The sequence below is a fragment of the Mytilus trossulus genome, unplaced genomic scaffold (assembly GCF_036588685.1).
Source record: "Mytilus trossulus isolate FHL-02 unplaced genomic scaffold, PNRI_Mtr1.1.1.hap1 h1tg000128l__unscaffolded, whole genome shotgun sequence".
Classification (NCBI taxonomy): Eukaryota; Metazoa; Mollusca; class Bivalvia; order Mytilida; family Mytilidae; genus Mytilus; species Mytilus trossulus.
Genome location: NW_026963301.1, coordinates 1,002,425 through 1,146,603, shown reverse-complemented (window position 1 = coordinate 1,146,603; position 144,179 = coordinate 1,002,425). Strand labels below are relative to the sequence as shown.

Genomic DNA, 144,179 nt, shown 5'->3' with positions numbered 1-144,179 from the left:
AACTATAAGTACATGGTGCTATTGTATATCATTTTATTCTGGTATCACCTAAGTCCCTCTTTTTTTAACAAAGGTATACAGAAAAAACATATTAATTTACATTACATTGCTGTGCACATTTGTTATGGAAGCATTAAATATGAGTTTTTTTCAACGGTATGATCAGTATAGCCGACCGATTAACATCAGAGAGAATCTAGCTTGTCATTTATAATTCTAATAAATTGGCACAAATTTCGAAGTTAAGATTTCTGTTTTTAGTTCATTACAGCGTTAAATTTTAATGCCCGCGTCACACTGTCCCGATTTTTACGCAAATGGCAACACGAATATTGAAATTTTCAAAATCGGGACTGATCGTATCCAGATCGGGCTATTCGTAGTGACATCTTTAACAATCCTAGAACCATCGGCAACTTTTTCTAGCCTTCGGGGACAACTTCGGGAAGGGTTCTAAATTTTTTAACATGTTAAAAAATCCCCGAAGGTGCGTCCGATGTTGAGGGTTCGTATTGAGTTCGTATCACCATCCTCACTATCGTAATGTCACCGGGAATGCATCTTTGAACATCGTATTGCGTTCGTGTTTCTATCGTCTCCATCGGGCAGTTTTGACATTACGATGTCTACACGAATGCATCACGAAGCTACCCGAAGGTCTTACGATGGCAACACGACTTCGTAATCCCGTCGTGTTGCCATCGAAAAAAAGTACGAAGGCGACAAGATGGAACTACGACGGCAATAAATCCAGCTAAATGTAAGTTAATTTTCGCTAATATACATTCAAAGTGCCATGCGCGATATGCACTGGTCAGTCTAATACGATAGTTAAGAAAGACGTTCACAAAACATGGAGCTCATATCATATGATTCTATGAGAACAAGAAAGGCGACATCGTTGTTTCTATTAATTCGAATGGAACAAGAGGAGCAGCTATTACAGGCTCAGGATTTACCTTTACAAGTAAAATATTATTTTTGCCAATTTTTCATATCAAGTAATATGATGAAAATCATAAACGCGCCTTGTTCTCCAACACTACAGGTACACGTATATAGGGAAACCAACTTTTTCTTCATTATTCTGATTTGTTATGTATCGTCTGAGTTGTCGTCACACAAATGTTTACTCCATAACCATTTTGTTTTCTAGATGTCATATTTTGCCGCATTTGTTGCTTTCCGCACATCCTTTCTTTTGTCTATATTATTATGATATTCTCCTTGAAAGAGCTTTTTTTTTTAATAAAAGTGATCAACGAACCCATTACCTTACCTTTAAGATAGATCAGCAAACATGGGCATGATTATGGGTGATTATTCAGACTAGTGCATACATTTTACAGTTCAGACAAGGTAATGCCGAGCGTGGCATCCCCTCGTATGTAACATATTGGTGACAAATATGGACACTATATTTGTATATGACACATGCAGAAAATGGTCAATTGAACATGCATATTTTATACATAAACTATGATTTTAGAAATCAACCAAAACATTCAGTCACTAGAAATACCTTTAATATTGTTTTTAGAACCAGCAGGTAAAACAATGAGCAACCAATAACCTGTGTATTAGATGCTTATTCAAGGAGAAAAACAAGTCCATCTGCATGACTTTGACCTTTGGGACGTAAAATGTCAGATCATTACAATGAGGAACAATATACCAAATGTAGTTAAACTCTTTTGAAGCATATTGGTTTTAGATTGTTCACAAGGGTGATATTGCCTTGTACTGTGACCTTGACCTTTGAACTTTAAAGTGAATAGCGCTTAAAATATTCTTAACGAGTAACACCATACCAAGTTTTGAGCATTTTGGTTCTAGAGAGTCCATAACAATTTTATCTACACAAAACTTACATGTAGTAGGCGAGTGGATAATAAACTAAGTTTTATTAAAACGCGTGATGCCTTCGGCATATAATTTAAATGCATCGTAAGCTGTACACGACGTCTTTTAGACATCGTATGGCCATCGCGCCATCAGCGTCATCCATCGTGTAGTCTTCGTGATCCATCGTGTAGGCTTCGGCTGAGATATGAAGCTTAAATACCCGTCTTCGGTTAACTTTCGTATGTCCATCTTTTGCTATCGTATATACGTTCGGCACCATCGTATAGACTTCGTTATTCATCGTTCTTGCTTCGGTCACTTTTTTGTATTTTAACCAGATCGGGACCAACTTCGTACGAACTTACAATTTTCGCATTCGGGTTTCCATCGTATATAAAAATCGGGACAGTGTGACGCAGGCATAAATAATTACAGTTCATTATATATTTCTTGTCAATAAGTAGTGTTCTATCTGTCAGGAGACTGCTGCATTCCATTACGTAGTGGTATTCGTCACCTATAGCAACTCTACACAACGGACACTTTTTCTGTTCTCGGGGAATGTTTTGCCATCTAACATTTTCAATCGGCATTTTAGGGTTCATTAACCGCGACATTGTGATTACATCTTTATCATCAAGTACTTTAATGTAGTGTTTGAAATTGTGTGATGTCTTGTATAGGCGATTGAAGCAATAAATGATACACATTACGTGTTCACAGAGATTCAAGGATTTAATTTTCATTTGAACCTAACATTCTTGAAAATTGAGAATGGAAATGTAAATTTTGTCAAAGAGACGACACCCCGACTGAAGGGCAGAAAACAGCAGAAAGCCACCAATTGGTCTTCAACACTGCAAGGCATTCTTGCATCCGCAACATGTTCTAGTCAATGAACATGGACGTCAACCTAAACTCCAAAACATACAAATGAAGGTCAAATGCACCTAACTTACAGTCGTAAACAAGCGTCGAGGTTAAGTGTGTTTGTTTTGTTAGATATTAATCCTCCCATTTTCCTTTAGCCAGCATAGAAGGAATAAACACACAGCAATACGCACAGTAAAACGCAGTTTAAAAGAATCCAGGCGTGATGTCAGAATAGGTAACAAAAGTAAACAATCTGATAATGATTTATAAGTAAATAAGGGCTCGGTTTTCTAGCAGTTACTGACATGACAGTTCTATCCCTCAATGAAACTGACTGACATATTGTGTCTTTATCATTGAAATCATACACAATTACTCCCATGGAATTTCTCGCTACATTAAAGACCTGTTAGTGACCTTCTGCTGTTGTTTTATTTTTTTATTTGGTCGGGTTGTTGTCTCTTTGACACATTCCCCATTTCCATTCTCAATTTTACAGTTACTCCCATTTTTAGTATCATATCATCATACAAGCAGACAGCCAATAAAAGACATCATAATTTAATACACACAAAATGCTTATTACAATACATGTATGATGTCAGGCGTTCCTTATAGTATCGAGTACTAATTGTATGATATCAGGCCTTCCTAATAGTACCAAGTACTAATGGTCATTAATGTTAAGATAATATCTATGTAAAAGGGCGATACTCACAAAGCTTAACTGAATAAGCTTTGTGAGAAGAATTCTAGAATTGAATTGCCTATAAACTTATTAACTAAATACAAATTTTCCATAAGGGCAACACTGCTCTATTTGTATACCATGATGTAAAAACTACATGCTTCTCTTTTAATTTCATTTAATCTCAGAAAAATAATTAATTTGACATAATTGATCATTAAAAATACTAAAGTCATGGTTTTTAATTTGTATTTCGTAGAAATCTATAATCATTGAACAACAATCAAATGTATTATTGGATTTAAACAAAACAAATATACTTGAAAAAAAAAATACCTTAAAAAGTCTAGGGATATGTGAAAAGTTTCTAGAAAAGCAATAACAATTTACTTTAGGTTCCTACTATGTATACGTTCACCTTGCCCTACAAATAGCCTGATACAAATTTTGAATTTGTAGCCAATCCTAAATCAAGAGAGCCAACACCACTAGACACAGTTTAAAATAAATCTATGAGATAGACATAAACAAAGCTTGCATATTAAAACTCAATGTATCCTGGCTGATCCTACATATGTTTTTTCATACTCCACGCTAGTACTGAAATAAGATATATATAACTACAACAGTGGATCGTAAAAGCACAGAGCTTTTCAAAAACTAGATCGCACAATAAAATCCAAATTGTACGCTTAAAATATTCTTCTATTTTATCTATGTTCTAGTGTGTTCTGATGTATATCCCAAAAGAAACATTGTCACCATAGTTCAATACATGTAGTAGTTCACCTTGGCTGTATTCAACAAAACCTTCACTAATAACGTTCTTCGATGCTCTTCAGTTTGGTAATTTATTCTGTATATTACCATCTGAAGTTAGTTAAATACGAAAAGCGCGTGAGACGCTCAACAGTTTTAGCAGGGTGCCTGATTAGATTTTGTTTTTGTTTTTTTACGATAAAGTCTATTTGGAAATAGAAAAAAAACCACACACACACACATTTAGCTTTTCCAAATCTTTAACATTACGTGTAATAGCTGCTCAAATTTCCCTTGACAAATACACATATAAAGTTGATAAAGACAGAATCTACTCTTCATTAACTCTCTTTTAAATACATAAAAAAACATTAAATTTATATTCCTAGACAATATGGGCAAACTTGGATATTATAAATATTTTCCTTTTAAATATAAACATAACAAAATACAAGCCATTATAGTAAACATCTGTTTTTAGTGTTTAACTTGATTATTTAGATTGAACCATTTATTTAAGGAAACTATCTGATAAACCATCAAATTAGTTGGAGCTCCCCTTAAAATAGTTGCTTTTCAAAAATCTTTACCAAAATTGAAATCAATTATAAGATCAATAAAGCAGCGGAACCAAACTTTATATATTTATCTAGACGATATTACTTGTAATTAATTAATTAAATAAATGAATAAATGAATAAACACACATTATTTTTAATTCGGAGCAAAATAAACAAACAAATGAATAAATAGATATATTGAACGAATTCATAAATATTTTACACACACAAATATTATTAATTTTCATGAATAGATTCAAGTATTGTTAAAGTTATAATTGAAAAAAGGTAATGATATTCAGTTAAACTTTTTTTACTTGATAAAAAAAAAGTGTCAATTTAAGTTCAAGAGTTAAACGTATACCTATGTATATATAAAAGGCTGTTATGAACAAATATATATATCTATCGTATTATATTCAGAGAGAGGTATTTAACTTAACCTGTAAAATGAAGCTTCTATTTTGGACATATGTACTGCTGATTGTCTCTGTCTACATAGCAGTTATATCTGCTCTTGAAGGTAAGATATTTTCTTTTTTTGTTTATATATTTCATATTCTTTTGTTTACATATCGACATGTGCACGACATCATTGAGACTGTTTGATTTGTGTCAGCCTTATGACTATCTCCCTGAAATCTTTAACAATTTGCAAATACAATTTACTTATACGTTGAATAATCTAGTTTATTCGTAGTTCTTTTTTTTCCCGCTTTTAAATGTTGTGTATTGCTGCGCATGCCGTGGTAGTGCCACATAACTGGACACTAGACAAAGAATAAATTGTTTGCTGGCTTCCTGCCTATTATTTCTAGATAGTTCATCCCGATCTATTGAAGCTTCTTTTTTATTCTTTAAAACTAAGTTTGTAACGTTAAAAGTTATTTCCTTTCTTATAAGCAGCAACTGTCTACCAATAAAATCGTGTAAGAAAAGGCTCTTGACTGTAGTATCAAGTGGCCGTTTCAGAATCCAAAGAACTATGGGTAATTTCAATGTTCGTACATCAAAAGTAAAACACCGTCATGCTATTGTTTGTTTCCCTTTGTTTGTTATTTTTTTAATATAACACAACGTTTCGCTGTACAGGATGTATTAGATTCTGCAACGACGAATTGCAGGTATTTGGTAAAAAAGAAATTAAATATAAAAAAAAAAGGAAGATGAAATCATTTCATTTGTGGTGAGAAATGATTATTGTTTTATTGTTATCTGGTCGAAAGCTGTATCATAAGTACTTTCATTCTACTCTCGTTGTATTTTTATGCCAATTTCAACTCTTCTTATAAATCCCTTACACCTATTACATGCATATATTACCTAGCTAGAAATAATAAGATCTTCATGCTTGTAAGTTAAATTGGAAATTCGAATTTCACTTAGGATCAAGGAACAACTTATTTAACTTCATTGTCATAGTACCTAAATCTGGCGGTTGTACTTCGTGTCGTGACTCGTCGATTTCAATTGGAGGGGGAGGACAGGATAATTATCAATAACTTTTCTATCAACAATTATGAAGTTTCTAGTTGGTGGTTTTTGGAGTTTCCTGTATTATTATCTCTATTTGGGTATTACCAGTTTGCCTGTATGCATTATTACATACTAGGTGTCACATTGTCTCTATCTTACTTATCTTTGAGAGTGGAAAATATTCAAATGAATCAACATTGATGAAAAAATACTTTCTCTAAAATTCTTAAATAAAGAATGGAAAATTTGTGGCCATTTAATTTTTTTTTATTGCAAACTGCGTGCTTTGAACAATACCATCAATGTTTGTTCCGATGCGCATTTCTTAATTTTATTTCACCAGGGACGCTCAAAGAAAATTTAAAAGCCAGGCATTTACACCAACCCCAAAAAATAGAGAGCCGTATTAGCCAAAAATGAACGTACAATATTAGCCAAATCCATCTTTATAATAATGTAAAGAATGGTAACGAATGAGTTGTCATAACATTTTATTGGACAGCAAACAATGATTAACTCTGTATTAAATGTCAAATTTGAAAAAAAAATACTTGTAATTGCTGCTTTCTTTTTTTAATGCATTGTTTATTATAATAGGTGAACTTACAACAGTTTCAATGGGAACAACTACACAACCATCTAATATAGAGGTTACAACAGCTACAGAATGTGTTAAAGAAAAAGTTGTACTAGGCGAGTCTAATATTGATACAAATAACCCGTTGGCACCCTTGTCCACAAGCGACAAAGATGCACTTCAAGAGAAAGACGATAACAAGTTTGTTGAGACAAATGAATCTATTATGGTTCTGTTGATTGACGGTTTAGACGAAGAATTAAATGGTGTAACAGTTTCTGGTGATGGCATTGCTACTATTACCGTGAAGTATAATCTTCCAGATAATCCAGAGTTTATAACTGTTCAGGTAAATGATTGGTATGATCGTCACGGCTCCAAATAAGATAAAACTAATTTATGATATGTAACATGCATTTTGAATATACAAATTAGGTAGTGAGATTTCCCTTTTGAGTTTTTATATATTATCACATTTATTTTCATTATTGAAGCCGTATGGTAACCTTTACTTTCGTGTATCTTCGTCGATTGTCCTTCATTGGACAGTTGTCTCATTTGGATGCACACCTCATCTCCTTAATGTTATGTTATGTTAACATTAGAAGTCTATATGATGATATATTACGGGATTAATTGTAGGAGTTTTATTAGGAAATTTAATCGATTTTTTCAATTCATTACAGTTAACAGAATACATATATATATGTCGCAAAAGAACCATCTATATATTTTAGTTTCTTTCTACAATATTTCAGGCCCCAAATGTACAGCCGGGTGAAGAAATCCCATTGGAATTGAGAAAGTACAACGTTATAAGAATAACAGTCACAAAACAATCCGGCAGCAGTAGTATTCGTTTAGACAGTGTAGAAATTTTTACTTGTGGTAAGATTTGACTGTTATGTTGTCTTCTAATGTAACCTATCGAATTATACTATTTATCTGGTAAACATAATAACATAAGCAACACAACCGGTGCAGCCAGTTGAGCAGGATCCGCTCTCTCTTCTGGAGCACCTTTTATCGTCCCAAGTTTTTGATATAGTTTGTCTTGTTTAGTCTGTATTTTTCATCGTTGCTTTAAAGGAACTTATAATTGTCTGTTCGACTTTTTCCTTTGCAGTCATGGCGGTGTCAGTTTCAAAATCTCTCAGGTATCTTCCGCCCCCTTTTTAAAATTATAATCCTGGTACTTTTGAGAAGTATTAAAATCCTTATATAAAATATAAATATTTCTTCATTTTACTAAAAATTATTGACCGCCATTGGATTTTTGTACTTTTAATAGATTAGAATAGTTTTTTTTTTTCATGAAATTAAAAGAGTGTCAGAGAAATCATACTAAAATTTTATTCACGTTGTTTAAAACAACCAAAATTAGTCTCCTTTTTATTAAAAATGAAGCTATTTTATTTGAAATTAGTCATTTCTACCATCTTGAGACAAGTCATCTAATCAGAATTGAGATATACTGAGAATTTAGATACTTTAACCTTTACTTTGTTGAATAAGAATGCAGTTGTTGATTTATTTTGATACAAATTATTAACCATCATATGATTTCAGTACTTTTTGTACAACAAGATTGGCTGTTCTTCATAAAATATGCTTACTTTAAGTAAAAAGATATTAAATTTTTGTACGCATTGCCTAAAATGCAAATATTTCTTCACTTTACTAAAAAATATTGACCGCCATTGGATTTTTGTATTTTTTAGAGTTTAGAATAGTTTTTTTTTCATGAAATTAAAAGAGTGTCAGAGAAATCATATTAAAATGTTATTCGCATTGTTTAAAATAACCAAAATAAGTCTTCTTTTTATTAAAAATGAAGCTATTTTATTCAAAATCAGTTACTTTTACCATTTTCAGACAAGTCTTCTGATCAGAATTGAGATATAATGAGAATCAGAATACTTAAACTTTAATTTTTTTCAATAAGAATGCAGTTGTTGTTTATTTTGATACAAATTATCAACCGTCATATCATTTGAGTACTTTTTGTACATCAGGATTGATTGTTCTTCATAAAATATGCCTACTATAAGAAAAAAGATATTAAATTTTTGTACGCGTTGACTAAAATGCAAATATTTCTTCATTTTACTAAAATATATCGACCGCCATTGGATTTTTGTACTTTTTATACATTAGAATATTTTTTTTTCATGAAATTAAAAGACTGTCAGAGAAATCATACTAAAATTTTATTCGCATTGTTAATAAAAACAAAAAGTAGTCTTCTTTTTATTAAAAATGAAGCTATTTTATTTAAAATAAGTTATTTTTACCATCTTCAGACAAGTCTTCTGATCAGAATTGAGATATTATGAGAATTAAAATACTTAAACTTTTATTTTTATAGAATAAGAATGCAGTTGTTGATTAATTTTGAAAAAAATTATTAACCGTCATATGATTTCAGTACTTTTTGTACATCAAGATTGGCTGTTTTTCATAAAATATGCCTACTTTAAGGAAACAGATACTAAATTTTTGTATGCGTTGCCTGAAATGCAAATATTTCTTCATTTTACTAAAAATTATTGACCGCCATTGGATTTTTGTACTTTTTAAAGTTTAGAATAGGGGTTTTTTTCTTGAAATTAAGAGTGTCAGATAAATCTTACTTAAATTTTATTCGTGTTGTTTAAAATTTTATAGGCTTCGATTGTGACAGGAATATAAAAAGTCCTTGATTATGATAAGTTTTTTTAAGAAACTACATCTTTCAATAACTGATCCTTTCATTTTGCTTTTCCCGAGTATGTTTGGAAAATAATAAAATCAAAATCGCGATGTAGACACCGTTTTAAAACCCGCCGGGTTTGAAAATATATTACCTAAATAAAACAAAAAGACCATTCTTTAATAATAATATATTTATGTTAGGTTTTATCTGTACATTTCTTTTCAATAAAACTTTGCTAAATTATTATTATTAAAGCAAAATGTATCATCATGATCATTGAACGTTCGATTTTCACTAGTCGCCATTTTAATTAAACAAAACGAAACTAAGATTCCGTAATTTGTATTATTTTATCATGTGACGTATTACAGGTCAATCCGTCATCAAGGTCGATCGGTTCTATCCGTCCGATCAGTCCGATCAGTCAATTACTTTTACTATAAGTCTGACGGATTGCTGACGTGAGTTTGACGCGAACTTGACTGATCGGTGACTGATCGATGACCGCTGATTGATCGCTGAAATAGTAACGCCTAAGGTTGCAAGTACTGTATCTTCCGCCCCCCTTTTTAAAATTATAATCCTGGTACTTTTGAGAAGTATTAAAATCCTTATATAAAGACCAAATATAGTGGATTCATTTATGTTCGTGTGTACCAATTTTCGCGTATTGAGGAAAACTTACATGTTCGTGGATATTTAGTTTTGTGGTTTTGCTGAAGTATGTATGCTAGCCTATAGAAAATTTTGTATTTGTTGAACATTTTGTGGTTCAACTGTTGCCATTGAATCCACGAAATTTCGTATCCAACGAAAAATAATGAATCCACAGTATTCAAAATTATCAACCATATTGCAGCTTCAGTCAACTTGCGACTCCTATCAGTGTTCTTAATTTGTCCGTTTATGTTTGATGTAATATCATATGTTTATTTAATTACAGTTCATGTCTCTTGTATTGAAGTTACATAACACTTCATGAGAGTTTTGGTGATATAACTTGTTTCACTATTAATAATATTGCGTTATTTATGTATATTCAGTAGACGATTCTTAAAGTACACTTGTTAATAGGCTTTCTATTTTCTGATTTATCTTTATTTCATAAGTATGAGTAAGCAAATATTTTACTTACTTGTCTATCTGTTTTCAAAAAGCCATGAATATTTATTACTTTTTATGTTTTTTTTTTCAGAATAAATTTACTTTTAAAAATTCCAAGTAAATATTTAATATTTTATATTTCTAACAGTTTAATGAACTGTTCATTAGAAAATATCAAGAGTTTAGTGGGGTAAATACTTAGTTATGTCTTTGGTAAGTCATTATAAATAACTCTGTAATTACAATGATTTCAATCCGTTATATCACAAATTTCATTTTATAACATTTCTATTTTTTTCTATTTTTTGTATAAATTGACTTTTATTTTGAAATGAATCATGCGTAGCATAACGGTTACCAATCATTTAAAGCAAGACATACAATATATACAGACATATAATATATACTTTCATACCGTGTGCTTAATCGTTAAAAACCAATCTTTAGACCAGAGGATAATTGAACATCATTATAAATCACTAAACCTAAAAACCTAAATCACAATTCAAATAAATGCAGTTATTTTATCATTTCCAGTTTGAATACAAATGTAAAACTCTTGATTATTCGAGTGTACGCAGGAGTGACAGGAATTTTGCATCCGATTTGAAAGTAAATACACCCTGAGACACAGCCTGAGGTGCGTGCATTTTCAACTCAGGTGTGAAATTCCTTTCATCTTTGAAACCCCACGGCAAAAAGATAATATCCATGAAGACTTCCCTATGCATTTTGAATACATTTCATAGACTACCTCAAATCTCCACTATGTTAGCAGCAGACGCAAATATATAAATGTACGTCCTATTTAATGACTACGCAAGTAGAAACCGCCCATTACTTTGGTTTTTTGAATTTTGTTTAAGTTTTGTTATGTGGTACACTTTTTATTGAATGTTATCATGGCACGTTATGCGAATATACCATTCATTTTGCTATCAATAGTTAGATATCTCCCCCTTTCACTTTTTTTTTTATCTCATGGTGTAAAATGTTTGGCTTTATGTTATTTATAACATTGAATAAAGTAAATTCCCGTAAATACTGAACTCCGAGGAAAATTAAAAAGGAAAGTCCTAAAATAGAATCTCAAACACATCAAACGAATTGATATTTTATATATACCAACCAGATTGTAAGATTTTGGCGTTGTGCCCAATGTAAGTACCTTGCAGCAACACTTTGTTTTCCGTATTCACAAATTGTGTCCGCAGTGAAAGAGGGTCTTCAGAAACTGTGAAACTGTTTACTCGCGTGGGGACATTAACCATATGTGGATTCTTAAAATTTCTAAAGAACTTCTAGACAATTTTAAATCTCGGTCCTTTTTTGTAATCAGTTCTATCAAAACTTTTGATTTTTTAACCCTGTATACAACCATTCCCCATGTGAATTTAAATATCGCCTAAAAGATATAATCCACAATGCCTTTCCACATAAAAATGGTATCGTACGCTATAAATTTATTACTTGTGAATATATTAAGGCATATTTCGTTAAAAGTGACAAACAAAAAGGTAAAACATGCTACAAAGAAGAACAAGTGGTCAGTATGCTGGAGTTTCTTATCGACAACATATTTGTTGAGTTTGGAGGTAGACCTTTCCAACAAATTGTCGGCATTTCTATGGAAACAAACTCTTCGCCTCTTCTTGCCGACCTCTTCTTATTTTCATATGAATCGGAGTTCCGTCAGACAATTGTCAAAAACAAGAGGATAAAAGAAGCCAGTTTATTTAATTTCTCTTTCAGATATATTAATGATGTTCTTTCCATAAACAATACGAACGTTTCTGATTGGGTTTCATTAATATATCCCCCTAGAAATTGAAATTAAAGAAACAACATACACAGCTTCCTCCGCCTCATTGTTAGACTTATATCTCGAATTTTACTTATACAGTCATCTCAGTACCAGAATCTATGATAAACGAGACGATGTTGATTTAAAAAAATTACCACACCTTAGTAGCAATATACCAACTTCACCTGCATATGAGATATATATTTCCCAACTTATTCGATATTTAAGAGCTTGCAGCTCCTACTCAGACTTTGTAAAACGTCATCAGTGTCTGAGTAGAAAGTTGATGAACCAGGGGTATGTCAAAGAACGGTTGTTCTTTTTCTAAAAAAGTTCATCGGAAGGTACCAAGACCTTGTTGATAAATATTCCGTATCATTTTCACAAATAATACATGATGGTCTTGATGTACAGATTATGCGTACTGATGTTGTTTATCATCTTAACAACTCTTTGGTTCTATAACGTGACTCTATACTTTGAAAGATCCCGTCAATATGATATTGTTCTATTAATTGTCATTATAATACATTTTTATTATGAATTTGAAAATACGTTGAACCACAAACGTCAACATTATTCAGTCGCGTAGTAAAGCGTCTACATAACTTTTGGACTATCTTAAATCTCGGTCTATTTTTGAAATGAATACTTACATACTTTGATATTTATTATCCCTGTAAGCTAACATTGCTTGCCCATGTTTAATTTTTACAATGTGTGTATATACATTGAACGACAAATTTATGTGACGAATAAAATTTTCTGACGTCAAACAGGCGAATCAATGAATGTGTTTGTAGATAGATATTGTTTTTTGTTCTGCTAAATTGTTCCTTATAAAATTGTAACACGATGATGACTGCTGTACCCATATTTTGACTTTTTTATTTAGTATGTCTGTTTAGTTCACGCACCATTGTAAATATAACGGAGTTTGATAAGACTGTCATCAAAGTGAAAGGTTTAGCGCTTCAAAACCAGACTTAATCCACCATTTTCTACATTTAAAGATGCCTGTACCAAGTCAGGTATATGACAGTTCTTGTCCATATGTTTTTGATGTTTTTTGTCATTTGAATTTGTTATGTGTTTATGAACTTTTCGATTGGATTCCAATCTGAGTTTAGTATTTTTGTGATTTTACTTTTTGAAACGACTCTAAAACAGTTTTTTTTTTTAATTGAAATTGAAATTTGACTGACTGATGATGTTATAAATACTTAAATATTTATATTCTAATTCCTATTACAAAACCAATGTTAATTACAATTCAAATTTCCCATACAAACATATATACAGAATTACATTTATTTCTTTATGTAAAATGATTAGTAAATTGTATTTTCGTGTACTTATACAATGTAAGTGACCATCACATATCTACAGGTCTCTGAAATGTCTTTACAAATATTCACATACACGACGGGTGTCGTATACGGTGCATGAAAGGCTTACCCTTCCGGAGCACCTGATTTTACTCCCGGTTGTTAGTGGAGTTCGTGTTGTTTCTAAATTATTATTATAACTGTAGATCTCATCATAGAATCCAGGACGAAATTTTGTATATACGCCAGACGCGCGTTTCGTCTACAAAAGACTCATACGTGACGCTCGAATCCCATAAAGGTTAAAAATACCAAATAAAGTACGAAGTTGAAGAGCACAGAGGACCAAAATTCCTAAAGGTTTGGCCAAATACAGCAAAGGTAATATATGGCTGAGGTATAACAGCCTTAGTATTTAAAAAAATAGTCAATTTATAAATATAACAATCTCAATAAAATTTCATTTCAACATAAAAGTGCTGACTACTGGGCCGGTGATACCCTTTGGGGAAATAAATTTCCACCAGCAGTGGCATTGAACCAGTGCTAGTAAATAAACTCATCATAGATACCAGAACTAAATTTTGTATATACGCCAGACGAGCTTTTCGTTTACAAAAGACTCATCTGTGACGCTCGAGTCCAAAATGGTTAAAAATGCCAAATAAAGTAGGAAGAGCACCGAGGACCAAAATTTTTTAAAGTTTTGCCAAATACAGCTAAGACAATCTATGCCTGAGGTATATGTCTTTTAGATCTTTTTAGTGTTTGTTAAGTCCTTGGTTTGGGTTGTTATTGTCTTTGTTTCCATGAAGTTTAACTCAACCAAAGGATCCAAAACAGAAAAACGTCATGTTGCTAGAATTCATCCGATTAGAAAAAAAACCTGTTCAATTTCTATTTAAATATTTTCAAATTTATTTTGTTTTATTCATGTTTTTGATCAGCTTACACTAATGAGAGAACTATTGAGTCTGTTCATACTTGAATTAACTTGAGAGGATAATTTAACTTACTTAGTCGCACGATAGTGAATCAGAGACTAAGTAACAAATCCTTCAATAACATTTTTTATTTTAAGTTACGAATTGACAGGGTGCAGGGTGTACCCGTAATAACTCGATATCATAAAAAATATAGTGCATTTGTCGCGAAACAATCATAGACACGGTTCCAAAAATCTATAGACTACTTGTTCTCTTAGATTATAAGTTCTCTTAGACTATGAGCCAGAAATATTTACAGGCGGGGCAATAAACACTTTCTACATAATATTTGAATAGCTTCTTTCTTTCCATTGAAATCTACTTCTAATGGAAGTAATTTGCATATTTATTTTCAGAATCTCAATGCAGTTTGGTAACATACATTTTTGATTTGAGTTACATGTGACACTTATGACAAAGTGTATCACTGAATTGTGCTTTTTATATAAGTACCTTTTGAAGGTTGTTTTTTATTGTTAGGCGTATACCTTCTTTATGGATTTTTGAGATTTTTGAACAGACCATCCATCTACATATACATGAAATGAACTAACTGCAAGGTAAAATGCATGAATCATTGTGCATTATCTATATAATTAAATCTCTTTCACAACTGACAGCTTATGGTATTTCTGGAGCATTATATTATTCACATTAATTGTTCAAGGATACTAAAGGATTTAATTTTAGGAGAAAGCAGCCGAAGACCACCGATTGGTCTTTATTAAACACAGCTAGCAAATCACTCATACTGAGTCAAGATTCAGTTGACCACTGAACAAAATGTGAATAAGTCCAAACTCTCAAACATATAAATGAACTAAGAATTAAAAACAAGAGTAGCAGAGGCCATAGGCTCATGACATGGAATAAGTGCACAAATTAGGCGGGTTGATTTTGTTTTATCTGCTCTTTGGTCAGGTTGTTCCTTTTTTTTTTTTAAATCAACATTTTAATTCTCAATTTAATTTTTGAGATCTCTACTCATCCCCTATACCTCTTGTCAATGTTGAAGAACAAACGCACAGCAATACGCACAGTAAAACTCAGTTTAAAAGAAGTCAGAGTCCGAATTCAGAATATAAAACAAGTGAAACAAAGCAAAATGAAACATTGTTCAACAAGGAACTACTGGAAGTTATGACAGCTCCAGACCTCAATGAAACTGATTGAAAGATTATATTACCTTATTATGAAAATCAAGCACAATCCCTCTTGAGAGGAGTTAAGTATAATACCATCGTTAAATATATGGGGAAAACATAATCAGTCTTTGTCTACCAGTTAGCTTAATTAAAGCAAGCATAATTAAGTACACACAAAATTATTATTGAAATGCACGCATGATGTAACTTTTTTTACGACCCCTATCTCTTTTTATACGATCGCAAAAATTACGTTGCGACGTATAACCCTATAATGTTGTCGACGGCGTCGGAAGACACCTTTAGTTTCTGGACAATAAATTAAATTAACTTGATCATGTTGATGTTTTTCTATGAAATTCACCAGAAGTTCATGAATAGAAAAGAGAAGTTTGGATTGATGTAGGACATAACGGTACCAACAGTTCATGAATATGGTTTAATAAAGAAACATAAGTATTTTTGTTTTACTATGAATTGTGTTTAAGTGAATGGATCTCTTGAAAACTGTACGCCTACTAGGTTTCATATCTCAAAAGGAAAGCTGGTATTGAGTTCGGATGTAATTACCCCAAAGCGGGGTCTAAATGAATGGAGCAAGTTTTTTTTCAATTTTGTGTTGTAGGTCCATATTCATTTCTAAAAGTTGTTTGTAATTTCAAATTGTCAATATCGCAGTATTACAGAATATCATAGCATTGCACAGTACTAAGATCTTGTCAATTATTTATAGGAAGATGTGGTATGAGTGCCAATGAGACAACTCTCCGCTCACATATGCAACTATTCCAGTCATAATTACATTTTCGACATTTAAAAATGCCTGTACCAAGTCAGGAATATGACAGTTTTTGTCCATTCGTTTTTGATGTGTTTAGTTATTTGATTTTGCCATGTGATTAATGAAATTTTCGATTGGATTTTCCTCTCTTTACTTTTTAAAAAGAATTGAAAAATAATAGTTGTTTCACCTCGGTGAATATTCATTCGAGATCTTCTTTCATAAATAAATAAAAACATCGCAATGAATTTCATTGAGAATCGGACAACACTTATGTACACAGTATTGTCAAACTTACATCTACTTAGTTATTGTCAAAACTTGCACCTCTAAGATATTGTCAAAACTTATTGTGATCAGTGTGCCATATTTGTTTTCTTTGATCACCTCGATGTTATGACTTTTATGTCCTTAATCTAGCTTTGTCATTGGCTTTCATTATAGTGACAAAAACGTGCCATATTTAATTGCAATATAAACAGTGTAACTAAATTAGGTTATTTACATGGACAAAATAAGTGTCGAACATCGTTTACGTTTGAAAATGATTTAGTCGCCATTTGTCAGATGTATAACAAAAACAACAGAATTTTTCAGCTTTATCAAAAGGAATTAATGTTTGATTCTATGCTGCTTTAAGGTAAGACAATGACTGAAAACGCGAGCTTCAAACAGTTATTTGATTTTCATTATAACAGTCTTATAAAATACATTTTTACCAAGTCAGTCGCCAATACTGTCAATGTGGTCGCCATCTTGTAAAATAATACAAGATTTTCAGAAAAAAGCTAATTTTCAAATCAACTTACATTGGAAGGATATTAATAATACACTAAACCATTGCATATACGATATCAAATGATAATGAATTTAGTAAGAAGCACATATTTCAACAATTTTTTTATGTATTTTGTTTCAATCACAATTTTAAGTTTTACACGACAGAAAATTCTAAATTTATCGGAATTTAGTGATTTAACATTGTTAACCTATCCAGACAACAAGCCAAATTTTCAAAAGCATTTGGAAGGGAGAATAAAATTGAGAAAGGAAGTTGGGAATGTGTCAAAGCGACAAAAACCCGACCATAAAGCAGACAACAACCGAAGACGAAGACCAAAATTTAATCTTCCCAAAAGGCATAACTATATTTCTAAATATATGAGGAATAACTATATATTTTCACATTTTTTGTATCATGAACCTTATAAAGAAATTAATCTTATTAATTTTTGAAAGCCCCTATGCATTTCTATGCATTTTACTTGGGCGTGATAGGATGATGTGTGACGTCGCCAAAGCCAAGTGATGACTGCTATAGTTCGATATGGCAAGCTACAAAGGGTCCCAACACTTACTAGTGTATAACCAGCGAAACGGGAAAACCAACGTTCTAATCTATATTTAAAACGAGAACCACTTACGAACAACATCAACATACGACACCTACTAAACATTAGATTCCTGACTAAGGACAGGTGCAAACCAATGCAGCGGGATCAAACGTTTAAATGGTACCAAACCTTTTCCCTTATCTGAAACAATAGTGTAACATGGTCTTATAAAATATCAATTGGAATGGCTTAACTCGTACTAGTCACTCAAATAAACAAAGTACACTGAAAGAATACATTTGATTTATGATACAATGTAAATACAAAGGTAATAATAAATAATGATGAATGCTTAAAGTAAAAGTTTTATACCGCTGTGAAATTTTAAAAAAATTAAGAAAAACAGCAACTTTGAAAAAATACGTCATTTTATTCACAGGTAAATGAAAATAATTCTTTTGTTAAGTATACCTCTTTTTATTTGTGTATAACCATCCGTTTAGAAATATCTTGTAAATCAATATATTTATTCCAAGACCTAATATGAATATCAGCAATTAAACTATACAATTGGTTTTCGATGCAACTTCCTGTTCTTCATGTACAGGTGTTCAAGTGTGGTGTATATGGTGTGTACAACTTGTCTTGTTGTACAAAATATAATATGTACAGATGTTATTGTATAAATTATCATCTGCTTATAATAAATAGTTGATGCAAGCATTCAGTCTTTTTTTGCATACATGGAGTTCTGTCATATTTACATGATACAGACTTATACTGCGCATTTATTCAAAATACATTATTAGACCACAAAAGTACTTTTTATGGATATTAATATGGTATATGGAGGAATTTAAATCATTGTGATATCCTCATTTCCGGTTTGAGGACAAGGAGAATAGCACTGGCTGTTTGGTTGGAGTACATAGATTGGAATTTTAAAAAACTAAACTGGTACATTTAAGAAGATAAACCTGTATCACCTATGTTAAGTGTAAAAAAACTTATAATTTGTACAAACTTACGCATTGTACACAACATATACAGTACAAACAAAATTAGAAAAGAAATAATGTTTATGTTATTAGTTAATAGTACCACGAGGTGATAATTTATAGCAATTCTTAACAACCAAAGCTGGTATATAGACCAGATAGATTTTAACATGAAATAACAAAAAAAAAGCATTACAAATAGTATTAACATGTCAAATTTACAAGAAAATACGATTTAAAAGTACTCGCAGTTACTGACAACGCAATGCCAAAAACTAAATGTATCGACAGGCAGTAAGATAGTCTCTTTACACATATAAATGAAGCTGAATGTGTCTTTATACGTCCCGTTTGAAAAGAATACACATTAAGCTATGCTTTAATTTGCTGATTATAAAATCGATATAAGTGCTGATGTAAACTATATTCAAAGACATTGATAATATAAGTTTGTACTAATTCCACAGTATTGCACAGAATTGTACTATTTGCACATTATTGTACTAATTGCACAGTATTGTACTAATTGCACAGTATTGTGCAACAGGACAATATTGCGTAAAAAAGAGTATTGCGAAATAGCAAGAAATCTTCTATGTTTTCTGATGTGTATACGAAATTGTCACTGGAGTGAAAAAGTAATTCACATTGGTTGAACGAATTATGATTGTTCTATGCTCTTCAACTTGGTAGTTTATTTGGCATATTACAATTTTGATTTTAGTAATTTCCAGACGGAAAACACGCGTGACGCGCAAAACTGTTCACATGGTGTTTGATTATTTTCTTTTTTAAATGCAGTCATTTTGGAAATCCATACACATACAATCACAATGTAGCCTTTCCACATCTTTAACACTACGATTACCGGATGCTCAATTCCTCTTGACAACTACACTTTTAAAGCTGAAAAGTTAGAATCTGATCTTAGTTAACTCTCTTTTTGAATATAACATCATTAAATTTATATTCCTAAACAATATGGACAAACTTGCATACTTTAAGAAGTGTTCTTTCTAAATATAAACACAGGACAACAATGACCAATTTGAGTAAGCATCTATGTCTAGAACATTTACATTCCTTGGTGAACGATTTAGATTAGACCTGTTTTTGAAGGAAACACAAAAAAAATTAGAACGTCACCATAAAATTGTTGACTTTCATAAATTTTGAACAAAAATGAAAACAATTATGTAAAATCCATTAAGCAATTAAAATATTTGTAATTTTATGAATGAAAAAATAAATGAATAAATAAATGAATTAATAAACGAAGAAATAAATGAATAAATAAATGAATAAACAAATGAATAAATAAATGAGAAAATATACGAAGAAATAAATGAAGAAATACATGAAGAAATAAATGAAGAAATAAATAAATGATAAAGATAAATGACTAAATAAATTAAGTATATAAAAACGGATCAGTGAAATGTTCTGTGATGGCTTAACAAAATTTCTTTCTCTACGTTATCAAAATGTGGCGGAGCCTCCTTTTGTTAATAAAGTTTTTAATTGTTGAGGAACATTCAATAATTTATACAACGACCCATTTGTTCGTTTAGTCTTCATGTAGGTTTCGCCTTTAATAAATAAATAAACATGGTGAACCAGCATAATGATTATATTTAAAGGTTGTTCAAAACAAGAATAAGCCGACAGTAATGTCGAAAGTAATGAATATAATCAGAACTAGAACTTTTTTTGACTTTTAGATACGAAACTGAAAGAGGGACGAAAGATACCAAAGGGACAGTCAAACTCATACATCTAAAACAAACTGACAACGCCATGGCTAAACATGAAAAAGACAAACAGAAAAACAATAGTACACATGACACACCATAGAAAACTAAGGAATAAACAACACCAAGCCCACCAAATACTAGGGGTGATCTCATGTGCTCCGGAAGAGTAAGCAGATCCTGCTTCACATGCGGCACCCGTCGTGTTGCTTATGTGATTACAAATAGTCTAATTCGGTAGGTCAAATTCATGAAAGGGAAGGGGAGTGTAGTTACGACGTAAGGAACATATCCGATATCATTTGTGAAAGGGACATTGAGTAAAAGAAAATTACATCTCATTAAATAAATTTTTTTATTCAACTTTCACGACCTTAACATATGTTGCCAGTTTTTGTTTTTCTTTTCTAAGGTTTTTTCAAAAACGTTTAAGTTGTAGTGCGGTCGAAAGGTTGCAGAGGGATAAATCTACTATTTAAATTCTTCTTCATATCATTAAATAAAATAATTGATGGACAGATATATCGATAGATAAATGAGAAACAAACACATAAAAGCACAAAACAATAGATAAATAAAAAGCAACAAAAATGAAGACCCTAATTCATACTTTCTGCTATTCAAAGCCTTGTCATAAATGGTGAAATTGTAATCAAAAATGTATCAAGGCAAGGTTACTCTGCCAGCATGTTCAGAAACCGGCCTGATGTGTCTGATTTGTAAGAGATTGGGTATCGACATATTACATGTATATGACATCACCAATAAGTTGTATCGCTGAACAATTATTAAAATCCAGTCAACAAAGCTTAATATACTAAAAGAAAAAAAAAGAGGCAATTTCGGCCTTTCAAAAACTTCAAGTCAGAAATGTATTGGATATAGTTGAAACTGTAACCTCAGCAATCTTACTTAAACTGAAATAAGATATTACTTGAAATTGTTTTAATTATATTCACGTAAACTTTTCACTTGATAGAAAAAAGAGAGTCAACTAAAGTTTAAAAGGTAAAATTATTTACTATGTATATAAAAGGCTAATCTGAACGAATATATTTGTATTGTTAACTTATTAAACAGCGGAATCAAGACATAAAATTGAAAGAATGAAGCATCTGTTTTGGACCTGTTTTCTGTTTTTTGTTTTTGTCTGTACATGTTCCGGACACGGTAAATGATTTTATTTTTAGTCAATACACCTAATATTTCTGATTAAGTATCAACATTTGTAAAACTGTACGTGCTCTCTGGAATTTTTTGATTTTATTATATCACAAACTTGTCAAACCTTTACAAAATTTTATCAACGGAACATGGTAATTATTCATGAATATAATTCAACGTATTTACATCGTACACGATCAGATATTTCAAATCTTATCTGTAATGGTCACTTAGTATATAGTGTACAATGTATTGACGTCGTACACGTTCAGATATTTCAAATCTTATCTGTAATGGTCACTTAGTATATAGTGTACAACGTATTCACATCGTACACGTTCAGATATTTCAAATCTTATCTGTAATGGTCACTTAGTATATAGTGTACAATGTATTGACGTCGTACACGATCAGATATTTCAAATCTTATCTGTAATGGTTACTTAGTATATAGTGTCAATGTATTGACGTCGTACACGTTCAGATATTTCAAATCTTATCTGTAATGGTTACTTAATATATAGTGTACAATGTATTGACGTCGTACACGTTCAGATATTTCAAATCTTATCTGTAATGGTTACTTAGTATATAGTGTACAATGTATTCACATCGTACACGTTCAGATATTTCAAATCTTATCTGTAATGGTCACTTAGTATATAGTGTACAATGTATTGACGTCGTACACGTTCAGATATTTCAAATCTTATCTGTAATGGTCACTTAGTATATAGTGTACAATGTATTGACGTCGTACACGTTCAGATATTTCAAATCTTATCTGTAATGGTCACTTAGTATATAGTGTACAATGTATTGACGTCGTACACGATCAGATATTTCAAATCTTATCTGTAATGGTTACTTAGTATATAGTGTACAATGTATTGACGTCGTACACGTTCAGATATTTCAAATCTTATCTGTAATGGTTACTTAGTATATAGTGTACAATGTATTGACGTCGTACAAGTTCAGATATTTCAAATCTTATCTGTAATGGTTACTTAGTATATAGTGTACAATGTATTGACGTCGTACACGTTCAGATATTTCAAATCTTATCTGTAATGGTTACTTAGTATCAATTGTACAAATTAGAGTCATTTGGTCATTAATGTATAGAACTAACCAATACTTTAATAAGACTAAGACTAAGAAAAGATATAGTAACGATATTGTATATATCAAGTCATGCCATTTAAGAGTCATTTGTTTTAAAACTTGTATTGACTTACGTGTAAGAGTTTGTATCGGAAATATTCTAAAATCAGTTGTTTGCATGAAACGGTTTATGTTCTATTCGTATAGTTCATAGTAACTTGCTACGTACCTCCTAAGCGAAGATATGGTGTTTGATTTTTAAATAATGAAAACATTATCTCTCCATCAGTTTTTATGGATTCTGGCACTGACATGTCAATAAATGTTTGTAGTCCTTTGTTTTTTAACGGCTATTGCATAATTATACGTTATGTGGGCTCTATTATAATACTGTTATATCAACCATGTTTATTAGCTACGTATCGGACATGTCGGACAACAAGGGGACACGAAAAAAATATCAATCAAATCAATGTTATGTCTTTTTGCCGTCATCACGAAATTACAAGTCCTAAATATTACATGGCAATAGCACACTTTTATTGTATTTTCAATCGAATACACTTCCATTCTTTTTGTGTGTTTGAGCATTTGGTTATCAAATAATTGCCATTTGAGGGTAGGCAGGATTCCCGTTGTGAATTTTGCTCTGAGTTCTGATTTTTATTATTAACCTTTTCTTATATCTCTAAAGGTTGTGTTCTTATATTTATCACTTTATTTTTTTAGAGGTAGGATCGCCAGGAGCGAGGGGAGACGAAGGACCAACGGGTAAGTTACATGCACAATTTCAACTGTATATTGTCACATTTGATTTTTTTTGGAAAAAGTGTAATGTTTGGCTCTAATTTCAGGTGTGATTGGCTTTTGCCATCTTGGATTTTGAAAAGCAGAGAACCTAATTTAAAGATTTTCAATCAAAATTTGATGCAGGAATGTGAATTTGCATATAAAAGAAAAACATTAAAGGATTAAAAAGTTCTAAATAATAATATTTTAACAAGTGTATAATTTTTTTGCTAGATTTTTAATGTTTTTTTCAAGTGGCATTTTTGGGTTAAATCTCTTCATCTTTTATATAAGCTTTGGATTTCAAATATTAATGCCCCGAGCATCACTGTAGAGACATGTATTGTCGAAACACGCATAGGGTGCAGGAACAGAAATTGGTACCGTTAATGTTATTAAAGGATACGTAACTCTGAAGTAGTGCATTTCCTGAAGGAATCTACATGAAATCTTGCTATAATGAATTTTAGCCAGCAAAAACGTCTGGTGACCTTATTTTATCTTCTACTATTCTCAAAGTATATTCTTAAAGCTATCTTCTCGTTTTTTATTTATTTTACAATTCTTTCACTAAGTAAAGCTTATTATCACATTATGATGTTTTTATCTGTATAATCCAATAAAAAAATGTGTCAAAAACTGTAAATTGATAAAATTTCCCGGAGACCCTTCATTTTTATCATATTTTTGAACATCTATCACATGTATCAATACAAACTACGTTTTGGTAAAGAATGTATAAATTCTATCATTGTTAATTTAGACACACATAACACCTTAACTTGAGTTTTACTTTTTTTCCTAAAGCTGTATGGAGATCTTTTATTGATAACATTCACGTTTGATGTAGTCTCTGATGGATTATTATTTCATAACGCATAACTATAATGCAAATTGTAATATCTAATTTTAAGACTTATCAAACCACAATGGACATAAAATGAATCAGCAATTGGCCGTTTCATAATCTAAAGCATCATGGTTAATTTCATTGTTCGTACCCCAAAGTGAAAATAACGTTACGTCATTGGTTGAATTTCCATTGTTTATAATGTTTTAAACCTATCAAAACGCTTTGGTATACGCTTTTGAAAATATTAACCAGGATACATTAGATTCTGAAACGGCGAATTAAATCAATTCCTATTGATAAGTTGCCAGCTGGAATGTTTTTACAAATGTACACTCCAAACTTTAACGTCAATGACATTTTTTAATCTAAGTTGTAATTGCACATATTATCTTAAATACAGTTTAAAAAAAAATATCCGTACTAATATTCATATCTATACAATTTAAGGACCAAAAGGACCAAAAGGAGACTTGGGGGATAAAGGTAAGTTTAACAAATCACATGATTTAAACATATTATGTAGCCTTCAAACTTAATGGAATACAATGTAATGTTTGACAAATTCTGCCGTATAAGTATTTTTTTGTGTTTTTGATTTGAATGTCACTTACTAATCTTGTGTAGAAGAATCTGTTTTTTCGATTGCACATTTCCAAGCGTGGTACATATGACGAGCGTATTGTACAATCTTATGGTAAGAGACACAGTAAGCTCTTGTCACTCCCGTAACAGGATTAGAAAAATGAAATATGTTTCAGTGAAAACTATTAACATACATACAGTGTTCAGGTGTAAGGGGATTAACGGAACACGATTTCATATCCTTTTATTTTAATTGATAACTTTGAGACCATCATATAGTAAACTAAATGAATAGTTCTGGGATAATTTAAAAAGGGAGGTTACACTCAATGAATTGTTGGTCGTATAAGTTAAGCTACACATAACGTTATCATAAAATCCTTTTCGAAAACATACTATGGATTTGTTTATTTTCGGTGATAAGAATGTTTCTGGATTGAGGAAAAACTTTATTTTCGTGGATCTTTGATTTCGTCGTGTTGCTAAAATCTGTATGAATGGCAATGTTTTTTTTTGGTTGAACGTTTAATATCGTTGTTAACGAAAAGTAATATCCAACGACCAATAATGAATTCACAGTAATATAAGCGTCGTCATGATTTGCGTTTTCGAAGTATATTTGAAATTAATTGTTGGGATTTTCAAACAAAGTATCATGTTATTTATTCTTCAAAACAATATTCCATTGACACACAACTTGAAGTGCAATATGGTAATGTTTTTATATAATATATTTTCCATTATTTGTGAGTACTATGCATAATTGTTATTTGGATGGAGAGTTGTCTCATTGGCACTCACACCACATCTTCCTATATCTATAAGGCTGTTGATTTTGTCATTTGAATTGTTTGACATTAAGCCATGTCTTTTCAGCTTGCGCGTCGGTTTTAGTTTTGCTCTTTAAAGAGTCCTCATATTAATTTTTAAATGCTCACATTTACGTAAATTCAAATGTAGGAGAAAATTATGAACCACAGGGGCATCTTCAATGCATCGTCAATAAAACCTTATATTGCTTAGTCGTCGTCAGGAATGTTTGAGTTCATTGCATTGCACGTCAATGTTACCCTTGTTAATTTACGTCGAGTTAGCCTGGTTATTGATATCAAATACGCATTCAAAAGGAGAATGAAGAAACATATCGTGACGAAATTACATAGTTTCCTATCTGGACTTGTCTTTTCGCATTTACGTCCAGGGATATTGGGTCAACATTCTCGCATGGTGTTTCTGATATCTTGCCCAAATACTTAATTTCATTCTTTTCAATTATGTTTGCATTTAATCTAGCAAAAAAAGAAGCTAGGAAGAAAAAAATCAGATATTTTAATTTTTCTTACTCTTGTATCGTCTTCGTTTTAATGATCGATCAACAGTTTAGAAACAGTGTCAATAATCGAAGTGGTACTTAAAAAAGTCTGTTATATATTTACGTTTAAGACCTCAAGACGTTACAAAACACTAACACCATTTTTACTTTTTATATCATGATTTTAAGCTGATAAAATATAATACAAATGTGTTTTTGTTATGCTGAATGAAACATCCAAAGTTAAGCAAGACGTGAGATCATTTATATCGGAAGTTAGCCATTAGCCAATACGGCTTTTTACATTTATTGGTTCTGTCCGAAGAGCAATACTCTTGATTCCTATCGACAGGGCAACATAATCGGAACATGCTGATTTGTCCGTATTAAGGTGGTTCCCAACACTTTCACTAAAATTAATTTGGCTCGTTTAATTTTCATAAAATTTTGACAAAGTATTCTGACATTTTAACAAAAAAAAAATAATTTAAAAAAAAAATTTAACCAACCGTTTCGTCAGAAAAATTACACTGGTTACATAGCAATTTGACAAACCCCAATTTTGATCATTGAGAAGCATAATATTCTTTTTACAACACAACGTAATTGAAACGTTTAGCTGACTTTACAGAGTTATCTCCCTGTAGTGTTAGGTACCACTTATTTTCTTATATCATTTAAAACTTGAAACAATCAATTCTATATAACCTTTTTCATGTTTATATATGTATCATTTTAGGTAGTACCGGAGATCAAGGAGCCTTCGGAGTTGCCGGTAATACATTAATAATTTGAATTGTATCATGTAAATTAAACAAGCTTTGGCGAGTTTATCATATCAACATAAGGTTGGAGACACAATACTGTTATGCTAATTCCCTTGAAGTATCAAAATATAAATATTATTTGCAGTGAGAGTAATATCGGGCGGTTATCTATAACCTGCATGAATTCCTGCAGTATCCTCTAGGTTTATTGACCTAGTATGAGTTTACAGACTTACATTTCAATTGATAAAATGGAGACTCTCGCTTTATAGATTATCAATATGCAAATATTGTTAATATATAAGATAAATAGAAAACTTTGTAAGTTTATTTTCGGCTGTGAAGCTTGAGTTATGTGCGTTTTCACGGTATTCGAAACAAAATAAGGATTTTTATAACCTCCGCTTGAATTGTTAATGACAAACTTGCTTTTGTTGTAATATTTGTTCTGCATTTTTAAACAATGATTTTTTTTTTATCCAACTCTGTTATGTTTTATACAAAGAAACGTACCAGTGAGGTAAATTTTCCGAAATTTGCCAAATTACGTCAGAATGTCATTCGATAATGTTACAGCAAGGCATGCGAATATAACCAGAAGCACTTGATATGAAACGGGAGCAGTTGATATAAACCAGAACAGTTGATAACAAAAGTCATATAACACGGCTAAGGCAATTCTTCAAATTTAATGAATAATTATATATCCAAATAAGTTTTATTATGGGGTACAATTATTTTGTATAAGTTTATGATAAATATATGCATTCAAACATGCTAGTAATATGTCTAAACATATATGTAATTCGTCTAAATATATAACTATGTTGTGTACAAGTTGTTATGTTACAATTGGAAGTCCTGCAAACTTGTCTCTGAGTAGTATAAACACCAGAATGAGACGTACAGATGGTCATTACATGTGACACTTTACTCAACATAACTAATTCTTTGATTTTGCATTTTGATACAGAACTTAAGATTTAAATTTTCCCTTGATTTTTGTATTTTTCTTGGTTTTACTTTGCATTACTTTACTTTATTCGAGAACGTAGACTATGGCATGACATATTTTCTGTTTTTTTTCAGGAGGTAACGGAGGACCAGGACCATTGGGACCACAAGGTATACATTTGTTTTATCTATTTAAAATACATATACATGTATTTACGTTTAGAAAAAAAAAAACAAAAAAAAAACAGTAAGTTTAGCATATCAGATTTCAAAACGGATTTGTAAAAAAAAAAAATCAATATTAAAAACCAAAACCATATCAGATATTATTAGTGACATTATACCTTATACGGTATATATGGTGTCAATAAATTCCACATGGATGAGAGCTTCTATTTCTCATGGAATTTACCACCATATTACCAATAACATCTTGTTAGAAATTAACTTGCGTTATTAATATATTTCAATCTTACTTCATTAATTTCTACGTCTGTTAAAACCTTTAAGAATTTTTTTAGTAATGTTTTGTTTCTATAAAGGGACATACCACCACTACTAACCGTGTATTCAAATATGCCCCGCCTTCTTATCTAAAATGGAATATACACGTTCTTTACGCGGTTGCTTTTAACCGATCATATCCCTAAATATATATCGGAGGTAAGATAAATAATAATCTTTAAAAATATAGGTCTTTGTGATTTGGATCTTTTTCTGGGTCATTTGGAAGAAACATAAACGTCGTGTGTAAGATTATAATGATTTGGATATTAAGAAGTATGGTCATATAATTTAACTCAAAGTGAACATAACAGAGACTACGACAGTTTGGTGTTCATGCGAGTCAAGGCTCCATGTTGAAGGCCTTACATTGACCTATATAATGGTTTGCATTTTTTAAAATTGTTATTTGCATGGAGAGTTGTCTTATTGGCACTCACACCACATCTTCCTTTATCTATAGCCATATCGATAGATAATGTATGTACAATATTTAATTTGGCTAATCTGCAATATATTGCATACCCATGCCTTATATACATGATATAAAAGAGGAGCGAAAGATACCAAAAGTGACAGTCAAACTCATAGATAAAAAAAAACTGGGTGTGAGCTCAGGTGCTCCCGAAGGGTAAGCAGATCCTGTGATACATTCTACTGACGAGAATACTCTAAATGTCAGAACGACAATGTTAAATCTTCAAAATTAGTGGAAGCACATTTTTTATATTCCATTGCCGGAATTCAAACTCATGATATACAGATATCGAGACATCACTGCCTGCACTATGTCAACCGCTATATACCTCTCGTTCACCTTGACTCAACTTGTATAACAAAAAAATAAATACGAATCTTTATATCTTTATAATTTTAGGAGATCCAGGCCCTCAGGGAGACCAAGGAGATCCCGGTAAGAAAAAACAACATCCAAAATATAAAGTGTAAATTTTTTTTTCTTTTCTTGTGAGCATGTTTTGATGAAGAAACGCGCAATAAGCGTATACAATATCTAGCGTATTATCTACGATAAGTTTATACAAATATTACGTCGCACATACACGACAATTTGGTCACGTTCCTACTCTTATAATTCGTCATTATTATCATAATTCGTCGTTATTATTCTAATTTACATGCCTTTTCAGATATTGGCACTGTATTCATAACCATAACGTAAATGATACATTTATAACTCTAACAAACTAATTGCATACCTAACTATACACATATGACAACAGTAATATACTGTTTTCAATACTCATGCATCGATTAAGGAAACCTGGGATACAAACTAACACCGAAGAAACACATCAACTACAAGAGGAAAACAATAGAACAACAGAAACAATGAATTGTATCAAAAGCAAACGCCACCATACAAACGAACATGCAACTTTGGATTCATTATTATTCGTTGGATGCCATTTTTTGTCGGTTGCGTGGATACAGGTGGAGATGAATATAAATTTTCACCGAATAACAAATTTTATATACTTAAAAGGCTCCTATACAGACTGACAAAACCAAGAAAATAAATATCCACGAAAATGGAAGATTTCTTAAGTCCAGGACAATGCAATTTTTCCCTATCCACGAACATTGGTACCCACGAAAATAAATGAATCCGCGGTATATGATAACAACAGATCCATGAACCACATGTTAATTAAAATTATAGTTATCAAAGGTACGAGGATTATAATTCAGGACGCCAGACGCGCGTTTCGTCTACATAAGACTCATCAATAAAAGAAACGAGATTGTCATCTCAATGGAAGTGTTTTAGAACTATATCTAAGTAGTATATATGCACAAAAGAGACGATATATTATACAGTTATATCAAATTATGGCCAACTTTACTTTTGTATTATTATCGATTAGGATGCAGAATTGGCTTTGCTCATTGTTGAAGGCCGTATATTAACATATGATTGTTTTTTTTCCGTCATTTGGTTTCGATAGGAGAATTGTCTTTTTGGCAATCCTTCCAAATCTTCTTTTTAATATTTAATGTAGAACATTTTATATTGTTGGCCAGTGCATATTTTGTCGTATGATATAAATATAAATATTAATTCTTTTATCTTTCAGGAACAGTCCCCGGTAAAAAAGGAGAAATTGGGTTTATCGGTATGTAATTGTTGCAATTATTTGAACGAAAAATTTTACATATAAAATGAATGAAATTCAGATCAAAACGTGTTGTACTGAATATTTTGGATATTAAAACAGCAAGACAAAATTGAACTACAAATCAATATCCGATATAACGATAATTTTAAATTTATTTACGTCACGGATTTTTAACAATGTCTGAGACAGACACAAACACGTGCATTGTGAGGAAATTGTACTTTTAAAATCCGAAAGTATAGAAATACGATTGAATTATTAATCCATGCTTAAAAACAATCAGCCAAAAGACGCAAGTACAAAATGTCTAGGCCGATTAGAGTCTTCTTTGTGTCCATTCATCCGTTAAGTTTTTGAAAGACTTTGCTAATTTGTTTACAAAATGGCAGCTTACAATGTGAGAGTTAAACGTTAAATACTTTTTTTTAAAGTTTTATAGTGAATATGTGTTTTAAAAAAACTGATTTGCAGTCATCAGGAAAGTTCCAAAAAGGTAAACGTGTAATGCCATCTTATGAATGTAACTACAATTAAATGAGGCCCTTCACGGGAATATCCAAATCATCACATAATCTCAAAAATGTTCCAATATAACCACTCATTATGTTATAAAGAAAACAGTACAAGATTATCAAATAATCATATTTGGTCTGGTAATCACTACTTACTGTAAAAATAGCTACGTTACTAAGTATCCCATATAATCAAAAAACCCAATTAGGAGGCTCTTAACTACTAATATCGTAAAAACAACAATTCAGCAGCAGAAACTGATTGATTGATTGATTTCAATTTTAACCTAGCGCATTATTGTTGTTTTTTTGTTCAAAGAAATATTTCGCACTCAGGATTTCTCCATACAATTGTAGGCTCGAGAGGAGATAGGGGTTCAGCAGGAGATATTGGTAAGTAAAACATAATGCAACATCCAAAATCACTGATGTGTATTTTATAGAAGAACCATGCGTCATAAGTATATATTTGTTTTTTTAACAGAAAAATGTCATTTGAGTAACAGTTTGTTGTTGTGTTTATAGCAAGTAAACAAAGAAGACATTGTTTCAAGGGGCCTGTTAATTAGGTTATTTCCCAGAAAAGCCACACTGTCGTCCTGTATTCGGTAAGGGTGATTATTCCAACATGAATATATATATATATATATATATATCTTACATTACAATTGAGGACCCTTGTAAGAAAAAACAAATAATATGTTTAACTTTCTAATTCTACAACATTAAACATTAATATCATTTATTTATCGAGTATTTTTTTTTATTTTTATTTTTACATCAAATAATTAAAAACATATCTTCATTTATAGTGCAAACCATTCAAATTGTGTTGAATTTTACAACATCTACCACGTTTATTACTATCCATTCAGAAACAATGATATTTATTGCATGTTCAAAATTATGCGATCCTGTAAATTCAGTTCAGGCTTTGTATAGCTATTACACTGTTAATTTACAATTGATTTTATATTGATCTTACATGTCTTTTGCACAATCAACTACATTAACTATAATACCGACCATCAAAATGTTCCGTCATATACTCAAGTCAGTTTATAGACATCAAGACTTTCCTAAAATACAACATATGCTTATATCATGTATATTATACTTTTTTTATACGCATTTAAAAAATAGTTCAAATGCGATTGCAGTTTAGGAGTTGCACTATGTCTAGTGTCACAAAATTTGAGCCATTGCATTACAAAATTTTTACAGAAACCAAAAATGTTCAACCGAAATACTTCAAATTATAAATCGAGAATGCCAACTACAATCATTTTCAAATTTGGATTATAACAGAGTGAAGAGCCGACAAACTCTTCTATTTTCATACCTGTCTGTATGAACGAAAATAGATAAAAAGCACTGTGAAAATTTTAGCAAATAGGTTTATTGACATTTCATTTCAGATGAAAAATTAGAACCTTTGTATACATACCATACCACATGCGCGGTAAATAACTCAAGTATGAGTTTTACATGGCTTTCTATTACATGAACCTCAGGTTCAGTAAAAATTATTATACATGGTTTAATCATAACCTCGCATTCCTATTCTATGTTAAGTTACTGTATATTCATTTATTTTCGTGGGCTCCAATTTTCGTGGATAAAGTAAAACTTGCATGTTTTTGGATATTTAATTTCGTGGTTTTGTCGAAATCTTTATACAGGCCTTCAGATAATTTCGTTGATCATTTAATTTCGTAGGTAACATATACCCGCGACATCCACGAAAATTGGTATCCAACGAATAATAATGAATCCACAGTATTGTAAATAGTTACTGTTTAATCTCTCAGTAATAACGTACATCAACAAAACCTAAGAATGTATCATATCAGTCTGGTGAAAACTAAATAGATTTTTCTTTTTTTCAGGAGCTAAAGGAATTCCGGGTAATTTTCTTAATTTATTTACATGGACATAAGTGGTGTCAATTTTCATGTTCAAAGACAGTAATTGCACCATTAATCGAAAAATTACAATTGATATTTGATATTTGACAACTGACAAATCTTTATATTGATTATTGAAAAGTTAACTATTTTCTTTATAATAGAACATGATTAAAGCGTTCAGATGATTTTAACAGAATTATTTTTCTATAGTCAATGGAACACAATGTAGTGGTTTGTACAACCTTGTTATATTTTTAAATATAGATTTATTTTAACAGGAAGAGAAGGCAGGAAAGGATTTGTTGGTAAGTTCGTTATAAACATATCAAATTATTTTGTTTACATTTTGATATGTTCTACAACTTAAGTTCAAATTACAGTAATTGACCTGTGTCACATAGTTCAAAATCTGCCACTTTAAACAATTGACTTAAAACGAGTTATATTACTTTAATCATTACTTGTTAGAGATAAGATGACTTAAAAACAACCTACAAGCAGTCACAACAATAGAAAACGTATTACATTTTTGATCAATCATCGAACTTTTTATTTGAAATTATCATTATCAAAAATACATCAATCGAAAAAGATGTAACACAAGAAAGTATTGTGCTTTGTTATTTGTGTCGATCCGATGCGACAAGCCTGATTTTTGACAATTCGATCATTGTTTTAGCTGTTACATCACAATCTCAAGAAATTGCAGGATTTGGCGTTAAAATTCATTTCAAACCCAGTCATATTAAAAATGAAAACTAAATATGACTATCCTACATTGTAAGTTATGATGTTGAACAGCATAAGCTAAAGCGTTTTGATGTGTCTATTACTTATTATTCGTTTTTTTATTTGTACATCCAAAAAAAATAAAAATGGGAAAAAGAAAAACAAAACAAATAGAAACATACAGATTTACTTTAGTTTCAATCGAACGCCTTTCAAAATATATTTATAGAACCCACTATTTGTACTTATAAGTTTATCTTTATAATCTTAGGATTGAAAGGCGGGATGGGAGACAGAGGAAATACTGGTAAGTAAACAGTTTAGATATATACCTTTGGTGACCTTCAACATTAACTCAATACAATAATAAAGATTGGGTCCTCATTTTTCAAGTATTATCTAATCCGATCAATCGAACATGAGTGTATATCAAGACATGGTACTTGATAATTTGGAATGTTTCTTAAGGATGTTCGCTTGTCATGTTTTTAGGATTTTTGTCACATTTTAGGAATCCTCCATTTGAATAAAATTTGCCCATTGACCCTCATTTTTTTTTTAAATCTTTCACATGACTGTACAATGATTAGTCATCTGTAAAAGTCTTATAAAATTTTAATTATTTTTTAATAGTTTTTGAGAACTTAAACTTGTCAAAAATAAAGCTAAGAAAAGTCAAGAAAGAATATTTCCCCACCAAAATGTAATGGCTAATATCTCGCAAACAAGCACATTGACTTATATATTATTTTTTGCTCTTTTGATTCCTTAATTGATCCTCTATCAATATAAACTAGTGTTATGAAAAATTGATTATTTTGAAACTGAGATACGAACTCCATTAAGAAAAAAAAAATCCATCACTCTGTCAATAGTTCTACAACATTAAAGGGATACTTACATTTGGTAACGGATTTTTTTTGTCTTAACGCAACTTATACGAGGTGTAAAAACCATTATGATTTCCGTTATGCAAAGTATGTTTCAGAATAAAAAAGTCATCAAAGGTTTTTTTTAATTTGAGAAATTTTAAACTTCACCGAGTACGCAAAATGAGGTACATCATATTTTCTTTCTTTCAGGACCAATTGGATCAACAGGACAGATGGGCATGAAAGGTACGCATTTGTTTTGTAATACTTGAGATTTTATTTGCTTTTAAACCTTCATTCATTCATATTAGTTAAACACATATAAGGAACTTTGGTAGATTTCAGAATTTAAAAAAAACACGATATTATCATATATATCATGTATATTCTTCGATGATTTTGATCCATATTATCTTTCTAATTCTAGGATCGAAAGGAAACAAAGGAAACCAAGGAAATGCCGGTAAGCCATTTATTTACAACAATTGACCGTTTCAGAATATAATGCACTCTGGTTAACATTTTCAAACGCGTACACCAACACGATGTGATTGGTTAAAAACGTTCTTAACAATTGAAATTCAACCATTGACGTAACGTTTTTTTTTATTTTTGCGTACGAACAATGAGATTACCCATAGTCTTTCAGATTATGAAGAGGCGAATTGAGTGTCACTGATGGGTCGTTTGTTGACGAAACGCTATTTTTTATGAAACAAATATGCAAACATGTTGGTAAAGAGATAATTTTTGAATATTTTGTGTAGGTGGTCAATCTATTTAGAAATAAGTATTTACATTCAAATTGATAATTTGGGAACAGGCTTGAAATAAAAAGTAAAATCACAAGAATCCTGAACTAAGAGAAACAATTTAAAACGAAAGTCTCTAATCAAATGGCAAAATCAACACCTCAAACACATCAAACGAACGATAGCAACTGTCATATTACTGACGTATTAAAGGCACTCTCTGATGTAGAAAATGGTGGATTAATCCTGGTTTTAAAGTAAGCTAAAACCATTACTATATAATACAGCTAAAAGGTTAAACAAATATGTTTCTTTACCTTCTAAAGATTTTATTAGTTGAGTTATTCTTAATTTATTATGGAATCTGATTTGAATAAATACCTATAACAACGGTCTCCGAAACCGATATCAGCTTGTTGACGTGTTTATCTCAGATGAACGAAATAAAAGATACATTTATGACATACCTTTTTTTTTACCATACTGATATTAAGATGAAGAGTACAAAATCGGTTTAATTATTGTATTCTTTAATTAAAGTAAGACAGCAGAGCTTATATAATCCAGAAGAAAATACAATAATTTGGTTTAAAACGAATGAATTTCTGATATGAGTTTCTCCAAAAGACAATGCATTTTGACCTATCTTTTTTCATATTTCAGGACAGCAAGGAAACAGGGGAGACAGAGGTGAGTGAAGCGAAGTAAAACAGTAAAACTATGTGTTAAAAGGTTAAATAAAACTGCCAACATACATACGTTTCAAACAGAATAGTAATTACAGCTATTGTGTCTCGACTTACACAATGTGAGTTCGTTTAAAAAAATGAATCGGCTGAAGCTTAAGTTTGATAAGGCTAGGTAAAAAATCTCAGCCATATTCTATTTAAATTATTCGGGAAATCAACGGAACATGCTAACATACTCTTACATTCTAATGTAGCAAAACTTGATATTGTCTAAAAATAAAATCTTCTCAATGTACATGATCCCTTGACACCATTTGCGAGTATGGTCTTAAGGAAACGATGATAGTCCGTCGGAAGGTGACGATAAATGGCTGACCCGTGTTAAGAGAGTGCCATATCTCTTGCACGTTAAAGACACCCTTGTAGATTTCGAAAAAGAGTAGGCTAATGCCGCTACAAGGCAGCACTCGCACCCGCAAAGTGGAAAGGGATTAATATAAGTTGCAAAACTTGTTTCCCAATCCACTATAAATAAATATGTTTAAACTAAACTAAATGATTTTTAACTTCAAATAGATTTAAATACATTGAGTGATGATCGTTAAATCTGTGTTATTCTCATTCATGATATTAAAAAAAAAAGATTTAAATTATCTCCTTTTGAGAAAACTATTTCTTGAAATGATTTTTTAATATTTGTCTCGCATAGTAAAATCTTCTCTTAACCAAGGTAACTTTGTTCGAAATAAGTTCAAAATACTGAGGAAAAAAATCACAAAACCATAAGATAATGTCAGGTTAGTTTGATGACCAATGGACATAATCATTTAAATATAATCATTGCATGTTATTTTCTCTTTTTCAGGACTTCAAGGACCACATGGTAAGTGTTATAACTTAATAACGTGTACATGACAATTGTCTATTGTTCAGTTTTAGAAAACAGATGTATTTAATATGCAGATGATCTAATACGAAATTGGGATATAAATTAGAAATAACATAATTATGAGTTTCAAATGCCAACGTTATATCTAATGGGAGGTGATTGTCCATTGCACATTCTCTGCAACTTAGTATACTGTATGTGTAGCTTTAGTCAAATATATAGCATGGTACTTGTTGGGCGATACTAACATTTGCAACGATTTTTTAGATTACGCCTGTCAATATTGATTCCCAATATAAACACAAACGGGACGAAAGAAACTCTCCCTAAAGCATTCGTTAATGTATGTGTACATATTCGAACAGAGATAAAAAAAAATAAGAAGAACAAAACTACAACACGTTTCTAACGTGACCAAAAACCTTTGTTGACAGTTTAATTTGTAATTTCAGATACACATGATATTGATAAACATCCAGCATATATATTATTAACTGATCAATGCATATATATTTAGTATATAAACGCAAACCAAAATAGCCTACTTTATGAAATAGGATAATTTCACTGCAATTAATTTCTAAACTACTAATTTACAATTTATCATAAAATATACGTTTTCATTAACAGGAAAAGACGGTGCAGATGGAAAGGATGGTAAATTTTGTTTTATAAAAATGTGAAATGTTTTGTTTAAATGCATTGAATATTTTCGCTTTTTAATACTTCAATTAGAAACGAAAATGTAGATTCAAAACCTTAACTAAATCATGATTATGAGGTTTTGCAACAATGAAGATTTGAAGCGATGTAGAAAATGTATTTTGTTTTAGGTAATACCAAATAATACAAAATATTCCTCGAATTTCAGTATTTTTGTGATTTTACTTCTTTTTTTTTTAAGTACGACTGTAATGTTTTGAAAATAACGCATTATAAACGTGCAGAACTCAAGCACTGGTATTGGAACAATGTTAATAAAAGCTTATCTGGAACGATCAGAATAAATAGAATCAGTACTTTTTGAGGTTATTTTGATGTTTTGCACTTTGTAATGTCATCTTTATTGATGTACCTATAACACGTATAAGTATCTTGGAGTTAAAACAATCTGAAGTTAAACTTGCACATACAAATATAGGTTTAATTATAGCATGTTAAACTAAATAAAAGAAGTAATACTTACTAACTATATTTAACTTACATTCAGGATCGACAGGAGATAAAGGCGACAGAGGAAATACAGGTAAAGCGAAACAATTTATAGCAATTTCAGCCTTATAAATCAGTATTTTGGTAGATGACGCTCAATTTGTACGTCTAAATTCGTCTAGTCGTTTATGTTATTATTTTTTTTTTCAAATCTCTGTTCTTTGTCTTTTAATCCTTTGTTTGTTTTTTTTGCTATAAATTTTTCAGTTTGTTTTCAACGTCTGAAATTGCATATCCATTTGTTATCTTTCGCATTTCTTTTTCAGTTTATTCAGATTAAGCAAGATTTATTGTATAATACCTTTTTATCAATTGGTATATTTTTGTGTTTTTAATATAATGGAATTGTATGCGATTTTCATACTGATTAGATGTTTAGCTAGCTATAAAACAAGCTTCAATCTAGAATGTTCTATATACAAAAATGTCATTGCTAAGTCAGTAATATGACAGTTGTTATCTTTTCGTCTTATGTATTTGAGCTTGTCATTCCCTTTTTAATTTCCTCGGAGGTCAGTATTTTAGTGATTTTACTTTTCATAAGATACACCTTTTAAATATTCAATTGTTCTTTTTTTTTTATAGGAAGAGAGAGTAAGTACTATACTATAAATATTGTGTTAGAAATGTTATTCAAAGCCATAGAAAAACGCAAAATATTGTTAGTGTAGGTAAAAGCAAATCAAGAACGTTGCACAAATATCTTCTATACTAGTCAACAAAAGAAACGATACAAGACTTTTTTTCAAATAAAAGATAAAGTTTTCCGTTCATTGGACCAATATTGAAGGAAGTAATACTTAAAATCATTATGGAAATATAAATCCGTTAAAACAATTGTTTTTGCTTTCGTGACGTTTTTTTCGCGATTTATTTTTTTACAAAATTTACATAAAACGACAATTTAAAAAAAAAAGAAGTTCCAACTAATGATGCCAATCTCTCATTTAAAGGTAAAGACAGTGTTTACCATCAATTTGTTTTTAAAAATCATCCAGTTTCTTCGTTTATTTGTTAAGCAAAGTTCGGCCCCACGAGAAATCGTTAAAATGTACACATTATCAACTGATTTACCATAGACAGTATGTGTAGAGCGATATTCAGAAAGCGGTAACAATCTTAAAACTAATCCTAAAGGTTCGAAATTTATTGTGTGTTGTTTTCATATCTAAAGCATTGATTTGAGACGAAAATAAAAATTTTCTTTTTGCATTTTTTGAGATTTCAAAAAACCCTCTTTTCCCCAAAATTTGAAAAAAAAACAATATTTTAACCCATTATTTACAACATGAACATAACTTGATTGGCATATTGAATATTTTCAAACAAATTTGAAATTTAAATTAGTACTGAGAAAATTATGTGTCGATTTTTTATTCAACTTCCGCTGATTTGCACCCTATGATCGTTTACACGGAATTTAGATACTTCCCGAAAAGTTTTGATTTTCATTATCACATGTGCATACATTGCAAATGAATTTTTTTTTTTAAATAGTGTATCTCATTTTGTTTTATATTTAATACTTTTTGATAAATTTTATTTTAAAATCGTGTATCGTTTCTTTTGTTGACTAGTATATATCGTTTTATTTGCAAATACAATTTACTAAAATCCATACATTGAATTTAAAATACATACATATTAAATGTTTCTGTCCTTAATTTTCTCGAAACTTGTTTGTTGACATTACACAAAATCATGTTAACAAATGACTGTTTTTAACATCTTTACTCCACAGTTGCCTGACCTAAAACACGATCTGGTAAATTTGTAAATAGTTATTCTTTAAATTGTTATTCACTCCCATCATATTTTAATATAACAAATTATTTGAGCACATGAACAATCACTCAAATAATATGAATAAATAGATCAGGATTCAATCATTTACTTTCCGTTGATTACTATTCTTATTATCTTTTCAGAGACATATAATATCCGTGTTCGTTTATACGGGAATAAAGAAATGAAAGTTGATGAAATTGGTAAACATTTTATTAGTTTATTAATATAATAAGCGCACTGTCGATTCACTTTTTTTCGTGAGACCAAATTTTCGTCGATAGATTATTTCTTGGTTTTAGCAAAGTATGAGTATAGTCTTTGGGGAAATTTGTAATTCGTTGAACATGTAGTCTCGTGGTTCCCCCTGTACTCACGAATTCCACGAAAAATAGTATACAACGAATAATAATGAATTCACATTTAGCTTAGTTGCCGTTCTTTATTCTTTGAAAAACATTACTCAATGATTTTCTATTGGCTTTTAACTCTCTTTCTGCTTTTGTGTACCGAAGTTTAAGTTTAAGTTTTTGATTTGTGTGTCATACTTATCTAATATTTGTAATTTGCAATTGAATTTACTGTTTTTGCAAATTCAGTAACCTAAAAAAGGTATGCCTTTTTTCTCTACTTATAATTGTTTCTTTTATTTCATGTTATAGCTTCCTGTACCTATAGTCGAAGATACTTCACTGATCTTTGGTTGCTTTTGGTCTTTATTATTAAGTTAAAATTGCTGTAGGTACCGGATATTTTAAATAAACCAGAAACGCTGTATGTTACCTTTAAAACATAATATATTCTGTTTCTGGAAGTGTCTTATATGTTGTGCTTTGTGAAGAATTGCTTGTCTTTGTTTTTACTTTTTAGCTATGACGGTGTCAGTTTGTAGTTTATCTTTGAATATGAACGTCCTTCTGCTATCGTTCGCCCCTCTCTTATTTTAACACATATAACACTTGCTTCATATTGTTTCAACTATTTAAATGTAAATTTTGAGTTAATTATCGTCATTAAGAACTGATTGACTTTTTTATTTTAGGAAAAAAGAAAAAGTAAAGAGCTGTAATAGATTACGCTTACCATTCTATGAACATCCAAGGAAGTTAAATGGATTTTTTTACTACTATTTCTAGTAAATTATTTAATTGTAACAGACCGCAATAATAAATGCATCTTAATATATACATGTTTTCCTCATTGACAGAAAGACATTATTATATGTTTTATGACAATGGCTTAATTTGTTGGCTTGCTCATCATGTTGTGACACATAATTCATTCCTGAACTATTAATTGTCAACTTTTAAAACAAATGTATCACTCACTTATTTGTTTTAACAAGTATGAAATTAAAACAGATACAATTGAAATCCTACAATCAACAAACCGCTGTCCAAATAGTCAAGGCTCATTATTACAGGCACATACGATGTACCCTTTTTCAGGAATTAAGACTTCACATGTTTAATAAGAACAAAAATTTGGTATGATTGCAAATGAGACACCCCTCTACAAGAGACCAAATGTAAAAATAAAATACTATTACACGTCAACGTACGGCCTTCAACAATGAGCAAAGCTCAAACCGCATACTCAGCTATAAAATGCACCGAAATGACAACGGCAAATCAATTCAAACGAGAAATATAACGGCCATATTAATATACAAAAAATGAACGAAAAATAAATATGCAACAAATCAACAAACGACAAGCTCTGAATGACATGCTCATGATTTCGGACAGTAACATACATACAGAATGATTTGGGGTTAAACATATTAGCAGGACCACAACCCTCCTCTTAACCTTGGAGCATTCTCGTAACAAGAAGTATAGATTATGTTGAGATAATTAATTTTCAGCCCTAAAAAAAATAATAATTAGAAATCAACTGACTCGTTTATCATGTTGAAAAAAATGCAAATCTATGGTATTATAATGCAAGGTATGGGTTATTCAGAAATCAATGTGAATGTACATATATCTTTTAAACACGTGTCAAAAAGCTTCACTGGAAAATAAGAAAGGCGAAGGATAACAGAGAAATATTAGCAGAATTTCTCATACAGTGAAACCTGACAAAACCAAATCCTGCATAAACCAAAAACCGGTATAAACCAAACATGTTCTTTACCACCGTCATATCATATTGTATGCTTTGTGAACCTGATGAAACCGAACATCGGACAAAACCGAACAAAATAATAAGTCCCGTAGAGGTTCGGTTCAAACAGGTTTCACTGTTTGTACATAAATGTAAGGATGTTACAATGGTTGTTTTTGTTAAAAACTTATTTTATAAGGGAAAGCAAATCTTGGTTTTATTTCTGAGAGGTTATTAGATGAGCCTGGAAATTCGAATATGAATTTTTTGATTTAAGAAGATGTGGTATGAGTGCCAATGTGACAACTTTACACCCAAGTCACAATTTATTAAAAGTAAACTATTATAGGTCAACATACTGTCTCCAACTCTAATATTTGGCTCACACCGAAATGCTCTTGTATCACACAGCAAGCTAGATATGGCCCCAATAATTACTACTCAGAACCATTCAAACTGGAAAACCAACGGTCTAGTCTACATGAAATGAAATGAACTAATGTACCACAACAACAAACGACAACTAATGAATATAAATTTTCTGACTAAGGATAGGTGGAAACAATTGCAGCAGATTCAATCGTTTTAATAATACCGAATCTTAACACTTATTTGAAACAATAGTGTAAAACCACAACATAGAAATACACAATATAGAATATCAATTGAAATGGTTAGAAATATAAACACAAGTTGAACTTACATTGAACGAATAAATTGGATCTATGATGCAATGTAAATATAAAATCACTGAGGTTTTTTAACGGAATTAGCAGAATGACTTAAAAAAGCTTTGCAATAACATTACAGAAAGGCATGCGACAATAACGGGAAACAGTGGATATATGGATATATACTGGGAGCAGTTGATACGCAGTTTAAAGATCCCGTCATTATGTTATTGTTCTATTATAAACTTGGTAATACTTTCAACGACAAAAGACAAAATTATTTTACTCGCATAGTGGTATTAACCATATATGGATTCTTGAAAATTCTAAAGAACTTCTTAATAATTTTAAATCTCGGTCTTTTTCAAAAATTAAATCTTACACAAGTTTCGATTTTTAACTCTGCACACCACCATTCCCCATGTTAAATTATAAGTGTTTTGAATATGCATTTGTCGACAAAATTTCTTTCTGTGTGACGTTAACATATTTTGACGCCAAACGCGCGAAACAATGACTGTGTGTTTCATTTTGATAGATGCCTTTTGTACATTTTGCAAATGTTGGTTTGTTTTGCGATTGTAACACAGTGATGACTGCTGTAACCATTGTGTGACTGGTGTGACTGGTTTGTCTGTTTTGTCCACGCATCGATGTGAAAATAACTGAATTTGATACAAGTATTAGGTTTAGCGCTATAAAACTAGGTTCAATCCAACATTTTCTACATTTAAAATGCCTGCACCAAGTCAGGAATATGACAGTTGTTGTTCATTAGTTTCACATATTTCATCATATAATTTTGCCATTTGATTAGGGAATTTCCGTTTTGAAGTTTTCTCGGATTTCAGTATGTTTGTGATTTCACTTTTTGAGAACAAAATTTATATCACACGGCTTATACAATTCAATTAAAAAAAAGTTAAATGAGTAAATAGTTGTATCAATTACTTTTAACATGGGGTACATTTATACATTATTTTTCTACCCGTATATGATAAATCAAAAACTTTAAGAACAGAGTCGCATAACGGTGGGTTATGCGTTTTTTTACCAATCTTGAGATTAAAGTATAAATGAACTCCTTCTCGAAAAAATGACGTAACATTGGTTTGTGTTATACTTTTCAAACCCCTCCGGTTTTGAAAAAGATAAAGTGCCGTTTCATAGATTTTTGCTATACTTTCCCAATCCCTTACGGTTTATTTTACAAAGGTGAATCGCCAATGATATCAAATATATAAAAGAGGGATGGCAGATACCAGAGGCATATTCAAACTGATAAATCGGAGATAAACTGACACTGTCGTGACTTCGAAAGGAAAAAAACCCAAACAATCAAATAATAGTACACAAAATACGAAATAGAAATATGAAGGTCAATCAACACGAAACCGAACAAACACTGGTGTTGGCCTCATGTGCTCTGAAAAGGTAATAAGATCCTGTTTTACATGTGGTACCCGCACTATAGTACTTTGAAATGTTTTCGGACAATCAAAATTATCTCAAGGTTTGTCATAAAAATTGAGTCACATAGGAAGTCATTTTGTCGTTCAATGTTTAATCGAAATAATTGTAATTTCACATGAAGATCGGTGGTATACAGGGTTAAAAAATTGAAAGTTGTGTTAGAATTATTTTCAGAAATAGGCCAAAATTCAAAACTGTCCTGAAGTTATTTACAATGTTTTAGAATACCACTACGCGATTAAAATAATTTTGTCGTTTATCGTTCAAAGTATTTCCAAATTTATAATTAATAGAACAATTGAATAAAAACTGCAAATTTCCAACTTGGTACACACATTTTCAAAAACCACGGAAAACACATGAACAAGTAGACATAACACACAATACTAACAGACAACTGCGAAACTGGACTACACGTCCCGACAACAAACTCGATGCGCTCTCACTTTTAGAATGATAAACTAATCCTTATCATCTGTGACAACACCAATTGTGCTACTTTTATGAGTATAAACCTAATGCATATTGCATGTAATTGCGAACAGTTGCCTTTTATGTTGTTCATTGTTGCCTGTGTTTCTATATAAATCAATAGATCTGATATGATTACCAATGAAACAGTTCTTCGCCAGAGACCAAAATGACGACAGAAATTATCAACTGTAGGTCACTGTACGATCTTCAACAATGCGCAAAGCCCACACCACATAGTCAGCTTTTCACACTATGAAGTTAACGTCTCATGGTCTATATTCGTTCATAACTACTGTGCATACTATGCTGTTTTCAATTTGTGTTCGAAACATGGGGTTTCTGTTATTGTTTCTTTGACACATTTCGTCTCCTTTATTGGAAATCATTATCATCGTTTGAAGTTTCCGTGATTTGTTAAACCCGTGTTGAAAGGTTTTTGTCACATTAATGTTTATCCACATGTTTGTTATTAACGGTATTATACTTAATATATTTTGAAAAAATTAAATTTAAAGGATTACAAATAATCTTTTTTCTTGGGGACAACAACTGTTTTTTCTCAACATAAAAGTTATCCAAGGTACCCATTTTCTGATGTATACATACATTCTTTCCTATGAAAGGTTGATTATGCAGTTGAACATATTTAACTTGGTGAACTAGGCCACATTTGTATGAGTATTTGACGATGAGTTTTGACTTTTGAAAGAATTGTGTGTTGAAAGTAGATCTGGAATCGTTTTTGGTGAAATTTAAAGCATTAATTTTGTATGTATTACGCATGTAACATTGATTGCTGGACATTAAACAACAATTTATCAAGCAATGAAGCATACATGTAACTGTAAACCTTATTCGTCTTACTGTCATTTAGAAATTAAAAAAAACACAACTTCTTGTATATTACGATACATTTATTATTGTGATAACTTACAATAAAATATGTTAAAATATTGAGTTAAGAAATCCCTTCTCTATATTACTATGATTTACAGTCAGATACGGATATTTAACTTTTTCTAACATGTGCCCCTTTAAGGTCTTCTGTTCCAATCGGGATATCTGCGGTTCTGATCCTTTTGATGAAGGAATTTTTTTACAGCGTAGTTTATATTGTATTTGTCTGGAAAAAAAAACGTCATTAGATAATAATGGAGTAAAAATTGATGATGCTAAATGTACATACATGTTCATAAAGTCACCAAAAGTAAAAAAAAGTAAAAATATGCTATGCATGTTTCAGTAAGATGATAAACCTAAAAATAAACAAGAGATAACAAGTTTGTACAGGTCACATTTATTGTTTTCTTATCGACATGACAATTGGTATCTACACAAAACTTACATGTAGTAGGCGAGTGGATAATAAACTAAGTTTTATTAAAACGCGTGATGCCTTCGGCATATAATATAAATGCATCGTAAGCTGTACACGACGTCTTTTAGACATCGAATGGCCATCGCGCCATCAGCGTCATCCATCGTGTAGTCTTCGTGATCCATCGTGTAGGCTTCGGCTGAGATATGAAGCTTAAATACCCGTCTTCGGTTAACTTTCGTATGTCCATCTTTTGCTATCGTATATACGTTCGGCACCATCGTATAGACTTCGTTATTCATCGTACTTGCTTCGGTCACTTTTTTTGTATTTTAACCAGATCGGGACCAACTTCGTACGAACTTACAATTTTCGCATTCGGGTTTCCATCGTATATAAAAATCGGGACAGTGTGACGCGGGCATAAATAATTACAGTTCATTATATATTTCTTGTCAATAAGTACTGTTCTATCTGTCAGGAGACTGCTGCATTCCATTACGTAGTGGTATTTGTCACCTATAGCAACTCTACACAACGGACACTTTTTCTGTTTTCGGGGAATGTTTTGCCATCTAACATTTTCAATCGGCATTTTAGGGTTCATTAACCGCGACATTGTGATTACATCTTTATCATCAAGTACTTTAATGTAGTGTTTGAAATTGTGTGATGTCTTGTATAGGCGATTGAAGCAATAAATGATACACATTACTTGTTCACGGAGATTCAAGGATTTAATTTTCATTTGAACCTAACATTCTTGAAAATTGAGAATGGAAATGTAAATTTTGTCAAAGAGACGACAACCCGACTGAAGGGCAGAAAACAGCAGAAAGCCACCAATTGGTCTTCAACACTGCAAGGCATTCTTGCATCCGCAACATGTTCTAGTCAATGAACATGGACGTCAACCTAAACTCCAAAACATACAAATGAAGGTCAAATGCACCTAACTTACAGTCGTAAACAAGCGTCGAGGTTAAGTGTGGTTGTCTTGTTAGATATTAATCCTCCCATTTTCCTTTAGCCAGCATAGAAGGAATAAACACACAGCAATACGCACAGTAAAACGCAGTTTAAAAGAATCCAGGCGCGATGTCAGAATAGGTAACAAAAGTAAACAATCTGAGAATGATTTATAAGTAAATAAGGGCTCGGTTTACTAGCAGTTACTGACATGACAGTTCTATCCCTCAATGAAACTGACTGACATATTGTGTCTTTATCATTGAAATCATACACAATTACTCCCATGGAATTTCTCGCTACATTAAAGACCTGTTAGTGACCTTCTGCTGTTGTTTTTTTTTTTATTTGGTCGGGTTGTTGTCTCTTTGACACATTCCCCATTTCCATTCTCAATTTTACAGTTACTCCCATTTTTAGTATCATATCATCATACAAGCAGACAGCCAATAAAAGACATCATAATTTAATACACACAAAATGCTTATTGCAATACATGTATGATGTCAGGCGTTCCTTATAGTATCAAGTACTAATTGTATGATATCAGGCCTTCCTAATAGTACCAAGTACTAATGGTCATTAATGTTAAGATAATATCTATGTAAAAGGGCGATACTCACAAAGCTTAACTTTTTCAGAATCAACCCGGACGATACCATGTTTCAATGGTATATGCTCCAAGGCATAAAATAATGACCTGTGTAAGGTCATTATTTTCCTTGATTAACATGCAATCTATGATTTACTTTAAAATTTTATTCGTCTAATAGTTTTTTGTTGCCGATTTGGAAATTTATTTTCTAAAGTTCAACCGATGATAGATGTAAAAGAAACCGTCATTGTAGACCCGCAATTTAATTTTAGAAACTAATAACGCGAAGTTTTGTTGATTTATCGCTATAATAATTATAAAGAAACATTATCATATAGGTCAGATGAATTTTAATGTAGACTTTCATAAAATAAATCCAGATTTAACATATTCGTGTGTAAGATTTTGAAAATCTTATTGAGTCAAACTGAATAGGTTGATTGCTTAACGTCCAGTGGCAAATATTTCATGCATGTTCAGAACGATACACACTGAATAGGAAATCATACTGTGACCTACATGTGTTTATATTCGTCTTCGTGTCAGTTCGTTACTTTTTAAAATTCATGTATACCTTTTACTCTATCAAATAATCAACTAATAAAATAATCTTATATTCTATTGAATAACGTGAAAGGGTCGTTGCGGAGGGTATATAATTTTATCCTGATTATCTTTTAATAAAATGTATTGCTGTTTGAAAGACAATCTTTCTGAATTTTTCATTCGATTCAAGTAAAATGGTTAAATAAATAACAACTTTTCCGCGATAGAAATAACATAACAAAACGGAAAAAAACCCACATACCCCTCCCCCTTTTCCATAAGCTAAGTGATACAATAAATAACTTACAATGTGTCTTGTATTTGTCATCGGATGGTAACAATACATTTGTGTCTTACTTCATGCAGTTACAGTAATATTTTTATTGTGTATGGATAACAATTTTTAAAAGGTTTATATCTAAATTATTTAGAGAGTTTTATTTCACATTATAAATGAGCCGCAGGGCGTATTAAATCTGAACGCATTAGAAAGGAATATCCCACTTTAGTGTTGTCGGTAAAAAAGGATACTTAATTTTACAAATCTTTATAAAGTTGATATTTTTTGACGGTATATAAGTCAGATAATGCATATTTTAAGTTTTTCTTGTCGTAGAACACACCTCGGGGTGTCAGGATTGTTCAAAGAAAGACCTCCCTCCGGTCGGTTTTTCATTTGATCAATCCTGTCACCCCTCGGTGTGTTCTACGACAAGAAAAACCTTAAAAAATGCATTATCTATAACATAATTGATCATTAAAAATACTAAAGTCATGGTTTTTAATTTGTATTTCGTAGAAATCTATAATCATTGAACAACAATCAAATGTATTATTGGATTTAAACAAAACAAATATACTTGAAAAGAAATACCTTAAAAAGTCTAGGGATATGTGAAAAGTTTCTAGAAAAGCAATAACAATTTACTTTAGGTTCCTACTATGTATACGTTTACCTTGCCCTACAAATAGCCTGATACAAATTTTGAATTTGTAGCCAATCCTAAATCAAGAGAGCCAACACCACTAGACACAGTTTAAAATAAATCTATGAGATAGACATAAACAAAGCTTGCATATTAAAACTCAATGTATCCTGGCTGATCCTACATATGTTTTTGTTTTTTCATACTCCACGCTAGTACTGAAATAAGATATATATAACTACAACAGTGGATCGTAAAAGCACAGAGCTTTTCAAAAACTAGATCGCACAATAAAATCCAAATTGTACGCTTAAAATATTCTTCTATTTTATCTATGTTCTAGTGTGTTCTGATGTATATCACAAAAGAAACATTGTCACCATAGTTCAATACATGTAGTAGTTCACCTTGGCTGTATTCAACAAAACCTTCCCAAATAACGGTCTTCGATGCTCTTCAGTTTGGTAATTTATTTTGTATATTACCATCTGAAGTTAGTTAAATACGAAAAGCGCGTGAGACGCTCAACAGTTTTAGCAGGGTGCCTGATTAGATTTTGTTTTTGTTTTTTTACGATAAAGTCTATTTGGAAATAGAAAAAAAAAACCACACACACACACATTTAGCTTTTCCAAATCTTTAACATTACGTTTAATAGCTGCTCAAATTTCCCTTGACAAATACACATATAAAGTTGATAAAGACAGAATCTACTCTTCATTAACTCTCTTTTAAATACATAAAAAACATTAAATTTATATTCCTAGACAATATGGGCAAACTTGGATATTATAAATATTTTCCTTTTAAATATAAACATAACAAAATACAAGCCATTATAGTAAAAATCTGTTTTTAGTTTTTAACTTGATTATTTAGATTGAACCATTTATTTAAGGAAACTATCTGATAAACCATCAAATTAGTTGGAGCTCCCCTTAAAATAGTTGCTTTTCAAAAATCTTTACCAAAATTGAAATCAATTATAAGATCAATAAAGCAGCGGAACCAAACTTTATATATTTATAAAGACGATATTACTTGTAATTAATTAATTAAATAAATGAATAAATGAATAAACACACATTATTTTTAATTCGGAGCAAAATAAACAAACAAATGAATAAATAGATATATTGAACGAATTCATAAATATTTTACACACACAAATATTATTAATTTTCATGAATAGATTCAAGTATTGTTAAAGTTATAATTGAAAAAAGGTAATGATATTCAGTTAAACTTTTTTTACTTGATAAAAAAAAAGTGTCAATTTAAGTTCAAGAGTTAAACGTATACCTATGTATATATAAAAGGCTATTATGAACAAATATATATATCTATCGTATTATATTCAGAGAGAGGTATTTAACTTAACCTGTAAAATGAAGCTTCTATTTTGGACATATGTACTGCTGATTGTCTCTGTCTACATAGCAGTTATATCTGCCCTTGAAGGTAAGATATTTTCTTTTTTTGTTTATATATTTCATATTCTTTTGTTTACATATCGACATTTGCACGACATCATTGAGACTGTTTGATTTGTGTCAGCCTTATGACTATCTCCCTGAAATCTTTAACAATTTGCAAATACAATTTACTTATACGTTGAATAATCTAGTTTATTCGTAGTTCTTTTTTTTCCCGCTTTTAAATGTTGTGTATTGCTGCGCATGCCGTGGTAGTGCCACATAACTGGACACTAGACAAAGAATAAATTGTTTGCTGGCTTCCTGCCTATTATTTCTAGATAGTTCATCCCGATCTATTGAAGCTTCTTTTTATTCTTTAAAACTAAGTTTGTAACGTTAAAAGTTATTTCCTTTCTTATAAGCAGCAACTGTCTATCAATAAAATCGTGTAAGAAAAGGCTCTTGACTGTAGTATCAAGTGGCCGTTTCAGAATCCAAAGAACTATGGGTAATTTCAATGTTCGTACATCAAAAGTAAAACACCGTCATGCTATTGTTTGTTTCCCTTTGTTTGTTATTTTTTTAATATAACACAACGTTTCGCTGTACAGGATGTATTAGATTCTGCAACGACGAATTGCAGGTATTTGGTAAAAAAGAAATTAAATATAAAAAAAAAAGGAAGATGAAATCATTTCATTTGTGGTGAGAAATGATTATTGTTTTATTGTTATCTGGTCGAAAGCTGTATCATAAGTACTTTCATTCTACTCTCGTTGTATTTGTATGCCAATTTCAACTCTTCTTATAAATCCCTTACACCTATTACATGCATATATTACCTAGCTAGAAATAATAAGATCTTCATGCTTGTAAGTTAAATTGGAAATTCGAATTTCACTTAGGATCAAGGAATAACTTATTTAACTTCATTGTCATAGTACCTAAATCTGGCGGTTGTACTTCGTGTCGTGACTCGTCGATTTCAATTGGAGGGGGAGGACAGGATAATTATCAATAACTTTTCTATCAACAATTATGAAGTTTCTAGTTGGTGGTTTTTGGAGTTTCCTGTATTATTATCTCTATTTGGGTATTACCAGTTTGCCTGTATACATTATTACATACTAGGTGTCACATTGTCTCTATCTTACTTATCTTTGAGAGTGGAAAATATTCAAATGAATCAACATTGATGAAAAAAATACTTTCTCTAAAATTCTTAAATAAAGAATGGAAAATTTGTGGCCATTTATTTTTTTTTTTATTGCAAACTGCGTGCTTTGAACAATACCATCAATGTTTGTTCCGATGCGCATTTCTTAATTTTATTTCACCAGGGACGCTCAAAGAAAATTTAAAAGCCAGGCATTTACACCAACCCCAAAAAATAGAGAGCCGTATTAGCCAAAATGAACGTACAATATTAGCCAAATCCATCTTTATAATAATGTAAAGAATGGTAACGAATGAGTTGTCATAACATTTTATTGGACAGCAAACAATGATTAACTCTGTATTAAATGTCAAATTTGAAAAAAAAAATACTTGTAATTGCTGCTTTCGTTTTTTAATGCATTGTTTATTATAATAGGTGAACTTACAACAGTTTCAATGGGAACAACTACACAACCATCTAATATAGAGGTTACAACAGCTACAGAATGTGTTAAAGAAAACGTTGTACTAGGCGAGTCTAATATTGATACAAATAACCCGTTGGCACCCTTGTCCACAAGCGACAAAGATGCACTGCAAGAGAAAGACGATAACAAGTTTGTTGAGACAAATGAATCTATTATGGTTCTGTTGATTGACGGTTTAGACGAAGAAGTAAATGGTGTAACAGTTTCTGGTGATGGCATTGCTACTATTACCGTGAAGTATAATCTTCCAGATAATCCAGAGTTTATAACTGTTCAGGTAAATGATTGTTATGATCGTCTCGGCTCCAAATAAGATAAAACTAATTTATGATATGTAACATGCATTTTGAATATACAAATTAGGTAGTGAGATTTCCCTTTTGAGTTTTTATATATTATCACATTTATTTTCATTATTGAAGCCGTATGGTAACCTTTACTTTCGTGTATCTTCGTCGATTGTCCTTCATTGGACAGTTGTCTCATTTGGATGCACACCTCATCTCCTCAATGTTATGTTATGTTAACATTAGAAGTCTATATGATGATATATTACGGGATTAATTGTAGGAGTTTTATTAGGAAATTTAATCGATTTTTTCAATTCATTACAGTTAACAGAATACATATTCAGTATATAAAAACAAGGATCTTCAATAAACTGAATAAATACATATCTCTTTGGTTGATCGTATCAATCTCATTATAAGTCAATAGCTATATGTATATTATTTAAGTTCATTTTATTATACTTATTCAATAAGAAAGTAATTAAAAAACAGGCAAATTTAAAAAAAAAAATTTGAAATGAAATAAATTCATACATGCTTTTGATTAGATGTCGCAAAAGAACCACCTATATATTTTAGTTTCTTTCTACAATATTTCAGGCCCCAAATGTACAGCCGGGTGAAGAAATCCCATTGGAATCGAGAAAGTACAACGTTATAAGAATAACAGTCACAAAACAATCCGGCAGCAGTAGTATTCGTTTAGACAGTGTAGAACTTTTTACTTGTGGTAAGATTTGACTGTTATGTTGTCTTCGAATGTAACCTATCGAATTATACTATTTATCTGGTAAACATAATAACATAAGCAACACAACCGGTGCAGCCAGTTGAGCAGGATCCGCTCTCTCTTCTGGAGCACCTTTTATCGTCCCAAGTTTTTGATATAGTTTGTCTTGTTTAGTCTGTATTTTTCATCGTCGCTTTAAAGGAACTTATAATTGTCTGTTCGACTTTTTCCTTTGCAGTCATGGCGGTGTCAGTTTCAAAATCTCTCAGGTATCTTCCGCCCCCTTTTTAAAATTATAATCCTGGTACTTTTGAGAAGTATTAAAATCCTTATATAAAGACCAAATATAGTGGATTCATTTATGTTCGTGTGTACCAATTTTCGCGTATTGAGGAAAACTTACATGTTCGTGGATATTTAGTTTTGTGGTTTTGCTGAAGTATGTATGCTAGCCTATAGAAAATTTTGTATTTGTTGAACATTTTGTGGTTCAACTGTTGCCATTGAATCCACGAAATTTCGTATCCAACGAAAAATAATGAATCCACAGTATTCAAAATTATCAACCATATTGCAGCTTCAGTCAACTTGCGACTCCATATTAGTGTTCTTAATTTGTCCGTTTATGTTTGATGTAATATCATATGTTTATTTAATTACAGTTCATGTCTCTTGTATTGCAGTTACATAACACTTCATGAGAGTTTTGGTGATATAACTTGTTTCACTATTAATAATATTGCGTTATTTATGTATATTCAGTAGACGATTCTTAAAGTACAATTGTTAATAGGCTTTCTATTTTCTGATTTATCTTTATTTCATAAGTATGAGTAAGCAAATATTTTACTTACTTGTCTATCTGTTTTCAAAAAGCCATGAATATTTATTAGTTTTTATGTTTTTTTTCAGAATAAATTTACTTTTAAAAATTCCAAGTAAATATTTAATATTTTATATTTCTAACAGTTTAATGAACTGTTCATTAGAAAATATCAAGAGTTTAGTGGGGTAAATACTTAGTTATGTCTTTGGTAAGTCATTATAAATAACTCTGTAATAACAATGATTTCAATCCTTTATATCACAAATTTCATTTTATAACATTTCTATTTTTTTTCTAATTTTTTTATAAATTGACTTTTATTTTGAAATGAATCATGCGTAGCATAACGGTTACCAATCATTTAAAGCAAGACATACAATATATACAGACATATAATATATACTTTCATACCGTGTGCTTAATCGTTAAAAACCAATCTTTAGACCAAAGGATAATTGAACATCATTATAAATCACGAAACCTAAAAACCTAAATCACAATTCAAATAAATGCAGTTATTTTATCATTTCCAGTTTGAATACAAATGTAAAACTCTTGATTATTCGAGTGTACGCAGGGGTGACAGGAATTTTGCATCCGATTTGAAAGTAAATACACCCTGAGACACAGCCTGAGGTGCGTGCATTTTCAACTCAGGTGTGAAATTCCTTTCATCTTTGAAACCCCACGGCAAAAAGATAATATCCATGAAGACTTCCCTATGCATTTTGAATACATTTCATAGACTACCTCAAATCTCCACTATGTTAGCAGCAGACACAAATATATAAATGTACGTCCTATTTAATGACTACGCAAGTAGAAACCGCCCATTACTTTGGTTTTTTGAATTTTGTTTAAGTTTTGTTATGTGGTACACTTTTTATTGAATGTTATCATGGCACGTTATGCGAATATACCATTCATTTTGCTATCAATAGTTAGATATCTCCCCCTTTCACTTTTTTTTTTATCTCATGGTGTAAAATGTTTGGCTTTATGTTATTTATAACATTGAATAAAGTAAATTCCCGTAAATACTGAACTCCGAGGAAAATTAAAAAGGAAAGTCCTAAAATAGAATCTCAAACACATCAAACGAATTGATATTTTATATATACCAACCAGATTGTAAGATTTTGGCGTTGTGCCCAATGTAAGTACCTTGCAGCAACACTTTGTTTTCCGTATTCACAAATTGTGTCCGCAGTGAAAGAGGGTCTTCAGAAACTGTGAAACTGTTTACTCGCGTGTGGACATTAACCATATGTGGATTCTTAAAATTTCTAAAGAACTTCTAGACAATTTTAAATCTCGGTCCTTTTTTGTAATCAGTTCTATCAAAACTTTTGATTTTTTAACCCTGTATACAACCATTCCCCATGTGAATTTAAATATCGGCTCAAAGATATAATCCACAATGCCTTTCCACATAAAAATGGTATCGTACGCTATAAATTTATTACTTGTGAATATATTAAGGCATATTTCGTTAAAAGTGACAAACAAAAAGGTAAAACATGCTACAAAGAAGAACAAGTGGTCAGTATGCTGGAGTTTCTTATCGACAACATATTTGTTGAGTTTGGAGGTAGACCTTTCCAACAAATTGTCGACATTTCTATGGAAACAAACTCTTCGCCTCTTCTTGCCGACCTCTTCTTATTTTCATATGAATCGGAGTTCCGTCAGACACTTGTCAAAAACAAGAGGATAAAAGAAGCCAGTTTATTTAATTTCTCTTTCAGATATATTAATGATGTTCTTTCCATAAACAATACGAACGTTTCTGATTGGGTTTCATTAATATATCCCCCTAGAAATTGAAATTAAAGAAACAACATACACAGCTTCCTCCGCCTCATTGTTAGACTTATATCTCGAATTTGAACTTATAGAGTCATCTCAGTACCAGAATCTATGATAAACGAGACGATGTTGATTTAAAAAAATTACCACACCTTAGTAGCAATATACCAACTTCACCTGCATATGAGATATATATTTCCCAACTTATTCGATATTTAAGAGCTTGCAGCTCCTACTCAGACTTTGTAAAACGTCATCAGTGTCTGAGTAGAAAGTTGATGAACCAGGGATATGTCAAAGAACGGTTGTCCTTTTTCTAAAAAAGTTCATCGGAAGGTACCAAGACCTTGTTGATAAATATTCCGTATCATTTTCACAAATAATACATGATGGTCTTGATGTACAGATTATGCGTACTGATGTTGTTTATCATCTAAACAACTCTTTGGTTCTATAACGTGACTCTATACTTTAAAAGATCCCGTCAATATGATATTGTTCTATTATATGTCATTATAATACATTTTTATCATGAATTTGAAAATACGTTGAACCACAAACGTCAACATTATTCAGTCGCGTAGTAAAGCGTCTACATAACTTTTGGACTATCTTAAATCTCGGTCTATTTTTGAAATGAATACTTACATACTTTGATTTTTATTATCCCTGTAAGCTAACATTACCCATGTTTAATTTTTACAATGTTTGTATATACATTGAACGACAAATTTATGTGACGAATAAAATTTTCTGACGTCAAACAGGCGAATCAATGAATGTGTTTGTAGATAGATATTGTTTTTTGTTCTGCTAAATTGTTCCTTATAAAATTGTAACACGATGATGACTGCTGTACCCATATTTTGACTATTTTATTTAGTATGTCTGTTTAGTTCACGCACCATTGTAAATATAACGGAGTTTGATAAGACTGTCATCAAAGTGAAAGGTTTAGCGCTTCAAAACCAGACTTAATCCACCATTTTCTACATTTAAAGATGCCTGTACCAAGTCATGTATATGACAGTTCTTGTCCATATGTTTTTGATGTTTTTTGTCATTTGAATTTGGTATGTGTTTATGAACTTTTCGATTGGATTCCAATCTGAGTTTAGTATTTTTGTGATTTTACTTTTTGAAACGACTCTAAAACAGTTTTTTTTTTTAATTGAAATTGAAATTTGACTGACTGATGATGTTATAAATACTTAAATATTTATATTCTAATTCCTATTACAAAACCAATGTTAATTACAATTCAAATTTCCCATACAAACATATATACAGAATTACATTAATTTTTTTATGTAAAATGATTAGTAAATTGTATTTTCGTGTACTTATACAATGTAAGTGACCATCACATATCTACAGGTCTCTGAAATGTCTTTACAAATATTCACATACACGACGGGTGTCGTATACGGTGCATGAAAGGCTTACCCTTCCGGAACACCTGATTTTACTCCCGGTTGTTAGTGGAGTTCGTGTTGTTTCTAAATTATTATTATAACTGTAGATCTCATCATAGAATCCAGGACGAAATTTTGTATATACGCCAGACGCGCGTTTCGTCTACAAAAGACTCATACGTGACGCTCGAATCCCATAAACATGATAAAGGTTAAAAATACCAAATAAAGTACGAAGTTGAAGAGCACAGAGGATCAAAATTCCTAAAGGTTTGGCCAAATACAGCAAAGGTAATATATGGCTGAGGTATAACAGCCTTAGTATTTAAAAAAAATAGTCAATTTATAAATATAACAATCTCAATAAAATTTCATTTCAACATAAAAGTGCTGACTACTGGGCCGGCGATACCCTTTGGGGAAATAAATTTCCACCAGCAGTGGCATTGACCCAGTGCTAGTAAATAAACTCATCATAGATACTAGAACTAAATTTTGTATATACGCCAGACGAGCTTTTCGTCTACAAAAGACTCATCTGTGACGCTCGAGTCCAAAAAGGTTAAAAATGCCAAATAAAGTAGGAAGAGCACCGAGGACCAAAATTTTTAAAAGTTTTGCCAAATACAGCTAAGACAATCTATGCCTGAGGTATATGTCTTTTAGATCTTTTTAGTGTTTGTTAAGTCCTTGGTTTGGGTTGTTATTGTCTTTGTTTCCATGAAGTTCAACTCAACCAAAGGATCCAAAACAGAAAAACGTCATGTTGCTAGAATTCATCCGATTAGAAAAAAAACCTGTTCAATTTCTATTTAAATATTTTCAAATTTATTTTGTTTTATTCATGTTTTTGATCAGCTTACACTAATGAGAGAACTATTGAGTCTGTTCATACTTGAATTAACTTGAGAGGATAATTTAACTTACTTAGTCGCAGTGAATCATAGACTGAGTAACAAATCCTTCAATAACATTTTTTATTTTAAGTTACGAAATTGACAGGGTGCAGGAAAACATAATCAGTCTTTGTCTACCAGTTAGCTTAATTAAAGCAAGCATAATTAAGTACACACAAAATTATTATTGAAATACACGCATGATGTAAGTTTGTTTACGACCCCGATCCCTTTTTGTAAGATCGCAAAAATTACGTTTCGACGTATAACCCTATAATGTTGTCGACGCCGTCGGAAGACACATTTAGTTTCTGGACAATAAATTAAATTAACTTGATCATGTTGATGTTTTTCTATGAAATTTACCAGAAGTTCATGAATAGAAAAGAAAAGTTTGGATTGATGTAGGACATACCGTAAATAAGTAAAACTATATGCTTGAAACACCTGTGTTACTGAAACGACTTTGAAGTACCCACTCAAATCAATGATCCATATGAAAGTTAAATGATAAAGTTTTAAATCAGAGACCTTTCTAGCTTTTGAACATTTTTCGTCATAACAATAATTTTCTTTTCAAAAGAAGGAGAGGAAGCGTAAATTTTGCTTCAAACACGTGCGTCGCAATGCGGTAAATAAATCCCTTTTGAGACATGTGACAGAAGCCATGTAACCATATCATTTTGTCATATCATACAATCAACACCTTTATTAATTAGTCCTTTGATGTCGATAGCTATAAATGCAATCAGCTGATTATTGATTTTCTGTCGAAATCTTAACGAGTTCAAGGTGAATTCCGAGTATTGTCTGATCGGTAAAGTCAGAGAAACCCGAAAAAAAGTAAACAAACAAGATGGCTGAAAATAAATCAATATATATATTTCTTTCGCCAAATTCTTTCGCCAATGACGAATTTTAATCGCCACAATTATTATTTTTTCGCAAATTGCGAAAATGGCGACCGCCAGCGGAAACCCTGCCGATCATTATTGATTCTGTATAACTATTATTATTGATTCTGTATAACTATTATTATTGATTCTGTATACTTATTATTATTGATTCTGTATACCTATTATTATTGATTCTGTATAACTATTATTATTGATTCTGTATAACTATTATTATTGATTCTGTATAACTATTATTATTGATTCTGTATAACTATTATTATTGATTCTGTATACCAATTATTATTGATTCTGTATAACTATTATTATTGATTCTGTATAACTATTATTATTGATTCTGTCTACCTATTATTGTTGATTCTGTGTAACTATTATTATTGTTTCTGTATACCTATCATTATTGATTCTGTATACCTATTATTATTGATTCTGTATAACTACTATTATTGATTATGTATAACTTTATTATTGATTATGTATAACTATTATTATTGATTCTGTATAACTATTATTATTGATTATGTATAACTATTATTATTGATTCTGTATAACTATTATTATTAATTCTATATACCTATTATTATTGATTCTGTATAACTATTATTATTGATTCTGTATAAATATTATTATTGATTCTGTATAACTATTATTATTGATTCTGTATAACTATTATTATTGATTCTGTATAACTATTATTATTGACTCTGTATAACTATTATTATTAATTCTGTATAACTATTATTATTGATTCTGTCTACCTATTATTGTTGATTCTGTATAATTATTATTATTGATACTGTATAACTATTATTATTGATTCTGTATACCTATTATTATTGATTCTGTATACCTATTATTATTGATTCTGTATAACTATTATTATTGATTCTGTATAACTATTATTATTGATTCTGTATAACTATTATTATTGATACTGTATACCTATTATTATTAATTCTATATACCTATTATTATTGATTCTGTATAACTATTATTATTGATTCTGTATAACTATTATTATTGATACTGTATACCTATTATTATTGATTCTGTATACCTATTATTATTGATTCTGTATAACTATTATTATTGATTCTGTATAACTATTATTATTGATACTGTATACCTATTATTAATGATTCTGTATACCTATTATTGTTGATTCTGTATAACTATTATTATTGATTCTGTATACCTATTATTATTAATTCTATATACCTATTATTATTGATTCTGTATAACTATTATTATTGATTCTGTATAACTATTATTATTGATACTGTATACCTATTATTATTGATTCTGTATACCTATTATTGTTGATTCTGTATGACTATTATTATTGATTCTGTATAACTCTTATTATTGATTCTGTATAACTATTATTATTGATTCTGCATAGCTATTATTATTGATTCTGTATAACTATTATTATTGATTCTGTATAACTATTATTATTGATTCTGTATAACTATTATTATTGATTCTGTCTACCTATTATTGTTGATTCTGTATAACTATTATTATTGATTCTGTATACCTATTATTATTGATTCTGTATACCTATTATTATTGGTTCTGTATAACTATTATTAATGATTCTGTATAACTATTATTATTGATTCTGTATAACTATTATTATTGATTCTGTATAACTATTATTATTGATTCTGTATAACTATTATTATTGATTCTGTATAACTATTTTTATTGATTATGTATAAATATTGTTATTGATTCTGTATAACTATTATTATTGATTATGTATAACTATTATTATTGACTCTGTATAACTATTATTATTGATTCTGTATAAATATTGTTATTTATTATGTATAAATATTGTTATTGATTCTGTATAACTAATATTATTGATTATGTATAACTATTATTGTTGATTCTGTATACCTTTTATTGTTGATCCTGTATAACTATTATTATTGATTCTGTATAACTATTATTATTGATTCTGTCTACCTTTTATTATTGATTCTGTATAACTTTTATTATTGATTCTGTATAACTTTTATTATTGATTCTGCATAGCTATTATTATTGATTCTGTATAACTATTATTATTGATTCTGTATAACTATTATTATTGATTCTGTATACCTATTATTATTGATTCTGTATACCTATTATTATTGGTTCTGTATAACTATTATTAATGATTCTGTATAACTATTATTATTGATTATGTATAACTATTATTATTGATTCTGTATAACTATTATTATTGATTCTGTATAACTATTATTATTGATTCTGCATAACTATTTTTATTGAGTATGTATAAATATTGTTATTGATTCTGTATAACTATTATTATTGATTATGTATAACTATTATTATTGATTCTGTATAACTATCATTATTGATTCTGTATACATATCATTATTGATTCTGTATAACTATTATTATTGATTCTGTATAACTATTATTATTGATTCTGTATAACTATTATTATTGATTCTGTATAACTATTATTATTGATTCTGTATAACTATTATTATTGATTCTGTATAACTATTATTATTGATTCTGTATACCTATTATTATTGATTGTATAACTATTATTATTGATTCTGTATAACTATTATTATTGATTCTGTATAACTATTATTATTGTATAACCATAACGGTACCAACAGTTCATGAATATGGTTTAATAAAGAAACATAAGTATTTTTTTTTACTATGAATTGTGTTTAAGTTAATGGATCTCGTGAAAACTGTACGCCTACAAGGTTTCATATCTCAAAGGGAAGCTGGTATTGACCCCAAAGCGGGGTCTAAATGAATGGAGCAAGGTTTTTTCAATTTTTTGTTGTAGGTCCATATTCATTTCTAAAAGTTGTTTGTAATTTCAAATTGTCAATATCACAGTATTACAGAATATCATAGAACTGCACAGTACTAAGATCTTGTCAATTATTTATAGGAAGATGTGGTATGAGTGCCAATGAGACAACTCTCCGCTCACATATGCAACTATTCCAGTCATAATTACATTTTCGACATTTAAAAATGCCTGTACCAAGTCAGGAATATGACAGTTTTTGTCCATTCGTTTTTGATGTGTTTAGTTATTTGATTTTGCCATGTGATTAATGAAATTTCCGATTGGATTTTCCTCTCTTTACCTTTTAAAAAAAATTGAAAAACAATAGTTGTTTCACCTCGGTGAATATTCATTCGAGATCTTCTTTCATAAATAAATAAAAATATCGCAATGAATTTCATTGAGAATCGGACAACACTTATGTACACAGTATTGTCAAACTTACATCTACTTAGTTATTGTCAAAACTTGCATCTTTTAAGGTATTGTCAAAACTTATATTGTGATCAGGTGCCATATTTGTTTTCTTTGATCACCTCGATGTTATGACTTGATATGTCCTTAATCTAGCTTTGTCATTGGCTTTCATTATAGTGACAAAAACGTGCCATATTTAATTGCAATATAAACAGTGTAACTAAATTAGGTTATTTACATGGACAAAATAAGTGTCGAACATCGTTTACGTTTGAAAATGATTTAGTCGCCATTTGTCAAATGTATAACAATAACAACAAAATTTTTCAGCTTTATCAAAAGGAATTAATGTTTGATTCTATGCTGCTTTAAGGTAAGACAATGACTGAAAACGCGAGCTTCAAACAGTTATTTGATTTTCATTATAACAGTCTTACAAAATACATTTTTACCAAGTCAGTCGCCAATACTGTCAATATGGTCGCCATCTTGTAAAATAATACAAGATTTTCAGAAAAAAGCTAATTTTCAAATCAACTTGCATTGGAAGGATATTAATAATACACTAAACCATTGCATAAACGATATCAAATGATAATGAATTTAGTAAGAAGCACATATTTCAACAATTTTTTCATGTATTTTGTTTCAATCGCAATTTTAAGTTTTACACGACAGAAAATTCTAAATTTATCGGAGTTTAGTGATTTAACATTGTTAACCTATCCAGACAACAAGCCAAATTTTCAAAAGCATTTGGAAGGGAGAATAAAAGTGAGAAATTAAATTGGGAATGTGTCAAAGCGACAACAACCCGACCATAAAGCAGACAACAACCGAAGACGAAGACCAACATTTAATCTTCCAAAAGGCATAACTATATTTCTAAATATATGAGGAATAACTATATATTTTCACATTTTTTGTATCATGAACTTTATAAAGAAATTAATCTTATTAATTTTTGAAAGCCCCTAGGCATTTCTATGCATTTTACTTGGGCGTGATAGGATGATGTGTGACGTCGCCAAAGCCAAGTGATGACTGCTATAGTTCGATATGGCAAGCTACAAAGGGCCCCAACAATTACTAGTGTATTACCAGCGAAACGGGAAAACCAACGTTCTAATCTATATTTAAAACGAGAACCACTAACGAACAACATCAACATACGACACCTACTAAACATTAGATTCCTGACTAAGGACAGGTGCAAACCAATGCAGCGGGATCAAACGTTTAAATGGTACCAAACCTTTTCCCTTATCTGAAACAATAGTGTAACATTACAACATAGAAAGGTCTTATAAAATATCAATTGGAATGGCTTAACTCAATAAAAAAACGTACTAGTCACTCAAATGAACAAAGTACACTGAAAGAATACATTTGATTTATGATACAATGTAAATACAACGGTAATAATAAATAATGATGAATGATTAAAGTAAAAGTTTTATACCGCTGTGAAATTTAAAAAAAAATTAAGAAAAACAGCAACTTTGAAAAAATACATCATTGTATTCACAGGTAAATGAAAATAATTCTTTTGTTAAGTATACCTCTTTTTATTTGTGTATAACTATCCGTTTAGAAATATCTTGTAAATCAATATATTTATTCCGAAACCTAATATGAATATCAGCAATTAAACTATACAATTGGTTTTCGATGCAACTTCCTGTTCTTCATGTACAGGTGTTCAAGTGTGGTGTATATGGTGTGTACAACTTGTCTTGTTGTACAACATATAATATGTACATCATCTGCTTATAATAAATAGTTGATGCAAGCATTCAGTCTTTTTTCGCATACATGAAGTTCTGTCATATTTACATGATACAGACTTATACTGCGCATTGATTCAAAATACATTATTAGACCACAAAAGTACTTTTTATGGATATTAATATGGTATATGGAGGAATTTGAATCATTGTGATATCCTCATTTCCGGTTTGAGGACAAGGAGAATAGCACTGGCTGTTTGGTTGGAGTACATAGATTGGAATTTTAAAAAACTAAACTGGTACATTTAAGAAGATAAACCTGTATCACCTATGTTATGTGTCAAAAAACTTATAGTTTGTACACACTTACGTATTGTACACAACATATACAGTACAAACAAAATTAGAAAAGAAATAATGTTTATGTTATTAGTTAATAGTACCACGAGGTGATAATTTATAGCAATTCTTAACAACCAAAGCTGGTATGTAGACCAGATAGATTTTAACATGAAATAACAAAAAAGCATTACAAATAGTATTAACATGTCAAATTTACAAGAAAATACGATTTGAAAGTACTCGCAGTTACTGACAACGCAATGCCAAAAACTAAATGTATCGACAGGCAGTAAGATAGTCTCTTTACACATATAAATGAAGGTGAATGTGTCTTTATACGTCCCGTTTGAAAAGAATACACATTAAGCTATGCTTTAATTTGCTGATTATAAAATCGATATAAGTGCTGATGTAAACTATATTCAAAGACATTGATAATATAAGTTTGTACTAATTGCACAGTATTGCACAGAATTGTACTATTTGCACATTATTGTACTAATTGCACAGTATTGTACTAATTGCACAGTATTGTGCAACAGGACAATATTGCGTAAAAAAGAGTATTGCGAAATAGCAAGAAATCTTCTATGTTTTCTGATGTGTATACGAAATTGTCACTGGAGTGAAATAGTTATTCACATTGGTTGAACGAATTATGATTGTGCAATGCTCTTCAACTTGGTAGTTTATTTGGCATATTACAATTTTGATTTTAGTAATTTCCAGACGGAAAACACGCGTGACGCGCAAAACTGTTCACATGGTGTTTGATTATTTTCTTTTTTAAATGCAGTCATTTTGGAAATCCATACACATACAATCACAATGTAGCCTTTCCAAAACTTTAACACTACGATTAACGGATGCTCAATTCCTCTTGACAACTACACTTTTAAAGCTGAAAAGTTAGAATCTGATCTTAGTTAACTCTTTTTTTGAATATAACATCATTAAATTTATATTCCTAAACAATATGGACAAACTTGCATACTTTAAGAAGTGTTCTTTCTAAATATAAACACAGGACAACGATGACCAATTTGAGTAAGCATCTATGTCTAAAACATGTACATTCCTTGGTGAACGATTTAGATTAGACCTGGTTATTGAAGGAAACACAAAAAAAAATAGAACGTCACCATAAAATTGTTAACTTTCATAAATTTTGAACAAAAATGAAAACAATTATGTAAGATCCATTAAGCAATTAAAATATTTGTAATTTTATGAATGAAAAAATGAATGAATAAATAAATGAATTAATAAACGAAGAAATAAATGAATAAATAAATGAATAAACAAATGAATAAATAAATGAGAAAATAAACGAAGAAATAAATGAAGAAATATATGAAGAAATAAATGAAGAAATAAATAAATGATAAAGATAAATGACTAAATAAATTAAGTATATAAAAACGGATCAGTGAAATGTTCTGTGATGGCTCAACAAAATTTCTTTCTCTACGTTATCAAAATGTGGCGGAGCCTCCTTTAGTTAATAAAGTTTTTAATTGTTGAGGAACATTCAATAATTTATACAACGACCCATTTGTTCGTTTAGTCTTCATGTAGGTTTCGCCTTTAATAAATAAATAAACATGGTGAACCAGCATAATGATTATATTTAAAGGTTGTTCAAAACAAGAATAAGCCGACAGTAATGTCGATAGTAATGAATATCATCAGAACTAGAACTTTTTTTGACTTTTAGATACGAAACTGAAAGAGGGACGAAAGATACCAAAGGGACAGTCAAACTCATACATCTAAAACAAACTGACAACGCCATAGCTAAACATGAAAAAGACAAACAGAAAAACAATAGTACACATGACACACCATAGAAAACTAAAGAATAAACAACACGAAGCCCACCAAATACTAGGGGTGATCTCAGGTGCTCCGGAAGAGTAAGCAGATCCTGCTTCACATGCGACACCCGTCGTGTTGCTTATGTGATTACAAATAGTCTAATTCAGAAGGTCAAATTCATGAAAGGGAAGGGGAGTGTAGTTACGACGTAAGGAACATATCCGATATCATTTGTGAAAGGGACATTGAGTAAAAGAAAATTACATCTCATTAAATATTTTTTTTTATTCAACTTTCACGACCTTAACATATGTTGCCAGTTTTTGTTTTTCTTTTCTAAGGTTTTTTCAAAAACGTTTAAGTTGTAGTGCGGTCAAAAGGTTGCAGAGGGATAAATCTACTATTTAAATTCTTCTTCATATCATTAAATAAAATAATTGATGGACAGATATATCGATAGATAAATGAGAAACAAACACATAAAAGCACAAAACAATAGATAAATAAAAAGCAACAAAAATGGAGACCCTAATTCATACTTTCTGCTATTCAAAGCATTGTCATAAATGGTTAAATTGTAATCAAAAATGTATCAAGGCAAGGTTACTCTGCCAGCATGTTCAGAAACCGGCCTGATGTGTCTGATTTGTAAGAGATTGGGTATCGACATATTACATTTATATGACATCACCAATAAGTTGTATCGCTGAACAATTATTAAAATCCAGTCAACAAAGCTTAATATACTAAAAGAAAAAAAAAGAGGCAATTTCGGCCTTTCAAAAACTTCAAGTCAGAAATGTATTGGATATAGTTGAAACTGTAACCTCAGCAATCTTACTTAAACTAAAATAAGATATTACTTGAAATTGTTTTAATTATATTCACGTAAACTTTTCACTTGATAGAAAAAAGAGAGTCAACTAAAGTTTAAAAGGTTGAAATTATTTACTATGTATATAAAAGGCTAATCTGAACAAATATATTTGTATTGTTAACTTATTAAACAGCGGAATCAAGACATAAAATTGAAAGAATGAAGCATCTGTTTTGGACCTGTTTTCTGTTTTTTGTTTTTGTCTGTACATGTTCCGGACACGGTAAATGATTTTATTTTTAGTCAATACACCTAATATTTCTGATTAAGTATCAACATTTGTAAAACTGTACGTGCTCTCTGGAATTTTTTGATTTTATTATATCACAAACTTGTCAAACCTTTACAAAATTTTATCAACGGTACATGGTAATTATTCATGAATATAATTCAACGTATATACATCGTACACGATCAGATATTTCAAATTTATCTGTAATGGTTACTTAGTATAAATTGTACAAAGTAGAGTCATTTGGTCATTAATGTATAGAACTAACCAATACTTTAATAAGACTAAGACTAAGAAAAGATATAGTAACGATATTGTATATATCAAGTCATGCCATTTAAGTCTCATTTGTTTTAAAACTTGTATTGACTTACGTGTAAGAGTTTGTATCGGAAATATTCTAAAATCAGTTGTTTGCATGATACGGTTTATGTTCTATTTGTATAATTCATAGTAACTTGCTACGTTCCTCCTAAGCGAAGATATGGTGGTTGATTTTCAAATAATGAACACATAATATCTCCATCAGTTTATATGGATTCTGGCACTGACATGTCAATAAATGTTTGTAGTCCTTTGTTTTTTAAAGGCTATTGCATAATTATACGTTATGTGGTCTCTATTATAATACTGTTATATCAACAATGTTTATTAGCTACGTATCGGACAACAAGGGGACACGAAGAAATATCAATCAAATCAATGTTATGTCTTCTTGCCGTCACCACGAAATTGTCAGCCCTAAATATTACATGGCAATAGCACACTTTTATTGTATTTTCAATCAAATACACTTCCATTCTTTTTGTGTGTTTGAGCATTTGGTTTTCAAATAATTGCCATTTGAGGGTAGGCAGGATTCCCGTTGTGAATTTTGCTCTGAGTTCTGATTTTTATTATTAACCTTTTCTTATATCTCTAAAGGTTGTGTTCTTATATTTATCACTTTATTTTTTTAGAGGTAGGATCGCCAGGAGCGAGGGGAGACGAAGGACCAACGGGTAAGTTACATGCACAATTTCAACTGTATATTGTCACATTTGATTTTTTTTGGAAAAAGTGTAATGTTTGGCTCTAATTTCAGGTGTGATTGGCTTTTTCCATCTTGGATTTTGAAAAGCAGAGAACCTAATTTAAAGATTTTCAATCAAAATTTGATGCAGGAATGTGAATTTGCATATAAAAGAAAAACATTAAAGGATTAAAAAGTTCTAAATAATAATATTTTAACAAGTGTATAATTTTTTTGCTAGATTTTTAATGTTTTTTTCAAGTGGCATTTTTGGGTTAAATCTCTTCATCTTTTATATAAGCTTTGGATTTCAAATATTAATGCCCCGAGCATCACTGTAGAGACATGTATTGTCGAAACACGCATAGGGTGCAGGAAAAGAAATTGGTACCGTTAATACTATTAAAGGATATGTAACTCTGAAGTAGTGCATTTCCTGAAGGAATCTACATGGAATTTTGCTATAATGAATTTTAGCCAGCAAAAACGTCTGGTGACCTTATTTTATCTTCTACTATTCTCAAAGTATATTCTTAAAGCTATCTTCTCGTTTTTTATTTATTTTACAATTCTTTCACTAAGTTAAGCTTATTATCACATTATGATGTTTTTATCTGTATAATCCAATAAAAAAATGTGTCAAAAACTGTAAATTGATAAAAATTCCCGGAGACCCTTCATTTTTATCATATTTTTGAACATCTATCACATGTATCAGTACAAACTACGTTTTGGAAAAGAATGTATAAATTCTATCATTGTTAATTTAGACACACATAACACCTTAACTTGAGTTTTACTTTTTTTCCTAAAGCTGTATGGAGATCTTTCATTGATAACATTCACGTTTGATGTAGTCTCTGATGGATTATTATTTCATAACGCATAACTATAATGCAAATTGTAATATCTAATTTTAAGACTTATCAAACCACAATGGACATAAAATGAATCAGCCATTGGCCGTTTCATAATCTAAAGCATCATGGTTAATTTCATTGTTCGTACCCCAAAGTGAAAATAACGTTACGTCATTGGTTGAATTTCCATTGTTTATAATGTTTTAAACCTATCAAAACGCTTTGGTATACGCTTTTAAAAATATTAACCAGGATACATTAGATTCTGAAACGGCGAATTAAATCAATTCCTATTGATAAGTTGCCAGCTGGAATGTTTTTACACTCCAAACTTTAACGTCAATGACATTTTTTAATCGAAGTTGTAATTGCACATATTATCGTAAATACAGTTAAAATAAAATATCCGTACTAATATTCATATCTATACAATTTAAGGACCAAAAGGACCAAAAGGAGACTTGGGGGATAAAGGTAAGTTTAACAAATCACATGATTTAAACATATTATGTAGCCTTCAAACTTAATGGAATACAATGTAATGTTTGACAAATTCTGCCGTATAAGTATTTTTTGTGTTTTTGATTTGAATGTCACTTACTAGTCTTGTGTAGACGAATCTGTTTTTTCGATTGCACATTTCCAAGCGTGGTACATATGACGAGCGTATTGTACAATCTTATGGTAAGAGACACAGTAAGCTCTTGTCACTCCCGTAACAGGATTAGAAAAATGAAATATGTTTCAGTGAAAACTATTAACATACATACAGTGTTCAGGTGTAAGGGGATTAATGGAACACGATTTCATATCCTTTTATTTTAATTGATAACTTTGAGACCATCATATAGGAAACTAAATGAATAGTTCTGGGATAATTTAAAAAGGGAGGTTACACTCAATGAATTGTTGGTCGTATAAGTTAAGCTACACATAACGTTATCATAAAATCCTTTTCGAAAACATACTATGGATTTGTTTATTTTCGGTGATAAGAATGTTTCTGGATTGAGGAAAAACTTTATTTTCGTGGATCTTTGATTTCGTCGTGTTGCTAAAATCTGTATGAATGGCAATGTTTTTTTTTGGTTGAACGTTTAATATCGTTGTTAACGAAAAGTAATATCCAACGACCAATAATGAATTCACAGTAATATAAGCATCGTCATGATTTGCGTTTTCGAAGTATATTTGAAATTAATTGTTGGGATTTTCAAACAAAGTATCATGTTATTTATTCTTCAAAACAATATTCCATTGACACACAACTTGAAGTGCAATATGGTAATGTTTTTATATAATATATTTTCCATTATTTGTGAGTACTATGCATAATTGTTATTTGGATGGATAGTTGTCTCATTGGCACTCACACCACATCTTCCTATATCTATAAGGCTGTTGATTTTGTCATTTGAATTGTTTGACATTAAGCCATGTCTTTTCAGCTTGCGCGTCGGTTTTAGTTTTGCTCTTTAAAGAGTCCTCATATTAATTTTTAAATGCTCACATTTACGTAAATTCAAATGTAGGAGAAAATTTTGAACCACAGGGGCATCTTCAATGCATCGTCAATAAAACCTTATATTGCTTAGTCGTCGTCAGGAATGTTTGAGTTCATTGCATTGCACGTCAATGTTACCCTTGTTAATTTACGTCGAGTTAGCCTGGTTATTGATATCAAATACGCATTCAAAAGGAGAATGAAGAAACATATCGTGACGAAATTACATAGTTTCCTATCTGGACTTGTCTTTTCGCATTTACGTCCAGGGATATTGGGTCAACATTTCGCATGGTGTTTCTGATATCTTGCCCAAATACTTAATTTCATTCTTTTCAATTCTGTTTGCATTTAATCTAGCAAAAAAAAAAGCTAGGAAGAAAAAAATCAGATAATTATTTAAATTTTTCTTACTCTTGTATCGTCTTCGTTTTAATGATCGATCAACAGTTTAGAAACAGTGTCAATAATCGAAGTGGTACTTAAAAAAGTCTGTTATATATTTACGTTTAAGACCTCAAGACGTTACAAAACACTAACACCATTTTTACTTTTTATATCATGATTTTAAGCTGATAAAATATAATACAAATGTGTTTTTGTTATGCTGAATGAAACATCCAAAGTTAAGCAAGACGTGAGATTATTTATATCGGAAGTAAGCCATTAGCCAATACGGCTTTTTACATTTATTGGTTCTGTCCGGAGAGCAATACTCTTGATTCCTATCGACAGGGCAACATAATCGGAACATGCTGATTTGTCCGTATTAAGGTGGTTCCCAACACTTTCACTAAAATTAATTTGGCTCATTTAATTTTCATAAAATTTTGACAAAGTATTCTGACATTTTAACAAAAAAAAAATAATTTAAAAAAAAAATTTAACCAACCGTTTCGTCAGAAAAATTACACTGGTTACATAGCAATTTGACAAACCCCAATTTTGATCATTGAGAAGCATAATATTCTTTTTACAACACAACGTAATTGAAACGTTTAGCTGACTTTACAGAGTTATCTCCCTGTAGTGTTAGGTACCACTTATTTTCTTATATCATTTTAAACTTGAAACAATCAATTCTATATAACCTTTTTCATGTTTATATATGTATCATTTTAGGTAGTACCGGAGATCAAGGAGCCTTCGGAGTTGCCGGTAATACATTAATAATTTGAATTGTATCATGTAAATTAAACAAGCTTTGGCGAGTTTATCATATCAACATAAGGTTGGAGACACAATACTGTTATGCTAATTCCCTTGAAGTATCAAAATATAGATATTATTTGCAGTGAGAGTAATATCGGGCGGTTATCTATAAGCTGCATGAATTCCTGCAGTATCCTCTAGGTTTATTGACCTAGTATGAGTTTACAGACTTACATTTCAAATGATAAAATGGAGACTCTCGCTTTATAGATTATCAATATGCAAATATTGTTAATATATAAGATAAATAGAAAACTTTGTAAGTTTATTTTCGGCTGTGAAGCTTGAGTTATGTGCGTTTTCACGGTATTCGAAACAAAATAAGGATTGTTATAACCTCCGCTTGGATTGTTAATGACAAACTTGCTTTTGTTGTAATATTTATGTTACAATTTGTACAGATTTTTTGTACAAGTTATAAAGGTTTCATGCACTGCTTAATACAAATCGATGATGCAAGTACACAGTTTTTTTATGTATACACTGGTATTATGTTTAAAGGTGAGTAATCTTTTAGGTTTACTTACGACCCTTTTCAAATGATGATTGTGAAAAAATCTCCATAGTGCACAAGAGACAGTTATTCTAGCATAAGCATTACACAGCCAATTCTACATAGCGAACAGTGGTTAATTTAATTGATAGATATGATATAGCAATCTTAATGGAAGTCCTGCAAACTTGTCTCTGAGTAGTATAAACACCAGAATGAGACGTAAAGATGGTCATTACATGTGACACTTTACTCAACATAGCTAATTCTTTGATTTTGCATTTTGATACAGAACTTAAGATTTAAATTTTCCCTTGATTTCTGTATTTTTCTTGGTTTTACTTTGCATTACTTTTCTTTATTCGAGAACGTAGACTATGGCATGACATATTTTCTGTTGTTTTTTTTTCAGGAGGTAACGGAGGACCAGGACCATTGGGACCACAAGGTATACATTTGTTTTATCTATTTAAAATACATATACATGTATTTACGTTTAGAAAAAAAAACAAAAACAAAAAAAAACCAGTAAGTTTAAAATATCAGTTTTCAAAACGGATTTGTAAAAAAAAAATCAATATTAAAAACCAAAACAATATCAGATATTATTAGTGACATTATACCTTATACGGTATATATGGGGTCAATAAATTCCACATGGATGAGAGCTCCTATTTCTCATGGAATTCACCACCATATTACCAATAATATCTTGTTAGAATTTAACTTGCGTTATTAATATATTTCAATCTTACTTCATTAATTTCTACGTCTGTTAAAACCTTTAAGATTTTTTCTAAGTAATGTTTTGTTTCTATAAAGGGACATACCACCACTACTAACCGTGTATTCAAATATGCCCCGCCTTCTTATCTAATATGGAATATAAACGTTCTTTACGCGGTTGCTTTTAACCAATCATATCCCTAAATAAATATCGGAGGTAAGATAAATAATAATCTTTAAAAATATAGGTCTTTGTGATTTGGATCTTTTTCTGGGTCATTTGGGAGAATCATAAACGTCGTGTGTAAGATTATAATGATTTGGATATCAAGAAGTATGGTCATATAATTTAACTCAAAGTGAACATAACAGAGACTACGACAGTTTGGTGTTCATGCGAGTCAAGGCTCCATGTTGAAGGCCTTACATTGACCTATAATGGTTTGCATTTTTTTAAATTGTTATTTGGATGGAGAGTTGTCTTATTGGCACTCACACCACATCTTCCTTTATCTATAGCCATATCGATAGATAATGTATGTACAATATGTAATTTGGCTAATCTGCAATATATTGCATACCCATGCCTTATATACATGATATAAAAGAGGAGCGAAAGATACCAAAAGTGACAGTCAAACTCATAGATTGAAAAAAACTGGGTGTGAGCTCAGGTGCTCCCGAAGGGTAAGCAGATCCTGTGATACATTCTACTGACGAGAATACTCTAAATGTCAGAACGACAATGTTAAATCTTCAAAATTAGTGGAAGCACATTTTTTATATTCCATTGCCGGGATTCAAACTCATGATATACAGATATCGAGACATCACTGCCTGCACTATGTCAACCGCTATATACCACTCGTTCACCTTGACTCAACTTGTATAACAAAAAAATAAATACGAATCATTATATCTTTATAATTTTAGGAGATCCAGGCCCTCAGGGAGACCAAGGAGATCCCGGTAAGAAAAACAACATCCAAAATGTAAAGTGTACATTATTTTTTCTTTTCTTGTGAGCATGTTTTGATGAAGAAACGCGCAATAAGCGTATACAATATCTAGCGTAGCATCTACGATAAGTTTATACAAATATTACGTCGCACATACACGACAATGTGGTCACGTTCCTACTCTTATAATTCGTCATTATTATCATAATTCGTCGTTATTATTCTAATTTACATGCCTTTTCAGATATTGGCACTGTATTCATAACCATAACGTAAATGATACATTTATAACTCTAACATACTAATTGCATACCTAACTATACACATATGACAACAGTAATATACTGTTTTCAATACTCATGCATCGATTAAGGAAACCTGGGATACAAAACACATCAACTACAAGAAGAAAACAATAGAACAACAGAAACAATGAATTGTATCAAGAGCAAACGCCACCATACAAACGAACATGCTACTGTGGATTCATTATTATTCGTTGGATGCCAATTTTTGTCGGTTGCGTGGATACAGGTGGAGATGAATATAAATTTTCACCGAATAACAAATTTTATATACTAAGAAGGCTCCTATACAGACTGACAAAACCAAGAAAATAAATATCCACGAAAAATGAAGATTTCTTAAGTCCAGGACAATGAAATTTTTCCCTATCCACGAACATTGGTACCCACGAAAATAAATGAATCCGCGGTATATGATAACAACAGATCCATGAATCACATGTTAATTAAAATTATAGTTATCAAAGGTACCAGGATTATAATTCAGGACGCCAGACGCGCGTTTCGTCTACATAAGACTCATCAATAAAAGAAACGAGATTGTCATCTCAATGGAAGTGTTTTAGAACTATATCTAAGTAGTATATATGTACAAAAGAGACGATATATTATACAGTTATATCAAATTATGGCCAACTTTACATTTGTATTATTATCGATTATGATGCAGAATTGGCTTTGCTCATTGTTGAAGACCGTATATTAACATATGATTGTTTTTTTTTCCGTCATTTGGTTTCGATAGGAGAATGATCTTTTTGGCAATCCTTCCAAATCTTCTTTTTAATATTTAATGTAGAAAATTTAATATTGTTGGCCAGTGCATATTTTATCGTATGATATAAATATAAATATTAATTCTTTTATCTTTCAGGAACAGTCCCCGGTAAAAAAGGAGAAATTGGCTTTATCGGTATGTAATTGTTGCAATTATTTGAACTAAAAATTTAACATATAAAATGAATGAAATTCAGATCAAAACGTGTTGTCCTGAATATTTTGGATATTAAAACAGCAAGACAAAATTGAACTACAAATCAATATCCGACATAACGATAATTTTAAATTTATATACGTCACGGATTTTTAACAATGTCTGAGACAGACACAAACACGTGTTTTGTGAGGAAATTGTACTTTTAAAATCCGAAAGTATAGAAATACGATTGAATTATTAATCCATGCTTAAAAAAATCAGCCAAAAGACACAAGTACAAAATGTCTAGGCCGATTAGAGTCTTCCTGTGTTCATTCATCCGTTTAGTTTTTGAAAGACTTTGATAATTTGTTTACAAAATGGCAGCTTACAAAGTGAGAGTTAAACGTTAAATACTTTTTTTTAAAGTTTTATAGTGAATATGTGTTTAAAAAAAACTGATTTGCAGTCATCAGGAAAGTTCCAAAAAGGTAAACGTGTAATGCCATCTTATGAATGTAACTACAATTAAATGAGGCCCTTCACGGGAATATCCAAATCATCACATAATCTCAAAAATGTTCCAATATAACCACTCATTATGTTATAAACAAAACAGTACAAGATTATCAAATAATCATATTTGGTCTGGTAATCACTACTTACTGTAAAAATAGCCACGTTACTAAGTATCCCATATAATAAAAAAAAACAATTAGGAGGCTCTTAACTACTAATATCGTAAAAACAACAATTCAGCAGCAGAAACTGATTGATTGATTGATTTCAATTTTAACCTAGCGCATTATTGTTGTTTTTTTGTTCAAAGAAATATTTCGCACTCAGGATTTCTCCATACAATTGTAGGCTCAAGAGGAGATAGGGGTTCAGCAGGAGATATTGGTAAGTAAAGCATAATGCAACATCCAAAATTACTGATGTGTATTTTATAGAAGAACCATGCGTCATGAGTATATATTTGTTTTTTTAACAGAAAAATGTCATTTGAGTAACAGTTTGTTGTTGTGTTTATAGCAAGTAAACAAAGAAGACATTGTTTCAAGGGGCCTGTTAATTAGGTTATTTCCCAGAAAAGCCACGCTGTCGTCCTGTATTCGGTAAGGGTGATTATTCCAACATGAATATATCTAACATTACAATTGAGGACCCTTGTAAGAAAAAACAAATAATATGTTTAACTTTCTAATTCTACAACATTAAACATTAATATCATTTATTTATCGAGTATTTTTTTTAATTTTAATTTTTACATCAAATAATTAAAAAAGTATCTTCATTTATAGTGCAAACCATTCAAATTGTGTTGAATTTTACAACATCTACTACGTTTATTACTATCCATTCAGAAACAATGATATTTATTGCATGTTCAAAATTGTGCGATCCTGTAAATTCAGTTCAGGCTTTGTATAGCTATTACACTGTTAATTTACAATTGATTTTATATTTATCTTACATGTCTTTTGCCCAATCAACTACATTAACTATAATACCGACCATCAACGTGTTCCGTCATATACTCAAGTCAGTTTATAGACATCAAGACTTTCATAAAATACAACATATGCTTATATTATACTTTTTTTATATGCATTTAAAAAAATTGTTCAAATGCGATAGCAGTTTAGGAGTTGCACTAAGTCTAGTGTCACAAAATTTGAGCCATTGCATTACAAAATTTTTACAGAAACCAAAAATGTTCAACCGAAATAATTCAAATTATAAATCGAGAATGCCAACTACAATCATTTTCAAATTTGGATTATAACAGAATGAAGAGCCGACAAACTCTGCTATTTTCATTCCTGTCTGTATGAACGAAAATAAATAAAAAGCACTGTGACAATTTTAGCTAATAGGTTTATTGACATTTCATTTCAGATGAAAAATTACATACCATACCACATGCGCGGTAAATAACTCAAGTATGAGTTTTACATGGCTTTTTATAACATGAACCTCAGGTTCAGTAAAAAATTATTATACATGGTTTACTCATAACCTGGCATTCCTATTCTATGTTAAGTTACTGTAGATTCATTTATTTTCGTGGGCACCAATGTTTTTGGATATTTAATTCGTGGTTTTGTCGAAATCTTTATACAGGCCTCCAGATAATTTGTCTTTCGTTGATCATTTAATTTCGTAGGTAACATATACCCGCGACATCCACCAAAATTGGTATCCAACGAATAATAATGAATCAACAGTATTGTAAATAGTAACTGTTTAATCTCTCAACAAAACATAAGAATGTATCATATAAGTCTGGTGAAAACTAAATAGATTTTACTTTTTTTCAGGAGCTAAAGGAATTCCGGGTAATTTTCTTAATTTATTTACATGGACATAAGTGGTGTCAATTTTCATGTTACAAGACAGTAATTGCACCATTAATCGAAAAATTTCAATTGATATTTGATACTTGACAACTGACAAATCTTTATATTGATCATTGAAAAGTTAACTATTTTCTTTATAATAGAACATGATTAAAGCGTTCAGATAATTTTAACAGAATAATTTTTCTGTAGTCAATGGAACACAATGTAGTGGTTTGTACAACCTTGTTATATTTTGAAATATAAATTTATTTTAACAGGAAGAGAAGGCAGGAAAGGATTTGTTGGTAAGTTTGTTATAAACATATCAAATTATTTTGTTTACATTTTGATATGTTCTACATCTTAAGTTCAAATTACAGTAATTGACCTGTGTCACATAGTTCAAAATCTGCCACTTTTATCAATTGACTTACAACGAGTTATATTACTTTGCTCATTACTTGTTAGAGATTAGATGACTTTAATACAACCTACAAGCAGTCACAACAATGGAAAACGTATTACATTTTGATCAATCATCGAATTTTTTATTTGAAATTATCATTATCAAAAATACATCAATCGAAAAAGATGTAACACAAGAACGTACTGTGCTTTGTTATTTGTGTCGATCCGATGCGACAAGCCTGATTTTTGACAATTCGATCATTGTTTTAGCTGTTACATCACAATCTCAAGAAATTGCAGGATTTGGCGTAAAAATTCATTTCAAACCCAGTCATATTAAAAATGAAAACTAAATATGACTATCCTACATTGTAAGTTATGATGTTGAACAGCATAAGCTAAAACGTTTTGATGTGTCTATTACTTATTATTCGTTTTTTTATTTGTACATCAAAAAAAAAAAAAAAAATGGGAAGAAGAAAAACAAAACAAATAGAAACATACAGATTTACTTTAGTTTCAATCGAACGCCTTTCAAAATATATTTATAGAACCCACTATTTGTACTTATAAGTTTATCTTTATAATCTTAGGATTGAAAGGCGGGATGGGAGACAGAGGAAATACTGGTAAGTAAACAGTTTAGATATATACCTTTGGTGACCTTCAACATTAACTCAATACAATAATAAAGTTTGGGTCCTCATTTTTCAAGTATTATCTAATCCGATCAATCGAACATGAGTGTATATCAAGACACGGTACTTGATAATTTGGAATGTTTCTTAAGGATTCTCGCTTGTCATGTTTTTTAGGATTTTTGTCACATTTTAGGAATCCTCCATTTGAATAAAATTTGCCCATTGACCCTAAAAAAAAATTAAAATCTTTCACATGACTGTACAATGATTAGCCATCTGTAAAAGTCTTATAAAATTTTAATTATTTTTTAATAGTTTTTGAGAACTTAAACTTGTCAATGATAAAGCTAAGAAAAGTCAAGAAAGAATATTTCCCCGCCAAAATGTAATGGCTAATATCTCGCAAACAAGCACATTGACTTATATATTATTTTTTGCTCTTTTGATTCCTTTATTGATCCTCTATCAATATAAACTAGTGTTATTGATTAATTTGATTGAAATAAAATGATTATTTTGAAACTGAGATACAAACTTCATTAAAAAAAAAAACATCACTCTGTCAATAGTTCTATAACATTAAAGGGATGCTTACATTTGGTAACGGATTTTATTTTGTCTTAGCGCAACTTATACGAAAATGTAAAAACCATCATGATTTCTGTTATGCAAAGTATGTTTCAGAATACAAAAGTCATCAAAGGTTTTTTTATTTGAGAAATTTTAAACTTCACCGAGTACGAAAACTGAGGTACATCATATTTTCTTTCTTTCAGGACCAACTGGATCAACAGGACAAATGGGCATGAAAGGTATGCATTTGTTTTGTAATACTTGAGATTTTATTTGCTTATAAACCTTCATTCATTCATATCAGTTAAACACATGTAAGGAACTTTGGTAGATTTCAGAATTAAAAAAACAAAAAAAACCGACATTATCATATATATTACGATGCCTTTTCAAGATATTCCTCGATGATTTTGATCCATATTATCTTTCTAATTCTAGGACCGAAAGGAAACAAAGGAAACCAAGGAAATGTCGGTAAGCCAACTATTTACAACAATTGACCGTTTCAGAATATAATGCACTCTGGTTAACATTTTCAAACGCGTACACCAGCAAGATGTGATTGGTTAAAAACGTTCTTAACAATTGAAATTCAACCATTGATGTAACGTTATTTTTATTTTGGTGAACGAACAATGACATTACCGATAGTCGTTCAGATTATGTAGAGGCTAATTGAGTGTCACTGATGGGTCGTTTGTTGACGAAACGCTATTTTTTTTATGAAACATGTATTCAAACATGTTGGTAAAGAGACAATTTTCAAATATTTTGTGCAGGTGGTCAATCAATTTAGAAATAAGTAATTACATTAAAATTGACAATTTGGGAACGCGCTTGAAATAAAAAGTGAAATCACAAGAATCCTGAACTGAGAGGAACAGTCTAAACGGAAATTCCTAAATCAAATGACTAAATCAACACCCCAAACACATCAAACGAATGATAGCAACTGTCATATTACTGACGTGTTAAAGGCATTCTCTTATGTAGAAAATGGTGGATTAATCCTGGTTTTAAAGTAAGCTAAAACCATTACTATGTAATACAGCTAGAAGGTTAAACAAATATTATTCTTTACCTTCTAAAGATTTTAGAAGTTGCGTTATTCTTAATTTATTATGGATTCTGATTTGAATAGATACATACATGTATAACAAGGATCCCTGAAACCGATAGCAGCTTGTTAGAATAATTGCCGTGTTTATTTCAGATAAACGAAATAAAAGATACGTTCATTGCATACCTTTTTTTTTACCATACTGATTTAAGATGAAGAGTACAAAATCGGTTTAATTATTGTATTCTTTAATTAAAGTAAGACAGTAGAATTATATAATCCAGAAGAAAATACAATAATTTGGTTTAAAACGAAGGAATTTCTGATATGAGTTTCTCCAAAAGACAATGCATTTTGACCTATCTTTTTTCATATTTCAGGACAGCAAGGCAACAGGGGAGACAGAGGTGAGTGAAGCGAAGTAAAACATTAAAACTATGTGTTAAAAGGTTAACTAAAACTGCCAACATACATACGTTTCAAACAGAATAGTAATTACAGCTATTGTGTCTCGACTTACACAATGTGTGTTCGTTTCAAAAAAAATCGGCTGAAACTTAAGTTTGATAAGGCTAGGTAAAAAATCTCAGCCATATTCTATTTAAATTATTCGGGAAATCAACTGAACATGTTAACATACTCTTACATTCTAATGTAGCAAAACTTGAGATTGTCTAAAAATAAAATCTTTTCAATGTAAATGATTTTTAACTTCAAATAGATTTTAATACATTTTTCAATTGATTTGTGATCGTTAAATCACTGTAATTCTCATTCATGGTATTAAAAAAAACCAAGATTTAAATTATCTCCTTTTGAGAAAACTATTTCTTGAAATACTTTTTAAATATTTGTCTCGAATAGTAAAATGTCTTTTCCTAACCAAGGTAATTTTGTTCGAAATAAGTTCAAAATACTGAGATTAGATTATCTCTGGTCAGTTTGAATATAATCATTGAATGATCTTTTCTCTTTTTCAGGACTTCAAGGACCACATGGTAAGTGTTATAACTTGATACCATGTAATTGACAATTGTCCATTGTCCAGTTTTAGAAAACAGATGTATTTGATATGCAGATGATCTAATACGGAATTGGGATATTCATCAAATATAACATAATTATGAGTTTCAAATGCCAACGTTATATTTAATTGGAGGCGATTAACCATTGTACATTCTCTGCACTGTCTGTTTAGCTTAATTTAAAATATATAGCATGGTACTAGTTTGGCGGTACTTACATTTTGCATCCTTTCTTTTAAGATGACGCCTTATAATTGATTCCCTATCACACAAATGGGACGAAAGAAACTCTCCCTAAATCATTCATTAATGTATGTGTACATAGCCGAACAGAGATAAAAAAACAAATAAGAATAACAAAAGTACAACACGTTTGTAACGAGAAAAACCTTTGCTGAATTTGTAATTTCATATACACATGGTATTGATAAACATAAAGAATATCAATTATTAACTGATCAATGCATATACATTTAGTATACACACGCAACCAAAATAGCATACTTTATAACATACGATAATTACAATGCAAATAATTTCTAATAACTACTAATATACTATTTATCCTAAAATATACATTTTCATTAACAGGAAAAGACGGTGCAGATGGAAAGGATGGTAAATTTTGTTTTATTAAAATGTTAAATGTTTTGTTAAATGAATTGAATATTTTCGCTTTTTAATACTTCAATTAAAAACAAAAATGTCGATTCAAAACATTAACTAAATCATAACTATGAGATTTTGCAACAATGACGATTTGTAGCGATGTAGGAAATGTATTTTGTGTTATGATAATACCAAAAAATACGTAGCAGTCTTCGGATTTCAGTATTTTAATGATTTTACTTTTTTTAGTACGATTGGCATGTTTTTGAAAATAACGCATTACAAAAGTGCAGAACTGAAGCACTGGTATTTGAACAATGTTAATAAACACTTATCATTTCACTTTTTATCTTGAACGATCAAAATAAATAGGATCAGTACTTTTTGAGGGTATTTTGGTGCTTTGCACTTTGTGCTTTTGTCTGATAGAATGGCATCTTAATTTATGTACCTATAACATGTAGAAGTATCTGGGAGTTAAAACATTCTGAAGTTAAACTTGCACATACAAATATGAGTTTTATTGTAGGTTCAATCGAACACGTTTTAAAAAAAAAAAAAAAAGTAATATGTACTAGCTATATTATCATTACACTTTTAGGATCGACAGGAGATAAAGGAGACAGAGGAAATACAGGTAAGGAAAAATAATATATAATATTGGAGCTTCGTTGATTAATAGCTTGTAGAAGACGCTCGATTTGAACCTATACAGTTGTACGTGGTGTATCTATGATAATATTATAACAATTGAAATTGTTGGTCTTTGTTATAACGTTATCATCTTTTTTCAACGTCTTAACTTGAATATCCATTTGTTATCTTTCAGATTTCTTTTTCAGTTTATTCAAATGAAGATTAAGCAAGATTTATTGTATAATACCTTTCTATCAATTGGTATATTTTTGTGTTTTTAATATTATGGAATTGTATGCGATTTTCATACATATTAGATGTTTAGCTAGCTATAAAACAAGCTTAAACCTAGAATGTTCTATATATAAAAATGTCATTGCTAAGTCAGTAATATGACAGTTGTTCTCCATTCGTTTTATGTATTTGAGCTTGTCATTCCATTTTAAATTTCCTCGGAGGTCAGTATCTTAGTGATTTTACTTTTCATAACATACACCTTTTAAATATTCAATTGTTCTTATTTTTTAATAGGCAGAGAGAGTAAGTACTTTACTATAAATATTGTGTTGAGAATGTTATTCAAAGCCATAGAAAAACGCAAAATATTGTTAGTGTAGGTAAAAGCAAATCAAGAATGTTACACAAATATCTTCTTCTATATCGTTGTCTTTCCAAATGCAATTCACTTAGATCCATACATTGAATTGAAAATACATATATACTAAATGTTTCTGTCCTTAATTTTCTCGAAACTTGTTTGTTGACATTATACAAAATCATGTTAATAACTGACTGTTTTTTAACATTTTTACTCTACAGTTGCCTGACCTAAATTACGCTCTGGTAAATTTTTAAATAGTTATTATTTAAATTGTTATTCACTTCTATAATATTTTAATATAACATTTTTTTTTAGCACACTCAAATAATATGAATAAATAGATCATAATTCAAGTTGTTTTCAGTTGGTTTCTATTCTTATCATCTTTTTCAGAGACATATAATGTTCGTGTTCGTTTGTATGGGAATAAAGAAATGAAAGTTGACGAAATTGGTAAATATTTTATTAGTTTATTAATCCAATAAGCATACTGTAGATTCACTTATTTTCATGAGACCCAATTTTCATGAATTGAAGAAACTTTTTCCTGGATATATTATTTCTAGGTTTTTGCAAACTATGAGTATATTCTTTTCGGAAATTTGTAATTCGTTGAACATGTAAACTCCTGGTTCCCCGGTACCCACGACATCCACGAAAATTAGTATACAACGAATAATAATGAATTGAAATTTAGCTTATTTGACGTTCTTTATTCTTTGAAAATTCAGTAAATTAAAGTGTATTTGGTATGACTTTAATTTTCCCCTTTGAATTGTTTCTTATATTTAATGTTATAGCTTCCTGTACATACAGTGGATATTTCTCATTGTCGAAGGTCCATCACTGACCTTTGGTTGCTTTTAGTCTTTATTTTTAAGTTTAAATTGCTGTAGGAACCGGTTATTTCAAATACACCAGAAACGCTGTATGTTACCTTTAAAACATATATCCTGTTTCTGAAAGTTTGTTATATGTTGTGTCTTGTGAAGAATTGATTGTCTTTGTTTTTACTTTTGAGCTATAACGCGCGGTGTCAGTTTGTAGTTTATCTTTGAATTTGAATGTCCCTCTGCTATCTTTCGCCCCTCTCTTATATTAACACAAATAACACCTGCTTCATATTGTTTCAACTATTTAAATGTACATTTTGAGTTAATTATCGTCATTAAGAACATATTGCCTTCTTCTTTTTAGGAAAAAAGAAAAAGTAAAGTGATGTAAGAGATTATGCTTACCATTCAATGAACATCCAAGGAAGTTAAATGGATTTTTTTTACTAATATCTTTAGTAAACTTTTTATTTGTAACAGACCGCAATAATAAATGCATCTAAATATATACATGTTTTCATTAATAACAGAAAGACAATATTAATTGTTTGATGAAAATGGTTTAATTTGTTGGGTTGCTTAACATGTTATGACAACTAATTCATACCTGATATATTAAGTGTGAACTTTTAAAACAAATGTATCACTAACTAAATCGTCTTCACTATAATGGAATTAAAACAGAAACAATTGAAATCCTACACATCGTCGTCCAAATAGCCAAGGCTCATTATTACAGGAACATACTATGTGGCCTTTTTCAGGAAATAAGACTTTACATGTTTAATATGAAAAAAATGTGGTATGATTGCAAAAGAGACATCGCTCTACAAGAGACCAAACGCAAAAAAATAACCATTACACGTCACCGTACGGTCTTCAACAATGAGCAAAACCCAAACCGCATAGTCAGTTATAAAAGGCCCGAAATAACAAATGAAAACCAATTCAAACTAGAAAAATAACGGCCCAATTGATATACAAAAAATGAACGAAAAACAAATATGTAACACATCAACAAACGACAACCCCTGAATTACATCCTCATGATTTAAGACAATCACGACAATGGCGTGGTTAAACATGTGAGATGGTTCCCAACCCTTCTCCTAGCCTTTGAGCATTTTCGTAACAGAAAGTATAGATTATGTTGAGATCAATAATTTTCAGTCCTTAAAAAAACCCAACATAATTAGAAATCATCTGACTCGTCCAACATGTTGAAAAAAAATAAAATCTATGGTTTAATAATGTACGGTTATTCAGAAATGAATATATGAATCAATGTGAATGTACAAAAACTTTTACAACACGTGTTGAAAAGATCCACTACTGGAAAAGAAGAAATGCCAAAGATACAGGAGAAATATTAACAGAAACTCTCATACAGTGAAACCTGACTAAACCGAATTCTACATAAACCAAAAAATCTGTGTAAACTTAACATGTTCTTAAGCACCGTGATATCAAATTGTATGCGTTGAGAACCTGTTTAAACCGAAATTCGGCAAAAATCAGACACAATCTGAAGTCTCGTAGAAATTCGGTTGAAACAGGTTTCACTGTATATCAATAAAGGTAAAATTGTTTTAAACGGTTGTTCGTGTTGAAAACTAATTTTTAATGGGAAAGCACATATTGGATTTTCTGCGAGGTTATTAGATGAGCCTAGAAATTTGAATATTAATATTTGGATATAAGAAGATATGGTATGAGTGAAAATGTGACAACTTTACATCAAAGTAACAATTTATCAAAGTCAACTATTAAAGGTCAACACACGGTCTCCAATTCTGATACTTTGCTCACACCGAAATGACTCTGATATCACAAAGCAGACTAAATAGGGCCCTAACAATTTCTATATTCTTCAACTTTGTACTTGTTAAGCTTCATTAATATTCTGATTGAGTGTCACTGAAGAATCTTATGTAGACGCGTCTGGCGTACTAAACTATAATCCTGATACCTTTGGTAACTATTTACTAGTGTAAAACCATTCATACTGGAAAACCAAAGGTATAGTCTACATGAAATGCAAGAAACAAGAAACATTAATGTAACATAACAATAAACGACAACTAATGGAAATCATTTTCATGACTAAGGTTAGGTGGAAACAATTATAGCAGATTTAATCGTTTTAATAATACGGAATCGTTGCCCTTATCTGAAAAAATACTGTAATATCACATAATAGAAAGACACACTATAAAATATCAATTGAAATGGCTTACCTCAATCAGAAGACATATAAACACAAGTGGACTTACACTGAACGAGTACATTGGATCTAGGACATAATGTAAATACAAAATCACTGAGTTTTTTTTAACAGAATTAGCAGACTGACTTCAAAATGCTTTGCAATATTGTTAGAGAAAGGCATGCGACAATAACGTGAAACAGTGGATACATACTAGGAGCATTTAATAAGCAGATCAAATATCCCGTCTTTATATCATTGTTCTAGTATATGTCATCATGTTATTGTTCTATTATAAACTTGATTATACTTTCAACGACAAACGACAAAACTATTTTACTCGCGTAGTGGTATTAATAGAATTGAGAAAGGAAATGATGAATGTGTCAAAGCGACAACAACCCAACCATAGAGCAGACAACAGCCGAAGTCCCCCAATGGGTCTTCAACGTAGCGAGAATTCCCTTACCAGTAGCTGTCAGCTGTCCCCTAAAAAAATATGCATACTAGTACAGTAATAATTGACGTCATACTAAACTCCAAATTATACACAAAATACTTAAATTATTAACCATATATGGATTCTTGTAAATTCTAAAGAACTTCTGGATTATTTTAAATCACGGTCTTTTGTCGAAATTAATTCTTACACAATTTTTGATTTTTAACCCTGCACACCACCATTCCCATTGTGAAATTATAATTGTTTTGAATAAACATTGAACGAGAAAATTTCTTCCTTTGTGTCGTGTACATTTTCTGACACCAAACACGTTAAAAAATTACTGTGTATTTTATATGATAGATGATTTTTGAACTTTTTTGGAAAATATTGGTTTGTTTTCGGATTGTAACACTGTGATGACTGCTGTAACCATTGTTTGACTACTTTGTCTGTTTTGTCCACGCATCGTTCAAAAACTAACGGAATTCGATGCGACTGTGACACAAGAGTGAAGTTAAGCGCTATACAACCAGTTTCAATCCAACATTTTCTACATTTGAAAATGCCTGTACCAAGTAAGGAATATTACAGTTCATTCATTTGATGTGTTCTATCATTTATTTTGCCATTTGAGTATGGACTTTCCGTTTTGTATTTTCCTCGGATTTTATTAATTTTTTTTTAATTTTACTTTTTAAAAAAAAAAATCATGTTACACGGCTAATACAATTCTCCAAGTTAAATGAGTAAATATTTGGGAAAATTACTTTTACCATGGGGTACATTTATATCATTATTTTTCTGCCAATATATGATAAGTTAAAAAGTTATCAGAACAGAGTTGCAAAACAGTGGGTTATGCATGTTTATGGTTCCTCGTCGAAGTTGTCGGTGCCATATAGTTTTAACCTTGTCCGTAATTCCGTCTTTTCGTCTTTCCGTAATTCCGTCATTCCGTCATTCCGCAACAATCCATTTTTCGGACTTTTTTAGGACAATTTTCTAAAAGTTTCGTTTCGCTCCACTATTTTTTGCCAAAATTACGGGCTTTGGACTTTGAGAAGTTGTTGAGAATCACAGGTATGCGGCCTTTTTTTCTAAACGCCTTCAGATAATGAGCTGATTTTTTGTATGTGAGTTAACCATGATCAGTTATAGGTCAAGCGTAAGGTTCGTTTCGCTCTGCTTATTTTTGCTGAAATTACGGGCTTTGGACTTAAATTATTGAAGATCACAGTTATACCGATTTTTTCTCTATTCCCCTCCAGATTTTGAGATGATTTTTGAATTTGTGAGGCTACCAAGATGTTTGTGTCCACATGCGTTTATATTGAAATTGCAGATTTTTCAACTTTTTGGGACAAGACTATTTGTGTCGCTTTGAAACATCTAGTTATAAGATCTTTTAATGATAGTTGAGTATTCAGAAAACGCCCTTGCTAAAGAAAAATAGCATACGTTTTATTAATTAGAACATTTGAATTCAGAAGGTCCGTTGATAAATTTAAAACCAATCTTGAAATTAAAGTATAAATGAACTCCTTCGTACAAAAATGACATTATACTGATTTTTGTTACACTTTTCCAACCCCTCCAGTATTTATAAAGATGAAGTGACGTAACATGGAATTTTGCTATTCTTTCCCAATTCCTTACGGTTTATTTTACAAAAGTCGCCAATGATATAAATATTTAAAAGAGGGGCGACAGATACCAGAAATATATTCAAACTCATAAATCGAAAATAAGCTGACAATGTCATGGCTAAAAAAGAAAACAGCCAAAGAATAGTACACAAATACAAAAAGGAAATATGAAGGCTAAGCAACATTATTTATGTATGTGCCTTTCCCAAGTCAGAAGCCTGTAGTTCAGTGGTTGTCGTTTGTTTATGTGTCACATATTTGTTTTTTTTTCATTTTTTTGACATAAATGAGGCCGTTAGTTTTCTCGTTTGAATTGTTTTACATTGTCTTATCAGGGCCTTGTATAGCTGACTATGCGGTATAGGCTTTGCTCATTGATGAAGGCCGTACGGTGACCTATAGTTGTTAATGTTTGTGTCATTTTGGTTTTTTGTGGATAGTCGTCTCATTGGCAATCATACCACATCTTCTTTTTTATATTAGCAACAAGAAATCGACTAAACACTGGTGTTGACCTCATGTGCTCTGGAAGGGTAATAAGATCCTTTGTTACATGTGGCACCCGTACTATAGTACTTTGATTTTTTTCGGACAATCAAAATTATCGAAAGTTTTGTCATTAAAATTGAGTCTCATAGGAAGAAGTTTTGTCGTTCAATGTTGATTCAAAACCATTATAATTTCTCATGGAGATTAGTGGTGTATAGGGTTAAAAAATCGAAAGTAATGTTTCAAAAAAAGACAAAAATTTTTTACAATGTTTAAGAATACCACTACGCGAGTAAACTAATTTTGTCGTTTTTATAATTAATAGAACAAGTCAATAAAAACTGCAAAATTCCAATTTGGTACAGACATTTTCAAAAACCACGGAAAACAAGTAAACATAAAAAACAATACTAAGAGAAAAAAACTGGGCAACACGTCCTGACAAGAAACTCGGTGCGCTCTCAATTGCTAGAATGATAAACTCTTTTTATCATCTGTGGCAGCATCCATCGTGCTGCTCTTATGAGTATAACTCTGATGCATATTGCATGTAAATTCGAACAGGTATCTTTTATGTTGTAAATTGTTGTCTGTTTTTCTATATAAATAAATAGATCTGGTATGATTACCATTGTGCCAATTCTTCGCCAGAGACCAAATGACACAGAAATAAACAACTATAGTTTACCGTGCGGCTTTTCACAATGCAGGAAGCCCGTAAGCCCGTACGCCATAAAAGAAGTACGCTTTTCACACTATGACGTTAACGTCTCATGGTCTGTATTCGTTCATAATTTCTATGCATACTTTGTTATTTTCAACTTGTGTTCGAATCATGGGGGTTTCTATTATTGTTTTTTTGACACATTTTCTCTCCTTTATTGGAAATCGCTTTCATCGTTTGTAGTTTCTGCGATTTGTTTAACCCGTGTTGAAAGATTGTTGTAACATTTATATTTATCCACATATTTGTTATTAACGGTATCATACATAATATATATTGAAAGATTTAAGGGATTACTAATTATATTTTTTTTGAGGGACACCAACTGTTTTTTCTCAACATAAAAGTTATCAAAGGTACCAATCTTCATATGTATACATTTCATTCCTATGAAAGTTTGATTATGCAGTTGAACATATTTAACTTTGTGAACTAGGCCACATTTGTATGAGTATTTGACGATGAGTTTTGACTATTGAAAGCATTGTGTGTTGAAAGTAGATCTGAAATCTTTTTGGTGAAATTTCAAGCATTTATTTTGTATGTATTACGCATTTAACATTGATTCCTGGACATTAAACAACAAATTATCAAACAAAGAAGCATACATGTAAACCTTATACGTCTTACCGCATTTAGAAATAAAACAACCACAACATCTTGTAAATTACGATACATTTATTATTGTAATATATTACAATAAAATATGTTAAAATGTTGAGTTAAGAAATCCCTTCTCTATATTACGATGATTTACAGTCAGATACGGATATTTCATTTTATCTAACATGTGCCACTTTAAGGTCTTCTGTTCCAATAGGGATGTCTACGGTTCTGATCCTTTTGATGAAGGAATTTTTTTACAGCGTTGTTTATATTGTACTTGTCTGAAAAAAAAGAACGTCATAAGATAAGAAGGGTGACAATTAATGATGCATAATGTACAGGATGTTCATTTATAAACATGATAAAATAAACAAAATCATAAAAAAGCAAACATATGCAATGCATGTTTTAGTAAGATAATAAACCCAAAAAAAACAGAAGCTGTAATGTCTTTAGAGGGCATATGTTCATTTTTTTTTCGACATGACCATTGGCGGTCAAGTTTCCCTTTGAAAGTTTTTTTTTTTTTAATTTATAGATAACTGTAGTACATAAATCATACAGGTACCATAACATGTACATTTCTTAGTCACAAATCATTCCATCATCATCTGATTGTCTGTATGTTGAATTAAATGTCTAAATTGTTACATGCACTTTTTTAAAATCCGATTTTGTTTAGGAAAAATTGATAGAATATTTTTTTAAGAAAGCTGTAATTATTCAAATCAAAACGGTGTTGAAGACGGTGCTTTGACTTGTGATGATTTTTCATTGACAAATATTGACTTGGAAGGACTGTTGTCTCATTAGCACTCATACCATATATTCTGATATCTATTATGTATTATTTATAGTTTATTGTTTGGAAAGATTTTCTTATAGATAAAATTTCTATTGAAAATCTAATTACATGTTTAATTTACCCTATACGTTAATGCATATTTGAATGAACTCGAGTACAAACTAATAAGTACTATGATTGACAAAATATGAAGACTACTTCGTTCGACTAAAACATAACATTATGGCTTGTTCGCATTGCACAGTTCAATTTGTTAATATGGAGAAATTATCCCGATATTGCCATAGACATGATAGATACATGTATACCAACATTAAGGAGTTGTTTTTAATTTGAAGCATACATAACGACTCTAATTATTTACAAATCATGTGACAAACACAAGACTTTTATTATTCACGATATAGAATAAAGGAGACGTGTTGTGATTGCTTGCAACAACAACCGACCAGAGGTCAAACAAACACTTGTTTATTGACTAAAGTTCATCGTATGCTTTTTGAATGATGTTAAAATTCATTATAGTCAGCTGTAAAAAGTTTCGACATTAAAATGTGAAATAATTCAAATAAGAAAACCAAAGGTCAAATTTTGTCCGTTATCTTTACTGAATCAAATACAACGCATCATATCAAAATTGTTGAAATCAGTTACAAAATACGGGTACGACACCAGCACGAACAAGAACTAGCAAAAAACATTTGTAACACAACAGTTGTCATTAGAGTTGTCACAGTAACAGTAAGTTAGTTCAATACAAAAAACTGTCAATGATGTTCCCAGAATAAATATTCACACTCTTTGGTTTTAAAAAGTGATTAAATATTTACCAGCTTCGTAGAATCTTTTATTTTGTACATCCTTCCCATAATACTGAACACGTAAATCATAATATCCTGTACAAATATATATTTTTTTTTTTAATAAACAAGGTTATATTATTGAACAAGTCATACGATTATTTCTTTTTTAAATGAAGATTCTTTTTAAATTCATTATTATAATGAAAGAAAAACGATTATATTAATATAAGTCACAATCAACGGTTTATACAAGCATGGCGTATCTAATGAATGCAGAATAAACATGATCGATTCAATCAGAGACCCCATTATCTTCAAATTCTAAATTTTTAAAAAAGTAGAGAGAAAATGGAGACCATAACATGTCATTTTCTCTATTTTACTAAATGCATTGCATGGCATGGTTATACATTATATTTCAAATTAACGCACATTAGGGGTTTTTGCTTGTCATGTTTTGAACTTTTTGTCAGATTTTCGAAATTCTCTGGTTTTATCCATTTAAATGTCTTAAATTTCTTAAACTATTGCCCATGAATCCCCATATTTCTTTTTATAAATCTTTTCCATGTATGATTTTAAGCCATTTGTAAAAGACTTATAAAAAATCATTTATTTTGTAATATCGTTTGAGAACTTTAACTGGTCAATGAATAAGCTATGAAAAATTAAGAGAGAACATTTCCCCTCCAAAATTTCAATGGCTAATATCTCAAAAACAAGCACATTGACCCCTATTTTTTTTTTTTTTTCAATTAATCCCCTATCTATATATATACTAGCTTTCAGGAAAGTTATTTATAATGAAACTGAGCAGCAAACATCCTTAACTGCAGTTTAACTTGAAACGAGATGTCGGACAACACTTGATGGAACGATCATGTTCTGATTTGGACTATTGTAATCATTTTTTTTTTTTTTTTTTATCGTGCTTTATTTTTCAAATTATTATTTCAATACGGAATTTGATTCTTATAATACTTACCATCTCTTCCTGTAATGGAAATAAAAAAAGTGATACCAAACATGAGTAATGTAAAAATGATATGCTCGAGTATATTCTATAGTTCCATTTAAATTTAACAATTTGCTCAATCTTTCAATTTTGCCTTATCTTCTTGTAGATAAACTGTAAAAAGGGCCAAAGATTCAAAATTAAGACATTTATGATTACCAATGATTTAAAATACACTAAAAACTCTATGACAACAAAAAACGATTAAAAGATAAAGACAACATGTGTGTATAATTAGTTCATTTAAGAGACACCGATAACCCATTTGTTTACGTTTGGTGCGCGTTAAGTCTACAATAAGGTCATATATGACAACCACATATACCTTTGTGTATTGCTTTACTTACCAGTATCTCCTTGTTCTCCCTTGTTTCCTTTGGCTCCTAAAAGTATATAGATAATATGGTTATCACGTGTTATTTCTTTTTCATAGTTACAGCAAATTAATAGTACGTTGTAGCCTTTTTTCAAATTTCATGGCAGTTCTATAGGACCTCAATAAACTTCTTCCACAGATCATGTGTCTATTCGTTCTTGTGTTTTATCGTTCAAATAAGGTTCCTTTTATCATATTCATTCAAGATAAGATTTTTAATGATTGATCAAAGCAGTATCGAACTTTCTTTTTGTCAAACAGTGTCCATATTACTTCTGGTAGCTTGCAAGTTTATCACGTGTTAATTTCACTGAAGACGAGTCGCACGTAAGCCCATTTACTAATGATTACGTATCATAACAGATGCATACATGTAACTAATAACACGTGGTACATGACAACCTCACATTAGAGACCATATGACACAGAAATTAACAATTATATGTAGTTCATCGAACTTCCTGCAACAAGTAGTAAAGCCATAATTGCATAGTCAACTTTAAAAGGCTCCGAAATTAGAAATGAAAAACAATTCAAACGACATAATTTACTACCTAATTAATGTACAAAACAATGAACATAAATACAGAATGTATGTATGTAATGCCACCACTGAATAACTTTTAGATTTAGAATAATATCCGGCTTAGATGTGAGAGACTGTGATGAACTGTAGTTACAGCGAATACTTCATAAAAATATTAATTTGTAGTATCAATAAATTACTGGTAAATCAGTCGAAATTTCCGATTTTTCTTATTCTAGTAGTTTTACGAAAAGTTTACTGGCTGCAGTAAGTTTATGAATCAACATCTGATTTACTGTCCAGTACTCTTCAAATTTCATAGTTTTCAAAAATATACAATACTTACCATTCCGCCCGTCTCTTCCAAATATTCCTGTAAATGTAAACAAATATTTAATAATCAGTTAATAAACAAAAACAATCATGCCTCGTTTGTGTTATTTAAATGAATACCTAGGCGTTATCTGAAGAAAAAAATATGTAAAATTTCACAATCGCCAAACTATGTCAATGGCAGTTAAAAGGTGACATTGTTTGTGCAGTATTAAGTCTGCTTTGAATAAAATTAGCAACATACAATTGTTTCATATTCTGAAAGAACTTAAGTTTTCTGTTTTGGTTGTAGTTATTACTATTTCATTGTCAACAACGACATTCGTTACTCGTTATGGTGAAACCGATTTTTGTTTTAAAGTTATGTCGCTTTACTTGACATACTCCTGGAATATATTATATGTATATTGGTAATCATATTTTTTTTTCATTCAATTAAGTCTTAAGGGTGAACTTAGATGAGGTTTTGGAATTTTTGTCAAATGTTCGGACTCCTTGGTGTTTTTCCATACAATATAATGTAAAATATATTTACCAATGACACACCCATCTATTTTTTCATATAAGACTTAAAAGCTCATGAAATGGTATTTACCAAAATTTAAGAAGATTCTAATTTATCAAAATTTAAGAAGATTCTTGATTTTCTTTCTTTTAATTTTAGACCCAAATAATACCAATGCAAATACAAGGTAAAAGTCTGAGTCTGCTTTTTCCCGCCATATTTTATATCTCAGATATCTCGAAAAGAAGGTCCATGACCTATCAATATTTTTAGTTTATCTTTATCCTTAATTGATGCTCTACCAGCTTATCATGCTTATATCATCACTTTTAATTTCTTAATTTCTGAATTTTTATCTAATCTCACCTTAGTACATCCTTAAGTCCTTATTTTAACATTGTGTATCATTTAATATATATTTTCATAAAGTGAACATGCAGGAAATACTTAAGTTATAAATATTACCCTGTGGTCCTAGAAAACCTAAAATAGAGAAAGAAGCATTAAATGATAATATAATGATAATACATATATCCATTGTTCACCACACGTTTGGATACCTTCTTTATTTTTGTTTTAATACAGATGTTAATTGCAATGCTTTCACGTGAACTAATTATATGAAGCAGCAGGCCATCAATTGATCATAACTATGTCTATACATATAAGTAGTATACTACGAGGTTAAAAGCCAACTGTTTCCTTTTTACTTCATTGGAATTCTAAATGATGTACTCAAAAGTTCAGTTCTTTTTCCTAGAGAATAAAAGGGGAGTGTGATGAGATTCTTGACTAGGTCTGATAAAACCACAAGAGATATGACAAAAACACATTGGAGTCAGTAAAATCATAAAAAATACCTTACATTACAATTATTTCAAAACGGAAAATCCAAAATCACGTAGGTTGGAGTTTTGAGATAGCTATACATGTATAGTTGAAATGCTAAACTTTTTTTACTTACCCATTTCGCCCTTGTCTCCATTTGGTCCTAAAATGATACAGATATAATGATCAGTACAAAACGTTTAGCTGATGTATGCATTTGGTTTGATTGGAATTTAATTCGAACTTATATTAAATGTACTTACTTCCGCTTTGTTTATTAATTTCAGAGCTGTCTTGCCAGAGTATTGAGAATTTTCTATATTTTCCGTAGCAGTAAGAGTATACAATTTGATCAATTAAGATAGTTTGGTATACAAAACAATGATGCAATAAATATAAAATACCATGAATATATGAAGTTACAATTTTCTAGTTAAAATTTCAGATGGCTGCGCATATCTTCATATAAACAAAACTACAAATAAACAAAGTGATTCCTATATCAATCCTAAACTGCATTGAGCTGAACATTTCAACAAGACCCATCTTCCGCGGTACAAATTAAAAAATGAAATCAGCCAACAACATTTGATGACATTGTTAATGATTCAAACTGTTTGTAGTCAAGCTCCATTATTTAATTATGTTAACTGCTGAGAGTAATGCTAACATTGTGATTTTAATTCGTGTGGTCGAGTTACGTATGCCTTGTTTAATTATTATTGATTATAACAAAGGAACCCAGTTCAAATCTGAATAGGGATCCAAGTTTACAGATTCGGCCCACTACGAACATTTAATTAATTTGGAAATTTACAGTAATTACAGTAATAAACTTAAGGTAATTGGGTTTGTAAAAAGTAAAATTACAAAAATACTGAACTCATAGGAAAATCAATTAGGAAAGTCCATAATCACATGACCAAATCAAATAACAAAACGCATAAAAAACAAATGGACCAGAACTGTCATATTCCTGACTTGGTACAGGCATTTTTCAAATGTAGAAAATGGTGGATTTAACCTGCTTCTATAGCGCTAACCCTCTCACTTTAATAACAGTCTCATCAAATTCCGATATATTACTGTTTACTTAATTAGCTATTACTAAAATTTGAATAATTCTCAGTGGAAAATAATATATAAAGGACATCATAATTCATTCAACACAAACTAATCAATCTACCTGACGAACTGGTTTCTGAAACGTAGATCATTAAGATGCTATTTTTGATATAGGAGTTTAATGTAATGTAAGGACACATTTGTAACTCAAGTTTTTAAAAGATAGATAATGTTTTAAACCAATACACATCTAGTTTAGTTTATATATTCATTTAAAGTAATGGTTTCATCCAAAAACGGTCACTTATTTATCAGTTGAATGTGAAGATATATTCATATCGGCTGACCACCCTATAAATACTGCAAAACAGACTCTCTAATTAAAAGTATCTTTTCAAACCCATCATGATTGCATATATGTACGCTACACGTGCATTTTGATTACTAAATACTTAACAATGAGATTCAAATATTGTGTATTGTTTTACTTACCAGTATCTCCTTGGTCTCCCATGTCTCCTCTTGGTCCTGAAATTATATAGATTATATGTGTAGGACAAATTATCTCATTGGTATAAGTTTCAAGTAAAAAGCATTGGATTAAACTAGTCGTCTTATAGCCGAAATATATTTAATTTGTTACTTTCCACTTGCTTCTTTCTTCAAGTGCAATTTTAAATTTTACAAAATTTATTAACAATAAATATGTATATACTATTTTCTTATATATTTTTTCCTGAATTTCAAAAATCAAGTAAACTTTCAATTATTACAACTATGAATACATACCAGTCATGCCCGTTGGTCCGGTTAGTCCTATCGGGCCTAGAAGACAAACATATATCTTACCATAAATTTTGTATTTGCATTTAATAAATAAGTAAAGACGACTTTTGATGGATATGCCTATTATTTGTACATTCCTAAATACGTTGTAGTACTAAGAAATACTTTCAAATGACATCCTTTGAGATTTTAGTCTCCCTATCTGTAATTTATATTAACATCTGCAGATTTTTTATAATAAGGTTTAGTAATGAACTTGTATATCTTTTGTCATGAGAGATTGATTTAGAAAAATGCATGATATGAATGTAATCAAAATATATAGTGTAGCCCAACTAGAAAAATTAGTTAGATGCAATGCTAGCTCCATACCCACATGCTTCACAATAAACAAATCGCAATATATATATAAATTGCTTTAAAAATAAGTGAATCTGAACCGTCGAAAGAATTAAAATCCTGAATATTACACAAACAAATAGCTCTCCAAAACGCAAATTTTGTAGATCCTTATTCTTTCGTATAATATGTGTAACGACTTAACAGTCCTTTAAATCCGTTTGATGTTGTTTAATTGTTTACCTAATGATAATATTTATCTTTCGATGTTCTCCAAAGTATCGACTGGAATATAAAGATATACACTCGTGTTGGAGTGCATGTACCAAAAACTGTGGATGAATGTGTGAAGCTTCGGGAAAACGGCTGGATAATACACCTTATTGTTGTGTTTTTGTTTAGTGTGTTACAACACAAGATAAGATAATATATTGACTCTGACAAAATGATTGCATAATTAGCTTATCATATATACCTTAATTACAACTCCTACTGCAGATGAATTTGACACTACTACGAATGTCAAGTTACTAGTGTGTCCTTGAGCAAATGTCTTTTCTATAACAAACTTATTTAGTATAGTCTTAGATGCATGATTTTTTTATTAGTTGTTAGTGGCTTTGAACTATAGCTAGCTGTCAGTTAACTGCGAGTACTCTTAAGCTGTTCATTTTGTCTTTTTGTGTCGGGATGTATAAGTACCCGGCCACGTCTACTTGTATTTTTGTCCATCTGATAATTTAAGCCTTTTTCAACTGATTTAAATAGTTCGTTCTTATGTTATACTGTTTAACCACTGTCCCAGGTTAGGGGGTTGATCCCGCTAACATGTTTAACCTGCCACATTATTTATGTATGTACCTGTCCCAAGTTAGGAGCCTGTAATTCAGTGGTTGTCGTTTGTTTTCGTGTTACATATTTTTCGTTCATTTATTTTTATATAAATAAGGCCGTTAGTTTTCTCGTTTGAATTGTTTTACATTGTCCTATCGGGGATTTTATAGCTGACAATGTGGTATGGGCTTTGCTCATTGTTGAAGACCGTACGGTGACATATAGTTGATAATGTCTGTGTCATGTTGGTCTCTTGTGGACAGTTGTCTCATTGGCAATCATACTAGATCTTTTTTTTTTTTATATATATATATCATTGCAGACGATACAAAACTCATCTATGAAGTTAGAAGGGAAAAAAAGGAAAAAGGGAAAATACAGTAGGAATTTGAATCGCATTTAAGTTTAAAATTATAAACTACAGTAAAATGTTTATACTGTTTAACTTACCAGTATTTCCTTGTTCACCCTTATCTCCGTCCCGTCCTAGCAATACAAAGATAGTATGGTTAATACAAATAGTTTCTTTTTAACTTTGTAAATGAATTACAAGCAATTTGTTTAAACATAAATAAAATCTTTACTCTCATATATTCTTTCTATATTCTTTTCTATATGGTCAAATGGATGAACAAACAATAAATGATATAAAAAGCAACATGCTACACACTACTAGATTGATCATGCCTTAATATTGATAAGCACAGAAAAATGTAACTTTGTTGAGTATAATTTCAGAAAAAAACGTTCTATGATCGATCCGAATGTAATAAGCTTTAAGTTTTAAATACCACTGCTGATCGTCTACGAAATTTTTACGTGTTACTTTCATTATAGCGTACCCATACATTACCAAAAACAATTAGTACAAGACTAATCACAAATCAATATAACTTAAACTAAGGTTAACAACATATACAGGCATTTTCCCTATCATTCTACGACTATCATTATAGCAAAATTTCAAAATCAAGATTTACATTATTTTTTAATGTAGATGTTTTTTTTCTAAAATTGTCGTTCAGCGATGTCAACCCTGCAATAGTCTTGTATTGGGATAAAGAACTTACCAGCACGTCCATCCCTGCCATCTCTTCCTGTAAGTGGAAATGTATGCTTAAATTAATCTTGATATCATACAAAACTATTAGCTGTGAATGTATCGTGTTAGAATATTTCGGTTTTGTTTGCATATTAAAAGCATATGAAGTAACCGGTTACAAGATGATATTGACAATTACTTTGAATACCATGAGTACACGAAGTTACAAATTGATAATTTAATACCAATTTAAATGCCAAACTGCGTTTGTTTTCCTTACTTAGTTATTCAACAATGTTTTTTTTCGTTACAGAATTTAAATAGCAACAGTTTGAGACAATAATCCGTGATAAAGTAGAAAAATAATTCAATTGTGTGTTTTTTTTCTTCTAATTTGAGTTATTTTAACCAACGATAATGCATAGATAAGATTAGGAAAGCTCAATGTAAATGTACTTATTTCACATTTGTAATCGCAATAATGAAACTTGCATTTAGAAAATTTTGTAAGAACTAAACTAAACTAAATTTCTGAATTTACAGCACATCAAAAAAGGGGAAAATAATCAACTAGATTAAGAAGCATACTATATATTTTATTTTAAGTGAACTGATAGTTGTGCAGTGAAAAGAGTTTGTACAGTTTCGAGTAGACTTTTATTATTTTGATTATAATCTCAAATGCCGTTTATTTATAATTCTAAAGGAATGCGTGTCATTTTCAGATGAGACTTTTGCTGATAAAATGAATATTAACATTTAAAACGTGTTTCATCGGCATCAACGAATTTCAATGCACGTTGTGGAGGTATATAACTTGTAAATAGAATGTCCCTTTTTTCTACGTCAACCATGGGCTACATTTATACTCAAGAAAATCATTAAGCTTATTTTACTATCTGTGTATCAACATAATTCATATCTAGTTTTTAACGTGATAAATTATTTGATAAACTTAAATAAGTCAAGAACCTTACCAAATTGTCCTGGCGTTCCTGCAAAAAATAAGGCAGTTATTGATTTGATTAGAACAAATAAACTGATCATAGATACCAGAAACACAAATGTTTGAATTATTCACAACGATTATATGGCTACGTATAGCGGGTAACTTTCGCGTATTTTCGAGGATAGAACAAAATCGCAAAAATATATCCCTCAATTTAAAAGTGGACATACAAAGGTATTAATAAAAGTTTTGACCCCGGCAAAATAGTGTATATACCTTATTAAATCAACATTGCAAAAGTTTACACCCGCGAAAAAGACAGCTATATGTTATCTTCTTGCGTTTTGATGGTTTGCTTTATTATTTAAGTCTGAAACAGTTAATAAGAATGGTGCCTTCAGATACTATTTACAATGAATCCATGCAGTCACAAATTGACAGTTGACAATGCCGATGTCTTTACAGCGATATTCGACGATGTGATATTAATGCAATGAGACAACACTGAATATTCGACTTTTATAACAATCTTTACTATGTACATTTTCAATGAAGATGAATTTTCAAAATGTAAAATAGACTCATTAGTAATGCTCAAATACATGTATTGTAGATTGTTTCAAAATGTAACAAAGACTCATTAGTAGTGCTCAAATATTGTAGATTGTTTTACTTACCCTGAACACCTTTTCCTCCCTTTTCTCCTTTTAGTCCTGAAATTATATCGATGATATGGTAAGAACGAAACATCATACTTTTATATAAATATATAAGAAACTCATTTAATTTAAACTATACTATCTCACTTTTAGCTAAAAGAAGTAAGGAATTTAATGTTGTTCCGGAATGTTTATCACTGTCAACGAATTTATTTCTATTTCCATACTGTGGGACATCAAAACAACAACTGCCTTACAAAACAAGCCTCTGCATCATCAGACATTGTTAAAAATCACTCAGATATATGCGTAAAAGGCAACGTATGTTTCACTTTTAACTTGTACACATATTTTTTGAAATGTATAAACATTCAGTATATATGTTTGACTGATATATATTTTTTAAATTTTGAAAAATAAATAGTATTAATCATTGCAAAAATACATACCGGTGGATCCTCTTGGTCCTTGTAGTCCGGCTGAACCTGAAAGAGATAAATTATATCATACCATTACACATGGTATATTATAAAGTGCAAACTTTTTCATCTATAGATCACCTGTGTTACCTTTACTACTCAGAGCAAGATTTGAAATAGTTTTGAAAAAAGTTAATGTGCTTACAACCGAAAATCCATTGACAAAGATATATTTCTGTTTGATGTTTAAGTTATTTACAAAGTGTTTCGCGCTATAAAACCAGGGTCTATCCACGATTTTCTACATTTGACAATAACTATACCAAGTTAAAAATATGACAATTGTATTTCATTCGTTTGGTGTGTTTTATCAATTGAAAATTGCCCTTTGATTAGGGACTTTCCGTTTTAAATTTTCCTCGGAGTTCTGTAGTTTTTTATGATTTTACTTTTTAGTTCAGCTATATAGTTATGTTCAGTCGATAACTCCAAAAGAAACTGCTGAAAATGTGTAGCTTCTGGCTTAAGGCATCATATGACTCTAATTGTTTCATTATTAGAATCTTTGTTCGCACGTGGCAGGACATCAGTATGTCTTTTAACAAATGTTAGTAAAATAATCTGATCAAAGATCGAAGATCTCACGCTAAAAATGTGTTTTGACAACAATTGACTCTTCCTTTTTTCCATGACGCTCGAATTAATACTTATTTTAAGGGAATAATGAAAACAGTTTAGAGATTATATACTGTGTATCTTACCTTTTCCTCCTCTGACTCCCTTAGTTCCTCGGGCTCCTAAAATAATGTAGATATACAGGTAAGTGCTTAACATATTTAGGAAAAAACGGTTCGATTGAAATTGAATTCAAATGTATATATACAATCTTATACAATCTTAGCTTCTGCTTGAAAGAAGATGTTTATCGTGTTCTATAGGTAAAAGAAAAAGGGTTAAATTGATCATATAGGTGTTTATAATCCTGATATCGGTAAAGCAATTACAAAATAAAGTATAAATTCATTACAGACATATGGATACCACACCATGAACCTTAATTAGTATTAAAGTACGAAAATAAAGTATTTTATTTTCGTAATTTAATATTCAATTAAGGTTCATTGTGTTGTATTCATATGTCTGTAATAAACATATATAAGAACATGACATTCTGCTGGTTTTTTTTTCTACGGTCGGGTTGTTGTCTCTTTGACACATTCCCCTTTTCCATTCTCAGTTTTATGAATTTAGGTTAAACACAAAATGACTATTCACAAGAGACCAAAGTTCGTAGATGTAGGCATTATTATATTTATAATACATGGCCTTTTCAAATGTAACAAACACATACAAAAACGCAAATTATGAAAAACTTTACATAATGTAAAATGATTCGAACGGTTTAACAGTGTAATTCAATTTGAACTACTTTAGGCAGGATCTTTTCACCCCCCAGACTACATATAATCACTCCGGTTTTTTGTTGGGACCGTGTTTCTCAAGTTCTAGTTTTCTATGTGCAGTTCCGTGTATAGTTATTTATCTTTTAGTGTTTTTTTTTTTGCCATGGCGTTTTCAGTTTGAATATTCCGTTGGTATATTTTGTCTATCTTTAATGTAAAAGTTATAGCTGAAATGTAAAAATATGAAAGCAACGAATGACAATTAAATAAAATTGAGAATGAAAATTGGGATAATGTCAAAGAGACAACAACCCGACCAAGGAAAAAAACAACACCAGAAGGTCACCAACAGGTCTTCAATGTAGCAAGAAATTCCCGCACCCGGAGGCTTCCTTCAGCTGGACCCTAAACAAATACAAAGACTTCTGAATTGGAATCTGCACACTGAATTGTCTAAGAACGCCACCACTGTCTCTTGCATTCAATGGCGATGAAATAGCTAACGATAACAACTGACTGTTCAAAGTTATTAGAAAATGGACTGACAAATCATATAACAAAATACATGTTATAAGCCAAAAACATCTTACTAAAATGTTGATTGAATTTTCTATACCGCTCTACATATATGATTATGACAAATGTGATACAAAGACAAGTCTATCTATAAATGCATACCACTATGTATGAAGACTAAATTTTATAGTCTTTGACATAGACACTTTGAAGGCTTTTTTATTAGTGATGGAGAATTTGGTTTTATTTTCCCCTACTTTGATATATCCAAATCACAATTTCCTAACACCAAAAAAGTATCTGCATTTTTAAAATGTTTCAGAAATAGTTCCAAATCATCAACATGATCAAAGTATATATTAAAAACATGGTTTTGTCTGATATTGTTAATTTGTTCAATTTATTTTTCTCATACTGATTCGTTTTAAAATATCATCCAGTATATATGTTCAACTCAAAGAAAGTTTTAATGACTGAATCAAATACATACCCTTCGTGCCTGGCGGTCCGTCTGCTCCATCGCTTCCTGAAGGAGAGAAAAAAAACAATATCATATCGTAGTCAATTTACTCGCATTTAGTTTAAACTGTATTATTTGAAGTTGACCTTTGAAGAAATATAAGTGTTATACTTGCTTGTAGTTCCGATATTTATCATACTCAGATGAAGTCTGAAAGATGTGCTTAGGTGATCTAAGGTAAAATTAAATAAATCAAGAATTCAAAATTGATTGTTCAAGCACGGACATTGATAGTTAAGGATGACAATAAGCTAAAAAATTGATAGATCATGGAGCTCCTTTTCGAGATATTTGATTCACAAAATATGGCGGGAAAAGGCTGACTCGGACTTTTATCTTATTTTTGCATTGGTATTATTTGGGTCTCAAATGAACTGAAAAAAAATCAAGAATCAGCTTAAATTTTGTCGAATTACCTTTTATGAGCTATTACATCTTATGTTTAAAGATAAATAGGTGTTATGGGGCATTTTTTTTTACCTTGTATCGTATGGAAAAACCCAAGGAGTCCGAACATTTGATACTTATCTCAAAACCTCACATAAGTACATCCTTAAATCAATGTTAAATGGCTCACATCGAGATGGTTATATCGACATTTTCATTTTGTAACCACTGTGTGATTTATATAAGAATACTTTGTTTTGCCTGTGTTTGATGGATGTTATGGGATGAATTCAGAGGCATCATATGAAGTTGCAAATTAACAGGATCAACCAACTTGGTTTCTTGTATTATTTAAATTTTAGTTTCTTGTGTACAATTTGGAAATTAGTATGGCGTTCATTATCACTAAACTAGTATATATTTGTTTAGGGGCCAGCTGAAGGACGCCTCTGGGTGCGGGAATTTCTCGCTACATTGAAGACCTGTTGGTGACCTTTTGCTGTTGTGTTTTTTTATTTTGGTCGGGTTGTTGTCTCTTTGACACATTCCCCATTTCCATTCTCAATTTTATTCCTATAGATATTTGTCTTAACATGAACAATCAGTACGAAAAAGTTAGTGGATTGTTGACTCGTATCTATCCAAAATTCGCAACCTACGTATTTTGTTTTTCATTAAGAGTAGAAACTACGTTAATATTTTTGTTAGTCACAAATGTTTTTGAAAACGACAGACAGGATAATTAATGAAGAAAATTCAACAATAATTCTAATAAAAATCTGTCCTACGCGGAGATGATAAAATATTCTTTACAATACAATGCCACAAAAAACGTAGAATAACTTTAGTTCCAAAAGAAGAAAAACAGAATTGACAAATAATTAGTATTTGTAGAATATTAATATAGAGGTAATTTATCTTATAATGGTCTTCAATTTATCAATCAAATTAAGGATGTAAATGATGTTCGCTCCATTTGTTGTTGATTTTTTTACAGATTTTTAGAAATTCACTGGTTTCATCAGTCTTTGCTATATACAAAGTTGTGTCCACTATACCCTACTTTTCTTTTCATAATTTTATTTCGTATAGATTTAAAAAAAAACATTTCTTAAAATCTTATAGAATTATTATTATGTTTTCATTGTTTTAAAAAGAGAAAATCAGCCAATGTTTAAAGTAGGTAAACTCTAGAGAGACGCTTGTCCCGCCAAATATCCAATAGATATTATTTTCACCAAAAGCACACCGATCCTTATGCATGTTATGTTTTTTTTCTGATTCCTTTGAAACCAAGTAGCGAACATCCTGCACTATACTGGAAGACCATATGCAGCATCTTGATAATATACTCATATAATTGTACTTTAATAAATTGTCAACCATTTTCAAAAATATATTCTAAGCTTCTGTGTTACATAGATTATTTTCAATCTATTTCAGGTAAATGCTTAAAATACGTTGATGAAACTGGACTTTTACAAACAAATAACTGATTTAAAGAGTTAATTCCCTGAACCAAGGTCTAACTCCTTAAACTCATCATATATATCACGCGTACAGTTTTGTACGCTAAATGTGCGTTTCCCTTCTTCTATAGTCTAGTTAACATGGTAAAACGAAAAAGTTTAAACGTATTGAAAGGACAAACTTTGAACAGGTATAACACGAAGGTGGGAGAAACAAAAATACAGTTTATATGTTCTTTATTGTTTTACTTACCTGGAGGTCCTGTTGGTCCCGTGCCACCTGTCGGACCTTAAATTAAAAGTATATATTATCATGATTATGGTCGGTACGATTGATTTATGTTGAATATATTTTAAACAATGTGTAAATAAAAACGTATACTTAATTTCTAAATTTCTCCTGCTGTCTATTATATTTTTTCAATGATGTTAGTAGAGAATATAATATGGCTTTTACAATATAATTTCAATAGTCGACGGATTATATTGGTTGAGGTTCGATAATTTGTGTTATTAAAATGAAACGATATCTTGTACGCTTCATTGTATATAATATCAAATGAAAGCGTGTTTAATGCGGCCTGACATCATATGTATAACGGGCTTTATAAATCATCCCAACTTTGACTGATGTCGATGAAGTGATGCTATTCAAATGGAAGGATTGATAAATACTTTGCAACAGTGCCTATTATCGATATCTAAATCATTCCTCATTACGGCAAATCAATATAAAAATTGATGCAAGAAACATGTTTGACATTTAGTGTCCCTTTATGTACCTCTGATATGTAGGAAACAAATATTACACACCGACGGACGTACGAAGATGTACGCAATAATACATTTAAATACGCCTCATTGGGCAAAGTGAGCTAAAAGGTTACAGGTAAACGAAGACGACGGGCATGGATGAGCCACGCAGTATTATCTTATTCATTGAAGTTTGAACATATTAAAGATTACAAAATTAAATGTCAAATATATATGTTGTTGTAATTACCCATGTCTCCTTGGACTCCCTTGGGTCCTTCCGGTCCTAAAATTGTAAAGATATAATGTTTAGTAGCAACCTTGTTTTAATTAATGTATTCAAGTTATTGCATCCAGTTGCAACTACAATCTAAGGAATGCATTGACGTTAAATGAAGAGGCCTTTAACATTCCCGATGAAGGCAAATAAATTGTTGTTATGGTTGGCGATTTATGTTAGATTTTTGTGGTCAAATAAATCTATCCTGTTGATGTAATGTCAGTGAAGGTACCAAAGCCTTCAAAAAAATAATTTTAACACTATGTTAAACAATGCAGGCAAAACTAAAACAACTGTCTTTCATGTATGTGTATTTACAAATCAATAAACAAAAAATGGATATATGTAATAGATTTCTTCTACAATTGAAGGCTGCAGGCTGCAGACTTGCGGCACATTTCATTTAATGTGATGGTGTTTTAGATGTTTGTGAAAGCGACTTTCTTTATTTACAACGGATTGTGTTTGTAACAACGACACAAGAGACAGAAGTGTTAAACATCAGTTTAACACATATTGATGTATCAAATTGATATAAAGCACAGTATACAAAGGTTACCTCTTCACCAAAAGAAAAAGTACAATGAAGATAAACTTTGATTGGTCACACATTTTACTTGTTTTCCGTTAAGTTTGAAGTTTTCATTATTGTGTTTTGTTATGTGGGATGCATATCTACTCACCAGGAGGTCCCGTTTCTCCTTTGTCGCCTTTATCTACAGTTATATAAATAGAATGATAACTGTGACTTATTTATTTAATAAATATATCTACTATTTGTATTTAAGTCAAGCGTTCAATTGAGACTAAATAAAGAAAACTTTGACGTTTAATTGTGTTTTTTTTCTTTAAGGACATATCTGTAAATATTACATGTATCTGATTGAACAAGAAAAAGAGATACAACAGATTTAGTCTACCTTATATCTTATTTACATTTCACAATGTGGATGAGTTCAGCAAAAATTTTACGAAAAGAATATGATTTAATCTTTCTTTTTTTACTTTCAATAACTATTTTACAACATACGTGCATAATGCATCCTGGGTAATATTTCGAAAAATATACACCAAAACGTCATGTTAGGTTAATAATGATATTAGCAAAAGGAAAATACAACCGATAACGTAACATTATTTACATTTAAGGGTACGAACATTAAAATTATCCATGTTTTTTTTAGATTCTGAAAGGGCAAGTTGACACTATAGCCAGAAACGTTTGCTCACACGATTACAATTATATACAGTTGCTGCTTTCAACAAGAAAGCATTCGATGACTACGTTTTTAAACGTTGCAAACTTAAATTTTAAGAACAAAACAAAAGTACAACAGATCGAAGAAAAAATTCTATACTTGATAGTCAGGTAGGTATCAAACAATTTATTCAATGTCTTAAACTTGAACTATTGTCCAGTATGGTGGCACTACAACAACCATGTACACCTATAAACACTATTTCAAAACGAAAACAAATACATAGTACTTATAAACTAGATTATTCGTCGTATTAGTAAATTATATTTGCAAATTATTAACAATTTGAGGGAGATAATCAGTAAGCTTCACAAAATCAAACAGTCATAATGATGTCGTGCAGTTTGTGCAAATTTTGATTCGTATACAAAAATATGAAATGATTTCACAACAAAGAAAATAATTTACCTGGTGCTGCAACTATCATTGCAATGTAGACAGATAAAATCAGCAGTACATATGACCAGAATAAATGCTTCATTTTGAAGGTTAAGTTCTATACCTTTCTCTGAATATAAAACAATAAATATATATTTGTTTATAATAGCCTTTTATATACATAGTTGGAAGTTTAACTCTTGAACTTAGATTGACACTTTTTTTTTATCAAGTGAAAAGTTTAACTGAATATCATTACCTTTTTTCAATTACATCTTTATTAATACTTGAAATTATTCATGAATATTCATAAAATTTGCTTGTGTATATTTATCTATTAATTCATTTATTCATTCATTTGTTTGTTTGGATTCGAATTAGAGTTAGCATGTATTTATCGTTCATATTTATATAAAAAGTTGATTTCCTGTACAAAGTAGGAGCGTAAATCAAAACTGTATTGTGTTTCTAGAAACTTTCCACATGCCTATTGACCCCATGCTTTGATTGAAATTATTCAACAGTTTTTTTTTTCAAATCAGATTTCATCTGTTTACATGTTTTAATCGATTAATATATTCTATTGATTGTTCAACAATTATACATTTTTACGAGAGAGAAACGAAATGAAGAATACAAATTTATCACCATGACTATGATATTTTTTTAATGATCAATTTTGTCGAAATATATTTGTTTGTGAATAAAGTAGAAAACGTATCTCGATGGAAAGTCTAAACGAAAGCAGAAACATGTAGTTTTTACATCATGGTAGAAAAATAGAGCAGTGTTGTTTTATCTAAAATTTGAATATTATCAATAACGCAATTCAATTTTAAAAGGTAGCTTCTTTCGTCTTTTTACATCAACATTTTCTATAAATTATTACAATTTGTACAATGTACTTGGTACTCTTAAGTAGGTAGAAAAGGTTTAAAAACCTGACATCATACCATGTATTGCAATAACCATTGTGTTTGTATTTAACTATCCTTTATATTGTTGGCTGCCTGACAGAAAGACCCAAGTTATGTTCTCATATATGTTGTGATGGGCATGATACAAACGTACTAACTCCTAACGGGAAGAATTGTCCTGGATTTTCATATGACGAAAACATACCTATCAAACAGTTTAATCGAATTCCTTGCTTGTTTGTGCTGCAATATGTGTTAAATATTTGTTTTTCGTTCATTTTTTTTGTACACAGACCAGGAAATGGAAGTGAACAAGCTGTTGACAAAATGAATATAGAATATGTGTATATGCCACAAATTCCCCCGCTTGTGAAAAAAAACCTTGAGTAAACTTCCACATATAGATGCCAGATCTGGATTCACGTAGTTTGACCGTTTTGTGACTATACATTGTAAGCACTGTGTATAAGTTTAATAATATTTTGTTGAGGCAAACTCAAATTAGAGATCGGAAACATTTTTCCGATCTTAAGGATCAGTGTGACATTTGTATCATTGATGCTCATACCACATATTCTTACATCTTATAACTCATCAGTAAACGTGACGCCACACAATATCGAACTTTTTAAAGCTCGGTTTTGTTGGGTTAGAAGCATTGCGTATAAGGTTTGTAACATTTGGTTGAGACAAACTTCTTTGAGTGAACGGAAACGAAAACATCAGCATTTTTCTATGTTTATAAAGGACATGATAACTCATGAACGGTAAACGTGACAATACTATATTTGAAATTTGATTTTATGTTTTGTTGAAATAAGCATTGTCCTAAGTTTGGGACAGCGTTGGTATTTAATTAACATGATTAACCCCGCCTTATTTTGTATGTATGTGCCTGTCCGAAGTCAGAAGCCTGTGATTCAGTGGTTGTCGTTTGTTTATCTGTTAAATATTATTTTTTGTTATTAAATTAGCCCGTCAGTATTCTCGTTTGAATTGTTTTACTTTCTCATTTCGGTTCTTTTATAGCTGACTATGTATGGACTTTGCTCATTGTTGAAAGCCGTATGATGACCTATAGTTGTTCTTTTTTGTCATTTGGTCACTTTTGGAGAGTTCTAATTGGCACTCATGCCACATCTTCTTTTTTATTTTATATAAGTTTAATAGTATTTGATTGCATAAGGCAACCTAAAATTAGGAGATCGGAACACATCTTATGGGACGTTTGGGACGGACGGACTAAGGTAACACTTTATGCCCCCTACCCTACGGTCTATTGATAGATTTGAGGAAAGATGTGTACTTTTGATGTGACGTCATCAGACATGGTCTCTTTTTTGTCATTACTTCACAATAAGAAAATTCAGAAGCAAACTAGAAAATTTAACGTCACTATGAATTTCAACAAATCATTTGCCGAAAAAAGATTTTTCACTAGTGAGGAGAAATATTCGTCTCACACCGGTCAGGAAATGTGAAAAAAGCACAAAAATTTGAAAAATCTTGCATTTGGATTGGCTTCAAAATCAAATTTGTATCAGGCTATATTTTTGTTAGCAAGGTGAACCTAATTATAAACATTTCGGAGCATACAATAACACTTTATTATGACAATAGAAACTTTTCACATGCGCCTAGACTCTCATGGATTGGTTAAAATTATATTTAGATAAATAATCAAATATTATTTTACTTACACATTGGTGAATTCAATTTTTTGTTCCATGATTATAGATTTCTACGAGAGAAAAAAAATAAAATATAAAGAATAAATAGTTAACGCCATGAATGAATGAAAACGTGTACTTGGTACTCTTAAGTAGGTAGTACAAATGTTTAAAAAAGAACTAAACATCATACGTGTATTGCAATAAGCATTGATAAGCAGACGGGTTATGTTGTTGATTTTATGATGGTATGTGATACTAAATCCTTTAACAATGTTTAAAGGAGGGACTGTATTTGATTTGCATACACTGAAGACATACACTTTCAATCAATTTCATAAAGGTCTGGAGCTGGCATGTCAGTAACTGCTATAAGTCTGGTCCTTGTTAATTTATGTGTCATTGTCATTGTGCTTAGTTTCGTCTGTTACCTTTTTGTCACATCGGACACGGACTTCTTTAAACTTAGTTATATAGTGCGTATTGATGTGCGTTTGATTATTGTACATTGGCTAGAGGTTTAGGGGAGGTTTAAGTTCTCGCAAGAGACGTTTAAAACAGCCACATGTTTGTGCTTGTTCTAAAACAGGAATCTCTGGCCTTTGTTAGTATTATTTGTTTTAAATCTTAACTTATTTATATGTTTTGGAGTTTGGTTTTACGTCCATTTTGACTGAACTAGTACGCATTTTATTTAGGTGATAGCTGACGCCCATCTCCGTTTTAAAGACTGTCTCGCTGTGTTGAAGACACATTGGTGGCCTAACCTCGGCTGTTTTCTGCTCCTTGTTCGAGAATGTCTCTTTGACACCTTCTGCATTTCCATTTCCATTTTAAAGAATGTAAGGTTCATATGAAAATGAAATCTTTTAATCTCAGAAAACGATTAATGAAAATCTTGTATTGCTTTAGTAGTACTATGTGCTGACAGATGCAAAATGTTTCAATCATTTTACCTTACAGATCATTTCATGTACATGTAGACATGGATGCTAGGTTATTAAATCTTAAAAATCCGAACAGAAGGTATACGCATACAATAAACTGAACTCAATGCAAAGAACCTTTAAAATATACTAAGACAGAGAGCTCAATCTAAGGATATATTGTGTTATACTGGGCACTTGTAACTTGAATAACACTGCCTGTTACAAATTGCATTGAGATCCTGAAAAAAATATTTACAAATTACTTCTTTTAGAAGTAGAATTCGGAGGAAGTAAAAATGTGTGTCTATGGGCAGCTGAGTCAACTTCCACATACGTATACAGATGCCTGAGTAATGTATTTTAGACAGTTTTGTGATTAAAAACATGCATTGTGTATACGTTTAGTATCATTTGGTTTAAGAACGAAAACGACAGATTTAACTATTTTTCTTAATGAGGATCCGTATTTAGGGCCGTACTTTAAATTATAACAGTTTACTCTTTACAAACTGTGGCTTGGATAGAGACGTATCTCATTGAACTCATACAACATCTTCTTATATTTCTATTAACCCATAAACAGTCCAAGTCATGCCACCCAATATCAAACGTGATCTGTGTTTTGTGATAAAAAGCATTGTGTATAAATTTTATAACATTCGGTTGAGGTAGACAGAAACTATTTGTTTAGGTGTATAGAACAGACGTACCAGGGTTACACTTTATGCCCCCTCTACTACAGTGGCAACACAGACGTTCTGACTACTAATTATATTCAACCAGCACTGGCGTCAACCCATATACAATTTTGATTTCTTGATTTTTCGAAAATAAAGCCATGACAGTGCACCCCCTTCACACGGAGTGTCAACCTTTAATTAATTCTGCAGATACATTTTTTGTAACATTTTATAGGTTTTCAGTTTAAGTTCAACTGGCAAACTAAATTGTTCATCATTTTCTTTTTTCATGTCTTTTAACAATCTGTTTTGAACAGAACGATTGTTAACATACTGCACAAATTGTCTAGCAAATCTGACATTATTTTCAATATCTTAAACATATATGCAAGTCGCCAAATGGCTTTATGTACAAATCGTTGGCCACTTGAAGTGTTCTTTTAAAAGTTCTAAAATTATTGACAGAAAATAAGAGGTGAGTAGTCAAAAATAAACTAAACTGACAGAATGACTGATTTAAAAGAATAGGATTTTTGATATATTGTATGTTTAGATTGACGTAATTATATGCGATTCTATATTTTTGTCCAGTTTCCAATGTCAAAATGATTAAAATAAGAACATATTTTCCTGACAGTTTCTTTTTTCGGCGATGCTGAAATGAACAATGAAATAAAACCAGTTAAGCGTCGTTGACCCTCTTTTTCTTTTAATTCGTATTCTTGTAGATATCTTCTCAAACTTCAACGGGAACATTAGAAAAGAACCCGGATAGAACCAATAGGTGGGGTTGTTATAAACAAACCCAGTTACTATGGTTTCGAACCGGGTTCTGAACAGAAAGTCCTGCATAGAACCAAAGTTTTGAACCAGAGTGTCTAGATACCTCATTGCCTTCGGATAGATCATGACATTTTATGCCTTCAACGTATTTCATTTATTTATTTAGTACATTTATATATCCTTTGTTTATTTATTTATCTAGCTATTCATTTATTTAATTATTTATTTATTCATTAAAGTTTTTATTTATTGATGTATCTATTCATTTATTTATTTATTTATATATTCTATAACGTGATAGTACCCAAATTGCACCTATTTTTACATTTTGTTAACCTACATTTATTTATGCTTTAGACAAAAGTTTAATTATGTGACACTGTTTATTTTGAAAATGTATCCTTATTTATCATATGGTTTCATCAATTTCATTTTGATTTCATATGGAATCATAGAAAAATTGGTCTAAACTGACCTCCAAACCATCAATGATTATGTAATGAGGAGTACCCAAATTGCATTATTGGCTTATTTTCGCATCGTCAAAAGTCGATTAACAGCGCCTTTTTTGAATTACTTCAAATATTTTGAACAATTGGATATGAATCCATGCTTATTCTTCATTTTTTAGGAAATGGATACCTGTAACATTGTATTTGCTGATTTAAAAAAAAAAAGATAGCAACTTTTCCGTACATTTTGCATTTTCAATAAATACTTTATCTGTTGATAACTACTGTGAACGTTTTGTGTATATCTAGATATTTTTAGCAATGTTAAAGGGCGTGCATAGTATCAACTCATAAAAATACAAACTGTTTAGTCGCTAGGAAATCTTGTATGATTTTTGCAGCTAGTTTTGCTAAATAGGTGCAATTTGGGTACCGCAATTTTATATTTTTATTTCTTTATATATCTATTTATATTTGCTTTTATTCATATGATTATCATAATCGTTTTTAAATTATTTCTTTATTTTTTAGTCAACTATTTATTTATAAATGTTTGCATTTATTCATGAAAATTGATAATATTTATTTGTGTTTGTAATGTATGTATTCACCAGACCAGTAGTCAGCAGTTCTGTGTTGACTTGATTTATCATTGCTCTGTTCTTAATTATAAATTATCTGTTAACACAACTTTGAATTTTTTGAGGAATCTAAGGCTTTTCTACCATAGGAAAAGATTACCGTAGCTGTATTTGGAATTTATTTTTTAGGAATTGTGGTTCTCAATGCTCTCCAATTTCGTACCTATTTGGCCTTTTAAACATTTTTTGATTCGAGCGTCACTGACGAGTCTTTTGAGTCGAAACAGGTGTCTGGCGCAAATATAACATTTTAAATACTAGTATCTATGACGAGTTTATTTGCAACCACTGTGTCGATGCCGCTGCTGGTGAAGATATATTTCCCCAAGGGTATCACCAGCCCAGTAGTCAGCACGTCTCTGTGACTTTAGTCATCATTAATATGTTCATAATTATAAATTAATTGTTAACAAAACTCTGATTATTTTTTAGAAAACTAAGGCTTTTCTACATCAGGAATATATTATCTTAGCTGTATTTTGAAAAACTTTTTATGAATTTCGGTCCTCAATGCTCTTCAACTTCGTACTCTATTTGACCTTTTAAACATTAGTTAAATCGAGCTTAACTGATAAGTATTTTGTAGACGACACGCGCATCGTCTGGCGTAAATATAACATTTTTATCCTGATTTTTATGATGGGTTTATTATCATTTATTCAATTTGTTCATTTTGCTTAGAATACAAATAACCTTTATTTGTACTTAAGAGAGTGACGAAAGATACCAGAGGCAGATGGACAGTCAAACCCATAAGTCAAAAATAAACCGACAACGCTATGGCTAAAAATATTTTTATGGAAAGGGCAAACAGTTAAACAATAATACTTATGACACAACATAGAAAACTAAAGAATAAACCACGCGATCCCCACCAAAAATGAGGGGTCATTCCAGGTGCTCCGGAAGGGTAGGCAGATGTGGTAGTCGTCGTGTTGCTTATGAGATAACAAATCCGGTCTGGTTCGGTAGGTCACATTTATAAAAGGGAAGGGGGTTGTAGTTACGACGTAAGAAACATATCCGATATCATTTGTGAAACGTTATTCTAAAGCGGTAAACCAACTCTTGATGGTGTCCGTAAAATTTACGAAGAGATGATTTTAACTTCACTATTTGGAACTCTTGATTTAATAGCTTCCTTGTGAGCAACAACTCTCTATCAAGAAAATCATGATAGGAAATGCAAGCACGAGAATATCGTTTCAATTGGTAGATATATACACCGTATGCAGGTGCTGCTGAAATGTTGCTATTTAGAAATGGAACGTTCACAATTGGAAAGATTAAATTATCTCTTTTGTTGTAAAGTTTTGTTTTCAATCGACCCTTATTGTCAATTTCTAAATGTAAGTCAAGATATGAGGTCGAAATAACTGTATCTGTTGTATCTTTTATTTCTCGTTCGATGGGATAGATGCGTTCGACAAAGTAACCAAATTTTAAATTAATTAGTGAAAGAACATCATCTTTAAAGCGGAAAGTAGAGTTAAAGGTTATAGCTAATTTCTTATCTTTCTTCCTAAGAAGTACCTGCATGTAAGTTATAATTATATCTATAAGGTATAGGAAACGGTGTGGTAGGAGTGCCGATAAGACAACTCTCCATTAAAATAATAATTATAAAGTAAACCGTTATAGGTTAAGGTACGACCTTCAAGACGGACCCTTGGCTTATACCGAACAGCAAGCTATAAATGCCCCAAAATATCAGTAATGTAAAACTAATCAAACCGGAAAACCAATGTTCTAATCTATACAAAACGAGAAACACGCTTAAACAACTACACATTAATCTGTTTTCAAACTTTCGACCTCAAAACAACTGCGGCCTATTGAAAAACTTTGAAAAAACGACAACATGTTGTAATGTCGTGGAAAGGTAATAAGACAATACATAAGATGTTTATTAACCTGCCCACTGAGTAACCTTTTCATTTTCGTATTTTGTATTCGAAAAATTCACCACTCGATTAACAAACGGAGCGCTCCCATCTTATCAGTACATGCAGTTTAGAAAGAAAGTGTTATAATGATAAACCGCTAGTGCAACCAAATAAGGATTTTGAACATGAGACCGACAGACTGTTTTTTCATCAATATCTAAAAAAAATTAAAAATAGACAAAATTCATTCTGCAAAACAGATTCTGTTAACAAACCTTTTGTGAGGGATATTTAATTTCGCGTTTTGCTTTTTTCTAGTTTATTTCGCGGCTATCTAATTTCATAATTTAACCTTATTTAGTTTACTTGGAAAGACCAAAGTTTAACATAAAAGAGACGATTTAAATTTACATTCTTGAAAAACGTGTGGCGCTAAAACGACTGAAAAGTACTGATGGCACCCACTTGAAATCAATTTTTGATGTCAAATTATGAGGACACAGTTTATAAAGTCGGATTTTTGCATGCATTTTAATTTGTTTTGTCATAAATGGCTATTTGTGAAAAAAGAAACCAAATGACCTGAAAAAACATACTTCAAACATGTGCGTTGTAAGATTTTTAATAAATTTGCTAGATTACATGAAACAATAATTAGCAACATGATTTGGTAAAATTATAAAATCAACACCGTAATTATTTGTCCATTGTTGTCTACAGCTATAAAATATATTCAGCTTCAAGGTGGAGTCCAGAAGAGAGTTCTAAAGTACACGATGTTAGAAGTTCAACAACTTTGTTTTTTTTTTATATTGTTAAAGTTTTATACGATTACTACATATATGTCTCTACAAGTGACCAAAATATTCCAGAAACTAACAACTATAGGTAATCGTACAACCTTCAACAATGAGAAAATCCCATACCGCATGGTCAGCTATAAAAGGCCCTGGCATGACAATGTAAAACAATTCAAACGCGAAAATTAACTGCCTAATTTATGTATAGAACCCATTTGTAATCGATCCGTACTATGCCTTGTCCCCAGCATTTCATTTGGACACACTATAAATAGAGTGTTAATCAAATAAAAACATAGTTAATACATATACATTAGAAATATAAACAACATGTAATACCAATAATTTTGTATTGTTTGTAAATTAATTAAAACCTGTTTTTCACTTCAGCTTATTAATATTTTATTTATTATCAGTTTTTAAATAAGATAGTATTAGGGCTTTTCTTATATCAACGAGCTATATTGTCTTATATCAACGAGTTGCATTGTGGGAAATTTCACATGAATGTTAGCATTTGTACGAAGAAAGGCAGATTTCTCGGTATAAAGTAATGATTCTTTTCTTAAAACAGGGTGACATTTAACACGACATACGTCTGGTGTATAATTTTAAAGAGTTATTTTATGTAATAACAAGCAAGCAAACGAGAAAATTGAATTATTAAATAAATTAAACATAAATGCACGCTGTATCATTTGTAGATGTACAAATTCTATCAACATCATGTAGCATATTCAGGGGAATGCAATTGAGATGAATTCAATTTGTATCCGCCTAAAGAGAAGGAAAATATATCTGCCTAATGAAACGGAAAATATATCCGCCTAATGAAACGGAAAATCTATCCGCCTTTGAAAAAAAAATCCGCCTTAGAATATGAAAAGAAAATCCGCCTTTAGAATATGATAAAATTCTGCCTTCTAGTGAATGAAAGCATTTTTTCATTCCAAACATTCAGGTTTTTACCACTTCCATGCCTTCTTGCGATGAAAAACTAGGTCTTCATACAATAAAATGCTAAAATTGTTATCAAACTTGATCGAATGTATTTAAGCAACTACAAATTACTATACATTTTTAGTTCTTCACTATTTCTTTATTTTCAGTTATAAGTCATATTTTAATGTTTTTTTCAGTGTTCTTTGAATATAAATTATTATCCCAAGTTCCTGAATTTCTTTCGTGCATAACTGGTTTGCTCTGTAACAGCGTCAATGATATGACCATCTTGCATGAATCTGTTGTGTTTTGTGCACCTGTGAAGCAGTAACATAACCTGAAAAAAAATGAGGGCATAAATTGAAATTACCATCATTGTTGGTTTAACTAAAAGGAATTTGACAAATTTCTCTATGTTATACAGGTAAATTGTGAGCTGCCTAAGTGAGGTGGGGTTTTCCTTCATTTTAACATATTGACTTGAATTTACTATTTTTACCATATATCATTCAATATACATTGTACAACAGCAACATCTAAAACTTGAAATTATAAGATTAAACTATGAAAAATAAGATGTTAAGCATGTTTTAAAGAGTAATTATATTTTAAGAAAAGAAACTTTGTAAAATCAAGGGCAGATAATTATAATGAATTTACTATGACCTGTTTTGGGGATTTTCTCAATAAAATAAGACCTGTGGGCTGTAACCCCTGTTTTCAATTTGCTAATTTTAAAGATATATATCATGTTTATATCAAAACAATATAACAGATGGTTTTACAACTTTTGATTTTTTTCAAAATGTTTTGAAAGTCCAATATGTGCAAAAATTACTTAAAAAGCATTCATAAGGATTTCTTTCATATAAAACTACTTACTCCAAGTCTGATTGAATGCGTCCATTCTTCAGTCCTATCAGAAAACAATTTTCTTTTGTTTCACTAGTTCTGAAATATAAAAAAATTGTCTCATTACAATTAAACAAAATAATTATTACATATTCTGTGCATGAAGTGTATAGGTTATTCTTTACTTTGATTAGAACATGTAGTATTGGTCTTTTATTTTACTTTAACATCATAGGCCCGCATTTACATGTACAAAATGTATGTCTTGCCATTTTAAAAATCTTAAATTTGATCCATAATCATGATAATTGAGTACACATGTACTAATTTTAAAAGATAACACTTTTTGATTTTTAGGAATAGATGTCTATATACATATTTAATTATTACAGTCATACAACAGATCTCCAATTTTGCCAAAACTACTATTAAATAATATCTTATAAAATAGATTGTCTTAAAGATATAAGTCTTGTGTCATACACAATACCACAGTAATTATGTACATGATGTAATTATGCAAAAATTGCATGGTCTTATATAGTTATTTTCTTGATCCTACATGGTACTTATATATGTCACAAGTTATTTGAAGGAAATAGCAGTTTCATAATGTTCAAAATGGTTGAAATAATGATATTCATAATTTCAACTTACCAGAAGATTCAATCCAAAATATATGAAAACATCAATCTTCACAAATCCATTAATAGTCATGTCATCAGAAGAATACAACTGCACTGTTTAATGTTAATAGAATACTTTGGCTCTTTTTAGTCCACAACTCTACATCCATGGTAATATTCATATTTTGGTCAAGATAAATAAGACATCTTTTCTTGTAATGTCTGCAAGTTCAAATTTTTAATCTGACCAGTGTTGGGGTTATTTTGAGAGTTGTTTGATTCCTTGAAATGTTTCCCTAATCATACTATTAATTACCTAAATCTTAAATATTTGATAAATATAATAATAAATAAATAATATTCATCTATTATTTTTATATTTTGGACTGTAGAAATTTAAGAGAAATGTACAAAGCAATGAGGTCTCCTTCATTAGGCCCCAACTCTTGAGTGTACATATCATTTCCTGTCCATTTCACAGAGGCAAATCGAAAACAGATGTGGGACCTACATAACATTTCTATCACTAACTGATAAGAAAGAGACTGCATGGAAATACTATATGACTTTTTGTGTATTATCATGATTATTACTTAATTAAATAGAGATACACTTAATAATTAATTGTACTTGAAAATAAATAAATTTTAACCTGCAATTCCTATGTTGGAAAATTCAAAAATAAATTATTGTCTTAAATACTGTTAGTGAAATAAGTATACATATTCTAGTCACTTTTTATATGTTTAAATGTATATAAATAGCAACACATAACATAAAGTGTAAATTACCTTACAATGCTATCACAATTTAAATTTAATTGAATTTAATATGCCATCTTTAAGACTCTTTAAATATATGTTGGATTTCAGCAAATTCATAGGGGTACAAATACTGGCTTTATGGCCCAAATAATCACCATGCACTCTCTCATCAGTAATGATACATTTTCATTTGAAAACAAAATTAAAAGAACAATTCTGCCTTAATAGTTAGAAAAAATTTCTAAGTCTAATTCCCGCCTGATAAATTTGAACAAAATCTTTTAAGTCCAATTTCCTCCTAAGAAACTTGAACAAATATACTAAGTCCAGTATTCCGTCTATGATATTTCTTTAACTACAGAAATCATGTTAACTCAACAGGAAAGTAGTAAATATTTCGCCTAAGGTCTTCGATACTTCAGGCGGATTTTTTTCAATATTCCATGATCGCCTTAATTCCGTCTATAAGTCTTAATTTTTAAGGTGGATTCCGCCTGGGTTCCTGCTATTTTTAAGCGGAATCCTCCTAATATTCTCTGCGTGGTGTAACAAATTTTCAGTAGTTTTCATACCTCAAGCTTACTTGTACAACAAAATTATTTGAAAGCATTGACCAAAACTGAAAGTATGTGCACTTTAATTTGTAAATCTATATACCCGCATAGTAAATCAGCCTTATTTTTTATGTCAGAATTCAATGTGTAATACAATGGACAGCAATATTCCAATATAATAAGAACAAATTTTTGTTCGCATCAATTTAGGGTGCCAGCATGTCCTCTTTTTACTCAAAATACTGATACTAACAAAATTTCAGTAGTTTTGATACCTCATGCTGACTTGTACCACAAAAGTGTTGACCGCATTGACCTAATGTGCACTTTAATTTGTAAATCTATATATCAGCATAGTAAATCAGCAATACTTTTTATGTCAGGATTCAATGTATAATACAATGAACAGCAATATTCCAATTAAATAAGAACACATTTTTGTTCGCATAAATTAAGGGTACCAGCATGTACTCTTTTTACTCAAAATACTGATACGTAACAAAATTTCAGTAGTTTTGATACCTCATGCTGATTTGTACATCAAAATTATTTGACCGCATTGACCAAAACTGACCATATGTGCACATTAATTTGTAAATATATATACCCGCATAGTAAATCAGCCATATTTTTTATGTCAGGATTCAATGTATGATACAATGGAAAGCAATATTGCAATATCATAAGAACAAATTCTTGTTCGCATAAATTTAGGGTGCCAGCATGTCCTCTTTCACTCAAAATACTGATACATAACAAATTTGTAGTAGTTTTCATACCTCAAGCTTACTTGTACAACAAAATTGTTGGACCGAATTGACCAAAACTGACCATATGTGAACTTTTAATTGTAAATCTATATACCAGCATAGTTAATCAGCCATATTTGTAATGTCAGGATTCAATGTATAATTATAATCGACAGCAATATTGCAATATAATAACAACAAAGTTTTGTTCGCATAAATTTAACACACCAGCATGTCCTCCTTTTACTCAAAATATTGATATATGTTACAAAATTTCATAAGTTTTGATACCTCCATGCTGACTTTACAACAAAAGTATTTGACTGCATCGACCAAAACTGACCATATGTGAACTTCAAATTGTCAATCTATATACATGATATACCTGCATAGTTGATCAGCAATGTTTTTGATATCAGGAGTTTTTAGTAGGACCATAAATGTACATGTTATCAATAATATGGGTAAACTATATAAATGCAACAAAAAATTCTGCATAACATGAGAGTGTCAGCATTTCATCTCTTTATTCAAAATAACAGTCACTACATGTATAGTAGTTCATGATGGTGTGTAAAACAAAACTATTATGCAGCATCATCAAAGTACCAACACTGACATGTCTGATTATAGTCCAAATAATTATGACGTCTGGCAAGGCTATTTTTATTTTTTTCTGGGACGCCTTCCTACGTTGAAGCATACAACAATCACTTTTCAATTGTGGCGTCAGATATTTTGTTTGATGACATCCAAATTTTACGGGAACCTGTGTGATATCCAGCAATGGCGGACAAATAGCAATATTAAGGTGTATTCTGTTCATTTGTAAATACTACCCTAGTTACAATGATTTAATAAAAAAATGTTCTCTTCTGGGAATAGTTTACTGTTTATCTAGTATGTCGGTTGATTGATTTTGCTTATAGTTAAACCTCAAGTGGCAACTATTTCATTAAAGTGTGTATTGAGTATAATTCTGGGACGTCCCATATCTCAATTAATCGGCAAAGACAAATCTCTTGATCAATCTGACGAATTTGACGAGATTGTTGATAGTATTACCACACCGTATGCTTACGGACACTGTACAATTTCTGTTAGAATATTCTGCGGAAAATAGAATAGTTAATCCAATGCAAACAAGTTGAATAACAATGAAATATCCATGCATGTACAAATTAATGCATAAAGTAAAATTAAGGAAGGGACAGGTAAAAAACGGGGAACGAAGCAACGTCGACAATGTTGTTGGTATCCCGTGAATATTGCTCCGAAGCGTTGGACAACCTTTCTATCCGCCTTCTAATAAAAAAAAACTCTATGTGATTGTATAGGCATTTTTTCTATTCATTTAAGAATAAATGTATATCAAATTAAAAAAAAAAGAGAATTTGTATAATATCTAGTAAAGTCTAGTTAGTAAATAATAAATGATATCTGTTGAAAAACAATGCGAATGTTGTTTACGTATTCTAATTAAAGTTCAAGTCTGATATGAAAACTCTTTAACGATAAACTGTCATAAGCAGACCTGTCCTCAGGTCTGGTCAATAGCAGACTTGTCCACAGGTCTGGTCAAAAGCAGACTTGTCCTCAGGTCTGGTAAGGAGCAGACCTGTCCACAGGTCTGGTCTGAGGCAGACCTGTCCTCAGGACTGGTCAAAAGCAGACTTGTCCACAGGTCTGGTCTGGGGCAGACCTATCCTCAGGACTGGTCAAAAGCAGACTTGTCCACAGGTTTGGTCTAGTAAAGTCTAGTTAGTAAATAATAAATGATATCTGTTGAAAAACAATGCGAATGTTGTTTACGTATTCTAATTAAAGTTCAAGTCTGATATGAAAACTCTTTAACGATAAACTGTCATAAGCAGACCTGTCCTCAGGTCTGGTCAATAGCAGACTTGTCCACAGGTCTGGTCAAAAGCAGACCTGTCCTCAGGTCTGGTAAGGAGCAGACCTGTCCACAGGTCTGGTCTGAGGCAGACCTGTCCTCAGGACTGGTCAAAAGCAGACTTGTCCACAGGTCTGGTCTGGGGCAGACCTATCCTCAGGACTGGTCAAAAGCAGACTTGTCCACAGGTTTGGTCTAGTAAAGTCTAGTTAGTAAATAATAAATGATATCTGTTGAAAAACAATGCGAATAATGTTTACGTATTCTAATTAAAGTTCAAGTCTGATATGAAAACTCTTTAACGATCAACTGTCATAAGCAGACCTGTCCTCAGGTCTGGTCAATAGCAGACTTGTCCACAGGTCTGGTCAAAAGCAGACCTGTCCTCAGGTCTGGTAAGGAGCAGACCTGTCCACAGGTCTGGTCTGAGGCAGACCTGTCCTCAGGACTGGTCAAAAGCAGACTTGTCCACAGGTCTGGTCTGGGGCAGACCTATCCTCAGGACTGGTCAAAAGCAGACTTGTCCACAGGTTTGGTCTGGAGCAGACTTGTCGATAGGTCTGCAGCAGTCCTAAAAAAGCAGACCGTAGGTCTGGTCCACCAAAAACGAAGTTAACTTGCTTGACTGCTTGAAAATTCTCAAGTTAACTTAGAAAGCAGTCAACAAGTTAACTCTAAGTTAACTTTTGTCAAGGTTAGGACCACACCCATCTGTATATTGGAATATTGCTGTTCATTGTATTATACATTGAATCCTGACATAAAAAATATGGCTGATTTACTATGCGGGTTTATAGATTTATAAATTAAAGTGCACATATGGTCAATGGGGTCAAATAATTTTGATGTACAAGTCAGCATGCGGTATCAAAACTACTGAAATTTTGTTATGTATCAGTATTTTGAGTAAAAAGAGGACATGCTGGCACCCTAAATTTATGCGAACAAAAATTTGTTCTTATTATATTGCAATATTGCTGTCCATCGTATCATACATTGAATCCTGACATAAAAAATAAGGCTGATTTACTATGCGGGTATATAGATTCACAAATCAATGTGCACATATGGTCAGTTTTGGTCAATGCGGTCAAATAATTTTGTTGTACAAGTCATCATGAGGTATCAAAACTACTGAACTTTTGTTACGTATCAGTATTTTGTGTAAAAAAAGTACATGCTGGCACCCTAAATTTATGCGAACAAAAATTTGTTCTTATTGTATTGCAATATTGTTGTCCATTGTATTATACGTTGAATCCTGACATAAAAAAATATGGCTGATTTACTATGCTGGTATATAGATTTACAATATAAAGTGCACATATGGTCAGTTTTGGTTGATGCGGTCAAATAGTTTTGATGTACAAATCAGCCAGAGGTTTCAAAACTAGTGAAATTTTGTTACGTATCAATGTTTTGAATAAAAGGAGGACATGCTGGCACCCGAAATTTATGCGAACAAAAATTTGTGGTCATGTGTGTTAATGAATAAAACTATAGCAGATTGTGATTGCATAGTCCAAGGATGTATTGCTAACAATGACGTACATGTATACAACTAACATCAAAAATACTTCTTTCCAAAGATATACATAATAAAGTGCAAATATGGTTGAATTTGATAGGTAATGGAATATATATATTTAGTGCCCGTTATCATTGTAACCAAGATCGTTTTTTTTTATAATTGATGGATAGTCAGATCACAGATAAATTTGTGTTACAAGCAAGTTTTATGCGTACTTAATTTTCAAATAATTCACTTGGTATTTAATACTGATATAAAACGGAAGTATTAATTTTACTTTATTTTCGATGTTTACACTAGTACTACGAAACAAAGATAATAAAAATATTTTTAAAAGATCGTATAGAGCGGTCCTGGTTACAAGTTAACTTAGTGTTGAGCAGACCAGTCAAACGTTAACATGGGAACAAGTCTGGATTTGTCCGGATTTGTCAAAGCAAAAGTTAACTTATGTTAACTTTGTGGCAGGACTGGTTTCGAAGTTAACTAACTTTATGACAGGACTGGTTCCGAAGTTAACTTTTGACAGAACTGGTTCGAAGTTAACTTATATCAATAGCGGACCTGTTTCCAAGTTAACTTTTTGGCATAAAACAGTCCTAGGACCAAGTCCGCTTTTCAAGTTAACTAGATTTTTGTTCTAGGACTGGTCAGAGCAGTCCTAAGTTCGGTCACAGGTTAACTTTGACCAGTCCAAATGACTGGTTATTAAGTTAACTTGCTGTACAGGTGAGGACTGCACCCATCTGTATGTGTTACATATTTGTTTTTCGTTCATTTTTTTTTATATACATAAGGCCGTTAGTTTTTCTCGTTTGAATTGTTTTACATTGCCTTATCATGCCTTTTATAGCTGACTATGCGGCATGGGCTTTGTTCATTTTTGAAGGCCGTACGGTGACCTATAGTTCTTACTGTCTGTGTTATTTTGGTCTCTTGTGGACAGCTGTCGCATTCGCAATCGTACCACATCTTATTTTTATAATTCTATTTGAAGTTATGATGCAATGGCGGAATTTAAATGCGGCTGCAAATACGTCTACCAATCTATTAGATTATAATATAATGGTCACACTGCTATAGCCTTATCCACCTTGGTAATATCGAAATAGACAAAAAAATATCATTACTTAAAAGAAACATTCATTCAAACAATCCAATCCAATACAGCTCCAAATTACAATAAATAGTAAAATCAATAATCCAAACAAATTAAAATGTACAAATGCTGATTTCCCCAACTTTGAAGATACCAACTGAGTAGCCTCAGACTATAAATTGGACAACTTCAGATACAACGAAAATCAAATTCTTGTCAAACAGAAAATGTATTTATTATTAACATAGAAAAATATATTGAGAAGGAAAACAGTTCTTTTGGGATATCAAAGACTTTTCCCGTTGGTGAATCGATATATCTATGAACATACTCAGCTCGTCGCATGGACGCTCTTTCACATCGCGATGACTCTGAGGGTATTCCGATGTATTGTTGCCACAGAGATTTGACTTTCGTTTTTGGCTGGTAGCCGATCGTATTAATACGCGAACTTTTCTTAGTGCAAAATAACAATCCATATCGCTTGTTATAAATTAATTTCTTCAATGAATACTAAAAAAAATGTTTAGAACACAAATAAATAAGATGTAAATGTCTTTTGACGTTAGAAATGTGTATATATCTTTTCCATATTCATACATTTAGATCGTTCAGTTGGAGGACTTGAAAGCAGTCATTTATAAGAGGAAACTTTAAAGATTTATAGATATAAGAAGATTGGCTCACAGCGAACACCACGCTATATAGGAACAAGAACATTGCTAGTGTTAAACCATTCAAACAGGAAAACCAATGGTCTAATTTGTAAAAAAAAGGAGATTCAAAAGTAAAGGTCAGGTTTTGTCGAATCAATCTGAACGAGGATTTGTCACAAGTTTGTTTCATTGTTATCCAATGAAAGTCTTTTATGTGTGCGTTTTGAGCATATAGGATATATATTATGTCGGTGCGTTCATTATAAAATTTGCTCAATGTTATATATGTGAACAATTATTTTGATACTTAGCTAGATATAGGAAGATGTGGTGTGAGTGCCAATGAGACAACTCTCCATCTATTTGATTACGGCATTATTTATTAAACCCATATTTGATTAGTGTTGCTTCCAAAACTAATTGAGGAATTTGTTAGATGTTACAAAAACAATTTGAATTTAGCAATGGTCTTAAAACTGCTTATTTACATACAATACTACTAAGAAGTAAAATCACAAAAATACTGAACTCCGAGGAAAATTCAAAACAGAAAGTCCCTCATTAAATGGTAAAATTAAAGGATAAAACACACCAAACGAATAAATAACAACTGTCATATTTCTGACTCAGTACTGGCATTTTCAAGATTTTGAAAATGGTGGATGGAACCTGGTTTTATAGCGCTTAACCTCTCACGTGTATGACAGCCTCATCAAATTCTGTCATATTTACAACGATGCGTGAACAAAACAGACATAATAGGTAAAATTGTCAAAATATGGGTACAACAGTCTAATATTAATACTAATCGGTACTAATATTGATATAAGATAAACACTGCTATGATATTTTAAAAGTATCGCATTGATATTTTAAAAGTATCGCATTGTTTATTAATGTATATAAGAAAAACACAGTACTTCAAATTTTACACGGACATACACTTTAGCTACAAACTAACTTCTCAATGTATATTTAGACTCAATTGTTGTTTATATTTGAACAATACGTTTAAAAGTTAGTATTTTGTCAATTTTTCGTTGCCGAAAACAACATTTTCCGCATGGAATGTCTGCATATTTACAATTGATATTAGACAATATCGCTTTGTGATATAAGAAAAGTTTTTGTCGATACGCTTCTCCCATAGATCGAAAACCCGAAAATAAATATTCGCGAAAAAAACAGGTAAATTTACAGTATTTGTCTCTGTCAGAATGAATTACGTTTATAATTATTATAATTATTCATTTAGATCTTAATGCACTTTTGTAAAACGGGATATACATGTAGGTCACATGTTCCGAAACCTAATTGGTTGTTCTAGTTATCTTGCAAAATAAACATTTTTTTTCTAATTTGCATGTTAGTGTCTGATCTGTCATGAGATTTTAAGGTTCAAATTTGAGATCTTATAAATAAGTTGTAAGATAGTTTGTTCGTACAGTCTGTTTCACGGTTACCCATGCATCACTTCTCAATAAACAAGTTGTTCCGTCACCATGGTCACAAATAAATACTCTAGCAAATAAGAATAATATAGTAGAAATCAATTTTCAAATCGGATGAATTTTTAAAATACAAAATACGAAAATGTAAAGGTTACTCAGTGAGAGCCGTGGTGTAGTGGTTAGTGCATCGGACTACTAACACAAAGGTTCCTGGTTCGATTCCCGTTTGGGATGAAGATTTCAGGAACTCAATTTTCGGCTCTCCCTTGACACCATTTGCGAGTATGGTCTTGAGGAAACGATCATAGTCCGTCGGACGGGGACGGTAAATGGCTGACCCGTGTTAAGAGAGAGCCATATGTCTTGCACGTTAAAGACACCCTCGTAGATTTCGAAAAAGAGTAAGCTAATGCCGCTACAAGGCAGCACTCGCACCCGCAAAGTGGAAAGGGATTAATATAAGTTGCAAAACTTGTTTACCAATCCACTATAAATAAATATGTTTAAACTAAACTAAACTACTCAGTGAAAAGTTTCGTACACTTTTAATTTATTGTTTTATTCAACTTTCACGACCTAAGAAAATGTTGTTGGTGTTTTCCCTGAGTTTTTGCAAAAGGCTACAGTTGTAGTGAGGTCGAAAGTTTGAAAACAGATTAATTCATTATCACTTGATTTCTCGTTGGATGGATAAATGCGAATTTAATTAATTATCTGAATAAATGAAAATGATATATAATGGATATATAAAATAGAAGGATATATAAAATGTATAGTTAACTAAATAAAATAAATAAATAAATATAATGTATCTGGAATCATCCTACATGAGTTTTGTTATTTTGAATACCACGCTTTTTCTACAGTAGTGGAGCATAAAGCCATACCAGAAACTTACAGCTTCTCAAAAACTAGATTGCACAATAAAATCCAGACTGTGCGCCCAAGGTATACCTCTACTTATTTTATGTTCCGGTGTGTTCTGATGTGTATCAAAAAACGAAACATTGTCACTAGTGTGCCATAGTAGTTCACATTGGTTGTATTTGACAACATCTTTCCGAATTATGGTTCCTCAATGCTCTTCAGCTTGGTTATTTATTTGTCTTATCACCATCTTGATTTGAGTATTAAAAAGACAAAAAGTTCATAATGGGGTATTTTGTTTTCACAATGCAGTCTTTTTTGAAATCCATACAAATACATAAAGAGAATGTATCTTTTCCAAATCTTTAACATTACATTTAGCAGCTTCTTAAGTTTCCCTTGTCAAATAATGGTTTATAGTTGTGAAAAGACAGAATATGTTCTTCAGTAATTCTCTTTTAATACGGAATCATTATACATTTGTTTTTTCATTACAAATTTTATTTATAACTTAATTAGTTGTTACCCTATCATAGGGTACAACAATCATTCTACAAAATCAATTGGTTTGGCCCGAGATGACTTTTCAAATGTATATATCATTGAAAAAAATCTAAATTATCTTCCTTTGGTGCAAAAATGCCATGTTTTGCATTAAAATTGTAATATCTTGTTTAACCCATCGGTGACCTATTTGTTTTATTAATATATAATATTAATAAGCTGTACTTAAAATAAACTATTTTAAAATTTGAGCGTTTTATATAATTAAGTTCTTTTTTTATTTCGATATGACCTCTATTTCTCCTATTAGTTCAACAGAACAAAAGTACCTTTTAAAAAATGTATGCTTCTTTCGAATGCAGATTGTGAGCGTAAATGAACGGTGACCCCATTTTTAAAATGTTATTTTTCAATTAAGTATTAGATAAAGTTCATTTATAGAAAAATATAGCGAAATTCCTCTATTAAGAAAAAAATCGGTTAAGACCCGCGAGCCCCCTTAAATGAATAATCATAAACAATATGTAGAAACTTGCATAAAATTATGTTGATTATTTGAATTTCTAAATATAAACATAATTACAATAAAGTAATGTTCCTTTTATTTTGTGAATTATATAGATTTGACCTGGTTAGTTGAGGAAAACATCTGATAAGTAATAAAATAAGAAGAAGATCACTTTACAAATGTTGACCTCCATAAATCTTCAACATAAATAAAATCAATTATAAAGGATCCAAAAAGTAACGGAAATTTACTTTGTTTATTTATAAAAACGTTAATACTTGTAAAAAAAATAGAGTAAGAAATGAAAAATAAATGAATAAATGCATAAATGCATAAATAAACAAATGAATAAATAATAAGTAAATAAAGAAATATGCTAAATAAAGAAAAGACTTCGAAAATACGTTGAAGGTATAAAAAAAGTAATGAGATATCCGGGTTCTTTGGTTTAAAATCATCGTGATTGGTTCAACATCAGGGTTGTTTGATCATTCCAATCCAACTTATTGCTTCTATCCGGGTTCTTTTCTAATGTTGAACTTTGGGAAAATATCCGCCAGTATCCGAATAAAAAGGAAAAGTGGGTCAAAGATGCTTTCCTTGTTTAATTTCATTATACATTTCAATATCACCAGAAAATGAAGCTGTAAGGTAAGTATCATCTCATTTTATTTATTTTGATATTGGCAACTGAACAAAATATAAAATCGTATATGTACATCAACTTAAATATGCACCATATCGAACATCCTTTTCTTTTTAAACTAGTCGTTCATTCACTTTGATTCATATTTCATTACTTCTCTCTTTAATTTTCGAGAATTTTTGCTAGAAGTTTCATAAACATCAGATTATGACATGACGTTCAATTTTCCAACAATATGTGCATATATCCACATGCATATATATGTGATTCAAAATTTAATTTTAACTTCGACTGATTTTTATTTGATTGGCTTTGTAGCAGTTTTTAATTATACATTACTGGAAATAATGTGAGATTAGCTAAAAATTTAGGGGCCAGTTGAAGGACGCCTCCGGGTGCGGGAAGTTCTCGCTACATTGAAGACCTGTTGGTGACCTTCTGCTGTTATTTTTTTATTTGGTCGGGTTGTTGTCTCTTTGACACATTCCCCATTTCCATTCTCAATTTTATGTGCAGTATATGTAACAAACCGTTCTGTTCAAACAGAATATTAAAAGACATATCGAAGAGAAAGTGATGAATAATTCAAGTTTGTAAGTTGAATTAAATAAGCTATTAACTTGAACTGATAATTAAATAAGCTATTAATTTAAAAAAAAAAAGGTTATGTAGAATAAATGTGTAAGTTGACACTCACTGTTAAGGGAATGCATAACCATGTCTTTATTTGCCACAATTAAACATGATGAAGAAATCGATATCGTGTGTTGGTTGATCTCATTACTGGTTGAGGCTTAAATAAACTCATCATAGATACCAGGACTAAATTAAGTATATACGCCAGACGCGCGTCCCGTCCACAAAAGACCCACCTGCGACGCTCGAATCCAAAAAAGTTAAAAAGGCTCCGTATAAATATAAATATGTACATCCAATCAATAATTTCCGTTCTCCTTACTTTAGTGTGTCTCAACCAAATATTATTAAACTTATACAAAATGTTCATTACCACAACAAATGCACAGCTCACTTTCGGTATTGGTTGGCGTCAAATTTACTGTTCATGAGTTAACTAGATATATATAAGCTTGGAGGTGTGGTATGAGTGTCAATGTCAATTTGCAAAGAGTAAAGTATTCTAGTTCAAAGTACGGCTCTCAGCATGTAGCCTTAAAACGAAAAATGGTTCAATCTGTAGGTTCCGATCTCTAATAAAAAAATATGAAACTTATACACAATGCTTTAAATATAATCACAAAACAATCTTAATTACGTTAATACTGCATCGGTATGTGGAAGTTGACTCTGAGGCCCAACAGACACATTCTACATGTATTTTTAAAACTTTGTTTTTCCTTTTGAATTCTATTTCTAAAAGAAGTTATCTGCAATTTGTTTCAGGATCTCAATGCGTTTGGTAACCATGGTAACAGACAATGATAATCAAGTTACACAAAACCAGCATAACAAAGTATACCACTAGATTGAGCTCTCTATCTAAGTCTCTATATAAGGTTCTTTCCATTGAGTTTAGTTTATTGTAATATGTAGAACTTCTGTATAGATTTTTAAGATTAAAAAAGACCATCTATATCTATATGTACATGAAACGAAATGTTAGGTATAATGATTGAAACAATTTGCATTATATATATATAAATCTCTTTTACAACTATAAGTACGTGGTGCTATTGTATATCATTTTATTCTGGTATCACCTAAGTTGACCAAGTCCATTTAGTATCTTTCGTCCCTCTTTTTTTAACAAAGGTATACAGAAAAAACATATTAATTTACATTACATTGCTGTGCACATTTGTTAAGGAAGCATTAAATATGAGTTTTTTTTCAACGGTATGATCAGTATAGCCGACAGATTAACATCAGAGATAATCTAGCTTGTCATTTATAATGCTAATAAATTGGCACAAATTTCGAAGTTAAGATTTCTGTTTTTAGTTCATTACAGCGTTAAATTTTAATGCCCGCGTCACACTGTCCCGATTTTTACGCAAATGGCAACACGAATTTAGAAATTTTCAAAATCGGGACTGATCGTATCCAGATCGGGCTATTCGTAGTGCCATCTTTAACAATCCTAGAACCATCGGCAACTTTTTCTAGCCTTCGGGGACAACTTCGGGAAGGGTTCTAAATTTTTTAACATGTTAAAAAATCCCCGAAGGTGCGTCCGATGTTGAGGGTTCGTATTGAGTTCGTATCACCATCCTCACTATCGTAATGTCACCGGGAATGCATCTTTGAACATCGTATTGCGTTCGTGTTTCTATCGTCTCCATCGGGCAGTTTTGACATTACGATGTCTACACGAATGAATCACGAAGCTACCCGAAGGTCTTACGATGGCAACACGACTTCGTAATCCCGTCGTGTTGCCATCGAAAAAAAGTACGAAGGCGACAAGATGGAACTACGACTGCAATAAATCCAGCTAAATGTAAGTTAATTTTCGCTAATATACATTCAAAGTGCCATGCGCGATATGCACTGGTCAGTCTAATACGATAGTTAAGAAAGACGTTCACAAAACATGGAGCTCATATCATATGATTCTATGAGAACAAGAAAGGCGACATCGTTGTTTCTATTAATTCGAATGGAACAAGAGGAGCAGCTATTACAGGCTCAGGATTTACCTTTACAAGTAAAATATTATTTTTGCCAATTTTTCATATCAAGTTATATGATGAAAATCATAAACGCGCCTTGTTCTCCAACACTACAGGTACACGTATATAGGGAAACCAACTTTTTCTTCATTATTCTGATTTTTTATGTATCGTCTGAGTTGTCGTCACACAAATGTTTACTTCATAACCATTTTGTTGTCTAGATGTCATATTTTGCCGCATTTGTTGCTTTCCGCACATCCTTTCTTTTGTCTATATTATTATGATATTCTCCTTGAAAGAGCTTTTTTTTTTAATAAAAGTGATCAACGAACCCATTACTTTACCTTTAAGATAGATCAGCAAACATGGGCATGATTATGGGTGATTATTCAGACTAGTGCATACATTTTACAGTTCAAACAAGGTAATGCCGAGCGTGGCATCCCCTCGTATGTAACATATTGGTGACAAATATGGACACTATATTTGTATATGACACATGCAGAAAATGGTCAATTGAACATGCATATTTTATACATAAACTATGATTTTAGAAATCAACCAAAACATTCAGTCACTAGAAATACCTTTAATATTGTTTTTAGAACCAGCAGGTAAAAAAATGAGCAACCAATTTCCCGTGTATTAGATGCTTATTCAAGGAGAAAAAACAAGTCCATCTGCATGACTTTGACCTTTGGCCTTGAACGTAAAATGTCAGATCATTACAATGAGGAACAATATACCAAATGTAGTTAAACTCTTTTGAAGCATATTGGTTTTAGAGTGTTCACAAGGGTGATATTGCCTTGTACTGTGACCTTAAATTTTGAACTTTAAAGTGAATAGCGCTTAAGATATTCTTAACGAGTAACACCATACCAAGTTTTGAGTATTTTGGTTCTAGAGAGTCCATAACAATTTTATCTACACAAAACTTACATGTAGTAGGAGAGTGGATAATAAACTAAGTTTTATTAAAACGCGTGATGCCTTCAGCATATAATTTAAATGCATCGTAAGCTGTACACGACGTCTTTTAGACATCGTATGGCCATCGCGCCATCAGCGTCATCCATCGTGTAGTCTTCGTGATCCATCGTGTAGGCTTCGGCTGAGATATGAAGCTTAAATACCCGTCTTCGGTTAACTTTCGTATGTCCATCTTTTGCTATCGTATATACGTTCGGCACCATCGTATAGACTTCGTTATTCATCGTACTTGCTTTGGTCACTTTTTTTGTATTTTAACCAGATCGGGACCAACTTCGTACGAACTTACAATTTTCGCATTCGGGTTTCCATCGTATATAAAAATCGGGACAGTGTGACGCGGGCATAAATAATTACAGTTCATTATATATTTCTTGTCAATAAGTAGTAGTGTTCTATCTGTCAGGAGACTGCTGCATTCCATTACGTAGTGGTAATCGTCAGCTATAGCAACTCTACACAACGGACACTTTTTCTGTTCTCGGGGAATGTTTTGCCATCTAACATTTTCAATCGGCATTTTAGGGTTCATTAACCGCGACATTGTGATTACATCTTTATCATCAAGTACTTTAATGTAGTGTTTGAAATTGTGTGATGTCTTGTATAGGCGATTGAAGCAATAAATGAAACACATTACTTGTTCACGGAGATTCAAGGATTTAATTTTCATTTGAACCTAACATTCTTGAAAATTGAGAATGGAAATGTAAATTTTGTCAAAGAGACGACAACCCGACTGAAGGGCAGAAAACAGCAGAAAGCCACCAATTGGTCTTCAACACTGCAAGGCATTCTTGCATCCGCAACATGTTCTAGTCAATGAACATGGACGTCAACCTAAACTCCAAAACATACAAATGAAGGTCAAATGCACCTAACTTACAGTCGTAAACAAGCGTCGAGGTTAAGTGTGTTTGTTTTGTTAGATATTAATCCTCCCATTTTCCTTTAGCCAGCATAGAAGGAATAAACACACAGCAATACGCACAGTAAAACGCAGTTTAAAAGAATCCAGGCGCGATGTCAGAATAGGTAACAAAAGTAAACAATCTGATAATGATTTATAAGTAAATAAGGGCTCGGTTTACTAGCAGTTACTGACATGACAGTTCTATCCCTCAATGAAACTGACTGACATATTGTGTCTTTATCATTGAAATCATACACAATTACTCCCATGGAATTTCTCGCTACATTAAAGACCTGTTAGTGACCTTCTGCTGTTGTTTTATTTTTTTATTTGGTCGGGTTGTTGTCTCTTTGACCAATCCCCATTTCCATTCTCAATTTTACAGTTACTCCCATTTTTAGTATCATATCATCATACAAGCAGACAGCCAATAAAAGACATCATAATGTAATACACACAAAATGCTTATTGCAATACACGTATGATGTCAGGCGTTCCTTATAGTATCGAGTACTAATTGTATGATATCAGGCCTTCCTAATAGTACCAAGTACTAATGGTCATTAATGTTAAGATAATATCTATGTAAAAGGGCGATACTCACAAAGCTTAACTGAATAAGCTTTGTGAGAAGAATTCTAGAATTGAATTGCATATAAACTTATTAACTAAATACAAATTTTCCATAAGGGCAACACTGCTCTATTTGTATACCATGATGTAAAAACTACATGCTTCTCTTTTAATTTCATTTAATCTCAGAAAAATAATTAATTTGACATAATTGATCATTAAAAATACTAAAGTCATGGTTTTTAATTTGTATTTCGTAGAAATCTATAATCATTGAACAACAATCAAATGTATTATTGGATTTAAACAAAACAAATATACTTGAAAAAAAAAATACCTTAAAAAGTCTAGGGATATGTGAAAAGTTTCTAGAAAAGCAATAACAATTTACTTTAGGTTCCTACTATGTATACGTTCACCTTGCCCTACAAATAGCCTGATACAAATTTTGAATTTGTAGCCAATCCTAAATCAAGAGAGCCAACACCACTAGACACAGTTTAAAATAAATCTATGAGATAGACATAAACAAAGCTTGCATATTAAAACTCAATGTATCCTGGCTGATCCTACATATGTTTTTGTTTTTTCATACTCCACGCTAGTACTGAAATAAGATATATATAACTACAACAGTGGATCGTAAAAGCACAGAGCTTTTCAAAAACTAGATCGCACAATAAAATCCAAATTGTACGCTTAAAATATTCTTCTATTTTATCTATGTTCTAGTGTGTTCTGATGTATATCCCAAAAGAAACATTGTCACCAGAGTTCAATACATGTAGTAGTTCACCTTGGCTGTATTCAACAAAACCTTCCCGAATAACGGTCTTCGATGCTCTTCAGTTTGGTAATTTATTTTGTATATTACCATCTGAAGTTAGTTAAATACGAAAAGCGCGTGAGACGCTCAACAGTTTTAGCAGGGTGCCTGATTATATTTTGTTTTTGTTTTTTTACGATAAAGTCTATTTGGAAATAGAAAAAAAAAACCCACACACACACATTTAGCTTTTCCAAATCTTTAACATTACGTGTAATAGCTGCTCAAATTTCCCTTGACAAATACACATATAAAGTTTTTTTTTGGTTTTTTTTAACAACATAATATAATATTTATTTCAAATATTGGCTTGTTACAATATCCTTCAGGAGTCCAAGCTCCTCCTGATGTTCCCTGTTACAATCGACTAATCACTCAGGGTAGTGAATAGTTGTAAAATACATATTACATTTGTATATCAAATATATATTAAATAATATCACTTAGTATGACTATTCATATGTTTTCTAATAGTTGCTAAAAAATTACTTTTAATTTTCAAACATACTCTTCTATTGAACTCATTTAGAAAAATTGAGAAAACATTGACATTTTTCGTCTTTTGATCAGATATGTAATAGGCTTTGTAAATTGAAAAACCAACAATTGGTAAAAAATAGTTAAAGTCAAAATAGTCTTCGTCAGAAGTTTTATATCCAAATACCAAGTGTCTTAGTTTTATCTTAAACATTATTTTACTGTTTAAAACTTGATCTATTTTATTCCAAAAAAGTTTTAAATACGGACACAGTATAAAGAAGTGATCATAATCCTCTTCCTGTGTACAAAAATTACAAGAGCTATTGGTTACAATTTTCCACCTGCATAAAAGTTTCTTTGTAGGTAGAATATGTTGTAGTAATTTCCATCTGAAAATTTTAAGTTTATTTTCTTTTAAATATCTGAATAACAAATTGTTTAAATTGTTTTGATATAACACATCATCTATATCAAATATACGTAGCCATTTATTTGGTCCAATAGCTGGTTCAAATTTTTTATTTATAAGAGACTTGTATACAAGTTTATTCGATAGTGATTCTAATTTTATAGGTAAACCTTCCAATATAAATTGGTTTCTTTTTATATTAACAATACTTTTTATAGAGTTTTCCGATTTTAAAATTACTGCCCAATCTTTTGGTATTGATCTCTTTATTAAATTAATTTCAGCTATCCAGTTTGATTTATTTTTTAGTTTATTTAAAATGATGTCTTGAGAAATACAGCCTTTTTCATCTATGATATCATTTACATAAATAAGATCGCTTTTAATCCAGTTTTTGAAAAAATATAGCTTTATTTTCAAATTTAATAAATTTATTGTTCCATAATATTTGTTTTCTTATATCTGTAAATGTATCTGGCTTTTTTGTTAGACCTCCACCAGTTAATTTCCAACATTTTATGATATCTTTATAAAAATCTGGGATGTGTTCAATGCTTTCGTCTGGTTTATCCCCACTGTTTGTCTGAAACACTAACCAATTTGACCCAAAATTATAAAAATAGTGCTGAGGTATAATTTTCCAACCTCCTTCACAATCATTTACTAATCTTTTTACCCAACTAGCTTTTAAAGCAGTGAAATTACTCCTTATATCTATCATATTTAATCCCCCCTTTTCATATGGACCAATAATTGAATTTCTTTTTACTTTATCTGGTTTATTATCCCAAACAAATTTAAAACAACTTTTTTTCTATTTCTTTTAAATATTTCTCTGGAACTATGCAGGCAGATCCCACAAAAGTAAAAATGGGCACAATTAGTGTTTTGATTATCAAATTTTTTCCCAAAATAGTAAGATTTCTTTTTTGCCAAGAACAAAATAATTTATTCATCTTTTCTATTATATTTTCCCAATTTAATTTTTCACATTCCTCCCTACAATACCCAAAGTATATGTCAAGAGATTTAACTGGTCCATTACTCCAGTTGATTCCCTCAATTTTGTCTTTACATGATTTAAGCTTTCCTACCCATAACCCCTCTGTTTTATTTCTATTTAATTTCAATCCTGAATAAGAACCAAATATTTCAATTTCGTTCATAGCTATTTGAACGTCATATTTAGAACAACAAAATAAAGTAGTATCATCTGCTAGTTGCGAAATTTTTATACTATGACTTTTGCAATCTAATTTGATTTCTATACCTTTAAAATTAGTATTGCTTCTTAATCTTGAAGCCATAATTTCCACAGATAAAACAAATAATAAAGCAGATAAAGGACATCCTTGGCGAATACCCCTCGTGTTTTTAAAGACATCAGATATCCAACCATTATTCATAACATATGTTTGAATATCACTATATAAAGTCTTAACACATCTTATAAAAGAATCATTAAATCCAAAATGTTTTAAAACTGAAAACATAAAATTCCATTCTAGAGAGTCAAACGCTTTAGAAAAATCAACAAAGACTATAGCCCCCTCAATTTTGTATAAATCAGTGAAATCAATGATATCTTGTATCTGTCTAAGATTAAAACCAATAAATCTATTTTTAACATATCCAGTCTGATCTTCTTTAATCAGTTTTGGTAAGATTTTTTTCAATCGTTGTGCTAGAGCATACGAAAGAAGTTTCATGTCTATATTTAAAAGAGAAATAGGACGATAATTATTTAGTGACAATGGATCACCTTTTTTAAATAATAGCGTTAATACACTTGCACGCTGTGAGTATGTAGGTGTTTGATCTTTATATCCACTATTTAGAATATTTACTACTATGAACTTTAATTTATCCCAAAATTTTCTATAAAATTCAACTGTTAAACCGTCTAATCCAGGAGATTTATTAAGTTTCATTTTAAAAATAGCTTCTGAGCATTCTTCTATTGTAACATCACCATCGCATAGTGATTTATCATTTTCATCCATTTCTTTCTCTAGTTTTGTCTCAAATATATAATTATCACTTGATGTTTTATCAGGGCTGTGCGTCGAGTATAACTTTTTATAGTACTCTTTAATATTACATAATATATCACTTTGATCCGTTAAAATCTCATCATTTTCCCCTTTTAATTTATTTATTGACTTTTTTACCTGCCTCTGTTTTTCTAAACCTAAAAAGTAAGAGTTATTTTTTTCCCTCAATTCAACCCATTTCTCTCGTGATCTTATTTGAGCCCCTTTAGCCTTTTGTTCATAAATTTGGGTAATATTATTTTCAAGTTCTTTAATATCTTTATCTAAAATGTTATTCTCAATTTCCTGCTCATCTCTAATTTTCATTTTTATTTCTAATTTTTTTTCAAGAGCACGTAAGTTTTCTCTTGTAAATTTGGCTTTAGATTTACAATAAGCTATAGTTGCCTCCCTTACCTTTACTTTAAATATATCCCATGCTAAACCAAGATTTTTTAAATTACGATTACCCTTAAAGCATCTTTCCAGTTCTTTATCAACTAATTTTATGTATTCATTATCTTCTAATATAGAATTATTTATTTTCCAGTACCCCCTTCCCTTTTCTGATGCACCTGTTCTAAACTTCATAAAAACACTTTGATGATCCGTAGAATCAATAGCTGCAGGTTTAATCTTGCAACATTCTACTAGTGGTATGAAGTCTGAACCTATCAGAATCATATCAATCCTAATTGCCTGAGATTTATCTTTTCTCCGCCAAGTATATTGTTGTTTATTCTTATTTGAATATCTCCAAATGTCTGTTAAGTTATTTATTTTTTTTAAAGATTTTAAACTATTTACTGATTGGATATTTTTTACTTCTGAACTAGTACTTTTTCTGTCTATCGCTTTCATCGTATCATTGAAATCTCCCCCCATTATTGTAATTCCTATCCCTTGTTCTTTTAATATATTATTTACTTTTTTGAAAAATATATTTCTATTACTTTTACAATTGGGTGCATATATACACATTAGTGTAAAAACGCTTTCATCAATTTCTACATTTAAAAGAACTAATCGTCCATCTACATCGTTATGTTTATTTATCAATTTATAATTCAGTGACTTTTTAATGAAAATAGCCACACCCCTACTAGATGTCGTTCCGTGACTGCAAAATATATCATATTCTGAGTTATTTCTAATTTCTGTTTCTATGTTTTCATCAAAGTGAGTTTCTTGCAAAAAAACAAATAGAACTATTTTGACATTTAATCCATTCAATTACTCTGTCTCTTTTAACTTTATTTTTAGTACCATTTACATTTAAACTACTTAGGTTTATTAAAAATTTAGAAGCCATTTCTAAGTATAATTTCATTTGTTTGTATTATTTCCTCACATAACTGTACATGCCTACAAACAGTACTTTTAAAACGCATGCGTATAACAATCATATAGAAATCAACAATGTATAACTTTCTATTAGACATGTTACGAAAAGGTATATTCACGACGCTGAGGTTGACAAATTACATTTTAAATGTGGGGTTGTGTCAAAACACAAAAGAGATTACCTGTGTATACATTGAATATAATTTAAAAACCTGCATTGATCCTTTTGGAAGAAATTCCATATGGAACGAATATTCAAGAACATTTTTACCATAAGAAATATGAGAAATAGATAGCAATGCAAAAAATGAGAGGGGGGGGCGGGGGCGTTCATGTAAATGCAGCAGATGTGCGGGGCAACGGAGACACGGGGTACATACGTGTGTGAATTCTTCGGCGAGCCCTTAAGGATGTCTGCTTGTCATGTTTTTGGAATTTTTGTCAGATTTTCGGAATCCTCTGGTTTAATCCATTTGAATGCCCTAACAAAAAAATCCCCATGAACCCCGGGGCCCCATTTTTCTTTTTATAAATCTTTTACATGTATAATTACAAGTCATATGTAAAAGTCTTATACATTTTTTTTTTTATAGTTTTAACTGGTCAATGATAAAGCTAGGAAAAATCAAGAGAGAACATTTTCCCGCCAAAATTCCAATGTCTAATATCTCGAAAACAAGCACATTGACCCCTATATTTTTTGGCTCTTTTGATTCCTCAATATATTCCCTATCAATACATACTAGTTTTATGAAAAGTTATTCATTTTGAAACTGAGCAGCGAACATCCTTAACAGGTCTTTCAAATAATCTGGTATTATAATCTATTTTATACCTACTCGTGAATAATTTTCTTACCGTAATTTTTATAAAGTTATGAAAAGCAAACAAAGGAGTGTATGCATTTCGATCCACTTGTTTACCACCTATTTTTTTTAATTTAACGGGGTCTATTTTAAAACACCTTAAACAGGATTTTGTTTTACAATTTCAACTTGAATATATAAAAAAGAAGATGTGTTATGATTGCCAATGAGACAACTATCCACAAAAGACCAAAATGACACAGACATTAACAACTATAGTTCACCGTACGGCTTTCAACAATGAGCAAAGCCCATACCGCATAGTCAGCTATAAAAGGCCCCGATAAGACAATGTAAAACAATTCAAACGAGAAAACAAACGGCCTTATTTATGTAAAATTAAAAAAATGAAAAAAATGAACGAAAAACAAATATGTAACACATAAACAAACGACAACCACTGAATTACAAGCTCCTGACTTGGGACAGGCACATACATAAATAATGTGGCGGGGTTAAACATGTTAGCGGGATCCCAACCCTCCCCCGAACTTGGGACAGTGGTATAACAGTACAACATTAGAACGAACTATAAAAATCAGCTGAAAAGGCTGAACTCATCCGATGGACAAAAATAGAAACATGTTGCATTATAGTTTTAGGAAATTTACTCGCGATCATATAGCTTCGAATACATGTATTTTTTCCCTTTATTTCCTTACAACTTTGTCTTAATCTGAACAGTTACAGCTCAATTTGTATTTTCTTTATAAGGGGTTTGTGATTTATTGATTGTTTGTTGCTTTACATCCAGTGGCAAATATTTCATGCGCGTTCAGAACGGTAAGAGGTTTGTGTAATACATGCCCCACTACTCACCTGTTGAACATCACTGCAGCGTTTCAAATGCATGATAGCATAATGACTTTGCATTTACACCTTAACACCACTTATGCAGATATTTTGTATTTTATAAATTCCTGAAACGTTTTGTGGAAATTCGCCAACCGTTTCATTAAAAAATGACGATAGTAAAATTAACACCGATGATCGATGGGTCTTTTTTCTATTTAAGATATCAATGCTAGGGGTTCTCTAAAAATATTTATGGCGTTTTTATATCAAATCTGTTGGATGTGTACCTATTACTACTCTACGGCGGTACCTTTTTTCAGGGAGGGGGAGGGGGCAAGGATTCAATTTGAAAAAGGCAGAACAGGAGTTTCGAGATTAAAAAAATGGCCGAATGAGCAACTTCACACAAAATAGGCAGGATGACAATTCATGTCAAACAAGGCTTAATAAACTAATAAAAAGTCCGGATAGAATAGGGCGATAAAAAGGCAGGAAATATATAACAAAAATGTTAAAGCCCGCAATACTTTTCACAAGCCTGTCCTAAGTCAGGGGCCTGTAGTTCAGTGGTGGTCGTTAGCTACTGTTTGTCATATGTGTTCTTCGAAAATGTTTACCACTACAGACGCTTCCAACTTGGAAGCTTAACCACGAGTAGAAAGAAGAAAATGTAAACAAATGAATTTTCTATATCAGAGTGTCGGATATATGTCGAACACGCCATTAAGCACTTAAAAACTTTCAGTCATTGGAAGTTTATGAAGACACCCGAGAGAGAAAAATCAACCAGACTATAGAGCTCTGTGTATGATTGGTGGAGCGACAGAATGAACTTTTTCAGGAACTGTAATACAACAATAAAACTAATATCTATTTAGCTTAAAATGTATATATTATCAATCTATAATCGAATGAACTTGTATAACTCTGAGCCCCCCCCCTTTTCTAGCCCACACACTCCTGCACGAATACATTTTTCATGTCTTATGATAGCCAGAAATGATATCACCAAAGCAATTGCCATCATATGATGTTACATTATGATGTTCTAGATAAATGTGATTTGAATTTACAAAGACCGTAAGATTTAAATTTTACCTGTTTAAATTATAATCAATGTTTTGACACCGTCCCTTAATTGAAAGTCTAATTTGTCAACCTCAGCGTCGAGAATATACCTTTTCGTTACATGTCTATTTCTACGAACATTAAAAGTACAATTTATCTGACTACATAAAATTACAGGTAACAAATAAAACACACTACCTGTAAATACGGCATTTAATTTACCGGCCTGATTTGACCTTATGTTAAAATCAA

General features: G+C 30.9%; 2 protein-coding genes and 3 long non-coding RNA genes across 5 annotated transcripts; 3 read left to right on the top strand and 2 right to left on the bottom strand.

Moving 5' to 3' along the window:
- The first annotated feature begins 30,826 nt into the window (after positions 1–30,826).
- Positions 30,827–38,483, top strand: LOC134700256 (uncharacterized). The gene is made up of 11 exons (XR_010103826.1): positions 30,827–30,871; positions 31,744–31,779; positions 33,276–33,293; positions 33,575–33,601; positions 34,297–34,332; positions 35,108–35,143; positions 35,325–35,360; positions 36,313–36,339; positions 37,204–37,221; positions 37,858–37,884; positions 38,438–38,483. It is a non-coding gene; the product is annotated as an uncharacterized LOC134700256 (long non-coding RNA).
- A 13,854-nt stretch (positions 38,484–52,337) lies between these two features.
- On the top strand, positions 52,338–75,502 carry LOC134700282 (collagen alpha-1(XXVII) chain A-like). The gene is made up of 8 exons (XM_063561639.1): positions 52,338–52,646; positions 53,260–53,389; positions 68,470–68,511; positions 69,821–69,856; positions 72,009–72,044; positions 73,004–73,039; positions 74,251–74,286; positions 75,456–75,502. The coding sequence occupies exons 1-8, from the start codon at positions 52,338–52,340 to the stop codon at positions 75,500–75,502; spliced, it is 672 nt and encodes a 223-aa protein (XP_063417709.1).
- A 2,626-nt stretch (positions 75,503–78,128) lies between these two features.
- On the top strand, positions 78,129–79,944 carry LOC134700250 (uncharacterized). Its single transcript, XR_010103823.1, has 4 exons — positions 78,129–78,147; positions 78,844–78,879; positions 79,668–79,703; positions 79,903–79,944. It is a non-coding gene; the product is annotated as an uncharacterized LOC134700250 (long non-coding RNA).
- Positions 79,945–92,905: 12,961 nt separating this feature from the next.
- On the bottom strand, positions 92,906–108,696 carry LOC134700281 (short-chain collagen C4-like). Its single transcript, XM_063561638.1, has 18 exons — positions 108,624–108,696; positions 107,640–107,672; positions 106,927–106,962; positions 106,177–106,212; positions 104,038–104,073; positions 102,390–102,425; positions 101,659–101,694; positions 101,228–101,263; positions 100,579–100,596; positions 99,630–99,656; positions 99,010–99,045; positions 97,390–97,425; positions 97,093–97,128; positions 95,672–95,698; positions 95,173–95,190; positions 94,216–94,242; positions 93,315–93,350; positions 92,906–92,946 (listed from the first exon to the last, which is right to left on the bottom strand). Exons 1-18 carry the CDS (start codon positions 108,694–108,696, stop codon positions 92,906–92,908), a joined length of 624 nt encoding a protein of 207 aa, XP_063417708.1.
- A 9,829-nt stretch (positions 108,697–118,525) lies between these two features.
- Positions 118,526–120,077, bottom strand: LOC134700255 (uncharacterized). The gene is made up of 3 exons (XR_010103825.1): positions 119,803–120,077; positions 119,176–119,244; positions 118,526–118,630 (listed from the first exon to the last, which is right to left on the bottom strand). It is a non-coding gene; the product is annotated as an uncharacterized LOC134700255 (long non-coding RNA).
- Between the last annotated feature and the right edge of the window lie 24,102 nt (positions 120,078–144,179).

Bases quoted from the DNA above. Each gene is read 5' to 3' on its own strand.
- LOC134700282 (XM_063561639.1), top strand. From the start codon at position 52,338: ATGGGAACAACTACACAACCATCTAATATAGAGGTTACAACAGCTACA. The intron at 69,857-72,008 runs GTAAGTTTAACA...GTATCATTTTAG, and splicing joins AGGAGACTTGGGGGATAAAG to GTAGTACCGGAGATCAAGGA. The intron at 73,040-74,250 runs GTATACATTTGT...TTATAATTTTAG, and splicing joins AGGACCATTGGGACCACAAG to GAGATCCAGGCCCTCAGGGA.
- LOC134700281 (XM_063561638.1), bottom strand. From the start codon at position 108,696: ATGAAGCATTTATTCTGGTCATATGTACTGCTGATTTTATCTGTCTAC. The intron at 107,673-108,623 runs GTAAATTATTTT...ATATAACTGTAG, and splicing joins AATGATAGTTGCAGCACCAG to ATAAAGGCGACAAAGGAGAA. The intron at 101,264-101,658 runs GTATGTATTTTT...ATATAATTTCAG, and splicing joins AGGACCAAGAGGATCCACCG to GACTAAAAGGAGAAAAGGGA.